Source organism: Lissotriton helveticus, chromosome 6 (assembly GCF_964261635.1).
Source record: "Lissotriton helveticus chromosome 6, aLisHel1.1, whole genome shotgun sequence".
Lineage (NCBI taxonomy): Eukaryota > Metazoa > Chordata > Amphibia > Caudata > Salamandridae > Lissotriton > Lissotriton helveticus.
The window spans coordinates 2,072,470,221-2,072,614,399 of NC_136067.1; the positions used below are offsets into that span (position 1 = coordinate 2,072,470,221).

At 45.1% G+C, this 144,179-nt stretch overlaps 1 protein-coding gene and 2 pseudogenes across 2 annotated transcripts; all 3 read left to right on the forward strand.

The window, feature by feature from the left end:
- Window positions 1–7,231: 7,231 nt before the first annotated feature.
- Window positions 7,232–7,385, forward strand: LOC144764670 (5.8S ribosomal RNA; annotated as a pseudogene).
- A 334-nt stretch (window positions 7,386–7,719) lies between these two features.
- Window positions 7,720–9,729, forward strand: LOC144765629 (28S ribosomal RNA; annotated as a pseudogene).
- Window positions 9,730–27,747: 18,018 nt separating this feature from the next.
- On the forward strand, window positions 27,748–78,370 carry LOC144762034 (stewaprin-a-like). 2 transcript variants are annotated; one of them, XM_078647192.1, is made up of 4 exons: window positions 27,748–27,844; window positions 38,706–38,851; window positions 41,235–41,285; window positions 77,899–78,370. In XM_078647192.1, exons 1-4 carry the CDS (start codon window positions 27,772–27,774, stop codon window positions 77,920–77,922), a joined length of 294 nt encoding a protein of 97 aa, XP_078503318.1. In that variant the 5' UTR covers window positions 27,748–27,771; the 3' UTR covers window positions 77,923–78,370. The 2 variants fall into 2 exon arrangements, with proteins under 2 accessions (XP_078503318.1, XP_078503319.1); XM_078647193.1 differs by having other exon boundaries at window positions 77,902–78,370.
- Window positions 78,371–144,179: the final 65,809 nt, after the last annotated feature.

Below are 144,179 nucleotides of genomic sequence, written 5' to 3' on the forward strand. Positions count from 1 at the left end.
AAATTTAATTTAACCCCCTCAAAGGCTCACTCTGCTCCTACCTTTATCAGCAGCATATACCTCGCCTGGGTGATATGCCGACACTCCAGTCCACCACGGAGTTACCCCGATTGATGTGGAGGGTGCCGGCGTCTTTGACCCTCATTCCTGGCAGCTAGGATGTGCTGGGGGCGGAGCCGCTGGGTAGCGCTCTAGCTCCCTCCAAGCCATAAAGCTGACCTGCCTTTCTCCCCGTGCTGTGAACGAGTGCAGCCGGTGAGAGAACGCTGCTCGGCCCGCCTCGTCTCACCTTTATTGAAAGTGATGTAGGTATATCCTGCTTGACTACTAAGCAGGCAGTTCCATCTTTGCCTTAATGAGCTGTGAGCATATTTTACGCGTTCGCACAATACACTTTGTTGCTAGCTTTTAAAAAAATGTATTTGTACTTTTTACATTTAATTTAACCCCCTCTATTGCTCACTCTGCTCCTACCTTTATCAGCAGCATATACCTCGCCTGGGTCATACGCCGACACCCCGGTCCACCGCAGGGTTTCCCCGATTGATGTGAAGGGTGCTGGTGCCTCTGACCCTCATTCTTCGCAGCTCGGAGGTGCTGCGGGCGGAGCCGCTGGGTAGCACTCTAGCTCTCCCCGTGCCATAATGCTGACATGCCTTTCCTCACGCGCAGCTGACGCGCGCAGCGGACGCGCGCAGCGGACGTGCACCAAAGGCAAGCCCGTCTGCACCTGTCCGCAGCCGACCGGGGCAAGTGGCAAGTAACTATGCCCATTTCATCTCTCATATGGCTACTGAACTGACACATCTCCATGATAATTGGCCTCTTAGCTCCGGCACCCAAGCCCATTTGTATTCGTTAGGAGTCTTTAACCCAAGAACCGCTTTCCCTGAACTTCTTGTCCTTCCCTCTGTAAATAACCTCTCCCCCAACCCTGCCAATCCACCAGGTCCCATACCCCCCAGCCCCTGGGCAAAACTAATAGCGCCCTGGTAGTCAGCTACTTAACCACCCGCTCACTGGTAAAACATCAACTAGAGATATTCCAGCTACTTGACTGAGACAAACCTGACATACTTCTTGTAGCAGAAACTTGGCTTACTACGGAGTCAGTACCAGATATTCACACAGCAGTGCCCTCAGGCTACTACATCCTCCAAGCCAACAGGCCCTCGAGGAAGCCGGGAGGTGGGGTTGCTGCTATAATTCATCATTCACTTAGGTTTACTGCCTTAAATATCACTGGCATACCCTCAGTTCACAGCCTCATTTTAAAATTTGAATCCTCCCAGTCCCCTTTTTTCTGCGCCCTTGTTTACCGCCCCCCTCAATACATTCCCTGTTTTCCCTTACTGTTTGGTGAAATGCTGTCCCAATTGGTCATCAACAACTCCAAAATCCTGATTATTGGTGACTTTAACTATTGGCCCACGGATGCTAAGGAGAGCAACAGCTCTTCAGATTTTACAGACCTCTTATCTGGTATGAACTGCACTCAGCATATACAGTCCACTACACACATTAAGGGACATGTCCTAGACCAAGTTTGGACCTCCAACCTGGAAATCACCCAACCCCTAATCTCTCTGTGCCCTTGGTCAGACCACCACATTATTATATTCTCACTGGGCCGCGTCCCCCACATAAAACAGGCCCTCAAAGGGAACCATATGGCAAAAAACTGGAGCCGGGCCAACCTCATCGAGTTCTGTACCTTACTTAACGCCTCGTCTCCTATCGAACAGCACTCCCTAGATAGTCAGGCTACCAGCATTAAGCATTGGCTTGAATCAGCCAGCAACATCGTCGCACCTTTTAGGAGAACCAAACTTAAGCGTCCCCATGATGGCCAGCGCTGGTTCTCGGACAAACTAAAAAATAAGAAACTGACACTCAGGCAGGCTGAGCGTAGCTGGTGACGCGACTACGCCCAGGGAAAAAAGTTTTGTTTATCACGCTGTTAAAAGACTACAAAAAATCAATTCTCCAGGCCAAAACTACATATTTCTCCCAGAAAAACACCAATTCTGCTACTAAGACTAAAGACATATTCTCCATTGTTGAGGAGCTGTCACACTCGGACTGAGCAACAGTTAAGCCCCTCTCTTCTCAAACACTCTGTGACTCCCTTAACCTATACTTCACGGAGAAGAAGATTGCCACAATCAAAAGCAGCATTCCTTCCCCCACACCCTCTACTACTTCTGTTACCACTTTAAAAAAAACAGGTGGTGGACCAAATACCCCTGATAGCTAGGGATGAGGTTATCGCTCTATTAAAAAAGGTTGGATCAGGCTCCCCCACAGATTGCTGCCCATCCCACATCTTACAAGAAGTCTTTGCCACCTGCCCTAATACCCCACTTGCACTCCTCAACAACTCTCTCAGACTAGGCTCTGTCCCCGACTCCTTTAAGATAGCCGTAGTTGTCCCCGTCCTGAAAAAAACCCTTCTCTGATGAGTCATTTTCGCACCATCTCTCTGCTCCCTTACCTCAGCAAGCTGCTTGAAGCTCATGTCACCAATTTCCTGAGCTCTTTCATTGAACATTCGCAGTTCCTTGACTCCCAACAAGCAGGATTTATTCCACCAGCACACTCTACCGAGCTAGTCATTCTCTCAGTCATGGATGAACTGAGGACGGGGGGCAGACCATAACATCAGTCAGGCCTTGGTGCTCCTGGATTTGTCGGCCGCCTTTGACACGGTCTACCATAACATCTTGATCGGCCGTGTCGGCGACGCTGGCGTCCAGGGGTCAACTCTAAGGTGGAATTCCTCCTTCCTCAGTAACCGACACCAGGCCGTCCGCCTTTCCAACTTCTCTGCTGAGAAAGTTAGGCTGACCTGTGGTGTCCCCCAGGGATCCTCCCTCTCTCCCCTTCTTTTTAACCTGTACCTGACTCCCCTAATCCGGTCCTTGCGCGAAATTAAGGTCGCTGCTTTTAACTACGCAGAAGACATCCAGCTGGAGTTTGACATTGACTCTTCTGACTACTCAGTCAACAACTTCCAGTCCACTATGTGCCTTATTAGCGATTGGATGGTGGCCAATCAATTAAAACTCAATCCCGATAAGACTGAGCTGATCCTGACTGGAGGCCATTCTAACCCATGGAACTCTAACTTCTGGCCCCCCCTCCTAGGCACTCCTCCCTGTCCTGGAGAATCTGCAAAAAGCCTGGGGGTTATAATCTGCAAAGACCTATCCATGAAGCCACAGATTAGCGCAGTGGTGTCATTTTGCTTTTTCCACCTTCGCAGAATTCGAAAGATCTCTAGATTCTTAACCACGGAGGCCCAAACCCTTGCTCTTCTGGGTCTGGTCATCTCCTGCATTGACTATGCCAACTCACTTTACGTTGGCATCCCTGCCTACCAGCTCCGTCATCTGCAACTGGTACAAAACCAGACCGCAAGGCTCATCTTTCACCAACCTAGACACCACTATGTTCGTCCCCTGTTGAAGAGCCGGTCCTGGCTCCCGGTGGCCAAACGCTGCAAATTCAAATTAGGCTGCATCACCTTTAAAGCATTGGCCGGTCTTGGTCCAGCTTTCATTTCCTGTCTGACCCACCGTTTCTCGCGATCTTCGCTCCTCCCATTTGGCCTTGCTTACCATCCCCACTTTCAAACGTAAGAAACACGGTGGTCTTAGATTCTCTTTCCTTGCCCCCCACTTCTGGAACTCACTCCCCCTGGAATTTAGATTAACTACATCTTATACTCACTTCAGATCCCTTCTGAAAACCCTGCTGTTTTGTCAGGCCTACGAGTAACGCAATGCCCATCTTTCACTCTTCTGCTGCCCCCCGTTCACAGTGCCATGAAACCGCCTGGTGAAAGTGCGCTCAATAAATAATTTTAACATAACATAACATAACATAACATGACACAGCAAGGTATATCCCCTGGAGTACCACATTGGGTATATAAACACCATATCTTTGCTGAGGCAAGAGAGGAGAAAACGACTTCCATGCTGACATACTGACTAGAGACGTTGAGGTTCCTGCACGCAGACACTGCAGCTCGTAGTGGTCTGAAATCCCTTGCCGGGCATCAAACTCGAGACCAAGACGTGGTCCCAAATTTCTCTCTCTTCAGGTAATGGGGTTAATTTATCGTAGAGGGATTCTTGACTCTATACCTACACACATGCTAGGTACACTTAGATACATTTAGTTAGGGTCGCATCTTAGGAGTACGCATTATTACTGTCATGTATTTTGATATTTGCCTGTATTCATTGGTCTAACAGTATGGTAGGAATCTACCATCCTTTTACTCTATTGGTGCATAGGATAATTTATATCTGTTTCTGTCTCATGGTTGTTTCAGCACACCTATTTTACATTAGAATGATGCCTGTTGAATAAATGCTTATTGAAAACGTCCCCACTGATTATTCTGTGTATCTCTCAGAGACACCGTGAGCATGAGTGACTGAGCGAAAGTATCCATGATTCCTGATGGGAAAGAGTTGTCATGTTCGATAGTTGCCAAGAACTATTCTCTCCTTAGTATGTAGGGTTTCTAGTGCCACTGTATGCTAGTATACACACAAACATACCTGATGGGGGTGTCTGGAATCAGTCTAGACACCAATCCTACAGTCTATGTTGTCTAAGCGCGCAGTTCCTATATTGGTTTATAGGATTTACACAACACTTTCTGATTGTTTGACTTGTTTGCTACCCACGTATCTCTCAGTTATAGTCTAAATTCCAAACACTGTACATAAAGCAGGATGAGGAAACAATGTGAAAATCACTTCTTGATATGTTTTTTCACATATGATATTGGGCTGGTGTATGTGCATGCACATGAAACTTTAAGCCACGGTCTGATACATCTATACAAGTACAAACAAAGACACCTATGAACACAAGTGCGAATGACATACCCTGTGCACCAACAACTGTGCAAAATCACAGAAAATGGAAGCTGTCCATGAATGGACATTGAACAAACAAACGTTACAATGATTTTGTGAAGTACAGAGAAAGCATAATTTCTCTTTCCATTAAATGAATGTAGAATTTATGGTCCTAAAATATCATACTCTTATTTCACATAAAAGACACATCTGAACCTGTGAATCAGTAAGCATTGCAGTCCAACAGAGTGAATTAGGTATGTGAGGGACTTACCTGCTCGTCTGGGTAGCCACAGATTTGGCCATAATGGGGGAGGACCTCTTTCACAAGGGTTTCCAGCTCCTCTGCATAGAAGGCTGGGGCCCTCATGTCTTTAGAACGAGACATGATGGCTCACAGATATGGCAAACAGCAACTGAAGTAGAAGAGGTGCAGATCGCTGCTGAGTATCTCATAGCAACAGGATATATAATAAGACTAACATTACTCCCACAACAAATGAGGACAACTGATTTTTAGATGCTTCTTAGTAGCCTATGTAAAATAAACACCAACTATGACTTCATTATTTTTCACTTTGAAAGAAGCTTCATTCATCACTTGATGAGACTATGAAAGGACTCAAACGAGTTTCTAATAGCCAATAGGGAGCTGTCTCAGCACCTGCATTTTAGTGCTTGCTGGGCTAAGTACTGGCATGACCCTGCCCAATTAAATACCTGACTACAAGCATGTAACATCATGTCTACATACGGTGCACACCTAGTTCATAGGAAAAGCAGTTCACAAACTGCTATATAAAACCTTCCTTCTGATGACCCCAACAGTTCCGCTGTGGGTAGGACCACAGTGAAGATGGATGTAACTGTGTGAATAGAAATTGACATGGCACCCGACTATCTGCTCGTTAGAATCAGAGTATGTGCCCAAAGATGCCCAATCAAATACACACATGTGGAGCCCAGATAAGTGAGGTCTGGGGAAGCAATGTTGAAAGTATGCGAAAACGTTGAAGGAGTGTAAAACTGAGACTTCTTGTAATGATTCTGTTCATGACGATTGTTGTTGGTGCCATAACTAGTGTCACACCAGACACTGGGATTTAGGTCAAGATATGTGTACGTCACACATATTTTAACATTTGTAGAAGGTAACCTTGAGTGCACCTTCCATTCCCAGTAGTCAAACAATTTGTAAATAGGAACTGTCAATATTATACACAGTACAAAAAACTACTTTTCAAAACATGATGTCACTCACACCACCATTTTGGTTCCTTTTCAGACAGAGGTCTGTGGCCACACCCAAAGTTTCACATGCTGCTACATCCCCATGTGCACAGTAGCTGTGGCTCACTATTCACATGGCAGCATGTCAAGGCTTTACCATCAGATATGCAAGAAATGGAGGGCCAGATGTGCGAACCTTGTAAATTGCTCCTCACAATTTGCGCTCGATTGTGTGTCGCAAAATTGCGAGGCGCCATTTACAATGTACCACAGTGTCAGAGACAAAGATTGTGATTCCCAATGGGGTCGCAAAAAGCGAGGCTCATGAATATTAATGACCCATTTGTAATTTGCGACCCCAATGGGAATGGCTGCCCCTCCCAGGGATGGTGGCCTGCTGGGCTCAGCAGACCACCATGTCTGGGACTGCTTTTCAATAAAGCAGTTATTTTTTTTTAAATGCAGCTTGTTTTCCTTAAAGGAAAATGGGATGCATTTAAAAAATAAAATTAAACATTTTAGTTTCATTTTTTAAGTGCTGGCAGCGGTCCCTTGGACCACTGCCTGCCCTTAAAAAATATTTTCCCCTGCTTTTGCGCCTGCATTACCACCCTCTTGAAGAGGGTGGTAATTTGTGAGTGTTTTGCAACCGCAATTGCGGTTGCAAAACATTCATAAATGGCTTTGGGGTTGCTATTAGGAAGGTAACAACCCTTCCTAATAGTGACACGCAATTCCTAAAATGGAAGTCGCAAATAAATTGTGACTCGCTATTTAGGAATTGTACATGGCCCTGTACATTTTGCATGAGCAAGCAGGCCACAAACCCGTTTGCGCATGCAAAATAGGGTTGTACATCTGGCCCGCAAATGTGTATGTTTAGTTGGGTCCAAATTGTATATTAACACTTGCTGAGTGTCTATTTGACAGTTTATAAAGCACAAACACCACACCATATTAATGGGACCCTGATACTTTAAAGGCTCCTATCCCATTCCCAGTACAGTCTGACTCCCAGAGGGGAAGCCCGGGCCATCTCACCACGTGGGTGGTAGTCGGACAGTGTCGTCTTCCTACCGCCTCTCCTGCACTTGCATGCGGGGGATCGTTTTCAAAAAGTTGCCTGTGAGCGGTGGGTCACTCGGCTCGCGTGACGATAAAGAAGCCAACTAGCTGCGAGAATTATTGTGAATTGCAGGATACATTGATCATCAACACTTCAAACGCACCTTATGGCCCTGGGTTTCTCATGCGGCTACGCCTCTCTGAGGGTCGCTCGATCGTCAACCGCCCCCAGGCTTCCCCAGGACACAGCTGGGGCTCCTGCAGGGTTAGCTCCACTTCCTTTCATTCCCCCACAAGGTCAGACCCCCTGAGCACCCGTGGCAGGGTTCCTTACCGGGTCCTGCTGCGGAGGTACACCGCCTGCGACCTAGTCCTGGGTGCCCACCTCGAGAGGGAGGGGGTTCCGGCGACCGGTCTGGCCCGGGCTAGACCCGGGCCACCTGGCTGCATTCCACGCATGTCTGTCTGTGGTGTCCCACCAGCTGCCCACGTGCACAAGCCTCGGGTGTCCACCTCCATCGCCGGCTTCCTGGGGAGGGCGAAACACCTCCAGACCTGACGCAGCAACCTGCAGAATTTAAGCATATTACTAAACGGATGAAAAGAAACTAACCAGTATTCCCGCAGTCATGGTGAGTGACAAGGGAAGAGCCCAGTGCCGAATCCCCACCCTGTGGCGGGTGCGGGAAATGTGGCATACAGAAAACCGATGCCAAGTCTTCGCTCAAGGGGCCAAAGTCCCTCTGATCGAGGCTCCCCCAGCGGACGGTGATAGGCTGGTAGCGGCCCCCGGAGTGCCACGATCAAGTCTTCTCTGAGTAGGGTTGCTTGGGAATGCAGCCTAAAGCAGTTGGTGAACTTCATCTAAGACTAGATATGGGCCTGAGACCAATAGCCAACAAGTAACATAAGGGAAAGTTTAAAAGAACTTAGAAGAGAGAGTTCAAGAGGGCGTGAAACCACAGAGAGGTAAATGGGTGGGGTCCGTGCAGTCTGCCCGGAGGATTCAACACGGCAGGAAGGTCGGCGGCCTGGGAGTTCCAGATCCCTTTTGCAGGACCGGTGCCTGGACGCAATTCCTCCATGGCGGTGCGCCCAAACTGGCTCCGGGTTGCCGGGTGGCCCTCTGCTCTGGCAGAGGGTGTTACAGTCCCCCTGGCAGTAGCTTTGCCATTTCTGTGGGGCCGAGGGAGATTCTACCAACTCCGTGCCCTCCCCTGGGCACCCGCTCCTGGCTGCCCCTCGGGGGGGCTGGGGCAATAAAGTGGGGATGGGGCCCCCTTCTCCCGGCATGACTGTCAATTGGGGCCGTCTGTACGCAGTACACCCCGACTGCATTGTGCCGACAGGTGGGAAGGCCCCTGCTGGGCGCCAGGGGTCTGACGCCATGTCGGTTACCCACCCAACCGATCTTGAAACTCGGACCAGGAAGTCTAACACATGCGAGAGTAGGAGGTCTAAGGGGAATGGATGAACGAGATTCCTATTGTCCCTTCCTACTATCTAGCAAAACCACAGTCACAGGAATGGGCTTAGCAGAATCAGTGGGGAAAGAAGTGCCTGTTGAGCTTGACTCTAGTCTAGCACTGTGAAGAGACATGAAAGGTGTAGGATAAGTGGGAGACCCTCAGGCTTCTGGTGAAATACTACTACTCTTATACTTTTTTCACTTACCCGGTGAGGTGGGGGCAAGATACCTGTGAGGCTCGCGCTTCTGGCTCCAAGCACCCGGTGCCCACCATGTATGACCCACTTTGGGGATAGTGATAGGTGGGGAGTTTGACTGGGGCGGTACACCTTTCAAATGATGATGCAGGTGTCCTAAGGCGAGCTCAGGGAGGACAGAAACCTCCTGCGGAGCAGAACAGCAAAAGCTCACATGATATTAATTTTCAGTATAGATACAGACCGTGAAAGCGGGGCCTCATGATTCTTCTGACAAGCAGGAGGTGTCAGAAAAGTTACCACGGGAATAATGGGCCAAGCGCTCATAGCGACGTCGCTTTTTGATTCTTCGATGCCGGCTCTTCCTATCATTGTGAAGCAGAATTCACCAAGCATTGGATGGCTCACCCATTAATAGGAGCATGTTAGCTTGGTTTAGATCGTCGTGAAACAGGTTATTTTGACCTTACTGATGATGTGTTGTTGCAATAGTAATCCTGCTCAGTATGAGAGGAACCGCAGGGACATTTGGTGTATGTGGTTGGCTGAGGAGCCAATGGGGTGAAGTTAGCATCTGTGGGATTATGACTGGACGCCTCTAAGTCATAATCCCCCCTAAACCGTAAGAATACTGCAGTGCCTTGAAGCCTTGGTTAGCCTGGGGGAGCTGGCCTCTTTTGGGGGGCCGGTGCGTAGAGCCGCTCACTTGGGGACCAGAGCGCGGATGGAAGGGGGCTGCCTTCATTGCCCTTAGTGCACCGCATGTGCGTGGGGCACCTGATGCTCAATCATTCATAGTCAACCTGTTTCTGGGTCAGGGTTTCGTAAGTAGCAGAGCAGCTACCTCCCTGCGAACTATTGAAAGTCATGCTCTGAACCAATATTTAGTTTTTCCTTGTGTGAGGCGCCCACGGATACCCTCCTCCACCATACCCAGGGGTGGGTCCCTCTGCCACTGGGATCACGGGAGGGATGTGCAGGTGTGACGTGGGCCTGCGGTAGGCTGCCTCAATCACATGCCATCCGGCACAGGGGCCTCCCCCTCCTGTCCCTGCCCCACCAGGGTGCAGGGATGGGGGCCACCATCCCTTGCTTGTCAGCTGGGTTACCAGATCACCTGGGCCAGCTGGGGCCCTCCTTTTCCCACTGCTCCAACGCAAGTCAAGCAGGTAGCTGAGCAGCCCTGGGTAAGAAGCCACCCAAGCAGTAGCCTCGGAGTGCCTGGCCACCCTCGCCATCGTTAGAGTGCAAGGGCGACTGGGTCCATTTGTCCCAGGCCATCTGGGCACTGGGATTTTCTGGGCCATCTGGTCACCTGGCATGGCGACCAGATGGCCCTGCAGGCTGGGTGACCAAATGGCCCTGCGGGCTGAGCAACCAGATGGCCCTGTGGGCCAGGTGACCAGATTGCCCTTTATGGATGGGTGACCACATGGCCAGTCTGCCAGCCGACCGTGATAACTCTAACTTTTGTCCTTTTGGCAGCAGACCAGCCCTGCGTGAAAGGGAGCCAAGCCAGAGATGGGGCCCCAGGAGAGCTTGAAGAAGCCCTGAGCAGGGGATGCCTGGGCCCAGTCTGGGATGGCAGAAATTTGCGGATGCCCCGTGCCACCCAGGGGGGTCCACCGGGCCTTCAGAGGATCTCCCTGGGCCTGGCTAAGGTTTGGAAGCAGGGCCCGGAACTTGAGCTCCATCTGGTTGGCTCCGGATAGCAGGAGCTGCCTGTCCTGCAAGCCAGTCAACGGTCTGTGCGCTGGGCAAGGAGGTCCTCCAGGCCCAGGAAGGATCTTCCCGGCCTGGCTAGTGTTCGGGAGCTGGCACCATGCCCTGGGCTTGAACTCTCTCCAGTGGACCCTGGGTATGAGAGCTTACGTCCTGCAAGCCAGCTGAGGGTCTGATCTCTGGGTATGGAGGTTCTTCCTGGCCTGGCTAGGGTTCGGAAGCAGGGCCCAGGCTCGGGGCTTGAGCTTGTCCGGCATGCCCTGGGTTGTTGAAGCCCCCATCCTGCAAGCCAACTGAGGGTGTGGGCGCTGGGGATGGAGGTCCACCGGGCCCCCGGGAGGCTCTAGCCAGCATGTCTAGGGTTCGGAAGGAGGGACAAGGCCCGGGGCTTGAGCTCCATCCGGCGGGACACGGGGTGCGGAATCCCCCCATCCTGCAAGCCAGCTGAGGGTCCGGTCGTGGAGGATGGGGGTCCACTGGGGTCCGGGAAGGCTCTCCCCGGCCTGGCTAGGGTTCAAAGGTTGAGACCGGTTCTGGGGGCTTAAGCACTGTCCAGCGGGCCCCCTTGTCCTGCAAGGCATCCAAGGGTTCAGGAGCTGGGGACGGGGGTCCATCAGCACCAGGGCAGGGTCACCCGACCTGGCTGGGTTCAAAAGCAGGAACGGGGCCAGGGGTGGCTGGCTTTCTCCCTTCCGCTGGTGGAGAGGAGTTCTCTGCCCAAATCTACTCATGAGTTCATTCCACCTCTTTCTTGTGTCATTCTGGGTGCACAAGGTGTGCCCAACAGCATTCACTCTGTTGACTATACTCTTCCACATTGACACTTTCGTGCTGTGAGGAGTATGCTTGAGCTCCAAAACATTAGGGCTCTACTCAAATGATTTTGTCCACCATGAATCTTAATTTGGATTCAGGGAAGGCAGGTTTCTTAGGTCCCTTGGTGAAGGAAAGAAATGGGAAGCCGGTTTAACTAAAATATACAAACACAGGATGATGAGATAGGTTAAAAAAAATGGTAAATGGGTGGTGAAGAATGATAAGTGAAAATATTGAAAACATGTATATGTGGTAAACAGTGATGTACTCGGTGTATATGTGCCTGTTCTGATTTGAATAGCAGAGTTGGGGTGTGTTTTATATAGTGTAAATTGAAGGTGTGCCCACTTGTCACACAACTTCAGGTGTGTGGTATTTGAATCCATCCAATGGTTTGTGTTGAAAGTAGTAACTTCTTTTGGTTCTCGTACCTCGGCAATTGACCGCCTATGCGTGACCTGCCACTGGCTGTGCACCACTGTGAGACCAGCAGTTACAATTTGCACTCGTAATATGCTCAGCGGTCGGAAAGCTACCCTGGTGGCATCCGCCAACTCACCAGTGACAATTTACACTGCCCGAGTCCGCTGCAGGACCGTTGATAGGATCTTCATGCTGGTGGTGTGTTTCAGACTGCCCAACTTCTAATATGCAGATAGCAGTGATGTGGGATAGGCGGGCACAGTTCCCTGGCAGTCAGACCGTCAGACTTGTAATCTGGTCCAGAATTTGTGAAGTCCAGCTTACTAACATGATGAATCTGAGCTGACTCAGTCCATGTGGTAAGAGGGACATGTCACTCTGTATTATGTAAATTGCACAATTCGTTATGAGGTTTTGGAATTCTTGGATTATGTACTAGAAGTTTCTGCAACTCGGTCTGCCACGATTCGTTACCTTCTCGTTGTCAGTATTCAATCAAATGCTGACAACGAGAAGGTAATGAATGCCAAAACCTCGTAACGAATTGTGCAGAGGGCCTTGATTTGAAGGAACAAATTGACTGACTAGGCTCCTTTACCCTCGAAGTGGGAGATCGAATCTCCATTTGGGCCCAAGCACACTAGCGACAAGAATTCTTAACAAGTCAAGCCTGGGTGTGCCCTCTCTAGGTCCCCAGAGGTGACATCACTCCTTTCCAACCCCCCAGTCCTGATGAAGACCCGCAAACCGGGCATTAATAGGGTCGAAACGTCGATGGCTCAAGCCATTGGACCAACTGAGAGTATTCCATAAAACTAGCCAACAGAAGTGGCACAAAGGAATAACTGTAATTTATTACCGCATTGGCCAACATCCTGTTCTCTCCTCTTCACTTGTACATAAAGTCACTAATTCTATGTCACTGTTGCACAATATGTCATTGCACACCTAGTATCACAATCACCTCAATTTGATGCGCCATTCTGTGAATACACTTGAATTGTTATTTATTGAGACGGGGTATTTATGAATGCAACTAAATTCATAAAATAATTTGTTTATACCCTTATACCCTATTTTGGTTTGGATTTGCATCTCTGTTTTGTTCATAGTGATTGAGACTATAACTCAAGGAATTACTGAAGGAATTGTGGTTTTTCTGAAGCATTCAAGTGTTTACCCGACAGAACCACTGTTTACATAACATAGTACTGCCCAGGTTCTGAGGGATACTGGGTTTACCCATAGTAACTTACTTCTTTGACTGGAGAGGCCGTGTCCTTCAAAAGGGAGTGTGAGGTTGCTCTGCATAGGGATCTAAAGGTGTTCCTGCATAGACTTGTTGGCTGCCTCAAATTTGTCTGAGCAAAGTAATGTTTCCTGCAGAAGAGTCGGTAGAGATTTGGTCATCTGTCTTGATAGTATCAATCTTATATCTTGAATGGCATAAAAGAGGCAATATACGAGGTCGTTAAGACATATCCTGAGGTGACACGCTCAGTAGGGACGCAATTGAAGAAGCCACCAATATATGTAACATTAGCCAAGTTTAATGGGCCCATTCTGACAGAAGGATGTTCCAGGAGGCATGATGTGACCCACTGAAACTAGTCTTAGGAGGTGTTATCTTTGGCATAACCAAATACAATGTCCTTGCCTTGCAGTGAAGTGACGGGTCATTTACAATCAAGCTCTGTCAGGTAGTTTGTCAGGTCAACCCACCATTGCTTGGTACATATTTGTCATATCAAGAGGGAAGTTTTTGGCTGACCGAGCCAAACAGAGGTGATTCTAAGACAGTTCTGTCCTCTCCACAGTTGTGGTTAGTATTCAGGAAGAAATTGCTCAAATGGGTGAGTTAATACAACTGCATTCTAGTTGCTTCTGATGCCTTCTGCTCGTTTTTGTTTAGGTACAACAATGCAATAGTCGATGAACCTGGATTCTTGCTTGCGTCAAGACTGTTATCCTGAAAAATAAGGTAATCACTTGGTGCTGATCTATTGCAGAGGGTGATAAGTAGCTATTTTAAAAGTCTCATCAAAGTCTCCCCCAGAAGCACTCCCTTGGCCTGGTGATATAATGACTGTACTTTAGAAACGTTCAGGCAAGTCATGTGCTATGAAATAAGAAATGAGACTTCCCAATACAACAGACATACTTTTACTATTCAAGGGGCAATATCATCACTTGAGAAATGCAAATCCATCAAGAATTCCTACAAGATTTGCTTTTCTGACCAATATTCTTCTACCCATAGAAAGTTCTTTCACTTTCTACTTTTTTTCATCAATTTTCTAACTACAATTACCCTTCTATTTGGTCCAGTTTTGGAAAGTAACTATTTGAAACCTATGGATTTTGAAGCATACAACACTGGCAGAGTCCAGGTCTCACATACATTTCCATGTTTTGTGTCAGTTTCTCAAAGTGTCTTGCGAGTGCTACTTCAATTTGTTGAACTGTTCTATGGCCAAAATATTCTCCACCAGATTTTCCAATTGGAGTAACACTGCAGCATCTCTCAGTGTTTGCTAGTCAGCTGCCCACACAGCAGAAGGGCTCTCACTCAGAAAAAAGACAATGGATATTAACTCTGGACCACAGCCATGCCCTATTTTCTTGTTAAGGGTCTGTGGGCCGGTGCAAAAAGCGTGAGGTATGCATTTACAAGACTACCATTTACTGAAGCTACTTAAGCACCTGTGCCATCTGGTGCTAGGATACTTTAACGATCAACTTTTGTGCTGCTGTCAGCTCTCACACCAGCTCTAGGTCTTGAATGAACAAGTCCTTCCTTGCTGCAATTATGTAAACATAAGACAAAATTCAGTCCTGACACTGTTCAGCTACCTTTGCAAAAAGTGAAACAAAATAATTTTAAGTCACCTTTAAGTGACAGAATCCCTGGGGAAAACAAAACTTCTAGAGAGAAAACCAAATACAATCTTAGCACAGCCACCTTCATTTCAAGATTATCTTAAAAGCCTATAGTGTCAAACATACTTTACTATATGTGTTATATATGTTTTTCACTTTTTTTAAAAACATGCAGTAGTTGCGGTTACAAACATTATAGCAAATTTCGGTGTCTAGGCAAACAGTGGAAATAAAATTAAAAAAAGAACTAAGTTCAAATACACAAGTTTTATGCTAGAAAAAACCCTTTAGTTTAACATACACTACAATGAACGTGAAACTTACTCCATCGGCGCAGGACGCGGGACGCCTGGAGATTGACGAGGGACTTCTATAGACCGATTTTTACTTGGCGGGTGATGTTTGTTTGGATAAACGATGGGAGACTTACAAATCTCATTCTTGGGTAACGTGATACTAACCTCACTGACGCGGGACACGGGACGCCAGGGGACTGATGTGGTACTCTTGTGGATAAACCTTCATTTGGCAGGTGACCTTTTTTGATACATGACAAAGATTTACTGGGTTACGTCTACCTACGTTCTTGGAATACATTGCTTTGGGGAAGAAACATAACCTAGAAATAGTAAAATTTGAGTCTATTAGCCACAATTGACATAGTGACAGGGATCTGGGCGAATGTTATCCACACAACTTTTGTATTGAAGACAGCCTTGAAAATGTCGCAAATCACAACAAAACACGTGTCGGCTGTACCATTGCTGCAACAACTAGGCAATAGGGGTGAAGATTTACATGCTGAACAAAGTGCTATGTGTTTTCTTATTTTGTATATTAAATAACTTTCTTGACTGTTTATAGTCAAATATATACTTATCCTGGTTGTGCTCTGTCATTGTTTTTGTAATATGGTTTATATATAGAGGATTCTGTATATGATAACTAGCACTGTGGGTGGCACAGAGGTGCTGGCTGTTATTGAGTATCCACTGCCATCATACACTACAATATGTCTAAATATGTGTTTTTCACTTAATAAAAAATATGCTGTTGTCATGAATAGCGAAGTCAACGTGACCTCTGGTGTCGTCACAAAAAAAAAATACCATGCAAAAGTGGCTTTCTTATAAAATAAAATGGAAAAGGGAAGTTTAAACATCACATCAGTAAACTCAGATTGTCAATCATTCTATACAATACATGTATATATGTGTTTTACACTTTTAAAAAAATGCCGGGTCTTCATGATGTATCTGCAGCAACTGAAACGATGTTTCAAAGAATAAAAAACCTTAAAAATATAGTTATTAATACACTAAAACAAATGAGAAGGAGAAGGACGGATAATGTTGTTCCTTATACATCTCTTTTGTATAATATGCAAATATAAAAAACATCTGAATACCCTTACAAATTCACTGATAAAGCAATAGTTACAGGGCTGTTATAGTTATCAAACAGAATTTAAAAAACTTTAGATATTCACTGGAAAAAACAAAGATTACACGGACGTTATAGTTAGGAAGTAGAATAAAAAAACATGGAAATTCACTAAAAGAAGCAAAGGTTACAGGAACGTCATAGTAAAGCTCACAATTCACTCATACAAAACCAGAGAAATTCAGCAGTTATAGTTACCTGAGCTAACTACCTCTTAAACCTCGCAATGCACTGCTTATGACCTCAGACATTTAATATCACTTATGACATGGTCAGTGGCATCACAGATGATATCACTAATGACCTCAAATTACATCTCTCATGACAAAACAGAGGATATCATCAACAGAATAACTCCCACTCACACCTATATAAAACATCTCATATATATATATATATACACAGACCTACACACAACCTCTCAAAACTCATTCAGAAACCCATACAAGTACTCAAACAGCCACTCACTCATCCATAGAACTACTCACCCTCTCACTCACTCATACAGCCACTCACACAACCACACACTTACCCATACATCCTCTTAACCCAGCCCCTTACTCATCTATACATGCATTCACACACTCACTCACACAGCCATAGAACCACTTACATACCCATTCACACATCTATACAAGCATTATCAGATTTGCATACTCACCTATACAGGCATTCACATAGACAGTCACTCTCCAATACAGCCGTTCACACACCACCTTACTCAACCAATCACCAATTCAAACAGCCACCCACTCACTCATAAAGCCACTCACACATGTAGTCACTCACTCACCCATACAGCCACTTACACACAGTCACTCACTCATATTATTAGTCAGGTATCCACTCACTCGACCATACAGTCACTCACTCACACACCGACTCACCCACCCATTCGGTCATTCACCCATACAGCCACTGACACACTAACTCACTCATCAATACAGCCACTTACATAATATATGTTAGCAGTAGTATCACTCATCAGGTAACCATAAGTGGTGAATTTCTCTTATTTTGTATGAGTGACATGCAAGCCTAACTATAATGTACCTTTAACTTTTGTTATTTTATGTGAAACTATATTCATATAAATATTGTTATTAAAAAGCTGATTTTGATTTGCCAATAAGTTTGGTGTAGTTTGACAAATGTTCACGACATTTCCAAAACTAATATGCTACTCACTTCAGCTGCTGTGTTGAAAGTTTTGGGGTGATCCATCAAGCGTGGGCTGAGAAAAAGGGGGGTCCCTTAATGTTTTTTCTCCATGTTAATTTGTATAGCAAACTTCAGACACAGCTACAGCCCGAACTGCTGAATGGAATGACGCCACATTTTGCAAAGAGGTAGCTCTTTGTTCAGAAAGCACTCTTTTTGTTGAATGGTGGAAATCCGTTCAGTAGATCCTGATAAATTGAAAGATTTCTCAGATATTGCGGCCTCTGAGGTTCCGTGAACACTTCCAATCTCGTGCCTGAGATCTGATTGGCTGCCAACACTTCAAACCAAGTGTTGCCAGCCAACTAGTGACTCAGTTCAATTGAGTTACAAGAAAAAGCATTAAAAAAGAAAAGGGGGCATGGTAGTAACCCCCACCCCCTGGTCTTTTTGGGGAATCACACAAGGACCCCTGTAAGGTTCAAAAAGTATTATTAATTAATTATTGGGCAGGATTTGCGGAGGATCCACGAATCCCACTGACAATTTGAAAAAAACAAAGCTCAGAATCCCGTGCTTTGTTTAATTAGGCCCCGGATGGGCAAGGACCCAGTGGCAATTTGATTTGATAATGCAGGGGCTGAAGGGGCCCCATCAGCCCAGGGGACCATCACCTCCCCGTGGCTATATACATATTAAAATGTCTGGGGGATCCAACCCTCCCAGGCAGCTCGGGGAACTGCCACCTCCCCTGGGCTAATGTACTGAAGTACGTGGGTAACACAGCCTACCTGCAGCCCCAGGCCAGCCATCTCCCTGGGGCACAAATGAAGTCCATTGTGGACCACCAGCCCCGGCGACCAACCCCTCTCTGGGGCTGCAGTTTAGATGGGATTAGGGCCCCCCTCCAGGAGCCCTTAATGGCTCCGACCCAGGGTTGGCTCCAGCGATGTCCCAGGGTGCCCAACCTAGGGAAATTGCAGTTTGCTATGGCTTGGGGGAAGCACTTTCAAACTCTGTTCTGCTTCATGGAAGCAAGAGCATGAAAAATGCTCTTGCTTCCTAGAAGCAGAGCAGAATTGCTTTTGGGAAGAGAAATCTGCATGTTAGCAACTCCCTCTGCCCAAAAGCAATGCTGGCTCCTGCAGGGAATGGGGTCCCCGGGGCAACATCAACCTGGGGAGGAGGGACGTATTATTTAAAACAATACTTGAAGGCCTGGTCCCGGGAGATGGGGTCCCCGTGGCAAAAATTAGCCCAGAGAAGAAGGGGGCATTAACCAATATATATATATATTTTCACATGTAGTAGAAGTTGCTACCCAAACATGGCGCTCAGCGCGGCCCCCCCAGTGTAACATCACGGTTGAGCTGCGGATCTACCTTAAATAAATAAATTAATGTTTTATAATTAAAGAGGTACTGTAACAGTCGTGAAGTCATTTATAGAGTTACTGAGAGTGAAGTATATAATCATATTCATATTGTCTGAGTTAGAAAGCATTTTAAAATATATAAATTAAAAAAGAAATTTAAAACATTTAAATGTGTTTCTGTTCATTGAATTCTTGCTTTTGTTTTGTGGATTCATGATGGATTTGTGAATCCAGCAAATGTTTATGAAGAGCATATTTGTTAAAAATATATACTTTTCACTGTTGGGTTATAGGAAGAGTCTACTACGAGTCTTTGTGTTCATTCCACGTTTGTTGCAGCTACATGTAAGTGTGGATGCACAGCTTGAGGTTGTTGAGAAACACCCTGTTCCCTTCATCTGTCAAGTGAAGTACAGAAACAATGTACAAGTCATACATCTCAAAACATAGGTTGTTGTAGATACAGCCCACGCTATGGTTTCTTTTCAGTACTGTACCAGGTGTATAAGCAATATGTTTTTAAAATCTATTTTTGTTAAGTAGTAGACTTTATATAAGTGAAAGAAAATATTACTACTGCACTTTTGTTATCTTTATACAACCCATTTGGTTGTTTTTCTCCCACTGTTCAATGATGATATCATGTTCGAATCACCATGTATGGTGAAGTTATATGAAATCTGAGAACAGTAAAAAAGGGAAAACTATGCTGCTATATAATTATAATACAATTTTTTAAATGTAATACTAATGTTTGTTTTCATAACATGCTCACAATTTCTTTTTCTTTTTCTTCTCAATAGCAGTCCCAGAAATCTTTCTTAGGCAGATGTCGTGGAAGCACTTCAACGCACAGTTCCATTCCTTGCTGCTCTGTATAATAATAAGAAAATAATCCATGCAGCTTCCTCTACATATATTTACTGAGGATACAATGGGAAACAGCCATAGTCTAGCACTTATAGGTTGCTTTAAATGTGTTATTTCATCTCTACAAGACACTAAAACACTCATTGAGGTGTCTAGAAGGATGCTAATACTAATAAGAGTGGCATGCGAGGAGACACTATTTCATTTTAGGTCATGTCTGGCACTGTGAGTTTTATCTCTCTAATGAAACAGGAGAAAAATGGAAAGTTTAAAACATAATATGGACTAGTTTAACCTGTAAACTAGTCCATATATTTCTTATCAAAGATACACTGGAAGTGGCCTGTATATAATGATGTCTTCTTCAAACTGAACAGCAACTGAACAGCAAAACACACAAGATGATGGACGGAATGTTGCACAATGGCAAAACATTCACCCCCAGGCACAGATCTGGATTTAATCCAACGTTATTTTGCTCTCCAAGCCACCCCAGGTCAAACATGGCCATATGCAAATCTTTATTGGCCCTGTGCCTCATGGGATCAGTCCAGCCCGAACTGCCAAGCCATGTCTTCCCTGGACCGGAATCAAGCATCCTAGGACTGGTTTCTGGCTATCAGCCATCTTTAGCCAGGATAGCTTGACTCCAGTGGAGTAGTGAACACGGAACCTTTCCCACTTAGGGTGAACAGCAAAACACACAAGGTGAAGGACGGAATGTTGCACAATGGCAAAACATTCACCCCCAGTAACAGATCTGGGTTTAATCCATCGTTATTTTACTCACCAAGCCACCCCAGTTCAAACTTGGCCATATGCAAATCAGTCTTGACCCTGTGCCTCATGGTCTTCCCTGGACTGGAATCAAGCATCCTAGGACAGGTTTCTGGCTATCAGCCGTCTTCAGCCAGGATAGCTTGACTCCAGTGGCGTAGTGAAAGCATATACTTTAAAGCTTCAAGGTGTGACTGCTACCATTTCTCATGTCTGTTTTTACTCCTACATATACTCTGATGTGTGCCCAGCACCTTATGACCTTACCTTAAAAACTATACAGTTTCTCATTAGCTGTAGACAAATATTGTCCAAATTACTTCAGCATTCCATCCCACAATCACAGATCTCTTAGCTATACAGGCCTTAAAGTAGGACTTGAACACACAGTTTCATATCTGCGGGCTCTCTATAATAAACAGAAAGTGAAACATGCACCTTCTTCTAAACACATTTAGAGAGCCTACTGTTGTATGGCATTTTAGGATCCAAGCAAAAATTCCCGATTCAAGCCCTTATATAGGTACAATTCACATTGCCCTAATATAGGCATAGAAATCATACTCATTTTAGACATAGCCCATGCAGTCCAAATACAGGCATGACTACTTCCACCCGTACCAAAACGTCACAACCATTTCTTGGAAAATCAGCTTAAGCAGTCAGGTACCTCCCCTTGCTTGAATATTCATTTGTCCAAGAACTCATGGACTTTACAAAGAAGTACTATTCCCTTGGCGTTCTTTACTGACGTTATTTTGCCCGACTTTACGTCAAACTAGGCACCTTCAAGGTATAAATATGCCTTCACTTGCTCTAGCAAGACACTGTGGTTCGGAGCAGCTCGACTATCTACTTGCCCGACGCATTTCACTGCATCAAGTGCCGAAGGAAGCCGACCCTCCAGCTGACGCACTGATCGAGAAGCTGTCCTTTCTCTCGCTGAGAATCCAGCTCCAGTATTTCCAAGCTCCACTTTCGGGGTGTTGGGAAATCGGGTCCCAAGACAGTGATACGAGAACTCCTTCATTCTAAACTAAGGTATGGAGCTGATTAGACCCTAAGAGAAATCTTGGATAGATTCTTGGCAAAGAAAACCAAACCTATGCTACACAAATACTTACTCCCTCCTGCGTACTAGACTTAGGTTAGGTACATTGGGGTAGGCGTATTTTAGATAGCACTAGTTGAGTATTTTAGACTGTGTATGTATGTATGTACTTTCATATGGCTTAGAAACCATACAATGCTTTTACAGTATTATTTTATAATTCTATTCTTGCTGTACGCATTATAATTTGCAGCCTGCATTACGATTGTGGCAGTTCACTTTACTTGCATGAGAAAGAAGACTGTTCAATAAATCCTTTTATTGAAAACGCCCATCTCTCTATTTCTCTGCACCTCTGTTGAAACGAAGCATGCACGATTGACTGGGGTAAAATATTTATCTATTGATTCCACGACTCTGAAGATATGTTTATTCTTTGGGAAACAAACTTGTCATGTTCATGCGGTTGTCAGAAACGAATCCCTTCTTGTGTATTCGAGAAAGTTTCTAGTGACCTATGAGCTAACTGGCACTCACTATTAAGTTTAGTTTTTTCTATAGAGACCTAGCCGACATCAGTCCTATGTCTAAACTATAGGATATACTATTCCAATGCGCAGAGCCTATTGGGAATATAGGAACTACACTACAATACGGTCTCAAACAAAGGAATCTAGGGCCAGATGTAGGTAGCCCAATACCGGTCGGTAACGGCCGTAATTCGGTAATTTCGGCCGTTACCGACCGGTATTTAGGGTTTGAGATGTAGGAGGCAGGTTTAAGGATTCGGTAATTTACCGAACGGTAATTTAAATACCGATTCGGTAAATTACCAAATCCTTAATGTAGGGAGTTCTCAAGTGAGTGCATTTTTCATTTAAGGATTTGTTATTTACCACCAACTACAAGTTGGTGGTAAATTCGGAATACCTTTCAAAAAGCAAATATTTGCTTTTTTAAAAGTGCCTTGTGGCAGACATACATGCCCATAGGGCATGTATGTGTGCCACATGTGCACCCATGCACTATTCAGGGGGGCAACAGGGTGTCAATGTGACACCCTGTCACCCTTGAAAATGTTCCCCCTATTACCGATTCGGTATTTACCGAATCGGTAATTGTGAATGGCTTCCCATTCATTCCTATGGGCCTCCAGGCCCATGGGAATGAATGGGAATTACCGAATTGATAAATACCGATTCTTAAATACCGAATATTACCGATTCGGTAATATTTACCGAATTTTTATATACATACCATTTACCGATTCTGAAATACCGAATCGGTAAAATTCGGTATTTTAGAATCGGTAAATTTAGGTTACCTACATATGTCCCTAGTGCCTATAGCCTACTTTATATGTGTCAAGTAACCATTAATACACACTGACACACTTATTGAGAACTCTGGAAGCATGCTGACACTAATAAGAATGACATGGCAGGAGTTGCACTTTCATTTTGGGTTATGTCTGCCACTGGCAGCTCCGACTCACTAATTAAACTTATCGACAAATTGTACATGTGAAAAATGATCTCAAGTCTATTAACCACTATCATAGTCCATTTAACCGTCTGAAAAGTTAGATTGCATGGAGACTGCACATAATGATATGAGTGCTAGAAACTGAAAACATATTCTTTTATATTTGACTGTCTGGTTGCTACCACCTCTCAAATATATTGTACTACTACATGTAGTATCAGACATGTGGTGTTCCTACTGATTGTAGTTGGAAATTCAATGGTTTATGAAACCCCAGAGCAAATATTGGCAGAGCTATTTCATCTTTCAGTCCAAGAATCATACATCTCCTCTCTAAGCAAGCTTGTGAAAGCACTTAGGGCCAGATGTAGGTAGGGTTTTACCGGTCGGTAACGGCCGAATTCGGCCGTTACCAACCGGTATTTGGCATTTGATATGTAGGGGCAGGTAAACAGGGAAAATCGGTAATTTTACCGATTCGGTAAATATACCGGTCGGTAAATTTACCGACCGGTATATTTACAGAATCGGTAAAATTGATATGTAGGTGGGACTCTTCTGAGTCCCACAAGGCCTACAAAATCGGTATTTTACCATCAAATTGTATTTGAAGTTAAAATACCGATTCAGGTGTGCATGCACATGTGTGCATGCACACCTGTGCCATATGACAGGCAGACCTGCCCTTAGGGCAGGTATGCCTGCCATATGGCCCCTGAACCTTTTGTGGGGGTGCTAGAGGGTGTCAAAGTGACACCCCCTGCACCCTTGTCAAAATCGGTATTTACCGAATCGGTAAATACCGACCGGTAATGCCCCATTCATTCCTATGGGCTTCAAAGCCCATAGGAATGAATGGAGCATTACCGGTCGGTATTTACCGAATCGGTAAATACCGATTCTTAACGATTCGGTAAATGGAACATCTGGATGTTCCTACATACCCCCACTTCTTATTTACCGATTCTTAATTACCGAATCGGTAAAATTCGGTAATTAAGAATCGGTAAATAAGTTTTACCTACATCTGGCCCTTAGTCACAAATCTTCATATCCCACTACCTTATATATTAAGCAGAACGTCATACATGTAGCTTTTTCTAAAAACATTTACTGAGTATGCTCTGTGAAAAAGAGTTAGTTTACTGCCTAGAGACTACCTTTCATGTGATACCTCACCCCTAAAACACATTGACACACTCTTTGGGTTCTCAAGAGAGATACTGACAGTAATAGCAGTGTCTAAGATGTCTTATTTTTCATTTTGAGTTAGGCCTGACACTCTCTGCTCTCTGTCACTTATCAGTCGTCGACAAATCTGAGGTTTAAAACATGTTCCCAAGTCTACCAGTAGTTTATATAATTTGAGAAAGGTACAGTGTAAATAGGTTATAATTATATATCGTATAAAGTGGGGATTTAGCACTCTTTGAAAAAGACTACAGCCCTAATTGCTAAACGGAATTGCACCAAATTTGGCAGACAGCTAGATTTGGTTACACAGATCACGCTTTCACTTATTTGATGTATATTCACTAAGTAGCTTTAGAGATACTAAGGATTAAAAACATATATATATATATATATATATATATATATATAGCAACCCCGAAAATTCACGGATCCACCTGCGGAGGATCTGGAGGGGAAAGAAAGGCCTGAATGGCTGGCCACAGCTTCAAAGTAAAGTTGCAGCTATCATTTCTTTTTCCTCGCATCATCCCAGTGTGCGGAAAGAAGACACAAAGAAAGGGTCACAATATAGATATCCTGCTCCCAGAGGTTATTTAGGGGGTCCCTAACAACCCATCATGACTCCAACATTGCTTTTTTTGTTTTTCTGTATTAACCTTTAGATCCTCAGGCCCTTCAACTATTTAGGACCCAATTGGAAAAACATATAGAAATTCACTGAAGAAAGGCAAAGATTCAGCGTCATTATAGTTAAGCTAATATTTTACCCAATCAACCCATAGAAAATCAGCAGTTATACTTATAGTTAAACTTATCTGAAGAAACTATAACTCATGCCATGAAGTGACTTAAAACAATAGAACTTAAGGCATAGTTTTTTAACATACGTCTAACTATAAGTATAGCTATAACTAATGAATTTTAATAGTTTAATGTAAAGGCAAGCATGGTAAAGGCAAATGTATGGTAAAGACTTGCTTGGTAAAGGAAATGTGTGGTAAAGGCATTGCATGGGAAATGACGTGTGGTAAAGGCACGTATGGTAAATGCATGCGTTGCACTGACATACACTCACAGATGTTCAGTCTCTGAAGTTCACTCTGCAGTTATCATTGCCCATTCACTGTCTCATGTGGTGTGGAAGAAAGGTGCTGCAGTGTCCAGCTTTGCTCATATCTGACATTTGATAACTCTGCAGGACACAGCTCTGAAAATAAGGCATGAGCACACTGATGAAGAGGACACTGGCTGCTGCTCTGAGGCAGCACATGTAAATCATAATGCAGGAGTATTTCTCCTTTGCTTGTGCAGGCTGGAATCCTCAGAATTTAAATGAAAGCACCTTTTGAGGTTGCAGAGCTGGAAAGAGGAAAAAGATGGGCTCTGTGAAGGCAAGAGCAAAGGGTGGGGTCTTGAAATAGAAACAGAATTAAATGTAATCCTATGTAGTGTGACAGAAAAATGAAACATCTTTAAACCCTGTGGCCATCAAGAAGCTAGTCCAAGGGTCCTCAAAGTTAAAAAAAATGAACATGTGCAAAATCCCAGCTGAATAAGAAGATCAGATTGTAGTATGAAATTACAGCATTTAAGGTGAAAAGTGAAACAATCTTACTGATGCTGGAATTGAGAATACAGCAGATGCATGGTGAAATTGTTTCAGAATTTAAAGGAAATATATTGTACTTTACATGAAGTACCAAGGTTCTGAAAGGTATTGGTATTTGATATCGTGCAATTTGGGAACTAAGTCTCCACAAACAGACATAAATATACCTGGTATAATCTTGTGCGATTATGTGAAAGAACTAAATGCACCCTATACTGCTGATAGTAGTTCACTCTGAAACTTGAATGTTTCATGATACTGGATTGTAAAAATATGTAAATCGCTCTAGTAAATCAAATGCCCAATGTTGTGATAAGTTTTCCATGATAATTTTAATACATAATATTCAAGAGTAGGTGAAAATTCTTCTTGCCTGGTTCAACTAATGTTTTTAGTTATGTTATGCATGCCTGATGGTTCATTATTTAGTATTGCAAACATATGACACAAAAACAAAAGGAAAAACATTCCACCACTTAGGGGGCGATTCCGATTTCGGTCGGAAGGGCTCTGAACGATGGTCGGAGCCCTTCCGACCGAACCGGAATGTGTGGGCCGGATTCCTTTCCGACCGAGCCATTCTGATGGGCTCGGTCGAAAAGGAATCCGACTTGGATTTCCGGATTGCGGACGACAGAGCCTGTCTGCAGTCGAGAAATCCCTCAGTACTCCCCCGGTCGCCTCTTTATGACCCAGGGAGTACAATGGCAGCTTTTCACTGCCTTTTCGTGCCGGTGTATCCTCCACGAAAAGGCATTTGGAAACCGTCTCTCGGGGCCCCCAGCAGGGCCCCCATGGGTGTGAGGCTGCTGGATGGTGGCTTGGGGGTACCTATGGTGCCCCTCAGTTGATCGCTGCACCCAGTGTCAGGCAGCTTGGTGTGCCGGCCACAGGGTACAGGGATGGACAGCACCCCTGCTTTCAACAATGCAGGCTTGCATTCCACTCGGAATGCATTCCTGTATTGGTAATTATACGAAAGCGAACGAACCCTGTGCTGTAACCGACGACAGCAAGTCGGTCGATTACAGCTCCTGGCCGATGTCGGACGGACTCATGTCCGTCCGACATCAGAACTGACCGCTCAATTGTGATGACCATATTCTTGTAATAAGCAGTCCAGCAAAAAATTAAAAAAAAATACATATTATGGCATATGCCATTATTTTTTAAAATGCTGTACAGTATAAGCATTTTATAAGCCATTGAAATGTTACATGATCATACAGAAAAATAAGATCAAAGGCAGAGTTCTTTAATATGGTGATGGAATTCTGAAGTGAGGTTCTATATACTCATCATGTACAACAGGGGGATACTTTTCTACTGTGCAATACAGGGCCACACAATTACCTTTCCCACAAGCCACATAAATCCTTGGTGTGGACCTGTTTTATATGAAAGTGAATGCATTTTTGAGCATATGAAGAACCTTTCTATGTAAGTACAACAATGAAACATGGCAACGTCTTTAAAAATGTTTTTTATTCCTTTAATTTATTTAATCACAGGAGTGATCATTGCGCTGCTGTATTTATTCATTTTACAGAACATAAAGTTCCAGTGCCATCTCCATTGGAAGCTATAGACAGTAAACAGTTTTTATCTACATACTGTTTAACTTCTTGAACCATTTTGCTAGAGGTTGCAAAAGCAGTTCCAGGGATCGAAAGCAAGTCAGTGCTTTGTGGTTGATGGTCCCTGGTGCAATAGTCCTCTGCTGTTCTGATCATCAATCAACTCAACAGTTCCGACTGCCTCAATATGTTCAATGTGTTCTCTTACAGAGGAGGTCTGGAACTGATGGAGCACTCTGTCCAGCAACAGCACAGAGCACATACATTTGTCAGTATTTCTGTCAAATCCTTTGAGGCAGCTCCAAAGTCACATACTGTAGTCAAACATTTATTTTGTCTCTAACCATGGGGGAAAGAATGAAGGAGCCCTGTTTGGCTGGGAGTGTGTATGACGCTGTAGCATGTGGTAGGTATTGTTCTGAACCGCCCTTGGCTGTTGTCCAGTCTGTCTTTGCTAGCGTCATCCTTCCTTCCTTCTCAACACATGTTATCCTATAAATCCCAGACACTGGTAAGCACAGGATTCAGAAACTGCTACCCAAACCATAATGAAGCCTGCAAGTGTCATCTTGCTCCTTGTCATCCTCCTTGGGCTCCGGGACATGCTTCCAGTGGTTGATGGTGAGTAGTCAGGGATGAGGTTCTCAGGATCAATTCATTTCTGGGGAATACCTGCAGAACAACCTGAATAGTCTTGCATTGTGTGAGAGACACACTACAGTGACAGATAAGTCTGTATGAAATTGATTTAGGCAAAGTGTGTATTTGTTTATTGTTAGGAAGAGTTTGAGTTGAAAGAGTGAGTGTAAGTTGCAAGTGGGTATAAGCTACATTCATTAAATTGTTTTCCCTCAGGGGCTGTAAAATGTCTATGATACTGGAGGAAGACTCTCTCACTCAAAGGTCTTTGTATGTTGATTAGTTGCCAGGTCTCAGGTCTCAGGGGGCCCTCTTCACATGTTGTGGTGGGAAAAGTAGAGACATTGCTTTCCTTTATGCCAACGATATGGCTTTGTCCTACATTTTGACTTTGGAGGCTCTAGACTCTTCCAAATCTAGGGTGTCACATATAGAGGCAGCCCTCAATAAAACTGTAAGTGCCAAAGCTGTAAACCAAATCACCAACACTGCAACAAGCCCTAAACAAGCCCTAAACCCACTCCTGCATCAAAAATAGAAGACCTAAGGGCATTGTTGTGTCACTTTCCCTCCTATGAGCGAAATTCTCACTCAAGAGAAGAAGTGTTCAGCATGAACCAAATGTAATTATTTTGCAAAAGTATGTCACTTGTCCTACTGCACCATAGCTTCTTCAATAAAAGCAGTAAACATTGTTTCATCTGTATCCTTGACCTTAGAAATAAAGACATGAATGACAATCAAGAGAATGATGGAGCAGTAAGTGTTTTCCACACCACGAAATAAGGAAAAAAAACAGTTAACCTTAATCCTGAAGTCATGTACCTATAGTTAAAAAGATAATAATAGCTTTTATTGATACTGTTGCATCAATAAATGTTATAGCAAAGGATTAACGTTAGTTCCCTCAAACCTCTAACCAAACGAAAGCCTACTAAAGTCAAGATGTAGGCTTGCAGCAACATTTTTTTTTATCTATGTGGTATCTTTACAACCAACCTGACTCACAGGTAGTCTGTAGTGACAACAATGTATCACTCAAAAGTATCAGGTACCTTGATAAGCTGGCAAACAGCAGTTTAATAAGAATCACATAGAGCATCCAAGCAAATGATTTAGACAGCCCATTTACAGAAGTCGATAATCTATTCAAAGGCATAGTAAGCATAGAAGACCAAACTGTAGGGTTACCTATTTACCAGCCCATCCAACCAATGACAATGAACCAGTGATGATGACTAGGATTTCACTTAACGTCCAAAGTAGAAACTAAACATATGAAACCTGGAAAACTGATATCATAGAATGTGTTCATTTGCCCACCCTGGGGATTTCACCAATCGCCTTTGCAAAACAAAATGTATACCTCTCCACGCTAGTTTGATGATGTGTGCAAAGGTGTAGATATCTACCTACCGAATGCCTCAATCATTAGGGAATACTGTCTCACTTCAGCTATCTATGACCTGCTATCCATAGTAAATGGTTCTTGTCATACAATTATATAATTGTGAGAACGTAGTGCTGGAAGGCCTTGTTAATAAATCCATAAGGGATACTTTTGAGAAGCCGGTGGCTCTGACTGTTTTTTTTAAAAGAAAGTCTCCTAATTGCAAACATTTGAAAAAAAACAATGCCCCAAACTAAATTTTTCCCAGATCATTTCAAACAATGCTATATAATCCTCTGCCAACATATCCTCTATCCTAAAGAAGTCGGCTTTTCCCTACTTTGCCAGGCAGTTATCCTGCAGAGCATTTGGCAGTTGATCATAATGAACTAGTGGTGTGAATCTGCTAAATCGTATTATTCCTAAATTTTTTCCGGACGCCGGCCCAGTTTCAAAATGCGGTGATCAGGGTCTTGATCCATGTCCTTTTGAAATTACATGGTTCATAGTTCTTTAAGGGGCATCCATTAGCTCGTTGTCCAATCAACATCTCGTAAGTTGATGGGATAAAACTGGAGCCATATTCTTCTCCGGGCCTGGTGCCAAACAGAGGCCAAACTTATTGCAGAGATGAGGATAGGTAATATATTTTATAATTGGGGATCGCGAGCCTGCCTCTGCCCTAGGAAGGGATAAAAATACATTAAATCGTCTAGTTCTGCCATATGACCAGATGAATCGAGCCACCTCTCTCTCAATTAACCTAAACCTTTTCTGTATTGCCAGAGGAATCGTGTGAAAAATAGATAGTAATTTTGGTAACATCATCATTTTGTTCAGATTGCATCTTCCTATGATAGACAACTTTAAATGATCCCATCGTTGTAGATCGTTATTTAAATTTCCTCTTATAGGAGCCAAATTTATGTCAACAATATCATCTATCTTTGTTGTGATGTGTATTCCTAATTAAACTGCAGCCTCAACAATCCTGCTATCAGTGGAAATGATACATTTATTTGTCAACATTTTAGTTTTCATTTTGTTCAGAGCGAATCCTGAGTATATTCCAAAATTTTCGGCAATGGTTTCTACCACCAGCATTGCTCTACCAAGGTTGGCCGTTATTATTGCTACATCGTCGGCATAGGCCAATACTTTCGTATCGTAGCCATGTAGGTTTATTGGTGCTATATCTGGGGATGCCTCCAATTTCCTAAGAAAGGGGTCTATGTATAACCCAAACAACAAAGGAGATAGGGGACACCCTTGTCTGGTTCCCCTACAGATTTAAAAATTCCCAGACTTTCTGCCCATAACCTGCAGTCGCGCTGTAGGATTACAGTACAGAATCTATACTGATCTGATAAAGGAAGTCCCGAGACCATTCATTTCCAAGACCCTCCAAAGATACCCCCATGAAACCATGTCAAAAGCCTTTGCATTGAGAAAGGCCATCCCATAGGTTTCGTGAGAGCCACAGTAGCATCAAAAAGTGAAATGACTCACCTCACATGGTCAGCCATCCCTCTCCCTTGAATGAATCTATGCTGCCATACTGAAACTAAATGATGCATTACCCTTTTCAATCGAGTGGAGAGGCTCTCCGAGTAAAGCTTAGTATCGCTATTTAAGAGTGTTATAGGCCTATAGAACCTAGATTCATGGGATATTTACCTTTCTTTTAAAAAATAACAATATTTTCAGTGCCCCTCGTACCAGGTGGTGCCACCCTCTCCCTTACCTCTTTAAATAATCCAAGTAATTCCTGGGTAACTTCCTTGGCAAAAGTTTTGTAGGATTCTAATGGGACACAGTCAGTCCCTGTAGCCTTTCCCAATGGAAGAGCTTGCAAAGCTACAAGAAGTTCCTCCAGAGAAAATTCTGATCCCAAGAGAAGGCTCTCCTCCTTAGGAATCCTTATCCGAGGAGCAAACTCATCCCAGTTCTCTCGATTATAAGAGTCCCCTCCAGGTAGTACCGTATATAGCCCCCTATAGAACCCCCTAAATGCCTCCCTGATATCTGCGGTATCAGAGACTATATCTCCTTCCTTATTCATAACCTGCTTGAAATGTCCTGCACCAATTTGTTGCCTAGCCCTATCAGCTAGCAGTTGGCCGACATTCTCGATATATTCGTAACACTGTTGTCTTTTTGCAATAAATGTACCTGCTGTCTTCTCAACATTGAAATCATTTAACAAGGCCTTAGTGATAGCTATTAAATTCATAACTAAAGTAATATCGCTTCCGTTATTCACAATATGAATAAATTCTGTTTCAAGAAGGGCAAGTTTTTGATAGAACTCTTTAATCTGAGCTGCTCTTTTTTTCTGTTTAGTCAAACTATATTGAAGCATTTATCCTCTTAATGATGCTTTAAAAGCATCCCAAATCATTCCAGGAGGGGCACTATTTTTATTATCGCAAAAAAAATCTGCTTTCCATCCCTTCATATGCTCGATATACTCTTGATCTGTAAAGAGTGCTCTCTCAAAGGACCACTTCCTATGCTCCTTTCTAAGCCCGACCAGCAAAACTTCCAAAACAAGGGGATTGTGATCTGGCATCACCCTGGGAAAAAGCTCCACCCGAGCCTACTGACGTAGGGATGGTGAAATTAAAAAATGATCAAGTCAAACCGAACATGAGGTGCAGAATAATAAGTATAGCCTGGCACCTGAGCCCTCAAACTAATCCATACATCCATCAGGCTGATATCCTTGGAAAATTTTTCATTGCCTTAGATGACTTAAGTTTCTGACCTTTGCTAAATACCCCATCCCTCTATGTGTCTATCCTAGAACCATTAATATTTAAATCCCCACACACTATATACGGAGAAGGCCGTGATGGTAGCTCAATAGCCAGAAAATTCAATAGCTCAGGATCATCAAGAACTGGAACATATACGGTGCATAACGTGAACTTTCCTGTCCCGCTGCTATAGTTCATAATTATCCATCTACCGTTCATGTCTACAGCCTTTCTCCCAAGCATGAAGGCCCCAACTTAGTCGTAACATCTTGTATTGTATTGGCAAGAACTTTTAAGCCTAAAGTATTAAACAAATTACTATCATTACCAAATATGTTTGTAAAAATTTAAGATCCTCACTAATCCTCCTTCTTTTACCTCTGTCATTTAAACCACAGATATTTTTAGAGGCTATACGAATCTTAGCCATAATGATACTGTGACATCTTGTCCGAGCAAATATCCTTCCTCTTAGAGTTGTCTGTATAACAATGCTTCTGATTGACTATCAATTTTAATAAATCACAAAATTCTAATAAACACAACATTTTATGAGGCTGCATGTTGCATGCTGACTTTCCACCAAGTGACCTTTCTACAACCCCCCCTTTTCCCCTCCCTCTCCCCTTAACCCTCCCCCTATCCTTGAAAGCATCCAGACCACCCAGGTCTGTGTGATGGAGATAGCGAGAGACGACAGAGCACCTCACCTCGCCTCCTCACCTCCCTATGCACAAATCGTAATTATGGAGGTAGACCTCCAGATCCCTCTTTTTATATAGGGCCCCATAACATGACAGACGATGTGTATAGGCATGGGCAGAATTGAAACGACAGGCTTGGGGTCCGGAAATAACATTATATGAAGTCACTGGAGATGGGTAACTCTATAATATGTTCTGCATACTTGCGGACACAACATTTTAAACCCCTATTTGATCCATATATTATTCCTGCAAAAATAGCAAAGTGGGGAAGAGGGTAAGGGAGACAATGCTTCAGGTGTAAAACTTATGGCGTGGACTTGGTTCATATATTGCTACATGCATATTAATAGACCTATTGGGTGATAAATAGCGGGCTTCTTGCAGCATATATTGAAAGAAGATGTTCTGCTCTCACCCCAGCGGATGCTTCTAGGAGTAAATGAACAAATTTGGAAAACTGGAGAGGAGCTTATGAATATAGCAATGGCAGAGTTTAAACTTTGCGTAGCATCAGCCTGGCTAGATCCCTCTCCGCCAACTTTCCATCAGTGGAAAGGTTGCTTCTTACATATATTTAATCTTGAAAAAACGCTATATGATCAGAGAGGCAGGAAAAGTAGGATCAAAGTTAAAATAATCCGGAGGCCACTATCGATATGGATTGGCCAACTTGCTCCGACACAATGAATACCTAGGTTTATGTTTAATTTGGATTCTTTAATACTTTAATAATTCTTTATTATTTAATACTGTCAAACTGTTTGAATTTTGAGTATAAAGCAGTATGCACTATAATCTTTGTATTTTTGAAGATTCCGTGGTTATTCTGATAGTATCCTGCTCCCTTTTTTGTGCTTGAATATAGAGAGAAATTAAGCAAGTGTTTATAGGAAATGTTTGAATCGACAATGATTGATGAAGAAGAAATATGGTATTTCTAAACTGCAATGATTTTTCTGCTATTGTTTTTCTATAATGTTATACTTTAACTGGTGTTTTTCTTGCTGCAGTTGCATCTAATCTATGGTTTGTTAAAATGGAAAAAAAGAATTAAAAAAAAAAGAAAATGGGTCCTTATGGCTTCCTAAAGTCAATTGAAATGCTGGTTGTCACCAGCTCCTTCTGGTTCCATGATCAAGACATCACCATTTCCCCTACCCATTGTGGCCTTTACTTTTTCAAAAGATTCCACTTCAGTCCATCAAGCAAACCCAAAGTATTTAAGAACACAATGAGAGAATTATCGATTGGACTTAACAGGCAACATCAATGTCAGTGATGACATTCTGGTACACTCCAAAACACTGCAAGAAAATTAAACTTGACCTAAGTGTGGTGTTTGAGAGACTGAGGGCAAGATGTACGACCATTGTTTGTGGTCGCAAAGGGGATTTCAGCCCCTTTGCAACCTGAAAATCGGTAAGTCCAATGTACCAACCCTGTTTTACGAATCACTAATCAATTAGCGACTCGCAAGATAGGGTTAGCGACTCGCTATTAGAAAGGGGAATGTCTAGGGAGTACCTTCCTAATAGCGACTCCCAAACCTATATATAAATGTTTTGCAACCACAATTGCGGTCGCAAAACACTCACAGTTTACCACCTTTCTCAGAAGAGTGATAGGGCACTCGTAAACAGGAAGCTTGGCTTCCTAGGTATTTTAGCAGTTTATGGAAGCTTCATCAAGAATTTCTCCTCCCTGATGGGACCTAACAAAGTCAACAGCTTCGGGGCCTGGAGTGAAACTCAGCAAGCAGCATTCTAAACCGCAAAGGATGAGGGTGCTCTGTCAGCTGAGATAACTCTCAAGGGGTTTAACCCATCAAAGGATACAGAGTTATCAGTCAACAGCGGTTCATCAGGTTTGGGAGCAGTACTCTCTCGAGGCAGTTGTATGGAGCATATCCACCAGTAATCTTTGGAGTATGTGTCTTTACTCTAATTAAACACAGTTATTCCCGTTTGAAAAATAGGTGTAATCACTTCCACCTGCATCTTAATGGACATTCTTTTAGTGTCAACATTCACCACAAAAATACTAATTCTCCTGTCCTGTGGGTTATTCTCTAAACCACCACCTCAAAGTTGATTCTTGTGTTACAAGAATATTCTTTTTCTGTAATCAACTAACTAGGACTCAGAACTCCATAGACTACTTGTTGAGATATCCTTGGCCAGTAACATTACATGAGAAGAAAGATGCTGCAGAAATGAAAGAGTATTTCAGATGAGTGTCTTGTAGGCCAATGTCACTTAAAGAATTCCAAGTCAGAAACACAATGATTTTTGGGAATTTGCCATCCATGCAACTGAAAAAGGAACTGGAGACTTGTAGTACCTGACCTATATACCTGAAAGCCAGAAGCACACTGCAAACTCACTAGTTGCTATACAATGTAAGACATAAGCTAGCAGTTTTGTTGGTGGCTGGCATGCACCCACTCATTCCCTGATCCAGTGAGTTGTGAGAAGCAAAAGAAAAGAGGAAAGTCTGGCTTCCCAGCTAAGACTGAATTGTGGCGAACACAGTGGGACGTTTGTCGTCATTGCCAAGTGTCTTGTGTTCCCAATTTGCCATGTCCCATTACTGAATAAATCCCACTGTATCCATGGCGATATCCAATGCAGACTTTAAGACTCTTCAGGATGGTCATCATCGTCTTGTGGTCATTGGCTAAGTATCATGAGGTAGATGTTGTGCAATCCATATTAGCAGAAGAGCTGATTCAAAAGAATGGGAGAATATCAAGCCTAGCCACAAGGGATGAAAAAGCTAAAAACTGAAAAAGGGCTCACATTTGAAAGGCAAGATTTATCAAGGTACCTTGCCTCTTCATAAATCAAGTATTTCATGATAATTGCTTGATGGCCACAGGCAAATGTGGAAGTTAAACACTTCTTTAAGACTCATTGCAAGGCCATATACATTTCTCACATTGTGGAACAGAGCAAACAGTGGGCCCTCTTTGTCTTTGTCTTCCTTAGATGAATAGATTGGTCCCACGTACCACAATCAGGTAACATGTGGGGTCAATGAACACTCTACTTCTAAAAGCACGGCTAAGAATTCTACAATTCGCACAGAAGATCTAGTGTTTGCCTTACTGGTAGCAAGTTTTGAAGTAGGCCAGTACAAAGATATCAAAATAAAATGTATACAAATACAGCTGAGAAAAGTACACAGAAAATAACACATAGTGCATCATATTTCAAGAAGTTCAAGAGTAAGGTGCAAGAGGAAAATAAGTGTTCAAAACATGCTGTGATCTGAATACATTTTGGCTGTCCTCCAGGAGATTATGAAAAACAGATAATCAAACAATAGGATTCTATCAAAGGGTGTCTTAATTTATATTTTATTTTCAATATGCAATGTGGAATAAATTCGGTGTGTGTAGCTGGTCTTTGTGGATGACAGAGACAAGCACTATGTGTTTTTAAAATACCCCTCACACACTATGATTCCCATAGTGTCATGCTTCATCATTGGGGTCTCTCCGTCCCTCTACGGGGCGGGGCGTGCTACGACCCACGAACTACGTGGGAGCACTTTTTATTTTGAAAATAAACTATGTGTGGTGTGACAAATGTGTGAGTGGTAAGGGTTGTAGGGATTTAAGTGCAAGATATGAAAAATTAAAACATTTCCTGGCTAGTAGAAAAATGATTTATTCGCTTCTCTAGCTGGAAATATTAAAAAGGGGTTGTGGTAGGGCTATATAGTGTGCCCTACTTGGTCGACATGTTTCGTAAGCAATCCCCCACTGCTTTACTCATCAGGACCTCTATTAATCCCTACTGTACTCAGGAGCCGTTCATGGTTTGCAGTGTGATGTGCTAGGTTAAAAACTTTTGAAGTTTGCCTGTAACATATCCTAAGACGTGTGCTCGAAGCTCATAGGTTGAGTGGAGTTGAAATCCTCTGAACCTGTATCGCTGGTTTTGTTGCAAACAGCAGTATTTGTTTTGTCACTGAATATTTATATGCTTGATTATCCCTTGGTGCGAGTTAGGAGTTATGTTTGATTTCTGCTGATGGCAATGGCATTCCCTGTATTTTGTCATAAATGCAGCACTGCACTGTTGAGCACTCACTGTTTGTGTGTTTAATCTTCTTCCCTTTGCTTCATTTGTATTTATGGAAGATATCCTAATCCTCCACTTCCGGTACAAATACCAGGAGTTGTCTCAGCATCTGCCCTCTGTTGAAGTTGCTACCAGCCTGCTAAGGTAGTAAGCTTGCCTTCTGCACACAAGCTCTGCTATTGTTGTGGTCAAAGCACAGTCAGCACATGTGCTGAGGTCAGGGGGGCTTAGCATGAAGCTCAGCAGAAGTGCAGAAGTGTTGCACACCTTCAGGGCCTCCTAATTCCAGACCACCCGGAAGACCACCCGGAAGACTCTGACAGACTTGGTATGGTGAGGAAAATTGTACAGTGTCCAGGAAAATTATAACTAATAGAAAGAAGGGAAATCAAGGCGGACCCGGGAATGACCCAGGAATGATGTCTGAAAAGCTCAGATGGCACTTGTCGTACATGGAGATACCCCTAGCAGGAAGGACCATATGGGCAGGGTGCATATACGTATGATAGTCAAATGAACAGCACATTCGGGGAGTAAGTTACATGATAGCGACTAACAGGGGACATGTCTCCCCTGACATCTGTATTTCAGCCTGGCACACAAAGGGGGCAGAGTCAAAGGCTGGAAGCAAGATCATAGGACCATAGCAGACCTATTCAGCAAAGTAACAATCACAGGAATGTAAACAAATGTATGCTATGGAGGAACAAGAGGAAATATTACTACAGGAAACATTGGATACAACACCTCCTGAACAAAGCAGCAGTGACCAACCTGGGTTTCATAAATTCATCACCATCCACTTGGTTAACAAAGGACTGAATTTTGATATTTACCTGTTAGTCAGCAGCACACAAGACCATTACCAAACAGTTAGGCTACCTGGACAAGTGCTAGCAATTCTAGATATGGAAATTTGCTAAGAGACATGGGCACATGAGTGGAGGAGAGTTATAACTCGCAATAAGACAGTGGCTTACAGTATCTTCGAAATAAAATCATGATACGGCAGTACAATACACCAGATAAAATACACAGGGTGTTCCTGGGAAGCCCAAGTCCATGTTGGAGAGGACGAGAACCTACATACACAACTGGTGGAATTGACCATAGGTGTAAATATAGGTGAAATAAGACCTGGCCGCCATAGGATATAAGGGGATTCCTAAATTCAAGAGACGCAACTGCCAGTATTGGGAATTATGCCTAAAACAAGGGAAGCAGTGAATGGAGGAGTTGGAAACTACTAGATACCATGGGGCAAGACTGGGGAGAAGTAACATGCCCACCCAGGCATCAGGCTTTACACCTGTTTGACACCTACGGCACACACAAAGATGAAGGAGAAAGGACTAAGATAAGGGGAGGGGTGGGAAGGATTAGATTAGATGGAAGAACATTAATTTATTTTATATGGAAAATATTTGCACAAGACATTCAATATCACTCGGGATAAAGGAAAAGTGAGGAGTGGTGACTACTCTCATGATTGTAAAGATGAAGTAAGAAATGAAATGTTGATTCCACTGTACTTGTTACATTGGCTACAAAAAGTACAAATAAAAAAGTGTTGAATTATAAGGCATTCCACAAATATAATATTGCATTGCACTCTTTGAACTTGTGACAGGGGTTTTTTCGAGCTGAGACTGAGACACATGTATGTTGTGATATACACATCTCTTCAATTACTACGCTAGTAATTTCAATTAGTGTAGGAAATGAATGTTTCTCTTTTGGAAGGAGGTGTATAGGATGTTTTGCTACTAAAAAGGTATGTGTGAGGACATTGGGCAGTTTTCTAGTGAAGTTCCCATTTGGTGATTTTGTTCTTGGTGGTGATTCTTGATTTGCGTCATCGACTCATCTGATATGTGGTAAATGTTGTTTTACTTACAGCAGCGAAGCCTGGTAAGTGCCCAAAGTCTCCCTGCTCGTTGTCCTCTCCTACTTCCTGGCGCTGCAAATCGGACGAAGCGTGCACTGGATCCCAGAAGTGCTGCTATATCAAATGTGGCTTTAAATGTACTGAAGCTGTGAACAAGGTAGAGTACTAGTAAAGGTTTGTCTATGAACAGAACAAAAATTACAGCTTGTTATAGAATGTGTTGATGTGCACACCCTTGAGACCTGTTTGCAAGATGCAGACCATGCTTGGATTCGGATGGTCCAGTATCCGACCTTTAAACGTTCCAAGTTGTAACAACAATGTATTCGTAATTTTAGCCCTGTCGTAGGTTCTGGGAAAAACATAAACATTGTACATGTATTGCTCAAATGCACACTTTATCATTCCAAACAAGTTGTCCGTGGTTGCCAGGTGTGGGGCTGTTCTTAGAGGGAATCAAAATGCGTATCTTGCTGTACCATGTCCACTGTGACTGGAAGGCTTGCTCCTGGTGTGTGCATCTGCCCAATAGCTGTGAAAGTATCAATACTGCAGCAAAGAGCTGTTCTACACAAGGCAGGTGTGTAGTAAATCTCCCTGAATTTTTCACTTTTGGACTTCCCAGTTTTTGACATTTACTGTGAGTAAGTCTCACAGTGTGGAGCTACCAGACCAGTGTCTGGGTACAGGTAGCCTGATGAATGATTTATTTATTTATTTATTTGTATGTATTTATTTTAACAGTTTTATATAGCGCTGGCAGGACCCAAGGGTATCAGAGCGCTTTACAGAAAAAAGATAACAATGAATATATTAAACAGCTCAAACATAAAGGAAAGGCAGGTGATGAGAACAAAAAGTAAAGAAACAATAGATATAAATCAAAGGTATAGGCAATAACATCAAGAACCAGTCAGGGCATTGGATGAAAGAGTAAGTGAGAGTAAATTGGACCTGAGAGCTACAGTGGAGGAAGGAATGCCCAGCTGAAATAAGGAGCCACCTGATGCCACAGCAAGAATGGGCTGAAGGATTAGGATGGGTCTCTCCATGGTCAGTGGTGCTGACCCCTTTATGAACCCCACAGAGCAGTTGGAGAGCCTGCTGGGGGACCCTGGAAGTTTGTCCTGAGCCTTTTATGGACTAGTCCTGCAGCTGCTTAATCCCTATAAGTACGATTGCCACTGACTCCACTGACACACAGGCATCCTGAGAGACAACTAAAGCCTTGGTGCCTGGGGAGTTCAGCAGAGAGGGTGTTGTGTTTGTTGCTTCTGACCAGGCTGTGTAAGATGCTCCCGCAAGCAGGAGAGAGCACCATGGGTTAGTCAGAGGACTGGTCTTGTGCAAATGGTCTGTAAATCCTTTAGAGGCCATAGGCCCGGAAAAATAACCTGCTGGTGGTTAGAGCTGGCTACCAGGATTGAAAGGACCCATGAAAAGTCAGAATCGACCCTTCGGGGAGAGAAATATCGGCATTTAAAGCTCAGTCTCCCTGGGCGACCAAGCACAAAATGGAGCTTGTAAAACTATACATGAAAACTCAAGGAAGTGACATAAAAAATCAGTCATACTCAGTGGAGATCTGCCAGCAGTGGACTATGTTAAGTCACACGGCTCACACTGATTTTAAGTGCCGGGAGTTCATCCCTTGCTGCAAGCGTGAAAGGCACTCCACTGTATACCACTACTGTAGTAAAGTAGGATCTTCTGTCAAGGTTACCCCCACTTTTGTTGGTGTCATACTGCTTTTTTGACTCATCTGACTGAGTTCCTGCTAACCAGGACCTCAGTTTCTATGCTGCTCCCCATAATTGGCTATGGTAAGTATCTCGGTACATTCCCAATTGGCTACTGACGTACCCTTAGATGATATTGCAATGTGTTAGTGAGTGTGTGTAATAATCAACTGTTTTTATAAGTACACTGTGTGGTTCTTTTTCACTTGACCTACACTATATGATTACGTATTGGTAAAAAAAGCTGCTTTGCACTCCTTCTGATATAAACGTGAAGGCTGCTCTCCACAGCTACCACACAGAGAGCTTTCTATGATTGTCTAAGACCAATAAAATCACCATAAGGGTTGTCTGGATTAGTGTAAGGTGCTACACTTACATAAGTGAGCACCATATATTATAGCGAGGATTCTGTCAATGAGGGTCACATTGAATACGGAGGTGTGAGATTGGTTTTCAGTGTGAGGTAAGCGGGAGCTGAGTTACACAGTCAAACAACAGGGTTTAGTTAATTTCCAGAGTTAATGTGTGTTTTTAATTACAGATTATCACTCCGTTTTCCTGAGTGAGTACCAGCATGATTAGGTATTTTGGTCACACTAGGGTGAGGTGAAGGAAACTTTTTCTTTCTTTTGTTCTAGTAATGTACATTCTTTCTCCTTAGTCACAATACACCATATTTGACATGGGCATGAGACATTAAGGTTAACTAAGGTGACGCTTTGTTTCTTGAGGAAGTTTATTCAATATTGTTTGTTGTAACAATGATGACTAAAATAGATGTATATTGTTTATTTTCAGGCCCCTGAGGAAGAGCCCACTGGGGCTCGAAATGCATCGGGCATCGATTTGGTAATTATTTGTGAATTTATGAAAATGTTTTTCAAAAGATTATATTATTTTGTTAAATATGTTGATTGAATGAATACATTTGTCTAAAAGATTGATGATATCAGAAAACCAATGTGTAGAGGTTCAATTTAATTTTGTATTTACAATTGTTGGTGACAAGAATCAATCAAAAATGTTGACAACATAGAAATATATATAGTTGTGAAAACAGTGTTGTTCTAGTCTAGAACCACACCAGCTACAGTGCACAGAGGTCGAGGGGGACCCCCACTTGTGATAGGTGCTAAACAGTAAGGCACGGTTGAGGACAAACGTGCGACCTCCGTAGCACACTTTGTAAAGTCAAAATTAACGAGTAAAAAAGAGTTAAATTGAGGAGTGCTTCTCCACTCAGAGCAGATTCATGGAGGGAGACAAACCACGAAAAGTGAAAGCACTCTTTTGGGAGCGACTTTCGAGGGGTTATGACATACTTCTAGCTGAAAAAGACTGGACACCACAATTTGTCAGGGAGTGCCCACATGATGAAGACATCATTATGCCAGCCTTCTCTAACCATGTTCCAGTACATTTAAAATATACTTATGCTAGGAAATAGGCAGTTTCCCAAGCTTCTACATTATACACAAATCATGTAGGATGGGATGAGGATTCCCCTCACCATAAGATCCAGTTGAAAAATCAACCAACTGCACAAAGGCAGTATCCAGTTAAGCAAGAAGCTAAAAAACAGGTCAGTGAGATAGTAGATCAACTTGAATACCAAGGGGTGATTGAAACATGCACCTGCTCAATGAACACTCCTTTGTTTCCTGTCTCGAAACCACACAATACGTATCATCTTGTTTTGGATTACAGACATCTAAACTCTTGTTGCAAAACATTTGCAGTGCAAAATGCACACTGTACAGCATTAATGATTAACATTGTGTGTAAAAAATACAAAACCACGGGGCGTGGCCAAGGCGGCGATCATGGCGGTCGCACTCTAAGAGAGCTCCGTCCCGCCGGCGCATTATCCTGTCAACCATCCTGCATTGCCCTGACCCACTACCGCCCTGGTGTGGTACCTGGCCGCCAACGACGCAGAGGAGGCTCCGGCGGTGGTTCGGGGTCCTTAGCGGCGTCTCTGCCGAAGATCCGTGTCTTGGGCCTGGAGGGCCTGTGCCGCTCAGGAAAGCCGGGACCTTGCGCTGGCCTGCGCCTGACCGGAAGTGAGCTGCTGCGGCGTGCAGCGGGACGGAGTTTGCAGGGGCCCTCTCCTGGAAGCGGATGGACCCGGAGCTACGCAGGGACCCGCCAGCGGCCGCTGCGGAGGGGCCCCAGTGATTTCCTGAAGCCGTCCTGCCCTCGGGGGCCGGGTAAGCTGCCGGCTCGGGCGGGAGAAACTGCGGGGGGAGCGGAATCTTCCTCGACTGGGCCTGCTCTCACTCGGCGGCCTAATCGGACCGCGAGAGCCAGGCGATCCGAGTGTGGGAAAGGGCTCGACACGCTTCCACCTTCGGCCCTCATCGACCAGAACCCCCACCACTCTGCCCCCTTCCCCCCCAGTGGGGACCCGGATACCGGAGTGAGACTCTTGGGTCCTACCGGCGAAAATGCCAGACAGAGACCAGACGGACACGGCTGGCCTGGAAGCTAGCGCCTCGGCCCCCTGGCTACGGATCCGTGGCACTGGACACTCTATCCTGCACAAAGGCGCTATTCTTGTGACTGGTGGGCGCTGCTGTGACCATACTCTCCTGCGTGGCCAGTTGGTTCTTCGGTGCATCCTACAAAAGACGTGTGGTTGCGGCTGGGGTCCCGCACCCGGGGTGGGACAGGGGTTCCTCCGACGCCCCACGGCCTGCTTGGACTACGCTCCTGTGCCAGTGGCTCACCATGACGAGGGGGGGCAATAGCGGCACCACTTCAAAACAAGGCACTATAGACAAATTCACGGGGCCGAGTGGCGGAGCCGGGGCCGCAGGAGGCTCTCAGGGACCGGGCCCGGACAACGCGGCCCTCATGGCTGCAATCACGCAGTCCAGGGACATGTTAGACGCAAAAATTGGGGCCGTCGGTGCGGATGTTACCCTGCTTCGGCAAGACCTGCGCAATGCAGTGGCCCGCATCACCAAGACCGAAACCAGGATCACCGAGGTAGAAGATGATGTGGTAATCCTTAAAAAGAAGGTGGCTACCATGGAGGGCATACAGAAGGGCCTCGCACTGAGGGTTGAAGACGCAGAGGGTCGGGCCCGGAGGAACAATCTACGCTTTGTGGGATTTCCGGAGGATTGCGAGAAGGGCGACATGGCGGACTTCCTAACCCGTTGGTTGGAAGGGTGGCTCCCCCCCGGATTCCCTGTCGCGCTGCTTTGTAGTTGAGAGGGCGCACCGCGCGCTGCTTCCGAAGCCACCCGAGAGTGCCCATCCTAGGCCCGTGATCGCCAAACTGCTCAACTATCACGACCGGGATGTTATCTTGCGACAGGCACGGGCGAAGGAGCCCCTGATGTATGACAATCAAAGGATCCTTATCTTTCCTGACTATACTAAGTTGGTGCAGCAACAAAGGCAATCCTTCATTGCGGCAAAGGCGCACCTACGAGAACTGAAGATTCAGTATGCCCTGCTGTACCCAGCACGCCTTCAAGTGGTCTTCCAATCCCGGACACAGTTCTTTAACTCACCTGAGGAGGTCTTTGCTTGTACAGATGAAACAGTTCGCATTAGGGTGAATTCTCCTCCAGGTAGAGACTCGGACTCTTCATCAACAGGCGGACCTTCGAGAACTCCCCGGAGGTCGCGCAGCAGAAGCAACTGGCGTTCGCGCCCCCAGAAGAGTCGACCTTCCAGCACTGGAGAGGCCGGGCGGCAGAGGAGGTGGATAATCCGACATCGGCGTCTTGAGGCCCTGCGCTATGCCGTACATCCTGGCCTTGGGGCTCGGGACACATCCTACTCGACCGTGGCTACACCGGAAGAGAAGTTCTTGCTTGCGACTTTCCATTTCACTGTATGCTCCGTGTAGTATGTATACATGGGGGTTGTGGGTTGGGGCATGCCTGTAGGAGGGCGGACATACCCCCGGGGCTGTTAGGTCAGTTGGGTAAGGGGTAGGTAGAATTTGAGAGGGTAGTTGGTGGGGATCCATTGGGGTAGTAGGTACCTGGCCTCCCGTTGGGGGCTGGGGTTACCCTATTCCGCGACAGGTACTTCCATGTTGGTGAGGTATGGGGTGGGGGGTGGATGGGTAGTTGCGGGTTTCGGTGGGGGTGTTGGAGGGATGGGGGTGCAGTGGGGGGGAGCGGGGGGGTGTAGGGACGGAGGGGGATGGTGGGGAAGTTGGGGTATCTTGTTTTATAACAGTGTCTATTTGTGTCCGCTTAATTTCCTATGTGTGCGTGCAATCACTGACACCCAGGGCCTTGCTGTACTTGCCCCCTGATGGCGGGTGACACTCGTGACACAGTACCCCCGCCGGCTTCCCTGCGAGTCGTGAGCTGGAATGTACGGGGGATGCTAGATAAAATCAAGAGGGGTGCGGTCCTGCGGCTGGGAAAGAGAGAAAAGGCGGATGTATTACTCCTACAGGAGACGCACCTCCTTGGGTCCAAGACTCTTAGCTTACAGCGCTATGAGTATCGGCAGGTGTATCATGCTGGATTTGTGTGGGGGTCTCGGGGGGTTGCGATCCTTGTCCACCATAGGGTGTCCTATTCCCACGAAACACAATGGGCGGACGGCCATGGCAGGTATGTCTTCATCAAGGGGAAGGTGGGGAGTGAATCTGTGGTCTTCGGATGTGTGTATGCCCCACCTCCACTGCAGGCAGCCCTAGTTGAGAAACTGTTTGATGTGTGGGCTGTGATCCCGAATGTGTTGGCAATAGTAGGGGGTGACTGGAATGACGTGATGAATGGGAGCATGGATCGCCACAGACCAGGAGGGGCCCCCTGGCTGATACCTCGACTAGATTGGAAAGCATGGTGCAGGGGATGGGCTGGATTGATGCTTGGAGATATCAACATGTGCATAGCCGTGAATATACTTATGTTTTAGCAGTCCATGGGTCGTTCTCTAGACTCGACTACTTGTTCGTCCCCCAGAATTGGATAGAAAGGGTGGCCTCCACTTCCATTCTCCCACGCGGTCTGTCCGATCACTCTCCGGTCTTGTTGGACCTCCGCCTAGACAGGAGACGGCAGCCTTTTAGATGGCGCCTCTCCACCTGGCACTTGCAGCAAGTAGATTATCAGTCACATATGAGGACCGCCATAGCCCACTACTGGGACGAAAATGACAAGCCGGACACTGACGCAGTGACCCTCTGGGAGGCCTTGAAACCTGTTCTCCGTGGGGTGGATATTGCATGGTGCGCCGCGGCCCGAGTGGCCCGAAGGGAGGCTATCACTGACGCGGCACTTAGGGTCCGAGATCTAGAGGTAAATTGTACGACTGGGGGTGATGCCACTGCCGTTGGGCAACTGCTACTTCAGCAGCAATCATACACCTCCTTGCTGATGGATGAGGCTCGCCAACTCTGGTTGGCTACACAAAGTAGGATCTACCAGTTGGGAGACAAATCCAGCGCCATGCTATATAGGCTATGCCAGTCTACATTCCAGACACACTCATTGCCAGGCCTATGTGATGAGGCGGGTGAAGCGGTGACGGCCCCACCAGCTATCGCGGCCAGCTTCGCACGCTACTACGAGACTCAATATACTCCTCGGGAGTCTATCCGGGCGGAGGACGTGGACAAATTCCTGGCGGATCTCCCGCCAAGGGCGCTGTCGGATACAGGACGTGCCAAGCTTGACCCTCCATTGTCGGCCGAGGAGCTGGGCACAGCGCTGGGAGAGCTGAACACCTACAAGGCCCCGGGGCCCAATGGCTTTCCCTGTGAGTTCCTGAAGATGTTTCACCTCCAGCTGGGAATCTATTATGAATGAGCGTTGGAGGCGGCATGGGACAGTGGGCGCCTTCCGGCAGACTGGCGACATGCCGAAATAGTGGTGTTTCTTTAAACCTGGGAAGTCCCCTAAATACCATGAATCTTACAGGCCGATCTCACTCCTGAATGTAGAGGCGAAGCTGCTGGCAAAGGCCTTGGCTAATCGTCTGCTCCCGTATATAGCGGATCTGGTTCACCCAGACCAGGCCGGTTTCATGCCAGGTAGGGTGACACGCCACAATATCAGGCGTGCTCAGGTGGTAGTGGAGGCGGCTCGAGCAGCCCGGCTCCCGACGGCGCTTCTATTGGCGGACATAGACAGGGCGTTCGACTCCCTGAGTTGGGTTTACCTACGTGCCCTTCTGTCTCGCCTAAACCTGGGGCCCGATTTCTTTTTTACGTACATTTGCTATACACCGACTTTACGGCCTCCGTGAGAGTAGCGGGAGCGGTGTCCAACCCCTTCCCTATAGGCCGGGGCACCCGCCAGCGTTGCCCCCTCTCGCCCTACCTATTCGCCCTGGCGATGGAGCCACTTGCGGCATGGGTGCGAATGGACGCTCAGCTGCGAGGTGTGGAGTGGGTGGCGGGACCCTCTGACAGGATAGCGCTGTATGCCGACGACGTCCTATTCTTTCTTACGGACTTAAATAGGTCGGGCCGAGGGTCCTGAAAATTATGCGTATCTTTGGTGAGGTGTCGGGCCTCTGCCTGAACCTGCGGAAGTCTACGCTATGGACGCTGGGAGATCGCGGGGGTCTGGGGCCCTGGGCGGATGTCTTGCAGGAGGCTACTGGAGGCATTAAATCCTTGGGGATATTCCTGACGGACGTCCCCGGGGTTTCGTCGGCTCGCAATGTGCTGCCTGTGTGGGATTGTGTGCGCTCGGACATGACGACGTGGTCCAGAATGCCCCTGAATGTGTACGGCCGCTCGGACATATTTAAGATGGTGGCTCTCCCGCGCTTACTGTACCAGCTACAGAACCATCCGTACCCCATTCCACTGCAATGGTTTCGTAGAGTGAACTCGGCGCTGAGCCAGTTCCTTTGGGCGGGTGGGGTAGTGAGAGTCGCACTTCGCACATGTTTTCTCTCCACTTACTGCGGGGGGCTGGCCACGTCGGATATCCTGTCCTATTACCAAGCGTCCCACCTGTTGGTGCTGAACGAATGGTGGTATGGGGATCGTAGCGATCCAGCCTATGCCCTTGAGATGTTTCTGATGGACCCGGCAACGCTGCACACCATCTTGTACTCAGCGGCGGCGCGGAAGAGGCTTCCGGAGGTCACTCAGGTGATCTTTCGGGTGTGGCGCGGTGCACTGCATCGCATGGGATGGTGGAACAAATTGACGAGGGAGACTCCCCTCTGGCACAACGGGCGACTGCCGGCGCTGGCATCCTTGAAAGGTTTCAGCGGCTGGGATGCACTAGGTATATCCGCCCTGGGACACGTAATGACAGGCACGGCTTTTAAGACGTTCCAGGCCCTGCGAGAGGAATATGATATGCCCCCAACACAGTTCTTCCGCTATCTACAGCTCCGACACATCCTGTCTCCCTCCCTGGTCGGTCTAGATTCCCTGCCCGAATTCAGCCCGCTGGAGGCTAAGGTCTTCATGGGTGAGCTAAACACGAAGAAAATCTCCAGTATATACCAAACGTTAACCACGCATTGCTCCTCTTCTCTGGATACTCTGAGATCTGCTTGGGAGAGGGACATAGGAGACCTGGAAGAAGAGGACAGGAGGAAAGCCTTGGAGGCCCCGAGGGGGGCGGCAATAGCGGTCCGCCTGCGCTTTATCCAGTTTAAATACTTGCATAGAGCATACTAGACTCGAGACAGGTTGTGGAGGGCGGGCCTGATAGCCTCCCCTGATTGCTTACGGTGGGGCCGTGCGATTGGAACCTTTGTACATACGGTGTGGGCGTGCGATAAGCTGGTGAGATTTTGGACTGGTGTCTGGGACTGCCTGTGTGAAGTGTTGGGATGGGACCTCCCCCGCTCCCCGCAGCTGGGCCTTTTGCACGTTATGGAACAAGTGGGAGGTAACATTTACAAGCGCCATTTGCTGCTATTGGGCCTAACAGTGGCCAAACGTGATATCGCCCGAGCCTGGAAAGACACAAGGGCCCCCTTGCTAGGGGTATGGAAGAGGGGATTAGACTTCTGTATGGGGCTGGAGCGTCCAGTGTTTGCTGCCAGGGGCTGCCCTCAAAAGCACTTCAAAATTTGGAAGAGGTGGGCGGAATATAGAGGGTTGTGGCTGGAACCGCCAGCGGGTCATGATGTTGATGATGGACACTCGCTTATGGACCTGGGGTGAACGGATCCACGCACGGACTTTGCTATTAAACTGTTTTAGCTATTGGACTACACTGACACTGTGAGGGGTTAGTGGTGGGATCCGGGAGGGAGACTACTGGGATGGGGGTTGGAGGGATGGGAGTTCAAGGGTATATGTTACTATTGAAAATTGCTTGTGCTGCCTGTGGATGATGCTTATCTTTTGCACGCTACGTCTCTGGTGTTCAGAGAGTGGCGCCGTTGTTGCAATTCTTCAACACCCCGAAATGAAAATAATAAAAAAAAATTGGAAAAAAAAAAATACAAAACCACATTAGATATTTCTAACGGTTTCTTCTGTCAAAACATTGCACCTGAAAGCAGGTGTTTGACCGCTTTCTCAATAATGGGGACACAGTGTCACTTCTGTCGGATTCAAGAATAGTCAAGGGTTACTCTCAGCAAGAGTAACAGAGTAACTACAAACTTATGATGACAACGCATTGTCATATGTCGATGACATCTATCTGACAGACGATGACTTGGACAGGCACTTGAACAGGGTGAACACCATAATACTGGTCTTCACCTCTGCAGGGTACAAATTCAATTTTAAGAAATCAAGAATTGCCCATCTCAAAGTCCTTTTCCTAGGATATGACTTATCAAGTGAAGGCAAAAGTCTGGCAGCAAACTTTTTAGAAAAGTGTGCGCTGCTCCAACCTCCAAGAATATTGAAAAACTTTAAGTCAATTCTAGGTTTCCTGGATTTCGGAAGAACTTACATTCTAAACTACGCAGAAAGGGTTAAACTTCTCTACGAAATATTCAAACCTGATTTTAAAACAGTAAATTGGACACAAAAACACACAAAAATTTTGTGTTCACTCCAAACAGACATGTTAGCAACAAAACACAACTTAGTGATCTGAATCCTTCCAGGAGAATGCGTATTCAGGTACTTAACTTTTAACGTAGGTGAAAAAGTACCAATAGCTTACAAATCACACTTGTACACACAAGAAGAAATGAAATTGACATCTACAGAAAAAATTCTGACAGCTGTTCAAACCGCTGTAGCAAAAGAGGGAGCCCTTGAACAGGGAAAACGAATAACGGTCGTGACACCAGTACCCACCTTAGAGGCAGTGACAAAAGCGAGCATTCTAAATGCTAAATCTTTACATCCTAGATGATTACAATGGGTTAATTTTCTTGCTGCAACTGATGTTGAATACGTTTTTAATCCTTATTTGAAAACACAAGCATTTCTACAATATGAACAAGAATGTCCTCTGCCTACTGAAATTCTCCCTCTTGACCAGTATGAATGTATAATTTACACTGACGGATCTGCTCAATTCGCTACGGAGGGTAAGCAAGCTTATAGTGCGGCATGGGTGATCGTTAAAGGTCGTAGGCGCGATGGAAAATTCCGACCTATGGTCACAAAAACGCAATCTCTCGGAGTTTGTACAACTCAGCGGGTTGAACTACAAGCATTCAAAATGGCACTTGAAAAACGGATTTCGAATTCCCCACACTCATAGTGTGCGATTCTTTCTATTGTGTTCTATCCTACAATGAATATTTACAGAACTGGATTCAAAATCGTTTCAAAGACGCAAAAGGTGGAACAAGTAGTTCAATTAAGATAAGGACTACAAATCACTCACATGATACACACGCTGAGTCAACAACATGATGGCGTTAACGTGGAAGGGAATTCATTGGCTGATGAAGCCGCAAAGGCAGCTGTGCAAATGGCTTCCGTAGTTGCAATCACTCGTTCAAAAACGAAAATAGACAGTTAAATAATGCTGGCTGACAATGCTACAAGCAAAGGCAGCGGGGCAGCGTTACCTAACAGGTTTTCACTCAAATACTCATATATAATTGATGCGAATGGCGTTACGTTTGCTGAAATCCCTGGAGTGGGGGATAGAGTGATTCCAAACATGGAACGTAGGATGACTTTGATTTACGAAGCACATCTGGGAGAGGGTCTGATATATCAGGGGATCTCAATAATAGAGTTAAAAGAGACGTACTGGTGGGCAGGGATGAATGCTCAAATTCACATCTTCATAAATGACTGTATAGCATGCAATAGAGATTGCAGTACAGAACGCCACCAGACACCTGACTACAAAGTAGCCAGCCCAGTTCAGACACCATTGTTAGACAGCATTAGACTATCTATGTGCAAATGTCCCTGTGGACATATGCACTCCCACAAATACTAGATCAGAGGTTAGATGTGGCCTCAGCGCTCGGCTGACGCTTGAAGTGTTATAAAAGATTTGCAAGTCTTTATCGGCACATACGCAATTGGCACGCTACATTCTGACCAGGGTCCTGCGTTTCGCTCTGGAGCTTACTAAGAAGCCATGGCCAATTTGGGCGTTGCATTGTGGTTATTCGAGTCCATTCCATCCTGAGGGGAATTTGGTTGTGAAGAGAAAAAACTGGGACATAAAGCAATCAATAACAGCTAGGGTATTATGTTCGGGTGACAGGTGGGTCAAACATTAATTAAGTATCCAACATAGTCTTAATAACTTGCCAAGAAGTTCTCTAGGGGGTATCACTTCATATGAGGTCCTTTTTGGGACACGAATGTTTGTCCTGACCTTAATTGTCAGACATCAGTGGTGGAACGAAAGACATTTGATATCAAAGATCGTTTGGCTGTTTTACAGGAAATAAATGAACTAATAACGAAGCAAAGCAACGTGTTCCTGAAGCCAACCACCACTGGGGAAAAATCAACCGTCCCAGCAAAGCCTGTCTGGATCCCAAAGCTTGGTGATCAAGGACAAGAAGGAATTTGGTCATTCTTACAGTCAACCAGTACATGTTTTAGCAATCCACGGATCAAGAACAGTTTTACTGCCGCCCCTTGCTGGTAAAAAGGAGAACAGGTTTGCGTCCATCCACCTGATCAAACCAAATTATGTGGGCGATACTAAGCAGTAGGCCAAGTGGACTCCGCCAATGTAGCAGACGCACACCTCTGGCTACAATCCAAGAGGTTCAAACTGAGAGACTCATCAACTTTGAAGAATCTGCAGTGCGATAAGAAGGACTATGCAACAAAGCTATGGAACGTGTACTGCTTGAGATCAAAATAACAGTTTGTCAAGAAATACCTGTCTACACCGAAGTAACAAGTGATCAAGTGGTTCCAGTGATTTCAACAAATCCTGATGCAATCCCAACAATTGACAGAACTGCCTCTGGCTATTTCATTAAATTTGATACGTTTTCTGAGGATCCCAGCAAACCTGAAATAACACCAGCAAAAATAACTTTCAAAGAACAAGCAACTGACTTTTTTCATCACCTGAAAAAGTCTTATCTTGTTTTACCATGGATTTAACTATGGATTGTGTTGGGTATATTTTTTCTTCTACTTTGGTTGACTCTGGCCATAACTCTGGGTATGCTGATAAATGGAAGATATGTAAAAATGGACACAGCAAGTAAGAGCATCAACTTACTCCTCAAGCCACACAAATCATCCCATTGTGAACAAAGAGACTTGTCATCAGTGAACATCACAGCCGTTCCTATACCTGAAGGTATAGCTTGGGACAAAACAGAATATGAAATTTTTGGCCCTTCGGAGCTGTTGAAGATTCCACACTTATTCAAGATTTTATTAAGTGAGTTTGTTTCATCAAGTACCTTTTCTGATGATTGGGACTTCAAGACTGTTAATAATATGATCTCTGATGTAGAGAGGTCAGCTGTGTTCACAATTCAGGAATATTTAGAAGGTTCATCAGACTATGAACAAATGTATTGCTATAACCATTTTGGTCATCATTTCTTGCACAAATTTGCAAATCCCAGAAATGTATTAATGTATAGCCAATGGGAACATTGTCCTTTGCCACCAAAGGGTAGCTCAACATTTTTTGCTATGAAATTTCCCTACTTTGCTGTGTTCAATGTATCCAATGCGGAATCGGTTTACTTTAAAAATGTAAAGAAAACAGGAATGAAAAGTATGTTGCCTAATACGAAACAGATTTATTCTTCAGCCTTGTATGCCCAGCTGTCTAGACTATGTTTTGACCTTTGGAAAGACAACATTGAGACAAATACTGTCTGGGGTGCAGGGCGTAGAAGCTTTGTCTAGAGTATGCATCATCCCTGAGCAAATTATGTTTTTGAATGACACTGTCCAACAGATGTCTTGCCTTGGGTTAGCCAAAATCAAAGACCTGAACAATCCATCCATACCTACACCCACACCTGATAGTTATAGCACTTCAGATGGGGAAGGTTGTTGTACATACTATTTTGCATCACAACAGAATACATCCAGATTGGAATAAATGGTTGATCTGGCCCACAGACACAAACAACTGTCAAGATAGGTTCCTGAACAAAACACAGGGTTTCACATTCAATAGGCCAGATTCCAGATATGTTCAACAACAGCATCCTGGAATAGTAACAACATACAGTGTAGGGAAACGCTGCCTTTATTGGCAACTGAAATCTACACTTAAGGATGTAAGGCAACACTTATCTTTACTTAAAGATGGCGCAGATCTTAGGGAATTCTTGCTAGGACCAAGAAAACCATGTCAAAAACTTTTTTATATATGCCGGTACATATGCTGCTTATAATGAAAGACTGCAGAAAGAATATGAGAAAATGATCGTGTTAATTTACAGAAATCTCTCTCTGTAGTTAACAATGGGTTAACGACTCTGTCGTCCAGGATATATTCATTGGACAGAAATAGTATCCTCTGCCATAGACATCATGGAACAGGACTTGGCCATGCTGCAACATGGTCAGTCGCAACTACGTTCTATCATGCTATTAGGATGGACGTTACAAAACATTCAGGCTATGTGCCTTGCCGTTTAATCAATACTACGTCACTGTTTTCAGAATTTAATCTCACCCATAAACAGATCAAATTGACACAAAGGGGGGGAGACTATATGGTTCTGAGCATTGAAAAACTAGAAAGATTGCCGTTCACAGTAGCAGAGAAACCAGCTACAATTTTCCATTTTCAGTATTGCCTAAAATACATACAAGCAGGCACATATGAAAGGTTAGGTAGAGAATACATCAAGACATATTGGGAATTACCATACACACACAGATGTTGGAGTGGGGGCGTGAATTGTTTTTAGCGGTTCAAACTGTAAAAACGCACTAAGCTGTTCTCTCCTTTGTCAGGGTATTCATTTACACGGGGCCTGCGATGGTTCCTCTAACAACTTATCCTGTCACCTGCAAGGTTCACCAGCTTCAGTGATTGATCCAATTTTTGGACAGCTTTCAAATGGAAGTTACCTCATGTTCAACGATCACAGCTTCTGTGGCAAGTTGCCAGGCATACCATATCTAGTAACTGTGTCAGCCAGGGTCACTTGCTGTATGCAAGTATTGTTTCCAAAAAACAAGACAACCAAGGAGTTGCCAATTTGGCCTTCACCGAACATCTCTTCTATACAAATTGATACTCTAAGCAGAATGAAATCCATTCTTTTGCAAAAAACTGTGCCACTGACCTCAGCCAAAGAGACCTATGATCTACAAGTCGCAAGGACTTCTGCCAAGATACATGCCCTATTAAATACAAACTGCCCTATACATTTGTCAGAAATGTTAAGTTGTATCTTAAATGTATTCAAGACCGTATTTTCCGGACTGTAAGCACCTTTTTCAGTAGTCCTAGGAATCATTCAAACTTCAGGCACTCTGTGTTTGGCAGACTTCATCTACTTTTGGGACTCGTTGCAGGGATACTGTTTTTGCACCTACTGCTACGATATCGCAAGCCAAATCACCAGCGACACCCAGTTCTCCATGGAGACAACTCTACTGGTGATGAAGTGTCGTGAGCGCATCGTTCAAATTCTGTGGTTACCTCGTCTACGAGAATTAAATACCACATGGTTTTTGTCATTCAGACCAATTTGGCAAGATTGCATCTTACTTGTTCTACTCTGCCTGCTATGTGGAGAAGAATGCTTGTTAGACACATGTCGCTCACTCCTATCAGTCATGCCAATGGATGTTGATACTTTGCTTGAACCGGTAACGGCCCATGCTTTGTGTTGTCCCCAGCGGCTACCAATTCTGAAGACGGCATTCATTGAGATCTCACAGACGCAAAATGCTACTGCTGAGGTACGAGAAACAACAGGTGCACAGGTACCATCTGATTCGATCTGCTAATGCGACAAATGCTGACATCTATGAGCGGTTGATCTTCTAAATGAGGTAATCCTACTTTCTCTTACAATGGTAGATGATTTTTTGTCTACAGAAATAGAAGATATTTTGTTTTCTCCAAGCCCTATCACAGTCTTTTGAATTTGGCACACAGTGTTCTGAGAGACTTTGAATTTGACCTTCATTTTTTCAAAACAATGAACTAACTTTGGAACTCTTTTCCTATGATTAATTTTTTTTCCAAATTTGTATTTTTCATGTTTTGGCACAAGTAATCTGCTTATAGTTGAACTATTCATAAAGAACAGAATTCTTTGAATACTTTCAGAGACAAGATATGACATTTGTCCATAAAACAAACAGTTTTATGTATTCTGACATGAAATGGTTTCAGCCTTTTTTCTTCTGTATTTACGAGCCATTTCATAAATGTATATTTTCATTATTCATTCAGTTGTCATTCAAATGTGAACATATATGCTTCGAATGAAACATCGCTTTAATGTGTACAACACCAATGCTTTAGTTTGGATACATAATTACAATGTATTTTTAACATACTTTTAGCTCTTCTTTTAGTATAGATATGATTTAGATATGTTTAACACGTTTAGAACTTAGTAACGTCGTACATAAGAAAGTGGAGTGGGTGTTGTGTACCGATTTAAATTCCAAAGAAATTTCCCAATTCATTTCCCTTATATAGGTACAATTCACATTGCCCTAATATAGGCATAGAAATACAGTCCTTATTTAGGCATAGCCCATGCTACCCAAATACAGGCATGGGTACTTCCATCCATTTATCTACGTCACAGTGAGTTCTAGGAAAAAAACAGGCTCTTAAGCCGTTAGGGAATTCCCCTTGCTTGGATGTTAATTTCTCCAAGAACTCATTTATTATTCATGAACATCTATTCCTTAGGGGTTCATTCATGACATTCATATGCCCAACTTTTACTTCAATGCTGGCATTCCTAAACACCTTCAAGGTATACATATACCTTCACTTGCTATGGCAAAGCATGGTGTGGTTCGGTACAGTTTGACTACCTACTTGCAGGACGCAGCTCGCCACAGCAAGTCCTGAAGAAATTAAACTCTCTAGCTAACGCACTGACTAGAAGCTGTCATCCTCCTGCCGAGAATCTAGCTCCAGAGTTTCTGACTCCCCTTGTGGGGTGTTGGGAGATCAAGTCCAGGGAAAGAGATACCAACCTCTCTCATTCTAAGATACGGAGCTGATTAGAACCTAGAGAATCCTTTGGCAATTCTTGGCAAAACTAAACTAAAGCTAAACACAGCACCTACTTCTTCCCTCGCACTAGACCTAGGTTAGGTACACTGAGGTAGGCCAATTTTAGAAGCACCAGTTGAGTATTTTAGCCTGTGTTATTTATGTATGTATTTTTATATATGTCATAGCAACAGACAATGCTAATACAGTTTTGCATGAGAAATAAGACTGTTCAATAAACCCTTTCATTGAAAATGCCCGTCCCACTATTTCTCTGCAACTCTGTAGCAATGAAGCATGCACGAATGACTGAGTGAAATAGTTATCTATTGTTTCCACGACTCTAAAGATATCGTTTCAATTCTAGGGGAAACAAAGTTGTCATGTTTATGCAGTTGTCAGAAACGAATCCCTTCTTGTTTATTCGAGAAAGTTTCTAGTGACCTCTGAGTTAGCTGACACGCACACAATTATGTTTAATATACTCGATAGAGACATACTGATCTCAGTCCTGTGTCAAATCTATAGCGTATTTTATTACAATGCGCAGAGCCTATTGGGAATATTAGAACTACACTACATCAGATGAATAAACAACTTTTTGTAAATTAACAACAATCCTTTGAATGTCACATTATGGTTGTATGTTCGAACCAGTACTGATTGGGTCATTTCTGTTTGCACTATAGGAGGGTGGTGGCAATAGTAAGGCGGTATTCCTCCGCAGTATATTGTTTAAAGCCTTTGTATGAGTTGTGGTATATAAATAAATAATACCGGATCTAGGTTTGACTGGACATAGCAATAACAGATAGCTCAATAAATAAGAGTCAAGATTCGAGGTAGTAGGAGTTTGCAGGTTTAATACAGCATAAGGACAGGAACAGGACAACCTGCACGGGAACAGGATGGCAGCGCTGCCTGGGACAGGATCAAGGAAAAGGAAAAGAATAACTTTTAATAACAATGCACAAGCATATATACTAAAACAGTTGCATTACAATACATATGATAGGCGGAGCAGTGGGTGTGGTCAATAGCAGTCACGAAAGATAAGGGTGAAAGTGGGTGTAACAGGAGGCGTATACATGGACATGTAAACGTAACAGAATATGTCATAAATGGGGCGGAAACATGGAGGGGGTTACCTAAGGAGCCGGGACCTCTAACCTAATGGTGCGCGCAAACTGACAATGACGTGTTACTAGGAGAAGCTGGGGGCTATGAACTCTGCGCTAGGAGTAGAGACTGAAGTCTGGAGAGTCAGGGCGACATGTACCTAAACCCTATCTAGTATCTAATGTTTAGAGAACATGTTGATATAAACTAAGAGTCAGGAAGGGAGAGGCTAACAGACTCTAAGACTGGAGCATGCATTATTCTACATGTAGTGCGTGTTGAGGAATATTAAATGACCATTAATACAGTATTTCTCTTACATGGAGACGTAAAGGCTAGACGATGACGGAAACTATTGATGCGATTCAGTAGCTTAGGAATGCAGAGAAGGAGGGCTGGACTGATAACTAGAATCATAACATACTCTTGGCAGACTCGTAGGCAGAGCCAGGCCGAGCCGGGCACTGTGAGGCAGGAAGTAAGTGAAGGGTCGAGGATACAGGTGGGGGCTGTATCGCTCCTCAGCGAGGGTTCAGGAGACAGGAGCTGAATCTGGTGTCCGGGCCCTTTTGAGGCCTAGAAACGGGGACTTTTCAATTAAATAACGTGCACACTGAGAAACGTGGCAACGTAACTTTACATAGGCCTGATATTCGTAGTATTCACGAGAACTGGGAACTGGCATACTAGAGATGGACACAACTGTAATCGCGTCTTTAATCGAACATGGGGGATACATATACATATTAATCATGCACACATAGCATAAGATGGGGGACACGTAGGGACACAGAACATGGCAAAATTTACTTTTCCACATTCCCTCCTTGTCACTACGTTTCCATCAGGAAACATCAATATTCATGATACCATCTATCATTTCATACAGTATCATTTGCTCGTCTCGAATTGTCTTGGAACTGGATTTAGAACGGGACTTGGGGCTAGGAATACAAGAGGTAGCACAAATGCCGCAAATCGCAGGGCCACATTGTAAACAGAGGCAGCAACTGAATATGATCGCTACTGCAATACCTAGAAATGACAATACTTTCCATCCCCAGGCGGAAATTATATTCCAGAACCAACCGGACCATGTCCAGGTGCCTGGATTTTGGTGTAACATATGGGCAATATTATGGAGTCTGGTAATAGCTGAATAAACAGACGGTGCGTTATTAGGAATGAAAATGCAGCAACTAGATCCGATGACTCTACATGCCCCGCCCCTATCGGCCAGTATGACGTCAAGGACGAGACGATTCTGGAGCACGACAATTCTCATAAAGGATTGCTCTTCGGTTAAGTTACCTAGAGCAGAAGTAGTCTCAATCACTACTGCTTCAAGGGTTCTCGTTAATCTACGTATCAGTTTACTATTTACGACAGTACCTAAATAGGGGAAGACACCTTTATTGATATCTATGTATTGTTCTAGAGCAGTTTCAGTATAATCGACAATCGGGAGGTCTCTCTTGTGTCTAGTATGTACTAGGTGGGAATTCCTATGATAGTCAGGTGGGGCTAGAAAAACTGGTGGCAGTAGGAAGGCAATGTAACAGGTTCCCTCCCAATCGAGGGGCAGACGAACATATGCGGTCTGACCACAAACAAAATAAGAATGACGTGAAGCTTTGAAAATAGATTTCCTACTGTCACTATACTTGACAATAGTAGTACAATCACTATGGCCTACATGTACGGAACCAGTATTTCGGACGCATAATTCACCTTTGACTGGTAATACTGACATAGAGGGTAAGTCTGGAGTAGTATCAGACTGAACATTCAGGACCATAAAATTCGAAGAATAATTACCCAAATTGTAAACTTCATTTTCTAGATCTAACCCTGTTCTGTGGGGAAGACCTTGCTTGTCTGGGAAACATGTACTGTTAAGAAAAGACATATTTGTTGGGGATGACGTTAACGTGGACCATGCTCCACATGAACCGTTATGTGAAAATGGATAAGGAAAGAGTGGCAGAACTCCCTTCGGTGTCTGGAAAGGGGGGAGTCGACCACACACCCAACAATTAGTGGCATTGCTGGTCTGGTGTGAATAATGTAACATGCGGATAAAGGAATTATTACGCATAGCAAGACGATATGAGAGTTCATGAGGAGGTAGATCACTAAACGTGTGCTCTACTGTAGCATTAGCAGACTTATTTACATGAGAAACTGGAAAATATAAATAAAATGCATAACTTGTGCAGGTAATCATAAGGCTGAGATATAGCAGAAAACATAAAATAATAGTGCAACTTTTAGAGTTCTCACTAACTCTCTCTCTGTGGGGGTCTATTATATACATGTCAGAAACCGGTCTAACCGTTTCACCTAGGGGAGGACTTAGACAATCAAACTGGCTGACTTATTTTACTTTGTTCTGGTGCTGGATGAGGAACAGTTTTCTTGTAGTCTAGACGTGAATGTCGGTCGGAAAGTCTAGTTCTACCTACATACGCTATTCTGGCGGGATTCTCGTCCTCTACCTCTTCAGTAGAAGAGTCATTTTCTTTCTCGTTTACTTGTGCTGCTTTACGTTTCTCGTGTAACCTTATTATTTCTTTACGAATTTTCTTGTACATACTCTCTATACTACTGATGGTTCTGTGCTTACCCTCGGCTATATTATCACTCCACCTTGTCAGGATTCTCATTTCGGCCGGATCTTTAGTCGGAGAATCTTGTTCTCTTATTAAACAATTAATCAGAAACTTTAATAACATGAGCTGGATCTCAGCTTTCCTTTGAGACATGGCTTCGCCAATACTTTCTGGATCATCCCCTGTACGGATGAAACGATATATTCTGTCTAGATCTTCTTTCATATTCGGTAGGGTATCCAAATACCCGGTCACCCGTCTTACACGGATGGAATATATAACTGTACTATCATCACCTGCAACTGGATCATAGCGGCATTCAGTAAGGGCTCGTCGGATTTCTGCAACGGACTTGTATTTGGGCGTACGCTGTAACGCACATTCATGTAACTCGACCAACGTTACACGTTGGTGTGGCGGCGGGGTACCAGGAGGACCTCCTCCTGCGGCCCCTAAACTAGAATCGTCGACTGATACTCTTCGTACTGGCGCGGCGGGAAATTGTAATGTGGGCTGGACCGGGGGTACCGTAGCAGGTACTCCGGTGACTGGAGGAGCAGGATTTACATTATTTACAGGAGCTGGCGGAACAGGATTTGCATATTCTGGGACTGTGTCGTCCAAATAGGACGAAATAAAAATATCAGCTGCGGTCGGTTTGTGATGTAGCTTGATCGGAACTAAGGGTGGCGGAAAATTACTGGATGCCTCCGGGGTTGCTTTTGCAAGCCCTCGGCAAGAAGAGGGTACATACCCTTAATAAGGGCATTCCTCTGTCTGTCTGACTGTTCGGGTTTAACTCGTTCACCTATCTCGATTAGTTCCCTTTCTTGGGCTCGTTCTAAGGATTCTCTACTTAGTTCTGACTTTCTGATTTTTTTTTCGGTTCTTTTATGAGATTCTTTGCGCCATAACTCGATGGCATCTTTCTGTGACTGTCTGGCTTTCTTTTTCCATAATGCTTCTTCTACTCGCATGATGCACTCGGCATCCCACGTACCTGATGCGGGCCATCTATACTTTTCTTCTAACTCTTTGGTGTACTCCACCCATAAATCTAGATATAATATGGCACTTATGCCATGCTTCTGATACATAAAGTGACCTGGACTGTCCCTAGGCGGGACAGGAACTGCTTCTTCTAACAGACCTTTTCTAGTTTTCAACTGACGTAGTTTGGAAAATAGCGGCATGACTGAACTGTAATCTAGACACAATACAATACACAATGAACACGATAACTACACCACTTTCGTACCACGACATTAAAAATACATGAAGAACATTTAAAATAACAGTTCGAACAGAATACTACCTGGAATACTGAAAACAGAATACATGAATCTTCTCGAGAACAGAACTGACTAGAACAGAAACTAGATGCACTGCTAAAACAGTACGAAACTTACCGGTCTCATAAAGAGACACGTCAGGACCCGCATCCACCGAAGTGGACACTTCGTTTTGGGATCTGTGTACCACCAAACCCCACGGACCAGAGTCAATTAGATTGACCCTGTCTAGATACTACCCCAGCAACGGTACTCACCGGGCAGCAAGAACGGAAGGCCTCGGACTGGACTGAACTGCTTCGACGCCGGACGGACGAACTTCGGACTTCAGTTACGGGTGGGCCTCCGGATACCTCGGACCTTGGACTCTCGGCTTGGGCTCTGGTCGGGACTCGCCGCGTTCCTCCACCGCCTCGTCTGGATGCTGGACCGCCACCTAAGGGATCGATATACTAGTGTAAAACCCAAGAGGTGGTAATAGAGAACTAAAATGAAGACGCATAGAGGCACTGTGGATAATGCGTCTTACATCTGTTGAACGGGGTCTTAATATGGACCCCGAATTACAGTATTTCCTAGGAGACTAGGGGCTAGGCTTTCTTTAGAGACAAGGGGACAGGATTTTGGAAACAGACAGGAGGTGCATGAAATTGTAAATGAATATGATAAGATGGAGCACAAAAGCGCCGGGACACTCCTTTGGAGTAGCCGTTGCGCTATACAAGACCCATATATAACATAACATAACCTCCGTCTCCTCCGTGGGCCTGAGGGATACTTGAAGCAGAAATATCTGCACGTGCACGGTATGGTTCCGTCACGGCTGCAGAGGGTCAGGGGGCCGGCGTGGCTTCACCGGCGCGTGGGGAAAGGGCAAGTCCCTATTCGGGCGCCATTATGTGGTATATAAATAAATAATACCGGATCTAGGTTTGACTGGACATAGCAATAACAGATAGCTCAATAAATAAGAGTCAAGATTCGAGGTAGTAGGAGTTTGCAGGTTTAATACAGCATAAGGACAGGAACAGGACAACCTGCACGGGAACAGGATGGCAGCGCTGCCTGGGACAGGATCAAGGAAAAGGAAAAGGATAACTTTTAATAACAATGCACAAGCATATATACTAAAACAGTTGCATTACAATACATATGATAGGCGGAGCAGTGGGTGTGGTCAATAGCAGTCGCGAAAGATAAGGGTGAAAGTGGGTGTAACAGGAGGCGTATACATGGACATGTAAACGTAACAGAATATGTCATAAATGGGCCGGAAACATGGAGGGGGCTACCTAAGGAGCCGGGACCTCTAACCTAATGGTGCGCGCAAACTGACAATGACGTGTTACTAGGAGAAGCTGGGGGCTATGAACTCTGCGCTAGGAGTAGAGACTGAAGTCTGGAGAGTCAGGGTGACATGTACCTAAACCCTATCTAGTATCTAATGTTTAGAGAACATGTTGATATAAACTAAGAGTCAGGAGGGGAGAGGCTAACAGACTCTAAGACTGGAGCATGCATTATTCTACATGTAGTGCGTGTTGAGGAATATTAAATGACCATTAATACAGTATTTCTCTTACATGGAGACGTAAAGGCTAGACGATGACGGAAACTATTGATGCGATTCAGTAGCTTAGGAATGCAGAGAAGGAGGGCTGGACTGATAACTAGAATCATAACATACTCTTGGCAGACTCGTAGGCAGAGCCAGGCCGAGCCGGGCACTGTGAGGCAGGAAGTAAGTGAAGGGTCGAGGATACAGGTGGGGGCTGTATCGCTCCTCAGCGAGGGTTCAGGAGACAGGAGCTGAATCTGGTGTCCGGGCCCTTTTGAGGCCTAGAAACGGGGACTTTTCAATGAAATAACGTGCACACTGAGAAACGTGGCAACGTAACTTTACATAGGCCTGATATTCGTAGTATTCACGAGAACTGGGAACTGGCATACTAGAGATTGACACAACTGTAATCGCGTCTTTAATCGAACATGGGGGATACATATACATATTAATCATGCACACATAGCATAAGATGGGGGACACGTAGGGACACAGAACATGGCAAAATTTACTTTTCCACAGAGTGCTCAGTAATAATATAAGTTAGTAGTTATATAGGTATTTATATTGCAGAATAATATGTTTTTTGCATCCATAATTTGAACTGCTTAGAAATACCTTGGCCACATCCTACATATTCTTAACTTATTCACTGACCCCTGGACAAGATAAAGCTATTCCTCTCCAGCTCTTCCTGAGAGGTGACCCGCGTGTCCTCTCTTGTCACAACACTTCCCCTCAAACCACTGCGCTCTCTACACTATGATCATCTTCATACCTGGAAGTGGAAAGCAAAGAGCAAGAGAGATATAATCAGGGAGAGGCATAACCAATGCTTACCATCGCTCCTGCATCCTTAAACACACACCTATATTCACTTACAGCTAAGGTTCCCGCAAGCTCGACCCAGCAGAATAAAAAAAAGGACCAAACCTCAGCACAAGCAAGGAAATGAAACTGAGACAAAGCAAGCGTGGAGTGCAATGTATTGCGCACTATTACATGAGATGATTGGTTCCTTGAAAACAATGGTCAACAGCACCTCTTCATTGGCGCAGTTGCCATCATTGTCCTCTTCATGAAAATCAGCGTCCAATAATGCTTAAATGCTGGTTGGTACAGCTGCTCCGGCTGCCTCTTTTGAAAGAGTGTCAACTAACCTACCATTGCCACCCAAAATCATCCTGCATGTGTAACTTCGCCTGGACCTAATGTGAAACCAGCAATAGGTCTTAGTATTTCTGGAGGGCACGTTTGCATTCACTTGAAAAGCTTTAAAGGTCTCCTTTCTGATGTAGTTTCAAGTATCCTGGGCCCTTACTAGAGCATTCATTGGATTCAAAATAAGGTGTGTAGGGCCTGATGCAAAAGAAGGTCTGGACCTCTGAGTTTCCATTTTAAAAGAACACTCATTCCTTCAATAGATATCACTTCCCTCTTAGAAAAAAAGGAAAAGTAAATCCTTTAAAACTACAGCTTTTTATGTCCTTTTTTACTGTGACTAGTGATAGGAAGTAACCTTGTTCTGTTTTGATTTAGATACCCGTACATAGGTTTCCTGAATCATGGCCTTATATAGGCACAACTCTCATTAGCCCTTACTTAGGCATAAAATTCCAGTCCTTATTTAGGCATTGTAGGAGAGTAGGGTCTGCTTCCTATGGTCACCCCCACTGTTTGCTGTGATTCTCTAGTTTTTTCACTTTAGTGTGGCTGTGGGCCTTCCAATCAGACCCACACCCCAGCTGTTCTCTCTCTAAATTGATACCATGTACTTTTAGGTCCATACCAGATTGGTTACTGGGTCACCCTTGTGAGCCCCTGTATAGTGCACCATGGGTACCCAGGGCATAGGTGCATCCTAGGCCTACCAGGGGCTGCAGCATGTATTGTGCCACCCTTGGTTTGCCTTCCAAACTACCACCACAGGTCTGTTCACACAGTCTGGGTAAGGTGGTGTAATCACCCCTTACTTAGATATAGTATACCTATATCTACCTTTACAAATAGACACATATACACCTATAAGCCACTCCTATGGTAGGCCTCGACAATCCTGGAGGCAGAGTGCTTGGTTTTATGTGAGAGGGTGCCCTAGCATGAGCTGAGCTCCTCTGCAGCTTTCGGAACCATCTCCTTATAGCTGCTCTATGATATAGCCATACCATATACTCTTAAGTGCATTATGATCCTCGCGGTTAATGCTAACTTTGGTTTGGCTTTATCAAAACATGTTGTGTAAGGTGTCAAACACTTTGGAATACTACCCCCCACCACCAATTCTGGTGGCAGGGGTAGCATTCCACCCTTCTAGAGGGAAAAGACATGCAGTTACTGGTTTACCCGGTTAAAGTTAAACAGAGCCTCAACATCACAAAATTGATGCTGCTGCCACAGACACGAGTCTGACCTCCTGTTGCTGGATGAAACTCCGGCAGGGGAGGTCCGGACAATAAGTTTCCTGTCCAGGGAGGTGCTGGCACCTCCCCAGACAGGGGTTTTGTGTATTGGGGCAGGGAGGGCTGCATTCAGTGAATGCATCTAAATACTGCCTGGGGCACACAAGGTGCTCCATGCATAGCCCAGTTCCAACCGGTTGCTGGGGCACACAGCCCCAGGTCTGGCATGAAACTGGACAAAGGGAAAGGGGTGTAACCACTCCTTCTCAGGTCCACTCATAGGAGGGACCTAGTCAGGTAATCCAGCCCCCATTCTTAGTATAAGTATAGGAGCTGTGTCCCCAGGACTTTAGATTATCCTGGACGAAACTTTGAAAGACCTATCTTGGACCTTCGACATTCCATTCTGACTGGAAGATGGAACACATCTCCCTTGTGGTCAAGGAGTAACCACCCTGTGCAAACAGGCACCAACAGCAACTTTGCCGGTCTGCAGTTTCAAGGCTCCCATTGGAACTCAAAGACTCTGCAACACAAGAACTGGACTTCCAGACTTCTCTGACCCGACCCACATCCACAGCAAAGCTGAGACACATGGCAGACACGAGAGACATGGGACCGGACATCTTGGACATCCTGCATTTTGCTACCTGCACTCCTTTCCTGAAGCCTCAGTAAGTTGTGCATTGGGGTACGAGAAGCTCCTGCCCCACTGGGTCCCGTGGGCCTCGCTTTTGGTTTTGAGCTGATTGCGTCTTCCCAGTTCCTTGCCCGTTGGCTTGTGAGCCCTCTGAAGCACTTCCTTTGAATTTAACTTGCTTTCCTGGTTGCTCCAGGCTTTCTCCAGCTTTCCTGACCTTGCTGGTCTGCAACAGAGCCAATCACAACATCCTGCATAGGTTGCGGTTGCCAAGGCTTGTTGTATCCAATCTGAATACCGACACTGCAGTCATCTAGATCCATCGTGGGACAGCTTGAATCCAGCGCCTGGTCACCGTCGATGCCTCCTGGACCTCATGGCTGAAGAGACAAACTCATCTTCTGCACCTTCAAGCACCTGACATCGCCTGGTTCCTTCCTGGTACCTTCCTAGTCACTGGCTAGTGACCCAGACTCTGTCCCCTTTGCTTTCAGGTTCTTCACATCTCCGAACCACCCTTGGATCCACCTGGACACTTTTTTTCTGGTCGCCTGCAGCACTTCTTTGCAGCTATCCATTGAAAACGACGACGAAACCCGACGCGAAAAGACACCTGTGACCCGGCTTCCCTGGGTGTGCTAACATGAGTACTCCAGTGCTCCCGTGGGTCTTGACTCTCGAAGTGTCCTAGTTTAAAAGGGTTCCATTCTAGTCCATCCAGAAGTGCCCTTAAATTTTAACTTTTACGATCTCCATAGAAAGTCAATGGTCCCCCGCGCCTGTGTTTAGACACTGCACGCGGATCCGTGGGCCTCCTACTACCTAACCTTTGGTTCATTAGTGTAGCCCCAACGATTCCACAGGCCCCAGGCCTGCTTTTTAACTCTCACATGGTACTTATATCATTTTCTTAGTATATGTTTTGTGAGGCCCCTAGGGCATAACCTATACTGTGCAACTTATCGTATATTAACTGTGTGACTTGTATTGTATTTTTACCTCTGACCTCATAAAGATTGCAGAGGGGTTGTGTTTAGATTAAATACATATATATTTGATATATACCTTGTGTGGTGTCCTTTCATTTGGTACTCAAAGGATTATATATGGTAAAACAACTTGCTTAACTCGCCTACTGAAGTCTTAGCATGAAGACTGCTTGTTCATGCTACCACTAGGATAGCTTTCTATAAGGTTGACTTGATAACCACCATCAATAAGGGTCGATTAGACTGGTGCAAGGTGCCCACTTGAACTAGTGGACCTCATATACCAGGCTAACTTCCCACAGGCATTGCCCAAGCAACCCAAATGCAGGCATGATCCCCTACATCCGTCCATCCCACGTCACAATGAGTTCTTGAAAAACCAGACTCTTGAGCCTTTAGGACTTACCCTGCTTGGATTATTGATTTCTTCAAGAACTCATTTATTATGCATGAAAAAATATTCCTTAGGCGTTCATTCATGACACTCCGCTGCCCGACTTTTACGTCAAAGCTAGCATTCCGAAACACCTTCAAGGTATAAATATGGATGTATGATTTTACCACTCATACTTTTACAACGCATACCTTTACAATGCATTTTTTTAAATGCATACTACCTTTACAACGCATACCATTACAACGCATACCATTACATTGCTTGTATGGTAAGTATTGGATGGTGTAGGGGTAAAAATTACTATTCTAACTCCTGAGGGGTGCAACAGTAGGGTAAGTGTTGGATAGTGTAGGGGTAAACATTACTATTCTAACTCCAAGGGGTGCAACAGTAGGGTAAGTGTTGGATAGTGTAGGGGTAAAAATTACTATTCTAACTCCAGGGGGTGCAACAGTAGGGTAAGAGTTGGATAGTGTAAGGGTACTATGCGCTGTGATGGTATGCTTTGTAATGGTATGCGTTGTAATGACTGCGTTGTAATGATATGCATTGAAGTGTCATGCGTTGTAATGGTTGCGTTGTAATGGCGTGCGATATAATGGATGTTGCGTTGTAAGAGATTTGTTGTAATGGTAGTGCGTTGTAAAAGTTGCGCTGTAAAGGTTGTTTCCCATAAATATACTTGCACTTACCCTGGCAAACCACGGCTCGGCTACGCAGCTCGATATGGCTCACCACGGCAAGTTCTGAAGAAATTTGAGTCCCCGCCTGACGCACTGACGAGACGATGTCATGCTTCTCGCAGAGAATCCAGCTCCAGTGTTTCTGACTCCCTTTGCTGGGTGTTAGAGACCGAGACCCGGAAAGAGATTCCAGCTCTCTCAATCTAAGGTATGGAGCAGACCAGAACCTAGAGGGACTCTTGGCAATACTAACTACAGCTAAACTAGACTATAGAAAACAGCACCTACTTCTTACCTCGTACTACACTTAAGTTAGGCACACTGGGGTAGAACTAGCTAGAAGCAATAGATGAGTATTCACATTTTAGCCTGTGTTATTTATGTATGTATTTTTGAATATATGTCATAGCTACAAACTAAGCTACTGCAGTATTATTTTATCTTACTGATAACGCTGTACATTTTCTATTTCTCATTCTGTCTTACGATTGTAGCAGTTCATATCTCTTGCACGAGAAATAAGACTGTTCATTAAACCCTTTTTATTGAAACGCCCGTCTATCTATTTCTGTGTAACTCTGTAGAAACGAAGCATGCAAGATTGACTAGGTGAATCTTTTGTCTATCTATTGTTTCCACAATTCCGAGAACTGTTCCGATTCTAAGGGAGACAAAGTAGCCATGTTTATGCAGTTGTCAGAAACGTATCCCTTCTTGTTCATTCAATAAGATTCTAGTGACCTCTGATTTAGCTGGCACACACAAGTAATTAAGCTTAATGCACTTGATAGATGCATACTGACCACAGTTCTATGCCACAACTATAGTGTATGTTATTCCAATGCGCAGAGCCTATAAGGGAAATAGGAACTACACTACAACCTCTTGGATGGCAGTGTAGGGTCACGAGGGCTACAATCTTTTGGTGCATCGGGCACTTTCCAGGCCTAATTGTTTTGCGTCAAGGGCCATCCTGCAAATATGTTCCCCATCAGGTGGGCTACAGACCCTAGCAGGTCTCATCGTATTTCACCTTCCACATTCCCACATTCTAAGTGGATTTAAGCTAGCACTGGTCTTTATTGGTGAGAAGCCGCCCTGCCAAGCAATCCCATTACATGTTACAAGATAATATTAGAATTGCTATAAGGACTCTGATGCAAAAACCCAAGTGTCTGTTCTAGCAAATAAGTAAGCTGCTGTGGACTTACCTCTTTTTCGCTGGATCTCCATTTTGTGTTCTGTGCGATGTGTCCTTGCACAGCATGTTATTCATTCCTTTAATTCCACTATTTAAGGAATATTTAAATGACATAACAGAGGTAATAATGAAGTTCCATAAATAGTATACTTTTTATCAATAATATAGCACTGAATATGCTACAATGTTGTAATTACTGTTTTTAGGTTTTACCTGCACAGCGCTTATGCTATGCTTGTGAAATCTATTGTATTTAATATATATCTTAAAAGGGGCTTACATCCTGCCCTTCCTTTTCTTTGGTTGGTGGGCTTGCCACTTACCTTTCTTCCATATCTATTGGCTGTAGACTATTATTTCTTGTTGTTCCTCTCATGTGTTTCTCTTATCATTGTCCCAAGTACTATTTTCACCTGCTTTTGTCAAACTGCTTTGCGTGCTTGAACCCTATTGTAACGCTTGCATACTGATATATTCACAGGGACATAGTGCGTTTTTTGGGCGATTTGCCCTCCTCACATTCCTTCAGCATAATTACTTGCAAAAAGGGCCTCTTCCTCAACATTGCTGCTTTCACCAGCCCCCACACATGCACGTTGTCATACAGTGCATGTTTTAACTTTTATGTCTGTCCAGTGACATAACATGCACATGCAATGCACAAACAGGTCAGGGGCGGCACCTGATAATGGGCAGAGGAGCACCACCCTTAACGGTTTAAAAGCTATTTTGATGGTAATTGAAAAAAGCAATTACAATCCACGTTTCCATTAGATCTAATTTGGCTTCCTGGCTGACCTCACACTGGTTGCTCACGACGTCAGAGAGGCATTTTACTCGAAGCACATGCATTAGAACGCATGTCCCAGCCAAATGGTTTTAGCAATGCTGTAATTTTTTTATATGGAACGAGCAGTTAAGCTCTATAGAGCGCATTAGTCACATGACCCTCACGTTTCACAATACCAGAAGATAGATAAATACGGCGATTGTGAGGCTACAACCTACCAGATCTTACCTCTTGCTGATTATTATGCCTGTGGGTCTATACCCTAAGATCTCCTGCATTCTTTAAAATGTTTCAGCTTAGTTTTCAGATATTCATTTGTTTCTGTTTAACCTTCAGTTACATTACGTTTTGTTTCCAGTTTGTTCCAGATACTAGTGTATCATGCACTTTATGGAGCAGCTAACATGGTGGTCTAGTTTTATTAACAAGCATGCGTTTGCCTCCTATTATGACCCTGTGTTTCAATACCCATTCATAATATTAGCGCATCCGTGTGGTTTTCAATTATGTATGTGTTTCTGTTTAACAGTTAATCGTGTTAATTTTTATTTCCACTTTTTGACAATACCAGCGTATCATGTACTTTAACATACAGATCTGCTTTTATTCAGGGGCATATCTTTGCCTAACATTATGACCCTGCGTTTTAATATCTAATCACTATATTAGCAAATCAGACTTACTACAAATGGCCAGTGTGCCAGCTTCATATTGGAGTCAAGCTATCCTTGGCTGATGATGGCTGATAGCCAGAAACCGGTCCTAGGATGCTTGATTCCAGACCAGGGAAGACATGGCTTGGCAGTTCAGGCTGGACTGTTCCCATGAGGAACAGGGTCAAGACTGATTTGCATATGGTCATGTCTGAACTGGGGTGGCGTGGTGAGCAAAATAACGATGGATTAAACCCATACCTGTGACTGGGGGTGAATGTTTTGCCAATGTGCAACATTTCGTCCATCATCTTGTGTGTTTTGCTGTTCGCCTTATGTGGGAAAGTTATGCACAGACGTGGGTCCCATGCTCACTACGCCATTGGAGTCAAGCTATCCTGGCTGATGACGGCTGATAGCCAGAAACCGGTCCTAGGATGCTTGATTCCAGTCCAGGGAAGACATGGCTTGGCAGTTCGGGCTGGACTGTTCCCATGAGGCACAGGTTCAAGACTGATTTGCATATGGTCATGTCTGAAATGGGGTGGCGTGGTGAGCAAAATAACGATGGTTTATACCCAGATCTGTGACTGGGGGTGAATGTTTTTCCAATGTGCAACATTCCGTCCATCATCTTGTATTTTTTGCTGTTCACCCTATATGGGAATGGTATGCCCAGACGTGGGTCCTGTGCTCACTACGCCACTGGAGTCAAGCTATCCTGGCTGATGACGGCTGATAGCCAGAAACCGGTCCTAGGATGCTTGATTCCAGACCAGGGAAGACATGGCTTGGCAGTTGGGGCTGGACTGTTCCCATGAGGCACAGGGTCAAGACTGATTTGCATATGGTCATGTCTGAACTGGAGTGGTCTGGTGAGCAAAATAACAATGGATTAAACCCAGATCTGTGACTGGGGGTGAATGTTTTGCCATTGTGCAACATTCCGTCCATCATCTTGTGTGTTTTGCTGTTTGCCCTATGTGGGAAGGGTATGCTCAGACGTGTGTCCTGTGCTCACTACGCCACTGGAGTCAAGCTATCCTTGCTGATGATGGCTGATAGGCACTAACCGGTCCTAGGATGCTTGATTCAGGTCCAGGTAAGACATGGCTTGGCAGTTCAGGCTGGACTGTTCCCATGAGGCACAGGGTCAAGACTGATTTGCATATGGTCATGTCTGAACAGTGGTGGCGTGGTGAGCAAAATAATGATGGTTTAAACCCAGATCTGTGACTGGGGGTGAATGCTCAGCCAATGTGCAACATTCCGTCCATCATCTTGTGTGTTTTGCTGTTCGCCCTATGTGGGAAGGGTGTGCCCAGACGTTGGTCCTGCGCTCACTACGCTACTGGAGTCAAGCTATCCTGGCTGATGACGGCTGATAGCCAGAAACCGGTCCCAGGAAGCTTGATTCATGTCCAGGGAAGACATGGCTTGCCAGTTTGGGCTGGACTGTTCCCATGAGGCACAGGGTTAAGACTGATTTGCATATGGTCATGTCTGAACACTGGTGGCGTGGTGAGAAAAATAACGATGGATTAAACCCAGATCTGTGACTGGGGGTGAATGTTTTTCCAATGTGCAACATTCCGTCCATCATGTAAATGTAAATGTAAATGTATACTTGTAAAGTGCACTGTTACTCCATCTCGGAGTAGCCTGGCACTGTATACCGCTGGGGAACCCGTCCTGGCTTTCCCTGTGAGATGAACCCTCCTGGGCACCCCCAAGGTGAAGCCAGGCATCCCCGGCGCTGATGGGGCCATTGTGAAGATTAAGCAAGCTAATGCCCAGAGTTGCAGAATGGGACCCATGGTTAGCTTAGGCACCTAGGTGAGAATTATCGAGTCCGCGGACATTAACCCAAGACCCTGCCGCGACAGGAATTGAGCCCTGGTCCCGGGCCGACCTCTGCTTCAGGGTCTGCTGCTTCTAACCAGTGAGCCACACTTCTCCACTGCATCATCTTGTGTGTTTTTCATATTATGACACAGCAGGGCTTTGACTAATTTTGCACGTTTGCGATTCAGTATTATTTAGTGATTGTCATGTTTTGATTACACATTCATGAGTGCCGCTCACAGTGGTGACAGTCTCTGCCTTGCCTTATCGTGCCTGATTTTGGAGGACGTTGGTGGGACAATCTTTGTAGAGCCGCTCAGGGGTGTCAGCCTTGCTGGTTGTTTGGAGAGCTTCCAGAGGGACTGCGAGGACCAGCAGGCCATACTACCTACAGCTGCAGCCTCTTCCTTCAGTGTCCACGCCCCCTGCCCGGACCCGTTATTAATTTTTCGCGGCCCCCACTCCGCGGGACAATCTTTGTAGAGCCGCTCAGGGGTGTCAGCCTTGCTGGTTGTTTGGAGAGCTTCCAGAGGGACTGCGAGGACCAGCAGGCCATACTACCCACAGCTGCAGCCTCTTCCCTCAGTGTCCACGCCCCCTGCCCGGACCCGTTATTAACTTTTCGCGGCCCCCACTCCGCGGGTGCCGCTCACAGTGGTGAAAGTCTCTGCCTTGCCTTATCGTGCCTGATTTTGGAGGACGTCGGTGGGACAATCTTTGTACTTTTCGCGGCCCCCGCTTCGCGGGAGCCGCTCAGGGGTGTCATCCTTGCCAGTTGTTTGGAGAGCTTCCAGAGGGACTGCGAGGACCAGGAGGCCATACTACCCGCAGCTGCAGCCTCTTCCCTCAGTGTCCGCGCCCCCTGCCTGCCAGGTTATTATTGACCTCATTCGCCTGTGACGCGGGACGTGCCGGGCAAAGCCCAGGCAAAGGGCGGGCCATCTGAGGCCGTCCGAGGACGTTTGAGGCCGGGCTGGGCCGCCCCCCTTAATCCTGGGTTTGCGTTGAGTTTTTATGATCATATTTATGCTATTACTTCTCTTATACTATTGTATTTCTTTTTGTGCCAAAGCTTTTGTTAATCTGTCATTATGGCAGCACAATCTGGGAAGGGTAGAAATGTAACTCTCTCATCTACGGGCCGGAAGGTTACTGGAACCATGCATCAATTTATCAAACGGGCTACAGTAATACTAGAAAAAGAAATAGCCCTTACTGAGAAACTCCTGTCCCTAGATCTTATAACGGGGAAGCGCTTGTCTCTAGGTCCAATCGGGTCAGCAGTTTTCCCCGAACCACCAAGATGATTAGACCCTTCAGCTGTACATGTCTCTAGTTCTAGTTCCATGCTGGTTGTATCTGTTAACGTAGCGGCCTGTTCTATTTTAAACTCATCAACAATCAGTACGGCTTCTAGCGGCTCAATTCATAAAGTCTCCAATTCCCCCTCGCCACTTAGACCCCCCCAAAAAGCTCAAAACCTGGGATCATCAGAAAGCAAAAATCACCCAATTAATACAAAATCCAGCAAAAGAAAAAGAGGGGGTGGTCCCCAGAAGGGTGGCGCAGCCAAAATCCCTAAGAAAATTAATAAAATCCCGGCTTCTTATGCTGTAGTTCAGCCCCCCAGCCCGTCCCCGGCCCCTGCAGACCATATTCAATCATCTCCAAATTGTAGTGTAAATGATGGGTTTTTTGGGCAAAATGGAAATTCAAGTTAAATCCCTGATGTTACCCTTATTGGAGAGAACGAGAATGATTCATTCCTAATTAGATCAGTTGGAGAAGTTATTTATAGCAAATTCCAGTACGCTGGATAAACTAGTAAAAGGTATGGAAAACTCAAAGGGCCTAGACATTGTTCCACAAGTTTTGGGGAATGGTAGTGGTACAAGGGTGGCTCAACCAGTTACTATTGACAAGTACAACATTCAGTCTGGACCAATCTGTGTGGAGAAGCACCCTATAGGCATGCACCCCATAGATATTATCAGGGTTAGGGGCTCGGAGTCAGGCGTGGTGCCCAGAACGCAGCCAGCAACATGTGTTCCAGATACAGGTAGTCAGTTAAACAGGCATTCCTCACTGGGGAAGGAGGTTATTAAACAGCGACTCCCATGTGTAAATCTTCCCCCAGAGTACACACCCTACACGATCATACTGGTTGAAGTTCCAGCAATTGGGGAGGAGAAATCAGAATCACACTGGGAGCTGAAAAATAAAGTCATTCATTGGCTTAACAAGAACTGAACCTTACCCCCCTCTTCCAATACTGAGATTTTAAGTGTCAGAAGGGCGAGCTGGGTGGGACACAGCCCAAAGGACCTAGAAGGTGATTGTGTCATTGTGAATTTTAGGGACCCTGGGTGGTTGATTTTTCTCGTAGAGAACCAAGGTTTGGGAGAGTGGGAGACGTTCAATCATTGGGTCTAAACTATTTTTATCCCCGTATAAATCGTGGTCCACACTATCCCCTACATAATTTCAGTAGGGGTAGACCCTATGGTGATAACCCCTTGGATCGGGTGGTGCAACCCCTCCGTTTGACAAATCGGTTTGAGCCTTTTACAGGTTTAGAGGGGGTGGATTGACCCATGATTTCCTCTGGTGGTAATATTGTGCCCAAGCAATCTGGAAGGGAACCCTTGGGGGTAGGTATATTGGAGGTTGGAGTTGGTGTTGATAGTGATTCAGCGCCTTGTCGATCTATAGGGGTGGACAGGGTGGGCCGGGAGGCCGGCCATGGCGTGAGATGGTCTTCCCCAGGCTCCTCAGTTAGAGAGCCCCCAGTTAGAGAACTTCCGATAGAGGGTGGGTGGTCAACAGGGTCTAACCTGAGGGTGATAGTATAAACACAGTCAACCACCCAGGACACTTCGCTCAAAATATTTTTGTGGAATATTGCAGGGCTGAAAAGCAAACTATTCATAGGAGAGTGGGTCGACTTTGTTGAGGACCAGGACATCCTAATATTCCAAGAAAGTTAGGCCCCTACCATCTGGGGTATCTCAATTTTTATAAACCCGCCACCAGGGGCAAAAAGGGTAGAGCATTAGGTGGTTTAATCATTTGGGTGAGGCAGTCACTTAGTTATAGGCCCACAGAAGTAATGGTGGATAACCCAGATATCCTTGGAATAAAGCTCACCAGGCCTAACTATATGGAGATTTTTATTGTTAATATCTACACCCGAGGCCTCCCTGGAGGGCGGAGTCCTGGGATTATTAATGAGTTAGATCTTTTTCTTAACTTTATTGGGAGGGATACGTTTGTAGTTGTGGCTGGGGACCTCAACTGTACCTTTGAACACCTATAATGAGAGGGAGATGACATCTATGCAGCAGAAGAAGCAGATCTTCTCGGGGTTTCACCGATTCGCCATTCCACCCCTTAAATCACAACAGCACTAAAACATGTTGCTCACATTTTTTGTGGAGAATGTTTTGGGCTGCATTTCATTTTAGTTCAATCCTCCACCCTTCACTATATCTCCTCATGTTGACCTTACTGAATGCATATATTTACTGTATATTGTACATTAAAGTCATAGACTTCGCAAAACTTTATTGATGGCTGTATATGATTCTTCTAATCGCCCTCTGTTTGTAAGCCTTCACTCTATATTACTTAACAACTTCACGGAAGGTGTAGATATTTCATTAAGACTGAATAAAATTTGTGTCATTTCGGCTGCATGTTTTTGATAGTCTGACACTTTTGATTGAATCCCCTCATGTCAGCAAACATTTCAAGCATGCTTGCTGCCTGCATATGTTTTTCTTTGTCCTCTGCACTTTCCAGAATCTCTCCACTTTATATTATACCAGTTACTGTACAATATATTGCCATTCTCAGTAAATAAGTCATGACAATTTTACAGAGTTTCAGTAACTTATATTGCATAACTGCTCACTATGCTAAAACGTACATGAAAAAAAGTATCATTAATCACCTAGGCAAAACCTATTGCATATACCAGTGCTTGTTCTTAGAGAGTTCTTAGAGAGTAGTAGATTCCTTGAGCGAATCCATTAAAGGAATAAAGGGAGCTAATTTGATATCGCCTTTGCCAACATGTATTCATCGTTTAACAATCCTTACGGTTGGCAGCATTATGTAAATGCAACATAAGTGAGTTTTTTTTATTCTTTCCATGCTCTGTATCAGACCTCTTCCTAATATTTTATCAGAAAAAGAGGTGCTGTCATCGACAACTGTGCCACCACGTTTGCCTCATTGTATTTCATTCCTTTGCACACTGCCTTACACAGAATTAATTACTAGATTTGTATTGCTCAAATTTCTCAAATAAAATTCAGCTTTTTGCTGATGATTCACACTTTAAGTGAGTCTCATAAGGCATTTCAATTTTTCTTTCCTAATCTGGCACAATTTGACATTCCTAGACACTCTTCTTCACCACAGCGCTCCATAGGTTTCTTCTCGCCTTGTCTCATTCACTGTCCTTCTGTCCTGTCAATAATCGCAATGTATTGATTACTGTTTCACCTTTCTCCCAAACATCTTCCTCTCTAATGTAAATCTTCCATAAATTCACCCCTTTCTCACTTCCCTTGGAGAGAAGCCCCCAGACCAGACTTTTGTTTTCTCCCATCTTCATTTGCCCTCATGCCTCCCGATAGGTTTGACTCCAAGTGACTCTCAGTGCTGCATCAGTGTTTCCAGTGGAGTCTTCTCTGATCACCTCCTCTCTCTATACAAGCGGTCTTTATTTTTGTGATTGAATTCAGAGACATCCATGGTCAGGCCCTGCTACGGCACCTGTCATTAGGCAACCTCTTGCATGATCCCCTGTATAGCAACTATCTTTAGAGTCCCTTGTGTTCCCTATACTGTCCTTCAATTCCCCCTTCCAAATGCAATGTATAACCCCATGCTAAGTGCTGCTTTCACTACTTTGTCCCTCAATGTTCATATGCCACAACAGACTCTTACTTCTTTTCATTTTGCACCATTTGTAAACTTTCATGTAAGTCTTACACCTAATGTGATATTCCCAAACACTCTTCATGGAATCACTGGTCTGTAAATAATGGACCCTATTCAGAAAAAAGACGTAAAAGAATGGGTAGAGATTGATCTTTCTGCTTGAATATATTAGACTTGTTGTTCAATTCACAAACATTACATGCACCACACTAGGAAAGCTGTGCCCAGAATGTCAGGCAACATCACTTATAGGCTTCTATGTCCTCAGAAAGGAATTCTCCATTTTATAACATTCTGCATACAGGGTAAGTGTCCGCTGTTCCATCACACACTTTTGCCTGTGAAGAAATCCCATCCCCTTCACCTGCACCAAGTTTGAGGATGATCCATCCCCCTTCCCATCACAGATTGGGACTTAAATTAGACTTTACTGGAATACATTTCTGACCACTTCCAAGGTGGGAATAGGTCAGATGATAGTCAGAATGATCACAAATGTACCTGTTTGTGGATGTTTCTAAACTTGTAACGAGGACTTGAGTTGCCCTCTTTCACCTCTAAGTTTAATTAGGCAAATTACTTAATACAGCCCTAAATAATCTTTCACCAATAACAAACTGTTGCATGCTGTTCTTATTATACAAAGATTGAGTCTCTTTTCATGAAGCCTGCCTCCAGTGTTTTGTTCATCCCAACACGTGTCTGTGTATGAAGAGCTTTACACTGGGACCCTACTGAGATTTGTATTGTCAGTGCACATATAGTGTCTAACTCACTGTGTTCTTCAATATTTCCTCATAGCAGCCTGAATCCAGTGTCCCATGAAGCTCCTGCTTTTCTCTTGGCATCAGAAGGATTGTGGACCCTCCCTCCTGCTCCACCACTGCAACAAGAGTCTCCTTCCTTAGTTTGTAGCAATGGCTCTCTTGGGATATTGAGGCTGGCTCTGTTTTACTCTCCGCTTGCACTGCTGCATACATTGACATTCTGTAGGGATAATGATTAATTTAATATCAAATATTAATCATTGGTTCACTGTATCAAACATATAGCAAACCATCAGTGACAATTATTGTCTTATGCAAACATTCACTTGTGTTGAAATGTCATAAAATATTATACATTGTTATTCTTTAACATCAGGAACGTTTTTCTTTCTAGTGACTCCTCCATCTACTACAGTGTCTTTTTTCTCTCTAAATGTATTACTTAGTGTCGAAGCCATGCCTTCGTGGTGGTTTTCACAATGTGATATAAAAGGATGAATATTGTAATGCATCATAAATAAAGTTCTTAAAAGATTACAACTCGTTTGGATTTATTTCATGAAATCCATTGCACTTTGAATCACAGTCAATTTCATCATCCTTTGATTAAGTAAAATACTATGTTTACATGTACTGTATGCACTGTAATGTATAATAACCTTGGGCCATTTGTTGTTAAGATTTTTCACTTCCCAAAGCCTGCGCTGTGTTAACTAGCAGGCTCTATGAATAGAAAGCCCAGATTGTAATGTACTAAAGGTTTTGGCACTAGGCAGCACAGCAAGTATCTTTGCTGTGCTTCCCTGTGTCAAAATGAAAGAGCAGAAATGCACTGTTTCTATGATATATGGCCATTCCTGTGCCTTTAAGCCATAACTGGTGCATAATTTGGTGCCAGCGCCAATGCAGGCATCCTTGCACCATAGTGGAAACGTATCTGTGTTGTTGTCAGGATTGCTTTTGTGTAGGAAAGGACACCTTCCTGCGCAAAAACAATCCATGGAGGTGTTTTCCTCATTCTATTTGTGCTGCAGAATGCTGTTGCCTGGAGAGGCCCACCAGACTGATCTAACTGGGGGCCTGCATCACCAGCCTTGGTCGTTGTGCTGTGATCCATGGGCAAGATTGCTGCTTGCGGCAGGATCAATTGGGGCTTCAATAGAAATAAATATAACTTCCCTATTTAAGAAATGCCCACAGGAGTGGATGGACCCTGGGAAGATTGTTGTTATTGACCCAGGGCATTGATGGGTGGATGCCGCACACAATTACGTAGGGGCTGCTGTGGTGCCTCTACCCCCTTGGACAATGAGGCAGTGATGCGGTCGCGGAGTGAAATCTGAGGGGCGCAACGGAGGAGCTTGGGGAGTAACTTCCCCGTGTTTTGCGCAGTGAGGGCCCTCCCTCTTGAGGAATGCGTGACAAATGCGGATGTGGTCTGCACCTGTTTGGACTACTAAAAGCCACTGTGTTGACTCTGAAAGCCTACACACGGAGATTGGAACTGCATGCCGAAGATGCAGAAGGTAGATCCCAGAAATGCAATCTGCACTTCATGGGGTTTCCTGAGGAGGTGGAGGGATCCAGTCCTGAGTTGTTCCTAGAAAAGTGGATCCATGAACAGCTTCCATACATTGGCTTGTCCTCCATTGTTCTTGCTGGTGCACTCCCCTCGCACTGTGGCCACCCCTTAAGCCATCATAGCCAAGATACTGAATTACAGACATCAGGACGCTATATTGCGGGGTGATCCCACCTTCAAAAATCACATAATACATGAAATGAAATGAAATACCAGCATTTGTAAAGCGCACAGCTACCTCCGAAGTGGTGTCCCAGAGCTGGGGTCCGCCGGGGAGATTAAGCGAGCTATTGCCCAGAGTCACATGGTGCCTGGCTAACCTGCCGCCGGCACCAGGGGATCGAAAAGTAAACCCCGTGGTCCGAAGTCAGGCACCATGGCCGCTGCGCCACACCTCTTCCATATATATTTTCTGACTACACCAGGTCTGTGCAACATTCACTGGGGTCAAGCAGAAGCTACGGGCCATGGGACTGCAGTATTTGCTTTTATATATGGTCTTGTTCCCAGCTAAATTGAGAGTTGTCCATGGAGGTCGCACACATATTTTTACATCCCTGGTGCTGTGTGGGACTGGTTGGATGTACGTGGAGATGAGTGGATTGCGTGGGATGATGGCACGAAACAGTGGGAGGAACGGGGAACACCCGAAGAACCCTGGCAAAAATCAGGAGGCACAGAGGATGGAGGAGACACCTGAGTCTGGGTCATGTGTGGTGGTCTGTAGGGATGGAAATTTGAACATTAAATAGCAAAGACAAGAGCACTAACAGGCCAGCGCCCTGATGATTTCAGTGCACACAAACAAAAACGTCTCCAAAAAACTTGTTATATAACAAAGACAATATGTTCTAATATGCCATGAATCAGACCAGTAATTTATATAGTTTATTCATCTTAGATACAAAAATATGTTTATATGAGCCCTTTTAAAAAAAAAAACAAGTGTCATAGCACATATGGTTATATAGTAAAATATACATGATTCGTGAGCACCCACATCAAGGAGCAAACAGTGCATATATTAAACTTAATACAGTACAGAGACACTTAACATATAACCAATAACAATACAGTGATAATAAAAACAACATACACCAAGAAACTATATATCACAAAAAGTCACATACAAACATCAGAGAACAAGGCAAATCAAAAAAGATAAACACTGTTGCTCATTATGCTAATTATTCTAGTGTAATTATTGTCAGAAATGCGCTGACGGGTGTTTCGGAAGTTAACAATAGATGTGATCAACCTTCATCAGGACGCTGACTGTGCAGATTGATTCTGTGGCAGAACGCCATCCAATGCAAGTTAAGATCAATAGAACTGTGCACCAGGCAGGGGGCTCACAATCTTCACCACTACCGCACAAAACCAATAGACCTGGATTTCAGAGATTTCTAACTACCTGTTTTATGTCATGTTCATTACTATATTGGCCACTCCTGACGGGAAATGACCTTTACAATGCAGTCGTTAAGCCGGGAGTCATTTACATCGCGGTCAATACAATGCAAGTCGTTGCAACGACTTGTGCTGGATGGCGCTCCACACAAAGGAATAGTATAATTTACTATTCCAACACCTTCCCTACTGCTACACACACTGGAGTTGAAATAGTAAATCATAGAATTCCTAGAGCCCAGCGCCTCTATCGCAAGTCGATTTAATGACTTGCGTTGTAATAACCGCAATGTAATGTACCAAGTTCTAAAAGATTGCGTAGTAGTGTCACTTATCCCTCCTGACTGTGACTCTCTGTGATTCTTGTTTTGGGGAACTAAGGATGTGTTTTGCAATTACATTTCTATGAAAAATAAATACATAAATATGTTTCATGAAAGGAAAAAGAAAAGGAAGGCAGCACTCGCCCATCTAGAATCAAACTGATGACAATAGCAATATTTTGTGAAATTGCATGTCTGGTTTCCGAGCAAATCTGAACAACCGTAGGAAAATGAAATGTGCGTAAAACTTTTCACACATCAGGTGTGACCGACAAACTGCTTCATCTACTCTGCTTATTGACTATATGATGTTTCAGCTGCTCTGCCTGGCATTTATATTCACCTATATCAGTAATTGTCTAAGCAATATGTTCTGGGGCAATGGAAAAATCAAAGCAAAAGTTCATTAATGTCACCTATTTTCAAGACTCCTCCCTACATCGTGAACAATTATGAAACAGTGTCTTTCGGTCTGCATTTTGGCTCATACTGGGCAGTATCAGAGTCTGTCTTGTATTACAGGCTGCAGGTCTTAACCTCTCTGAGTCATGGACGCCGAGAGTTGTGCTTGCTTGAAGTCAAAGGGCGTACGCAGGAGGTTATGGGTCACATGATGTTTTCGTCCTGCAGCAGCTGTAGATAAGTCCACTGTGTTCCAGCTTCAACAAATACAAGAAAAAGCTCACTGATTATCAGGAGCACCCATGAATGCGTAGTGATGGCCAAACTAGGTAAACAATGAGTGAAGCCACTTGGGAGGGAACCAAGCACATAAAGGCAGGATTATTACAATGAATGCACCAATAACAAGCAAATATTTTGGACTGCCACAGGAAGTAGCCAATGGCAATCGGTGGGTTTGCCCAGAGCCCGGAGAAGAGGATACAACAGATTGATTGAGGCTTGACCAAAAAAAGGAGGGGCTGATGATATTCCTTAATGCATTCTTCAACGCTAGGGGATCTCCATTTGGCTGGCATCCGGTTGCCTGTTACTACAACTGGGTCATTTGGCTTATGTCGAGGGGAGATATGTACTGGTATAAGCTCCCTGTCCAAGCTTGCTTTTACCTGCCGTGTCAGACTTCTGAGGATACCAGAGGGATTCTGCTGCCGTGTTTGACTTTGTGGAAACCAGAGGGTTTTGCTGGAACTGCTGTATCTGTTCACGGCTCCAGGTCCGCGGGTGCCGTTCACGGGGCTTGGTTTTGGAATCTACATACACCGAGGGACTGCGAGGACCAGCAGGCTATTTCAGCCTCACCTGCAGCCTCTTCCCTCAGTGGTCACTCCCCTGCCTGCCTCCTTATTACTTTTCACGGCCCCCGCTCCGCGGGAGCCGCTCACTGTCCAAGCTTGCTTTTACCTGCCGTGTCGGACTTCTGAGGATACCAGAGGGATTCTGCTGCCGTGTTTGACTTTGTGGAAACCAGAGGGTTTTGATGGAACTGCTGAATCTGTTCACGGCTCCCGCTCCGCAGGTGCCGTTCACGGGGCTTGGTTTTGGATTCTACATACACCGAGAGACTGCGAGGACCAGCAGGCTATTCCAGCCACACCTGCAGCCTCTTCCCTCGGTGGTCACGCCCCTGCCTGCCTCCTTATTAGTTTTCGCGGCCCCCGCTCCGCGGGAACCGCTCACTGTCCAAGCTTGCTTTTACCTGCCATGTCGGACTTCTGAGGATACCAGAGGGATTCTGCTGCCGTGTTTGACTTTGTGGAAACCAGAGGGTTTTGCTGGAACTGCTGAATCTGTTCACGGCTCCCGCTCCGCGGGTGCCGTTCACGGGGCTTGGTTTTGGAATCTACATACCCCGAGGGACTGCGAGGACCAGCAGGCTATTCCAGCCACACCTGCAGCCTCTTCCCTCGGTGGTCACGCCCCCCGGTTGGAACACTAAAAATCGCCTCAATTTTCCCGCGACGCTGGACGCGCACGGGACCTGCCGGGCTAAGCCCGGGCAAAGGGCGGGCCATCTGTGGCCATCCCGGGCCAGAGGAGGCCAGGCCGGGCTATCCCCCTAAAATTTTGCTACCAAGGGTTGTGGCCTAGCTTATTTGTGCTACCATTAATTTGTATTCCTCATGTGACGTTTGTGTGTGGAGAGCAACGGTTTATTGTCTCCTTTACGCAACTACTTGGTGAGCGTGTACTTTTCTCTTGCATATATTCCCTGTTATTCCAGTTAGTCTATTTGTGCCTTGAGACAGAATCCTTACAATGTCTAATATTGGGAAGGGGAAAAAAGTGCTATTACAAACACTGGTGGGTCCATTACTAGAACCATGGATGAGTTTATTACTAGGGCTGCTGTTGCGTTGGATCGAGAGATAGCCCTCACTGAGAAACGGTTGTCTACCGATCCCTTCCATCTTAAACGCTCCTCGCTAGGCACCATTAGGGATACAGCCAGCCCTGTGCAGAATCTTGTCTCTCTAACCTCGCCAGGTAATCCGGGGGTAACTGGTCGGGGTGAGGGGGACTCTAATTGATCAGGTGCTTGCACCTCGGTGGCACTTTCTATCATGAGTTCCCTATCGGAGGTTAGCCCCCCAAAAAAATTAATTAATACACAAATTCCACTTACTAAACGGGGGAAAAGGAAGCGTGGGGGGGTCCACAAAAGGGCAGATGTCCTAAAGTTACAAAAACATCAAATAGTAAAGGGCCTTTCGCCCCTCTCCTCAAGCCTAGTTCAGATAAAACGACAACCATTCACGACGGCCTTGGGGAGCATCCCCCTGACTTGTCTTCACGTCTGTCCTTCCTTGCACAGCTTCCTGACAATATTTTTGATATAGATAGAGCACTTGATGAAATCGCTGAAGCTCCCCTTGTTTGAAAGAATCAAGTTAGTACTTGAAAAACTGGGGGAACTGGAAAATACTGTTTTCGGTGTTTTCCAAGGCTCCTCAAAGTTGTTTATTGGTTCCTAACTGCTTGGATAAGGGAGGATCTGAGTTAGTTTCGGGAGGTACTATCACACCATGCCCTATCACCATTCCTCACATTGCCCCCCCCCATCCAAAATGAAGAGGTTGGAAGATGTAAGGAGAGGCCAATTATGATAAGCCCCCCATCTGTACAGGTGTGTTTGGGCGGGAAGGGGTTGGAAAAAACTATAGTGGAGGGCAAGGTTCCCTCTCCAGATAAGACGGACCTGGGGTCCAAAGGAAGAATGAAAAAGCATCCTTGTATTGACCTTCCACCTGATTCAGCGCTTTACACTGTAATCTTGTCAGGGGTACCTGAGATCTCACAGGACAAAATGGAGAGTCATAGGGAGCTGAAAAATAAAGTTATTTTTTGGCTTAGTAACTTCAGACCCCTCCCCGCCCATATTAATGGTGAAATTTTGTTTGTTAGGAGGGTAAGCTGGTTGGGTGGCAGACTAAAGGATCGGGAAGGGGATTGCATAATTGTAAACTTTAGGGACCCTAGGGCAGTAAAGTTTGTTTGCAATGAGGGGGATTTCAGTAGGGAGGGTATGATTAATACGCACCATCTAAGTTATTTCTGTCCTCGTTCAAGCTCTGGAATCCCCTGATTTCATGTAACTGGTCCGATATGCTCCCAAGACATCCTAGGTCTGCATGTAGGGAACATTGTCACCTTCCACGGGCCCACTATCCTGATCCCCACTTTAAGTATCCAACTGCTACCTTTAATCATTTCGCTCCCCTGTCTACTCTGGAGGAAAATGACTGACTTAAGGATGGTAAAGCTGTGACTATGTACGCCTCTACGGGGAGTCCGTCGCAAACCATAGGGGACGTAGGATGTAGCTTAAGATCAACGTCTAATGAGGTTTTCCTTTCCCCATCTACTCACCCTAATAATAATAATACTGTTATGGCGAGTGTAGTTTTAAACTCTAGTGGAAGTTGTTTGGGGGGGTTAGTTAGCCCCGTCCTCCCCCCGATAAATGCTAAATTCACAACAAAGTTTTCTTCTTGGAACATAGCAGGCCTGGAAGCTAAATTGGGCCTACCCGATTGGTCCAATTTTATTGAAGAATCTGATATATGGTCCTTCCAGGAAACATGGGCTCTGGCCCCCTTATACCGCCTAGGCTATTTAAATTACTCTCAACCAGCAACTAAGGGTACTAGGGGTAGACCGGTGGGTACGCCAATGTGAGGGTATCACCGTAGGGGAGATTCCGATTAATTGTATGGATATCTTGGCAATTAAGATTAGTTCCACAAAGTGCCTTAATATAATTATCATCAATGTATATTCAAGGGGGATTGCAGGGGGGAGATGTCCGCATACCATTTACCTATTAGAGGAATTTCTCAGCTCCTTATCAAATACTGATAACAGGATCATGATGGGGGACTTTAATACCTGTTTTGAGCCCCTTGGTAGGGATGATGGGAAGCTCTCTGAGGTTGAAGATTCTACGTGGGGGATCCCACAGTTGGAGCTTCCTCCAGTTAAAAAATGGACGCAAGCGGCCAGGTACATGAAGGGGTTGTGCTTAGACAAGGGTTTGCGGGCGGCCAATGGTAGAACCAAGTCTGACAGGCTAGGGGCAATGACCTTTGATAATGGCAGATCGAAGTCACGTATAGACTATATTTTGGTTAACTTGGGGTTGTGGTCAACTATAGAGGATAAGATGGTAACATTTAGATTAGAGAGCGATTATAACCCTCTAGTTTTGTCCTTGACTGACTCCAGTTTTATTGACTCTCCCATGGCTGAAGTTCCTGTAGTTCAGGGCAAAATCTTATTAGCCAATGATGAACGCAGAGTGTGATGGCCAAAAACCCGTCTGAATGAGGACTTATTGTTTTCTATTATGCACTTGCTAATTTGTACTGTGGATAATCTTAAAAACTTTAAGTCCAGGAGGAGCTAAATGATAACATCACCGGTATACATAATGTCTTATTTTCTGAGCTCAAAACCTTCTTTGTCAAAAGTATTCCACACAACTCCAAAAGTAAAGAACTGAGATCTAGTACATGGTATGACAAAGGCTGTAGGCAAGCACAACGAGCTTTGCTCATAGCTATTAAATTCAGAATACCAGCTGCCATCCGCAACTGTTGGGCTTTACACAAAACTGCCCAGCTGTATGCTAAGAGACGCTGGGATGAGGACCGTTGGAGAGGGCTTCTCCTGGCTTGCAACGGGCACAATATGACAGAGTTCTGGCATCTTCTGAAATGGGGTAACCATTCCACGGATAATGTTCCTTCATCCTTCGTGGAACCGCAGCAGTGGGTTTCTTATTACGAAAATCAATTTAAACTTAGGTTTAGGCCAATTGTTGCAATTCCGCTGTCTTTGCAGGACGATCCACTGATTTTTACTTCTAGTGAAGTGAAAGCTGTTTTAATTAACATCCCAAATAGCAAAGCTCCAGGGCCCGACTGTATACCAGCAGACCTTATTAAACATGAACAAGATGTCTGGGATCCCTATTTGACCATGCTGGCAAATGCCCTTGCAAGTGGAGCAACGGTTCCTGATTCTTAGCTAGGGGCTGAGTTTTTGCCTATATATAAGAAGGGCGATCGCTCTGCCCCGGCCTATAATCGCCCAATCAGCCTTATCAATGCGATACAAAAGATTGTGGCCCGTTTACTTCTGGGACGTATCCAGGGCTGGATGGCTGACTCTGAGATATTAACTCCACTACAGGCAGGCTTTCGTCCCTATATCAGCACACTAGACCAAGCATTCAGGGTTATGCTCCTGTATTGGAAAGAGGTCTTGCTTGGGGGAGGCAAGCTTTATGCGGCCTTTGTAGACCTGCGGTCCACATTCGACTTAGTCACAAGAACTAAGTAGTGGGAAGTTCTATTGGGGTTAGGTATGCTGAAAGCAATGGTGGCACTTCTTATCAGTTTACACAAGTGTGCATATGCCAAAGTCCGGTGGGGGAAACCTGGGGAGGATACTGATAGGTTTGAGGTCTCTAAAAGAGTAAGGCAGGGGTGTGTGTTGGCCCCTACCTTGTTCTCTTTATTTATCAATGGGGTTACCTATTACTTTTCCAATTGCCCGACCGATGCACCCACTCTTGCGGGCCAGAAAGTCCCTCTTCTCATGTTCGCGGACGATACGCTCTTAATATCAAAGACGCGACAAGGGCTTCAGTTTGCATTGTCTCGCTTTGAGCTATTCTGCCGTGATCATGAGTTGGAAGTCAACGTAGGGAAAATGAAGTTTCTGGTCCTACGTTCTACTAAACCTGTCAAAGCTAAGGTTACTATGGGTGGGGTTACTCTTGATCAGACTGCTGTGTTCACATACTTAGGGGTTACCTTCTGTGAAAACATGAGTTGGAAACCACAGAGAGATCTTTTATCCCTCAAGCATGCCCAACTAGGCGGCGCCTTGTTGAGGGAACACAGAAATTCCCTAACTAAACCTCTGGCACCATTGATGAAAATGTATGGTTCCAAGATTTTACCGGCCATTATGTATGGAGCCCAATTATGGGTTTCAGTGATATAATTCAACTTAGAGTAGCACAGAATAAATTCCTACGGTCTGCAATTGGGCTACCGCAATCCTCACCTCGTATCCCCTTCTTATATGATCTAGGCTGCAACCCTGTTGAGGATATGGTACGGTTTAGACCACTGGCGTTTTGGCAACGTATGTGGTCGACACCGGAACTGTCCATGTATGCTAGGGCTCTTGCAGAAGTAAAAAATCTAACCGGTTCATCTAGGATATCTTGGCTGAGTGAAATTAAGGTTTCCTTGTTTGATATGGGGTTAGGGTCCCTCTGGGATGACCCGCCTCCGCTGTTTTCCCGTCCAAGAAACTTTTCAAGGAACTGTATTGGAGCAGGTTCCAAGAAAAGAGATATTTATCAGCTCTGGGTAGGACTAAGACAGCATTGTTTCTGGATATTAAGGACGTTCCGGTCTATGAGGTTTATTGGGACATCATCACAAAGCCATTAGATCGCAAATTATACCATCAGTTAAGGGTGGGCCCGCTCCCGCTCCGAGGGCTAACGAGCTCTTGGATCCCACCTACTACTGACAAATGTCCGGTTTGTACAGATATGGTGGAAACTGTAGTTCACGTCCTCTTCTGCTGTCCCTTGTATTCATTGCCTAGAAGAGTTTGGTTGGCACCGGTGTGCCGTTCTATGGGGACCAGATCAGCCCAAACTGCTTGTAGAATCTTGAGATCTGATACCACGGGGAGTATTGCTATAGGGGTATCTAAATTTATTAGGTGGGCTTGGTCTCTTCGGCTTCGGTATCTGAGGTCGTAACTCATTGTGTCTACACTGTGTCACTATGTTAGTCTGAAGGTTGTGTATCTTTACTACTCCCAAAGTATTCTTCTTTTTAGTGTATATATGAATTGTAACAGTCGAGTGTCTTTGTACTTATATTTAATACTTTTTTAACAGGTTCTTAGAATGCATTGGATTTATGTATTTTATGGTGATATTTTAACGATGATATGTTTTATATGCTGTCTTTTATGATGCAAATTGAAATAAAGACTTTTTGACTGACTGGTATATGGTAAGCTAGACGGGGTAGAATTGGGCCACCTAAATGTCTATGCCTCAAACGTGGATAACAGAGTTTTTTACGTCTGCGGAGACTGAACTCCTTCCTTATGTGTATATGCCGATAATTTGTATGAGTGATTTTAAATGTGTTCTTGAAAGTGTCTTGGATCACCATTCTCAATGTGAGGGCATGAAGCCTGCTATGTTGACTGGCCTTGCGGAGACTATGCACAGCTTACAATAGAGGGCTATTTTCAGAGACCTACTTCCAGCGGGGATTGAATACTCCCCCAACTACCATGTCCATTTTATACTAGATTGGTTTCTTATCACCATGGGGAGGTGCTGAAATTCAGGTTTGGTTTCATCCTGATCATACCCCCAACTACTTGAATGTGATATGAGTAGGGACCGCATGCTGATTCCGCTGTGGCGACTCTGTCCGGAGTCGTTGGGAAACCCTGAGTTTCAAGTTGGCATACAACAGGTCTTTCAGGGCTTTTTGAATTCTTCGGAGGGCTGGGGTACTAAATTGCATGCCGGTAAAGTGGTGATCAATGGGGAAAGCCTGGGTAAACTTTACACGACAAAGAGGAAGCTCGAGAAGGAGTTGTGTGAGGGGGAGGCCTGACTTCCTCCTCTACTGTGAGGATTGAGGGGAGAAGAGGAAGATTTGGGGTACACGTGAAAGAAATATGGGATAGACAGTTCGGACAAGTGCAGCGTAACTATCAACAGCGACTCCACAGGGAGTAAGACCGTTCCTGTTGCATGTTGGACTGGTTGTTGTGCAAGAGAATCCCCTCTGTGATACTCTTCTTGACAATGATAGATGGACGGTTTGTGGTTGGCCAATTCACTTTTAACTGGGTTCTTAGAGATTATTTGGCTGAGTTTTACAGAGCCAAATCTAAAAAGGTAACCCCCTAGTGAAGTACTTAGAGATCAAGGTGCAGGGGGGAAGAAACACTAATAGGGAAGAAAGAATCACCTACTTGATCTGTATTTTTTCAACTAAGCTAATTTATGCTGTTAGTTCTGTTTCATATATAATAAAATATTTACATATATACAGTTTTTCATAAGATCACGTTTATTTTGTTCAAACTGTCTCTTAATCCATATAAGTTAATTGGAAAACAGCACACTTATTTATACAGTCTACAAATACATTTCAACAATTCTTCCAATGTATTGTGACATACCTGTTGTATCAGGAATAATAATACACGATTACAAAAATGAACCACCTCTCTTCATAACCAAACCTCTCACTCAAACAAACATTCAGACTGTAACACTAACATACTAAGCATTAATACTAACGTCCCATCATACTACACATACATGAAAACACACCTCAGCAGAAGTACAGAATACATTGTTATCCACTGTGGTGTTGTGCACTGAGATCTACTTTCTAACAATAGGTCAACGCACGTTTCGATGTGGACATATGATACTACCTATCACCTTCTTCAGGACAACACCACATTTTTATGGTAGCATCCAGAGGGTGTATATCTACTCTACATACCCTTTATAAGGTACAAACTGAGTAGGAATCATATGTGTGATAGTGTCATTATCCTTGAGGTTCAGATCAACTTGTCAGGCTCCTAATTTGGATAAGGGATGCCCTATTAGTATATACATTTTAGTTCCTCTTTCACCTGCATAGAGGTCTGCACAGGTGTTGGCATTTGGGGTACATTGCCGCTGCACGTAGAAAAGTGGAAGAAATAGACCGGGCTTTCATGTGTTGCAGAACTATTGACAGTGACTCAACAATGAGGGAAACCATTCCGGTCGCATGTTGGCTTGGTGATTGTGCGAGAGAGCCCCCTGTAATACTCAATAATAGTTGGATGGGTTGTGGTAGGCCAATTCGCTATTACCTGAGTACTGAGAGATTTTTTGACTGAGGTTTACAGAGCACCCGCATGGGATGAGACATTGGACATAGCTTAGTTCTTAAGAGGGATTTCTATCCCATATTTATTGGCATCTGATAGAGAGGACTTGGAGGAGGATATTCAGCTTGAGGAGTTGAAGGTTGATCTCCAGTATATATCAATAAGAAGGTCTCCTGGCCTGAATCACCTTCCAGTAGAGTTCTATCAGATGTACTCAACTGAACTCTTGCCCAAACATTTGGGAACAGTCCAGGAGGCGGTGTATGTGAGAATCCTACCTGAACATATGAGGGAAGCCCTTATAATCATGCTGTTGAAACCATGTAAGGACTCTAGCAACCCAAGTTCTCATAGACCACTTTCTACATAAATGTGGATATTAAGTTATTAGCGAAGATTCTGTCTATGCTACTAAGGCAGGTGGTCCCACGATTGGTGCACACTGATCAGTGTGGTTTCATGCCGGGTAGGGGAGCACACATGAACCTTGGAAGGCTTTCATAGGCCATCAGAGGCATGGTGGTGATTTAGAAAAGGCCTTTGGCACCTTATCCTGGACTTACCTCTGGGAGGTGTTTAGGCGCATGGGGTTTGATCCGCGTATATGGCATGGATGCGCTTGTTATACTAGGCGTCAATGGAACGAATGAGGACAGGGCAAATGGTCTCAGAGGTTTCTGATATTGAGCGTGGCACCCATCAGAGCTGCCCGTGGAGACCTCGGTGAGTCACCTGCAGTATAACATCAGTGATAAGGGGATGCGGGTGGGCTACACAATGCATATAGTGTCGACGTACGCCAACAACATGTTACTTTATGTGACAGAGCCGACTTGCTCAGTCCTGATATTTTTTCAATTTTTGGCCAATTTTGGAGGTGTGTCAAAAAACAGTGCTGTGTTCCTTGGCTGCATTGGCCTTGTGCCCAAGACATGTCCTTCCGGTGCTGGATTTTCTCTGGGAGTCTAGAAATGTTAAATATTTAGGAATCCAGGCGACTCATGATAATACTCATTATGACCTGATATTGGGCCATGTCCTGGTGGACCTTACACGATCCATAGAATTTTGGAAGACTCTACCGCTGTCAGTTATGGGAACTGAGCAAAATGTTTTTTCACCACAATGCTTATATGTGATGCAAAACTCTTTTTGCATGTACTCTTCTATGCTATTTAGGAAATTGGATGGCCTCCTACTGTCATTGGTCTGAGCAGGAACATGCAGATCAACTGGAGACCCTGGCGCAAGATCAGGGTAAGTTGGTACTCCCTCACCTCCAGGTGTACTACTTTGCGGGACTGATTCAATATGTCGCTTTGTGGTGTGAGGAGGAATCCAACTCAAAGAAACAGCTTCTGGAGAGATTGGTGCTGATGGGGAGATAGCAGACCCCAAATGGCACAACATTTATAGTCATACATGTGGCATTTATTTGGGAGAGGACGGTGACATATGTGCTGAAGTGTGCACCGTACGCTACTATGCTTCCACTTTGGTGGCTTAGGCCCTTTTTATGCCTAAAAGTCACTATGAATGTACAGCCCTGGATTGAAGGGAACTGCTGAACCGTGGGTTATTTATATCTTATTGGTACCTTCATCACATTTTTGGAGGTGGGTGAACTGTTCGGATAGGCCCGGAACACTTCTTACAATATGCTGCCCAGTCGCATATGGCCTGGGTGGTGTATACCGGATATCCAGATGAGCCAATGGAATCCCAGACACTAGGGTCCGGATTACGACTTTTTTGCAGTGCAAGGGCAGGCGGATGACCACTGATGTGCCTCCAAACCATCAAGCCTCGCCACTGCCCGCCTACATGTTTTTTGTAGTCTGGCAGGCAGACGACATGGCGATTCCAAGACAATGCCTCTTTCAAAGGCGGCAGTGCCTTTGAATAAGGAACCATAATGGGACGCCTCAGAAAGTTCCTGCATAGCATGGACTTTAAAGTCCATGCCATGAAAAAAATTTTGTGCATGAACTAAGGAGGGGGTACATGTTATGCCCCCCAGTGTGCCTCCATAAACTTAAGAGGCACGTGGGGCTTCTAGGGCCCCCTTTGTTTACTCTCTGAAAGTGTTGACATGGAGGAACAACCACCATGTCACTGTCGGCGAAGATAAAACTTGCAATATACTTGGCTAGACTGCAAAAGTCCCACCAAGCATATTGCAAACTCCGACCGCATCGCCACCTCCGGGGAACGGCAGCTCTCTGGCGGAGTCAGCAGACCCAGGGAGGCATAACTGCCCAACTCGTAATAGGGGCCTAGGTGTCCTGTTGGAGCCAGGTTCACAGAAGGGGCTGGGTTCCATTCTGTATGCGGCCAAGAAAGTACATAGGTTAAATGATATAGTAAAGTTGCATCATAACTGGGATGTGGATCTGGAGGCCCCTATTGCTGATGCAGAATGGTGTAGAGCAAGGACATTGGTGCATGAGACTGTAAGTAATGCAAGATTCAAACGTACACAATGTTATTATGTCCTTACAGCTTACTTAACACCTCAGCGCCTCAGTCGCATTTACCCTACTAGAGTGGTAGATTGTGTGAGACGTGGATTTTCCTGAGCTGAATTTACCCATGTTACATGGAACTGTAGACTGTTGAGGTTTATTGGCGGGAGGCTAGTTCCAAGGTAAACAGGATAACAGGGGTCTGATTGGCTCTCACCATTAAACACTGCCTATTGGGTCTCCTACCTCTCCCTAGAGAGGGACACAAGATGGGTTATAAATTTGCACACTTAGCCCTAGTACTTGCCATGCACTGGATAGCTAATCATTGGGCTTGGTGGCAGCCAAAAAACACGAAAAATGGAGATCTCACCAATTGGAATGGGCCAATGCAGAGGCCGTTCGTCTCTACAGTTTCCATACAGATATTGATCTGATGATTAATCGCATGAGGGGATAACAGTGAGGAGTCAATGTACTCTAACTCAAGCTATGCCTTCTCTTTCATGGGATCTCAGCACTCCACTGCTTCCTCCAGATTGTGATTTGAGATGTGGGGGGCATGTGGATAATTTATGCCTTGCGGTGGCAAATATATACCTTGCTCAGACTGCAGGATTTGATCGAGGGTCCCGGGTTGGTGTGGGTTGCATTGGACCCTTTTTACTCTCCTCTGTGGGCCTTTTATCTGGACCACAAACTGCATCCTCTCTCTCCTCCCGTGGTTGATGAATATCATGTGACTGTTTTTACTGATTCGGTGCCCCTTTTACCATTTCTTGTCCCTCTCCTATGCTGATTTGATTCCTTTTCTTGAAAACTGAAGATATTGCAACGCATACTTACATAAGATTATTGGAGAAATCTGGAATCACCAGCCGATGTCTTTGTGCTGTTGTGTATTGTCTAAATATTTTAAGAAAGACATACCAAAAACAACCAATTTTGGATAAAAAAGCGAGTACAGTATTTTCTGACATTTAAGCATTCGTGCAGATGATGTGACTGCAGTTTTAGATTACCTTATCAAGCGGTTTCTTTCACACACTGCTTTCATCAGCAACATGGTTGTAGTTCATTCTTAGATCGCAGCAAAATTGAGACTGAACGTGATGGACAAGGATGACAATGGTCTGGCACAGTTAGCATGGCTCCCAGTATTGCTCTTTTAATACTACTAGCTGAAAGCATTGTTTGCTCTGTGTAGCACCAATCCTTTACAAATCTATCTTCTACATGGTGTAGCAGCAGTCTCCTGACCACAAGGGAAAAGTCAGAAATATAAACCATGACACTTAGCGAATGACTGAGGCAAACTCACCTGGTTTCAAGGGAAAAAGGGGAAAAAATAGAAAAAATAAGATAAGGGGATTAAAAACCAGGAATTGCAAGTTAAAATCAAGAGCTGTGGATGGAGACGAAGGACAGTCATCCACTTACGAAGTGGTTTGATAAGACAAGTGACGAGCAATTGTATATACATGGTGAGAGCCAATGACGGTCATACATATTCAAATTGTTAAGGTAAGATAACTGACGACTAATCGCATTGCCACATGGTGATTTCTCTTTCCCCTTCTTCCCTTAGATCAACAGGCATTAGTCTCAGGTATACATGTCTATGTCCTGATGATGATCCTGGCTTGAAAGGGATCGAAACTTTGTCGACTTTTTGACATCTTGACACTGTCATATGAATTATCTAATTTATTGTGCTACGGTGTTTGACTTCATATTTGCTTGACAATTGTTTACTGCTTTTCAAACATTTAGAAATGCCTGATCCCCCCTTTTTTGTTTCCTTTTAAATATCACAGTGTTTACGTTCCACTTGATGGTCTTTTTGCAAGAATAATATAATAAAGAAGTCTGGTCTGGCCGGACAACTTAATATAGATCTCATTATATTGCTATACTGAGCCTTTTTCCTAATCCTTTCTGTAAGGGACCACTGTTTGTATAAAATACACATACCCAAGGTCCCTGACCTATCAAATTGGGTTCCCTTGTTTACATATAACACAACTTTTTAAAAGTGGCAATACTAAAGCAGTATGTTACATCAAACTTCACCAGTAAGGAGGGTTATCAGTACCATTCCACAGATATAAAACATGGAACTACTAAACCTTTCTAATGAGGAATTACAACTTAAAGGCATATTAAGGAATACCCAATGTTAACCAATAAGCAGCAGACCTCACCGTAGTGAAATACAAATTTAGCTGTTTGTCACTACCAGGACATTGCAAAACATAAAAGTACATGCCCTACCTTTTACTTACATAGCACCCTACCTTTAGGGCTACTGAGGGCCTATTTTATGAGTGACATTTGTGTAATAAAGGGGGAGTCCAAGGCTTGGCAAGATGTTTTAAATGCCAAGTCAAAGTGGCAGTAAACTGCTCAAACAGACACTGCAATAGCAGGCCTAAGACAGGTTTGAAACGCTACTTATGTGGGTGGCACACTCAGTGCTGGGGGCCCACTAGTAGCATTTAGATTGCAGGCCCTGGATATATGGTAGGCCACATTACAAGGGATTTACAAGTAAACTAAATATGCCAATCATTTATACACCAATAGGGCCATGTTTAGGGTAGAATCACATGCACTTTTGCAATAGTTGAAATTGGTAAAGTGCACAGAGTCCTAGGGTCAACAAAAGGAATCATCAAAAAGAGGAGGCGAAAGGTTAAACATTTGGGGGAAGACCACCCTAATGATGTCAAGTATAAAAATGTCACTATATGTGCCAATAGGCGGGGAGACAATGTCCCTTAGAATCCCCCTTTTGCAAATATGCCACAGACCATCTATTACCACAAAAGCCTGTGTAAGCATATATCAGCAAATATCTCCACCAGAAGATGCAGTGTACATTACTGAAGATCAAGTGATGGAAATAATGCCCCTGCTCCAATGTCCATCACTTATCCAGTTCTCTGTAACCCTCATTTATCCAATCTGCATTGCCACTAGTACGATCAGCTGAGCCCAGTTCACAAAATAGCAATTGGCATCCATACAATCCTTCAAACCCGGATCCTTTCCCTAATGTACCATCACTCCCTTTAAAAGGGTGTTACCATACACTGCTACCAAACATGCAAGAAGGAACTATATACAAGAAAAGATGCCCTAGACTAGCACCTTTTCAGAGGGAGACAACACACTCCCTAATGAATAGGATCCCCCACTAAATCTGACACAAACATAAGTGCCTCTCACTTGTGCAATCAGATGTGATTTTTGCCCAGCTCATATCTATTAATAACTTGTGTTGCCATGACAACAATAAACTGATCATAAAAAGTCAGGCCTTTGTGGGTGGACTCTTAGCAATGGAAGCCTACTCCATTCCTCCCCATGGCTCCTCAGTCCAGTTTAAAACTGCCAAAGATTTGCAAACTTTACCATAGATTATTCCAAAAACCAAAATAGGCAAAATTGTGTGCGCATTGATAGGGCTTGCTGAGCACATGGATTCTAGTGCGAGATTCTCCAGGAACAATTAAAAATCACCTCCACAGGGCCAGGAAGCAGGGTTTTATGTTTAGTAGATGGTATCCATGGACCTGTAAAACTTACTTCGGTGGACCATCACAAAAGCATTGGCAACAAAGGTCAACAGGGGAACAGGAACGAGGGTAGGCTCACAGCAAGTTGCCGCCACCCAGCCGAGTGGAGCAACACCGTGCTCCATCGCACCCCCGTCAGGCTGTAGTCTCTGTCTCTCAGGTCACCAAAGTGCCCAGTACAGGACTACTAGTGCTCCAAGGCAGGCTACCTTCCCCTAATTCGGAACCTGCCTTTATTAGTGCACCACACTTAGAATAGGTCCTGAAGAAGTGCCACCTGATTCCTTTAGGAACACCTCGGCACGAAACATGACGCCCTCTCATTAGCGATTGTCCATCGAGAACATTATATCCCAATAGGACATCCACCTCTTTTTTATCTAGGCAAGCACTACCATGAACATTAAAGTTTTATACAGGACTGTGCCTTACCTATTTTAAAACCACCACCTCAGTGCACACAGAATTTCCTTGCCCCCACACCCCCCCGCACGCACCCTACAGCTTCCTTAAAAAGATCTCCGATAAAGAGCCCTGGAAACGGTGAGCCAGTCGAGCATTGCAGCGCCGGCCAGAGGAGGAGCAAGGCCCAATGATGAAGCATGACACCTCTCGGGGTGTGTGAGGGCAACATAACAAAAGACTTGTCTTTCCCATCCCCTTCCCTGCCTTAGGAACTGCACTCTCCTTGCTCTTCATGCTCTAATGGGGCCACATGTGCAGGACCTGCTTAAAGAATTAGCTCCCAGTCCCCAAATCTCTCTTTTCTACCAAAGGTCATATACCTTCTCTGATGAAAGAAAAGTATTGATTGTGTATTGACCGTAACAGCATCTGAAATCTTGCTAACTCAAGTATTCCAGCAACGGGCAGTTAATTTGTAGGACCAGCGTCCAACCGTCCCAAAGCTAATCAGGAGGCCCCTCTGAGCGTCCCCCCGAAAGCTGCTAAAGCTCCGTGGAATATTCTTTCATGGAATCTAGCTGGGTTAAAGACAAAACATATGGATCCAGATTGGGGACTTTATATTGATGAGTACAACATATGTGTTTTTCAGAAAACATGGCGTCGAGAACCTTTTTTAATATGTGGCTATTCAAGTTCTTTCTGCCCTGCTTTAGCTCAAGATAGAGGATTTCCTACAGGGGGCTTACTAATTTGGTTGAGAAACTCGTTGAACTGAAAACTTACTTTACTACATAGGTCCACACCTGATCTCTTTGGACTCCAGCTGTGCAAAGATAATACTTTTTTTTACTTTGTTAACGTGTATAATAGGCCCTTGGGAGCAAATGAGGAATCCCCTACTCCTACCCTTCTGAATGACCAGCTCAGTTCTCTGCCCCATGAAGCTTTTACAATAGTGGCCGGAAATTTTAATGTGACAATGGAACCAGTGCATAATTGTGTTTCGTCCATATCTGATCAGGAGGACACCTTTTGGCATATCCCAGGAGTAGGCATCTCCCAAGCAAAGAAATTCTCACAGTTGTCCCTACAGTTGTTGAGCATCCCATTGAGATCTGGGTTAAGGGCTTGCAATAGGAGGTCTCTATCAGGAAGGATCTACGACTTTCACACTCTCAAACAGTACAAGTGGGATTGGCTATATATTTTGATTCTTGCATCTCTGGACTCACATGGGTTCTATGACTGTAATAACAAGAGGGAACAGTGACCAAAATGCTTTGAAACTGGAACTTATTGTGCTTTTTGAATTCTATTCAGAAGCAATAAAACCTAGTCTTCTGGGGAATGTAGTCCTCTCTAGTAACAAAAATGCCCTAAAATGGGGGCATGTGCAGGCACACACTGAAATCTTCAAACATGTGTATGCAAATAGGATACATTTTTGAGATATGAGCTTTCAAGTAAAGGAAAAAGCCTGGCAGCTAACTTTTTAAAGAAGTGTGGGCTGCTCTAGCCTCCTAAATTGCTGAAAAATTTACAATCCATATTAGGATTCTTACATGTTGGCATAACATACGTTTTGGATTGCGCAGAAAAATGTAACCCTTTCTACGACTTAATAAGACCTGATTTTTCAGTTAGGCATTGGACACAGGAACACTGAGATATTCTGTGTTCCCTCCAAGCTGACATAATAGCATCAAAACAGTTGCAGACTCGAGTAAATGACCGCAACCTGGTGAAACGGGTCATCCCAGGTTACAGGATATACCTATATCACTTTCAATAAAGGTGAGACAGTCCAATTTGCATACAAATCATACCTGCCCACAAACTCAGAAATGTGTTTTGCTTCAACAGAAAAAGTTTTTACAGCAGTACAGACCGCTGTGGGAAGAGAACGAGCACTGGCTCAGGGGAAACAAATAATTGTCATAACTCCAGTACCAGCTTTAGAAGCTGTTACAAAGGCTAGCATTCCTAAAGCTAAAGCCTTACAACTAAGGTGGATACAATGGGCTAATTCTCTCACTACCACAGAGGTAGAATACAGATATGACTCTGCAATTAAAACACAAGAATTTCTGCAATACAAGCAAGAATAACTTCTCCCAAATGAAATAATCCCTCTAGATCTGCATGAATACATGTATATACACTAAAGGATATGCTCCGCTGGCCATAGGGCGTAAATAGCAATAGAGCACCACATGTGCAATTGTGATGGGTCGTATGCAGGAAGGCAAGTTACATCCTAGCAGTATGAAGACACAGTGTCTAAGATACTGCAGGGCACAGCTAGCAGAACTAAAATCACTGTTACTGACACTAATAAATACTGATCGAGAATTCCTCACACTGATCGTGTGCAATTCTTTTTATTTTGTCCAGTCATTCAATGAGTATCGTCACTACTGGGGTCAGAATTTGTCTAAAGACTCAAAAGGTTGCACAATCAAGCATAACATGCTATGGGAACAGGTAGCTGAGTTTGAAAAACAAACTACCAAAAGCTCACATGATAAACATGCTGAGTCATCAACGTGATGGCTTTCACGTTGAAGGGAATTCATTGGCTGATGAAGCTGCAAAGGGGGCAGTACAAACTGCTGCAGTAGATGAAAACCGAAATGAGAATAGACAGATAACGGCAGCTGTCATTGCTTCACCCAAAAACAGCACAGCCTTACTGAAAGATTTTCCACTCAATTACTCATACAAGTTAGATGCAAATAACATTCTGTATACTCAAGAGTGGGGGATAGAGTAATACCAAACTTGGATCGCAGATTAGGTTTAATTCTAGCTCACACATGGGTCTAGGTTCTGCACATGCAGAGATTACTGCAATGTTTCTTTATTGAAACAGCGCTATTGGTGGCCAGAGTTAATTTAACAGAAAAAATATTTTGTCCTAAATTGCGACATTTGTCAGCAGATGAAGGGTTCCACCATAACACGGGCCCCGAGCCTCAGTCCTCTAGACGGGCCTCGGTAGGAGAGGCTCTGAGTAAATTACATTGGCTCCCTATATAGGCCAGAGTCACCTTTAAGGCCTTGTGTTTCGCTCACAGGATCTTCAATGTTATGGTATGTTTATATAGCGCATGGCTACCCCAGCAACGAGGCGTCCCAGCGCTTGCAGACATGCCCAATTACAAAACGACTGGAGTGGGGCGGCAGAGTATCAACTCACAGAAGAAACCCTAAATAGAGGAAAACAACCAGGTTTTAATGAGTTTTCGAAAGTGTAGATGGTTGGTAGTAGAACGCACACTTAAAGGGATAGAGTTCCAGAGTTTTGGGTCCAGGTACCTAAATGATCGGCCTCCGGCTCTGCACCTCCGGATCTTGTTGGTACAGGCGAGAGAAAGGTCCGCAGAGCGGAGAGCACGCGACGGAACATAGATGGAACAAATTCCATGCAAGATTTGGGGGCCTAGACAATGCAGCATTCTATGAATAACACACAGGGTTTTAAATTGAATGCGTTGTTTAACGGGCAGCCAGTGTAGCCCACGCAGAACCTGGGAGGTGTTGTGGAAAAGTAAATTTTGTCATGTTCTGTGTCCCTACGTGTCATCCATCATATGTTATGTGTGCATGATTAAATATGCATATGTACTCCCCATGTCTGATTAATGACGCAATTACAGTTGTGTCCACCTCTAGTATGCCAGTTTCCAGTCCTCGTGAATAATACGAATATCAGGCCTATGTAAAGCTACGTTGCCACGTTTCTCAGTGTGCACGTTATTCTATTATAAAGTCCCCGTTTCTAGGCCTCAAAAGGGCCTGGACACTAGATTCAGCTCCTGTCTCCTGAAGCCTCGCTGAGGAGGGATACAGCCCCCACCTGTATCCTCGACCCTTCACTTACTTCCTGCCTCGCAGTGCCCGGCCCAGCCTGGCTCAGTCTCTGAGTCTGCCAAGAATATGTTATGATTCCAGTTATCAGTTCAGTCCTCCTTCCCTGCATTCCTAAAACTACTGAATCGCATCAATAGTTTCCGTCATTGTCTAGCCTTCACGTCTCCACGTTAGAGAAATACTGCATTTAATGGTCATTTAATATTCTTCAACACGCACTACATGTAGAATAATGCATGCTCCAGTCTTAGAGTCTGTTAGCCTTTCCCCTCCTGACTTCTAGTTTATATCAACATGTTCTCTAAACATCAGATACTAGATACTGTTTAGGTACATGTCGCCCTGACTCTCCAGACTTCAGTCTCTGCTCCTAGCACAGAGTTCATAGCCCCCAGCTTCTCCTAGTGATACGTCATTGCTAGTTTGCGCGCACCATTAGGTTAGAGGTCCCGGCTCCTCAGGTAGCCCCCTCCATGGTTTCCGCCCCATTCATGACATATTCTGTTACGTTTGCATCACATGTCTATGTATACGCCCAGTTACACCTACTTTCGCCCTTATCTTTCGCGACTGCTACGCGTCACACCTTCTGCTCCACCCACTGCTACGCCTACTGCAATGTAATGCTATGTGTTTGCGTTATGTATATATGCTCATGTATTGTTATTAAAAGTCAGCGCGCTCATCCCAGACCGAGCCCCAGCAGCTGCTGGACCCTGCCATTCTATTCCTATGCAGGTTGTCCTGTTCCTGTCCTTATGCTGTATTAAACCTGCAAAACTCCTACTACCTCGAATCTTGACTCTTATTTATTGAGCTATCTGTTATGATATATGTCTAGTCAAAAAGAGAGGTATTATTTATTTATTTACCACATAATGGCGCCCGAATAGGGACTTGCCCTTTCCCCATGCGTCGGTGAAGCCACGCCGACCCCCTGACCCTCTGCAGTCGTGACGGAACTCTTCTGCGCAGTGGCAGATATTTCTGCTCAAGTATCCCTCAGGCCCACGGAGGAGACGGAGGAGGCGGTCCAGCATCCAGACGAGACGGTGGAGGAACGCGGCGAGTCCCGACCAGAGCCCAAGCCAAGAGTCCAAGGTCCGAGGTATCCGGAGGTCCACCCGTAACTGAAGTCCGAAGTCCGAAGTTCGTCGTCCGTCGTCGTAGCAGTCCAGTCCAGTCTGAGGCCTTCCGTTCTTGCTGCCCGGTGAGTACCGTTACTGGGGTAGTATCTAGACAGGGTCAATTTAAGTGACTCTGGTCTGTGGGTTGGTGGTACACAAGTCCCACAAACGAAGTGTCCATTTCGGTGGATGCGGGTCCTGACGTGTCTCTTTATGAGACCGGTAAGTTTCGTACTGTTTCAGCAGTGCATCTAGTTTCTGTTCTAGTCAGTTTCTGTTCTCGAGAAAATTTATGTGTTCTGTTCTCAATATTTCCAGGTAGTATTCTGTTCGAACTGTTATTTTAAATGTTTTTCATGTATTTTAATGTCGTGGTATGAATGGGGAATAAGTATCGTGTTCATTGTGTATTGTATTGTGTCTAGATTACAGTTCAGTCATGCCCATATTTTCCAAGTTACGTCAGTTAAAAACTAGAAAGGGTCTGCTGGAAGCAGCAGTTCCCGTCCCGCTCAGGGACAGTCCAGGTCACTTTATGTATCAGAAACATGGCATAAGTGCCATATTGTATCTAGACTTATGGGTGGAGTATACCAAACAGTTAGAAGAAAAGTATAGATGGCCCGTATCGGGTACATGGGATGCCGAATGCATCATGCGAGTAGAAGAAGCATTATGGAAAAAGAAAGCCAGACAGTCACAGAAAGATGCCATCGAGTTATGGCGTAAAGAAGCTCATAAAAGAACTGAAAAAGAAATCAGAAAGTCAGAATTAAGTAGAGAATCCTTAGAGCGAGCCCAAGAAAAAGAATTAATCGAGATAGGTGAACAAGTCAAAGCCGAACAGTCAGACAGACAGAGGCATGCCCTTATTAAGGGTATGTATCCTCTTCTTGCCGAGGGCTTGCCAAAAGCGACCCCGGAGGCATCCAGTAATTTCCCGCCACCACTAGTTCCGACCAAGCTACGTCACAAACCGACCGCAGCTGATATTTTTATTTCGTCCTATCTGGACGACACAGTCCCTGAATATGCAGATCCTGTTCGCGCTCCGCCAGTCCCTGTAAATCAGGCACATCCTGCTCCTCCAGACACCGGGGCACCCCATGCAGTACCTGCTACGGTACCCCCGGTCCAGCCAGCATTTCAATTTCCCGCTCCACCACGAAGAATATCAGTCGACGATTCTAGTCTAGGGGCCGCAGGAGGAGGTCCTCCTCAAACCCCGCCGCCACGCAAGCGTTTATCAGCACTCGAATTACATGCTCAAGCATCACAGCGTACTCCCAAGAGTAATAAGTCTGTTGCAGAAATCAGGCAAGCCCTTGGCGAATGTGCCTATGACCCAGTCCCAGGCGAGAATAATATGGTTTTATATTCAGTACGCGTAAGGAGGGTGACCGAGTATCTAGTCACCCTACCTAATATGAAAGAAGATCTAGACAGAATATATCGTTTCATCCGTACAGGGGATGATCCAGAAGGTATTAGTGATGCCATGTCTCAAAGGAAAGCTGAGATCCAGCGTATGATATTAAAGTTTTTAATTAACTGTCTAATAAGAGAACAAGATTACCCGTCTAAAGATCAGGCCGAAATGAAAACCCTGACAAAGTGGAGTGATAATATAGCCGAGGGTAAGCACAATACCATTAGTGCCATGGAGAGTATGTACAAGAAAATCCGTAGAGAAATAATAAAGATACACGAACAACGTAAAGCAGCACAAGTAAGCGAGAAAGAAAGTAACTCTGATACTGAAGAGGTAGAGGACGAGAATCCCGCCAGAATAGCGTATGTAGGAAAATCTAGATTTCCAGATCGCCATTTACGCCTAGAACACAAGTCAATTTTCCATCATTCAGCACCAGAACAAGGTTCCCTAGAACAAGTATTCCAAGCTACCGATCACATTCTGAAATCACGAATCGGTTACAGTGAGTTAAGTACCATGCATGAACAAGAACTAGCCCGATCAGCAGTCCGATGGATTACTGATTCTACCACTTTTCCAGACGAAATAGTGGCACAAATGTTTCTGAAATTGCCCCCAGCCGAGCAGCGACTGGTGGGTATGTATATGATCCAGCACCTCATTACATTGTATGAGGGTCAACATTGTGATCCAGGTCCGTTACACGATATCCTGAACGAGTTACTCCAGTATAGATGGAGAGGTCTAGGTACCGATTTAATTAGTGTCATTCTAGAACAGCGCCACAAATATAGAACGTTTCTGAACCCGCATTTTGTTCATGTCTCACCCCCAGAAAGTAAACCATTTTACATGGAAAGACAGAACCCGTTACGAGAAGTGCATCCAGTTAAGACAGAGGACGGTGAAATGCAACGAGTGTTTGTTTACACCCCGATTACAAAGATGGAACTCCTCGAGATGAAGAAATTAATTCCCTGTCATGACAAAGATCCGGCAGGGTTCCATAGAGAATTAAAAGACATGCTCCGTATGGGAGAATACACTTACCCAGATATCATTAAAATGTTAAAGGTCCTGTTGCCCGCAGGGGTGTATGAAAAGCTAAAGGAAAAAGAATGGGAGGTGGGAGAGAAAAAGATAGATTGGGCAGTTCTAGAAGCTGAAGATAAGTCACGTGTACCAGGTACCGGTCTAGGAGAGAAATGTAAAGAATTACCAGAATTATTGATTCAAGTTTTACCCAGATTATTAACAACGAAAAAGGAAGACTGGGATGCAATCTCAGCCTGTAAACAGAAACAAGAAGAAGACATTAGTGATTTTTATTCTAGGTTTGAAAAATGCTTTAGCATCAATAGTGGCCTCAAGACAAGTAGCGAGTCATACCCTCACCTTTTTGTTACTAAATTAGTCGAGAATTCAAGCCCACAAGTTAAAAATCGAGTTCTGAAAGTCGAGAGTACCTGGCAAGCTAATACCCCGTCCCAGATGTTGCAAATGCTTCAATACCACCAGAACAGAATCAGAGAAGAACAAGAACACGAGAGAAAACGTATGAAAGACACGAAAATGAAAGTACTAGTTGCACAATCTGTTCCTCAAGACAGTCAGAAGAGGGGTCCGAATCAAGCCAGTCATCCTGCAGCTCCCGTTAAAGGGAATTGCAATTATTGTAAACAGCCAGGTCATTTTATAAATGAGTGTGCAGTTCTGAAACACAACATAGCTACTGGTAAGACTAAAGAAAGACCACGTCCGCCTAGACAAGAACAAGTTTCACAGACTCCTCAGCCACAGAATGCACAACAGACAGTTACAGCACCGCAGCCTATTGCTGCAACACAGCATGTTACATCGCAGATGTACCAGTATGCACAGTCTGAGTATCCAGAGTACCAGCAGTATTCATGAAACAGCCTAGAGAGGGAGGTAGGCTTGCCTCTCATCGAGATACCTGTAGATCAAGAAGGTCCCTATGTTCACAGTCAAGTATTAGGGAAAGACAGAAAGTTTTTGATTGATACAGGGGCAAGTAGGACCACAATTAGTCACGCCGAAGTTCCAGGGGCTCCGCTCTCAGGCTCAAGAAATGTTTCCCTTGGATTTTCAGGAAAACCTATCGTAAATGAGATTTCAAAGCCAGTTACTCTAGAAGTAGGTCCATTGTCCCGCACTACTGATCTGTTACTTACTAAGTCATGTCCAGAAAATCTATTAGGCATTAAAACACTGAAAGAGTTAGGTGCAGTCATATGCTGTTCCCCAGAGGGAATACGATTGTTCCTACGTGACTTTAAGGGTCACTATGTATTACGAGATTTTGATTCAAGACTGTCTAATGTTCCACAGCATTTATGGGCGCAAGGTCCAACTGATGTAGGTTATATGCAAATCACACCCTATCGTGTGACTCTCAAGCCAGGTGTAGTGTTACCACGAATCAGACAGTACAGATTGCCACCCGAGGCTGTAGCAGCCTTATCCAAAATTATTGACGAGCTCATCGCTCAAGGAGTGGTTGTAGAAACTGACTCCAATGTATGTAATTCTCCGATCATTCCAGTCATGAAACGTACTGATCCAAATGCACCCCCAGTATATCGATTAGTGATTGACCTACGAGAACTTAATAAATGTATTGTTCCTCAGTACCCAGTTGTCCCAGATATTTCTTCCCTGTTAACAGCCATTGATTCCGAAGCCACGTTCTTTACTGTAATCGACCTCAAGAACGCGTTTTTCAGTGTCCCTATTCATCCAGACAGCCAGTTCCTTTTCGGATTCTGTTTAAATGGAAGGAGCTATATGTTTACACGCGCTCCTCAAGGTTTCACAGAAAGTCCTAGTATTTACAGTCAAGCACTTAAGAGACAACTTGATAATGTTCACATGCCAACTGACACTGCCCTGCTCCAGTATGTCGATGATCTACTGATCACAGCCCGTTCTGAACGTGATTTCGAGCGAGCGTCACTAACGGTTTTGTATTTCCTAGCCGAGATGGGGCACAAGGTATCCCCTTCTAAGCTTCAATTCTGTGTCCAGCAAGTGGTCTACTTAGGACACTTACTGTCCAAGAGGGGTAGGCAGTTGACATCAGACCGTATCCAGTTAATAGCGAATCTTCCTCAGCCCAAGACCCAGAAGGAGGTACGTGCTTTTATCGGCCTTACTTCTTATTGCAGACAATGGATTCCCCAGTATGCATTTCTAGCCAAGCCACTGATACAGTTAACGACACAGGAGGCAGCCGTATCGACTGTCCTCCCTTGGACATCTGAACATACACTTAGTTTCAATGAGTTAAAGAAAGCCCTATGCCAAGCTCCAGTTCTAGCTACACCGAACTACAGTAAGCCTTTTACACTTTTCGTTACTGAACGCGAAGGTACAGCATTATCTGTTCTCACACAAGATCAAGCAGGACAATACAAGCCCTGTGCTTATTTTTCGAGCACATTAGATCCTGTAGCCCAGGCTCTGCCTGCGTGCCTCAAGTCAGTTGCAGCCACAGCCCTAGCTATCAGACAAAGTGATTCCATAGTCTTAGGACATACCTTGACAGTACAAGTCCCACACTCCGTGGAAGTTCTTCTGAACCGAACACAGACTCAGCACTTGACAATTGCACGTTTAACAGGTTATGAATTGACACTGTTCCAGCCACACATAGAAATCAGACGCTGCAACATTTTAAATCCTGCTACATTGTTACCATCAGTTAATTCAAATCCAGCCACACATGATTGCGTGGAAGTAGTTAACATTACGACAAAGCCAAGACAAGATCTGACAGATATTCCGTTATCAGATCCCGACCTGACACTTTATGTGGATGGTTCATGTATGAGAACAAGTACAGGAGAACTAGTCGCCGCGTATGCAGTGACTACTGACACTGAAGTTATTGAGACACACCGTATTGACACTCTGTCCGCTCAAGCAGCAGAGCTAGTTGCTCTGACACAAGCCTGCATACACGCCAAGAACCTGAAAGTTAATGTTTACACAGATTCACGCTACGCATTTGGAGTTGTACACGACTTCGGAGTGCTCTGGCAGGAGAGAGGTTTCATGACTTCTCATGGAACCAAGATTCAGCATGGTCTCCTTATTCAAGCTCTGTTAGATGCCATACACTTACCGACATCTATCGCTATCATGAAGTACAAAGCACATACGAAGGTCACTGACATTATTTCTCAAGGTAACGATCTAGCAGATCGCACAGCCAAGCTTACAGCACAGACTCCAGACATTCCAGTTAACATGACACATACTCCAGATCCGACTACATGCATGACAGTTAAGGACCCTACTCAAGATGTCATAGATATCCAGTTACATGCTACTCCCGATGAAATCAAGAAATGGTCCGAACAAGGAGGGGTCCAGACAGATCAAGGATGGTTAACGAAGGGTAGAGCCACATGGTTTCTCCCCGACTCTATGGTTCAAGTCATTATTAATACCGCACATAGTCCAGCACATTTAGGAGAAAAAGCTATGTTAGATAGTATCCAGAACATTTGGTTTAACAAGCATTTACGAGCTGCAGCTAAGCAGAAAGTCCGTACCTGTATGATATGTTGTCAGTTCAATCCAGGTAAAAGTGTCCCGGTGGAACAAGGTGGTTTCCAGCCCCCTGACCACCCTTTTGAAGTCCTCCAGATGGATTATATTCAGATGGAGCGATGTCGAGGTTTCAAGTATGTCCTTGTAGTTGTATGCGCTTTGTCCAGGTGGACAGAAGCATATCCAGTCCCAGATTACACAGCCGCGACCACTGCCAAGCAGTTGGTTCGTGAGTTCTTCCCCCGTTATGGACTCCCTAGAGTCATATATTCTGACAACGGCCAGCCATTCTCATCCGAACTCATGAAGCATGTTTCCCTTTTGCTAGGGTACCAGTGGAAGTTCCATTGTGTACGCCATCCTGAAGCAGCCGGTCTCGTTGAGAGACATAACCAGACTCTGAAAATCCGTATTGCAAAAGTGTGTAAAGAGAAGGGTGTGGACTGGCTAGTAGCTCTACCAGTCGCTTTATTTTATATGCGCATGGTCGCACATTCCAGATCAGGTCTGTCCCCGTACGAGGTCGTATTCGGCCGCCCCCCTAACATGTGGGGTACTCCTAGACCCCGAAGTATTACCGATGTTTCAAGTAATATGCTGACAGATTACCTAGCTTCCTTGATGTCTGCCCTCAACTCATGTCGTTCACAGGTTGCCGCCGCATTTCCAGACAATACCGAGGTGGCACCGCATGAAATCGTCCCAGGATCCATGGTGATGGTCCGCAACTTTGACAGATCAAGTCCGCTGGAGCCTCGTTGGAAAGAGCCCCGACAGGTCCTCCTCACCACCCGTACAGCCGTGAAGTTGGAAGGACGCAAGGGCTGGGTGCACCTTTCTCATGTTAAACTTTTTAATGGACTGAAACCCGTCTTAAAGAACATTTCCCAGGATTTGAAGGATTGCCAAGGCATTGTTCTCAAGGACTGTCCCGCAAAAGACATTGCTACAACCCCTCCCCTGTTAGAGAAAACTCCGCAGCAGGAGTATAAACAGAAATTAAGGTCTAGTAAAATGAGTCAGTCAGTTTGATTGTCTAAGTCCTCCCCTAGGTGAAACGGTTAGACTGTTTCTGACATGTATAGAATAGACCCCCATAGTGAGAGAGTTAGTCAAAACTCAATCCGATGTATCGTTTTTCTATGTTTCATATTGTTTTCCAGCCTTATGATTTCCTGCACCAGTTATGCATTTTACCTATGTTTCCCAGTTTCACATGTAAATAAGTCTGCTAATGCTACAGTAGAGCACACGTTTAGTGATCTGCCCCCTCATGAACTGTCCTACCGCCTCGCTATGCGTAATAACTCATTTATCCATATGTTACATTACTCACACCAGTCCAGCAATGCCACTAATTGTTGGGTGTGTGGTCGACTCCCCCCTTTCCAGACACCGAAGGGAGTTCTGCCACTTTTTCCTTATCCATTTTCACATAATGGTTCGTGTGGAGCATGGTCCACGTTAACGTCATCCTCAACAGATATGTCTTTTCTTAACAGTACATGTTTCCCAGACAAGCAAGGTCTCCCTCACCGAACAGGTTTAGATCTAGAAAATGAAGTGTATAATTTAGGTAATTATTCGTCGAATTTCATGGTCCTGAATGTTCAGTCTGATACTACTCCAGACTTACCTGCTATTTCAGTACTACCAGTCAAAGGCGAATTATGTGTCCGAAATAATGGTTCCGTACATGTAGGACATAGTGAATGTACTACTATTGTCAAGTATAGTGACAGTGGGAAATCTATCTTTAAAGCTTCACGTCATTCCTATTTTATTTGTGGTCAAACTGCATATGTTCGTCTGCCCCTCGATTGGGAGGGAACCTGTTACATTGCCTTCCTACTGCCACCTGTTTTCCTAGCCCCACCTGATTATCATAGAAACACACATCTAGTACACATTAGACATAGAAGGGAGTCCCCAATTGTCGATTATACTGAAACTGCTCTAGAACAGTATACAGATTTCAATAAAGGTTTCTTCTTCTTTATAGGCCCTGTCCAGAATAGTAAGTTAATCCGTAGATTAACAAGAACCCTTGAAGCTGTAGTAAATGAGACTGCCTCTGCTCTAGGTAACTTAACCGAAGAGCAATCTGCTATGAGATTTGTCGTTTTGCAAAATCGTCTCGTCCTTGACGTCATACTGGCCGATAGGGGCGGGGCCTGTAGAGTCATCGGATCTAGTTGCTGCATTTTCATTCCAAATAACGCGCCGTCTGTTTATTCAGCTATAACCAGACTCCATAAAATTGCCCATCTGTTACACCAAGATCCAGGCACCTGGACATGGTCCGGTTGGTTCTGGAATATAATTTCCGCCTGGGGATGGAAAATATTGTCCTTTCTAGGTATTGCAGTAGCGATTATATTCAGCTGCTGCCTCTGTATACAATGTGGCCCTGCGATTTGCGGCATTTGTGCTACCTCTTGTATTCCTAGTCCCAAGCCCCGTTCTAAATCCCGTTCCAAGAGGATTCGAGATGAGCAAATGATACTGTATGAAATGATAGATGGTATCATGAATATTGATGTTTCCTGATGGAAACGTAGTGACAAGGAGGGAATGTGGAAAAGTAAATTTTGTCATGTTCTGTGTCCCTACGTGTCATCCATCATATGTTATGTGTGCATGATTAAATATGCATATGTACTCCCCATGTCTGATTAATGACGCAATTACAGTTGTGTCCACCTCTAGTATGCCAGTTTCCAGTCCTCGTGAATAATACGAATATCAGGCCTATGTAAAGCTACGTTGCCACGTTTCTCAGTGTGCACGTTATTCTATTATAAAGTCCCCGTTTCTAGGCCTCAAAAGGGCCTGGACACTAGATTCAGCTCCTGTCTCCTGAAGCCTCGCTGAGGAGGGATACAGCCCCCACCTGTATCCTCGACCCTTCACTTACTTCCTGCCTCGCAGTGCCCGGCCCAGCCTGGCTCAGTCTCTGAGTCTGCCAAGAATATGTTATGATTCCAGTTATCAGTTCAGTCCTCCTTCCCTGCATTCCTAAAACTACTGAATCGCATCAATAGTTTCCGTCATTGTCTAGCCTTCACGTCTCCACGTTAGAGAAATACTGCATTTAATGGTCATTTAATATTCTTCAACACGCACTACATGTAGAATAATGCATGCTCCAGTCTTAGAGTCTGTTAGCCTTTCCCCTCCTGACTTCTAGTTTATATCAACATGTTCTCTAAACATCAGATACTAGATACTGTTTAGGTACATGTCGCCCTGACTCTCCAGACTTCAGTCTCTGCTCCTAGCACAGAGTTCATAGCCCCCAGCTTCTCCTAGTGATACGTCATTGCTAGTTTGCGCGCACCATTAGGTTAGAGGTCCCGGCTCCTCAGGTAGCCCCCTCCATGGTTTCCGCCCCATTCATGACATAATCTGTTACGTTTGCATCACATGTCTATGTATACGCCCAGTTACACCTACTTTCGCCCTTATCTTTCGCGACTGCTACGCGTCACACCTTCTGCTCCACCCACTGCTACGCCTACTGCAATGTAATGCTATGTGTTTGCGTTATGTATATATGCTCATGTATTGTTATTAAAAGTCAGCGCGCTCATCCCAGACCAAGCCCCAGCAGCTGCTGGGCCCTGCCATTCTATTCCTATGCAGGTTGTCCTGTTCCTGTCCTTATGCTGTATTAAACCTGCAAAACTCCTACTACCTCGAATCTTGACTCTTATTTATTGACCTATCTGTTATGATATATGTCTAGTCAAAAAGAGAGGTATTATTTATTTATTTACCACAGTGTGACAGCGTTTCGGCAAACCGAACAGAATACGGGCTGCAGCGTTCTGAGCCCTTTGCAGTCTATTAACGACTGTCAAGTTGCATCCAAGCATAAGAACATTGCAATAGTCTAGATGGGATAAGACCATAGCTTGGACAATTGTCTGTCGGATGGAGGGTTCGAAAAAACCGAGAATGGGTTTTAGAGAGCGTAGGCGTCCATATCAGGTACCAGCTACTCTTTTCGCATGAGACTCAAGGCTAAGTGAGTTGTCTAAAATCACGCCCAGATTTTTAACTTCCCTCTTGGGCGTGGGAGGTGGGCCCAATGTACGGGGCCACCACCGCTCATCCCACTTCTGGGTGTCAGGGCCAATAAGGAGGACTTCAGTTTTTGATGAATTCAACTGAAGGCAGTTCTCTGTTAGCCAGCTGGAAATGGCCAGGATGTCTTCTTGAAATTTGGCTTGATCCCCCACGGTGTCGTTGGAAAAGGTGAAAATTAGTTGCGTATCGTCCGCATAGGAAATTAGTTTGTTGTTACGTTCCCTGGCCTACATGGCCAAGGGGCGGACATACACATTAAACAACGTGGGGCTGAGGGCAGAGCCCTGTGGGACACCGCAGCCTAATGGAAAACTGATGGATGAGTACGGGGGAGCATGAACCTGGAAGGAACGGTCAGATAGAAATGACACAAACCAATCCAGAGCTCCATCTCTGACACCTATCTCCCACAGTCTCCTAAGCAGGATCCCATGGGAGACCGTGTCGAACGCCGCACTCAAGTCCAGCAGCACCACAGCTGATTTGCTGCCCATGTCCTGTGCCACCCTTAGATGTTCCGTAACGGCCAATAAGGCCGACTCCGTGCTATGTTTGGCACGGAATCCATTCTGAGAGTCTTCCAAGATCCCATTAGTCTCTAAAAAACCAGTCAAGATGGAATTTACATGTGCCTCCGCCACTTTAGCCAAGTACGGAGGCAGGGAGATAGGTCGGAAACTTTCTGGCTTGGAAGGGTCCAGGGTGGGTTTTTTTTAACAAGGGGACCACCTTGGCATGTTTCCAATATTTGGGGATAGTAGCTGACTGCAGAGACTTATTAATCAACTCCCGCCCTTCCATCATGATGGAATCCTGAAACAATCTAAACATCTCTGGTTTGACAGGATCTTCCGGGGACCCAGACTTGATTTTTAAGGCCAGGAGTTCCATATCTGTCTGGGAGATGAGTGGAAAAGTTAGGAGGGAGTATGGAAGGTCTGGTGTGTCTGTGATAGATCTATAAGTCATAGAAGAGCCACCAGAGTTGAATGTAATTTAGATCCCTTGGACTTTGTTGATAAAAAAGCGAGCAAGCTCTTCGCATTGCAAGTCAGATACTATGATGTTATTACTCCCCTCAGGTGTCTTAGTCATCTCCTTCACTAGTGCGAAGATAGTTTTAGCGCGATTAGTGCTGGCATTGATCAAATCAGTGTAGTAACTAGCCTTGGTCTTTTTTATAAACCTATGATAGCCTTTGGTGGCGATTCTAAAGTTGGTTTTGGCTACAGGGTCGTAGGATCGCCTCCAGGTGCGCTCAAGTACCTTACACTGCTTTTTTTTAATTGTGAGCGCCTCACAGTACCATGGGTGGGACTGTTCACGTTTGGGTCTTGACATTTTCTTAGGTATATAATGATCCAGGGACTCATTAATCCACTCTCTATAGGCTAAATCAGCCTCCTCCAAGTTGCCAGACCAGTCTGGACGGGAGTTTATTAGTCAAGCCTCAAACAAAGCACCATCAAGTTTGTGCCATGGGCGTCTCCAGAGAGAAGGAGGAAGCTTTTCCCTAAAGCTAGCTGGGATCTTAATGGAGATCTGCACCAGGAAATGATCCGTCCAGATGTCGTAATTTAGCAGCGATTAGATTAAGCATTAGCAGAAGACATCCTGTATTTAGAGACTATCTTGTCTTTTTATGGAATCCATTTTGTATTTGGCAGCCATTTTAGATGGCCATGTGCTCACCATGTACTCAGTCCTATCTTGCTGTTCTCTGCTCGGTATATTTAGCCTCTTCCTTCTACTTTGCACATGCTCAGTTGTGCTTGCAGCTGCTAATATTCTGTAACTGTCAGGATGTGCTTGCTAGCATTGGCAAAACTGTTAGCTCCTCCTACTTGTCGACTGTGCATTTTCTGTATGACCATCTATGTGTGTAACTCTTCTTATGTGCACTTGTACCGCCCTTTTTTAGCCCCTGTGAGGGTATATAAGAGATACTGTGGCCTTCAGTCCTCAGACCATCTCATACAGAGTGCTGCGGCTTCTGTGTGACATGGCCTCACTTGTTGTAATTTAATAAATATGTTTCTCTTGATTACAGATTCTGTGCCAATTTTTTCATGCTGCTTTAAAGGATCAGGTGTTAGTGCAAACCCCTGAGATGGGATTTTTGATTTCCCTCATTTGGCGCGCCAACTTGGGGCTCATCAGAGCGGTGACTATCTGAAGGAGCGGTCAGGAGACAGAAGTTTACTGAGGAAGACAAGGCAGGATTCTACTAAAGGAGGTACCACTTCTGGGGGTTCTTAGTCTCTGTAGCCCAGTCTACTTCTGATCTTACTGATTTTTGATCCTCCACATGATGGCACCCCTGACTGAGAACATTTCTGGCGTGAATATTTTAAAAGAAAAGACTGTTAGGTCATTCAAAACTTGGCAGATAGAACCTGGACGCTCGTGCTTGGTAAGAACCATTGTATGGTAATTACTGTGAGCTTATGGTAGCCAGTGACTCGCAAGGCAGTTTTAGGATACGCTTGCTGTGGCTTATGGATATGGATATGGATATGTATGGATGATCGATCATATTTATGATATGGATTATGTGATATATGCGTTGCAACACATGTAGGCAGGTAATGTGGAGATGTTTCTCCATTTATGGTTATGAGCGGCGCAATGATTAAGTGCCATTTTAGATTATGATAATGCATATTTTGCATTATGTTTGTTTGCATGCCTGTTCCAAACTCACATGTAAAATGTGTAGTTTTATGAGAGGTACCATAGTGAGATATGAATTGAATTAGCCGGCTTCCCCTAGAGGGAAAACTTAAAATAGGTTTTAGGTATGAAAACATATTTCTTCCTTGGTGAAATTTTTCCCCAGAGAATTTAAATATGCCCATAATACACATGAGGATCCTTTGTTCTGTGCAATTTTATGTATGAAGATATGCAGAGCGGTTTTTGGTGTTCTGCCAGCCTGAATTAGTGAATTGAAAGTATTTCTACTTCAGTTTTTAGAATACTGTTGAGAATAGGGTTTCTCCTTGTAAATATGACTTACAACTGGTATTTACATAGGTGGTTTGGATGCAGTCTGCGGCCTGTGTTTTGTTTCTGGCTTTAGTGTTGACCCATGGTTTAAAAGGTGTGTTTAAATGTCTAGCTGGTTTGTGGGTTTTTTCCATTCATGTAACTTTTGCTTGTACATTGCGTCGTCGCTATTTACGAAACATGGCTAAAGCGCGCTGTATTGTGTGTCTTTTCTGTTTTACCCCTTTCTGTTTATGTATGAACTGAGCTCATATGTATTTTTGTGGTTATTTTTGATGTTTTCAGTCTGTTAAACATAATGTTAGATTAATTAATATTAGGGTAAAAATTCGATAGAAATTCAGGAATGACCTATGTGATGTGCTAAACATAACTATATGTTTCTCCTTAAAGTTATAGGGTGAGGAATAGCGCACATGTACAATTGTTAAATGTTTAAGGGATAAACTTAAAATTCTTATTCACTAGGAATATTAAAGGCCTACAGCAGAAAAATGAAATTGTGTGTTTTTGTAGACAACACACTCATAGCGTGTTTACTTAATATACATTGCATTAAGATGCTTCCAGGCACAACAGTTTAGCTGGAGTGAGTTTTTCTGAACTTAAAATGTGTATTCTTAAACACGCATTTCAAAGCTGGGAATGTCTGTTTTTAGTAAGGCTGCCTCCAGGAAATTTAACACTGGGTAGGGCTGCCGTCAAGGGCACAGCTGTTATTTTCGCAGGCCATGTTTATTTAGCCAGGATTTCTTCCTTAGTTAAACGTGCAACTTTGCATTTCAGAGTGTTATTTTGGAAGCAAGGTTTACAAAAATAAGGTTAATTATTTGTGTCACAGACAGACATTTAAATTGCGGTTTCCTTCTCTTTTAGCATTTTTTTGGTCAGTACATGTCTGGCTCTGTTGCTAAAATCATTGTCCTTTTCAAACAAAAGTGGCGCGAAGTTGTCGTATATTTAAAATTGAGCTTATATACTTAGGCTTGTGAATAGTTGCTCTAAAAACATAAGCAAGGGGCAGATTTAGAATAGGGATGCAGCTTGGTTTTAAATATAGGATTATTACAAAAACGAAATATGGAGAGTAATTTTTTTAATTATGACATAAAAAAAAATTATTTTTGAAAAAAATAAGGGCTTTTTAAAATCGTTTTTTGATATTCATAAAGCTTAATACTCATACGGTGACCTCCTAGCATTATAATTTAATTTAAGTTGTGCAGTACTGCATAATGAGGACATTTATGTATGGGACCTTCACTTGGCGCAGGCGTAAGAAGTCATTTTTTTTTCTACAGATTTACATGAGATATGTCTAAGTCCGATTTCTGCAATCTCTAAAGAACATTTTGAGGATGATTAATATGTAATACAAGTATAGGTTATTTATTTTTAAGTACCTCAAATTGCAAAGTCGATATTGGGTTAAATAGACCATTTTAAAAGGCTTTCTTGCCATTTAAACTAGTTTTATAATGCCTTAGGCTTCAGTGAATGCATACATTCAAGTATAATACAAATGTGCACGTTTGCTTTTTCATAGCTTAGTGAGTTAATGTGCCCAGCGCAGAGGCTTATGTTTAATATCAGGGTTGAAAGTTTTGATTTCAGCGGGGCCTACTGAGCCATTTATTTATTTAAGGTTGATACAATATTGCATGGGATAGTGACACACATTTATTATGAAGCTGGTATGGTGTGTTATGTTCCATGAATTATTCACAGTAAATGTGTTAATGCTCTGAGAATAAATAAATTGTAGTTCTCTAAAAGAAGTAATATATTTAAAATGTCTTTTTTAAATAGGGTTGATTATTGCACAGACTTGCAGAGACTTATTGTCTTTGTCAGTTTCACAGGGGGGTTACAAGAAAGCTTGGTGCTCCAGCCAGATTTTGACCTTTAAGTCAGTGTGGTGGGGGCTTAGGAGTATGTGACAACAAATGGTGAAATGATTGCTTGGAAAAGCGTCACGCAAAGGAGCCATTCACGTCGACATTTGAAGAGTGCATTCCTGACACGGCTTTTTATAAACAGCAGGGCCTAAACTGGGGGGTTGGTGTAAGGGACACGCAGAGGCTGTGAAAGAGTTTTTGCTTAAGATATTTTGTACAGTTACAAAAACTGGGTGGTTCTACTTGAGATTTTGCGTGATATGTGAAGTATTGGCTGTATGATGAAACAAAGATGTGTTTTTATGACTTCTTTGAAATGAATTATTTGTGCATTTTCATGTTTTTTTGCATTTCTTCCATGAATTTTCCCTGCTTTTCCTGTGTGTCTGACGCGACACAGTAAGTTATATTTGACAAGCTGATCTTCACTGACTGCTTGATCTGCTGTCAAAAGGGTGAGGATGGATTAAAAGAAGGTGTTATTTAGGTGTAAGTCTGACAAAATTAAAATGGGCCCGAATGTTTTTTTTTTTAATGTTATCGGAATGTTTATTGTGCAGAAAGTGCATGAAATGGTGTTGCATGCTATTGTGTTTTTTCTGTGCTTAGGTATACAGCAAAGTATATCTGATGGCTTGGCATGAAATGTCCTATATTATGTATGTTTGTGATCCATGTTGGTGCTTTTGTAAGTTTTGCTGTGTTGTGAAGGGATGACATGACTATGTATATCCTTTGAGCAACAGTGGTTAAAACTTGTTAAGTGGTAAAACTTGCTGATACTAAATTATGATATATGATATTGTTATATTGTGAGCAAGAACAGACAGCACTTCACCAAGTGCATGCCTATGTGGTTATAATATATACAGCAAAGTGTGTCACCTTTACTCACGTTACTGCTCTTTTCCCTTAAGGAAAAGGCAGCCTCACATTTATATTTCCTTGATTGGACCTAAGGAAGCAATTATAGATCTGTGACTCTTATGCAAGGTGACCTAATTTCTATATAGTATTAGTTAAATGATGTTCTGTCTTAAAAGGAAACCAGGTTTCATTTTCCCCGAGAAAGGAAGGAATGGGATCACTAGCTGAGATTACCGTAGATGGTGTAGTGGCCAGCGGTAGAGTTATAATATGTGTACTATTTTTGACTTTTTTGTATCACCCATGCTCTTGGCATTATGTCACAAACTTGATTGTCACCCAAGTCATTTTTTGTCCTTCCTATAGATTTTTCTTTTGCTGCTTCTCCCCTGATTGATGTCACATTGTGCCTAGTTTTTGGGGATTTTAGCTGTGTTCTAGTCCTATTTTCTTTTTCGTTTTTCTTTCACCATTTAGAGGTTTACATTTCCAGACTACAGTGATGTATCAGGTTCCTCTATAATATGTGTAATTCCCTTTTGTATGACCAAACTGGTTTTCAAAATTTCTTTAGGCCTACTCTGATGTTTTCTAGTCTGACTGTTAGGGTAGTGATAGATTATAGTAAGATCAGTTGTCCACCTCAATAGGAGATACTTTCACGAGTATTTAGTATGACAAATTCAAATGCCTATTCTAATTTGGTTTTCAGTTCTTTTTTCCTGCTGCCTTAATTTTTGGTGGGATCAGATGTGTCCTAATCATGGAAATACCAGGACTCTAGTTCTTGTCTGTTGTTTCTACATTGCTATTAGCTTTTGTATTGTATAGTCCACCTGACGCACAATTAGTCTACATGTCCCTGATAATCTGTATTATGTGATTTCTCTTTTTGAGGTGTTCTAGATAAGGAATTTAGGAACACCTAGACTTAATCATTGAGGAAAGTGTGTTTACCCCCTTAGACAATGTCACTATGTGTAAAAACATCCACTCAAACAGAATTTGTATGTAGCTGTTTTCCTTTAGATGGTAGAGGGTATGCTCTCACATGGAACCCCAATTGAAGAGGCTAGAGGTGCTGTTTTACCTACTACCTTTTGTCTTTGTACTCTATGACAATGACAGTATTTTGTTTTAGATCACTATAGTCCCATGGTGTATGGCCACTCCTTTGAAGATTGCAGGCCACCTGCTTGCAAATCCCCTGCAATGAATTGTTTTTTGTATACTTGCCAATAGGTCCAGCCTGTGTTTTTCTTTACTCTCACATAGATAGATGGAAGTGGTTCTTGGGTGCCTTGCTAATATATGGGGCATCCCAAGACTAGGAAGTATTTTCTAACACTCTGTTGATAGACTGTTTCTGTGCCTTGTCTAAAGACAATTTGTTCTGTCCACCAATAGATATTTGCTGCTGTACAAACCACTACCAGAGGGGCCCGGACATCAGATTCAGCCTGGGGAGTCAGCGTCAGCACCAGTGCAGCTTGAAACCAAAGTGAAGGTAACCAGCACAGGCATTGCTGGCAACTAGGACCTCAGTGAAGGCGGAAGCCCTGTGATTAAGTGTGTACCCCTGCCACTGTTTTGAGCGAAAGACGGGGTCACAAATCAGAAAGGAGAAATCGTGGATCATGCCCAGCTGAGAGTCACAGACCGACCAGAATGGCAAGGAGGTTTTGCTTGAGGTGACCCCTTCTGAAACAAGGGTTGCTTCAGAGATCCTAGAATGAGGCCTCTGATTTCTGGTCCTAAAGTGAATACAAGTTTGCACCTTTGTTTGTTGGTCAAGTGATACCTGGGTACACTGGATGCAAATGTGTAGCCCCAACGAATGAGCAGTGCGCCAGCAGAGCAATATAGGAGATAGGGAAGGACTTGAGATTAGGGTTCAAGTGCTGTGTCTCTGGTGCCTGTTAGATTGAAGTGAAGAAAAGTGGTGCACTGTTTGAGACACTGGACAGGATCGCAAAGAGCATTTGCCTGTTGGGTGACTGCCCTATCCTGAAAGAAGAGACTTTTTTTCCTTGAAACTGGACTGTGATTCTTGAGTTGCGAGTTGTGCAGCTCCACCGTGGAAACAACAAAGAGCCTGCCTGTGAGGCTCAAACGGACACAGGGAGAAGACTCCCCCTCTGGTTGGTTGTACAACGGCTTCAATTTCCCCAAGGACTTCCTCTTTTTGTTAATAATGTATCCCTTTTAGTTGTCCCATTTTTGAAGAGCAGTCCTTTGCAGCTCTTGGTCCTAATTCCTATGGCCCTGTGTGGTCCTCCTGGTCCCAGATATGCTTGATGTTCTAGCCCTCATAAAAGGAAAATGTAACAGTCAATTGGAAAATGTTTTTATTAGATATGAGCTGTTAGCTATTCTGAAATTTAAAATGAATAGTCACTGAAATGCATAGGAGCCCTGAAAATGTCTACTAGATGATTTTAGGATTTGCTTTAGCTTAGGCCAAGAAAAATGATAATTCTGTAGTGGCCATTGCTTTCTCCTACTGTCTGTATGTTTATTATGATCCAATGCCCGTTTTTCTTGGATTCCTGCTGATACCCTTAGTGAAATGTTTAGACTGGAAAATGCTCCCCTAGCAATGAATTAGGATATTGATAAATTGTGAAATTGAATGTACAAATATTTTCTATGTTCTTACTGGATCATGGGAATGTCTTCAGCTAATGCTGAAAGGGTCGTCTGTCGTAATTTAGCAGCGATTAGATTAAGCATTAGCAGAAGACATCCTGTATTTAGAGACTATCTTGTCTTTTTATGGAATCCATTTTGTATTTGGCAGCCATTTTAGATGGCCATGTGCTCACCATGTACTCAGTCCTATCTTGCTGTTCTCTGCTCGGTATATTTAGCCTCTTCCTTCTACTTTGCACATGCTCAGTTGTGCTTGCAGCTGCTAATATTCTGTAACTGTCAGGATGTGCTTGCTAGCATTGGCAAAACTGTTAGCTCCTCCTACTTGTCGACTGTGCATTTTCTGTATGACCATCTATGTGTGTAACTCTTCTTATGTGCACTTGTACCGCCCTTTTTTAGCCCCTGTGAGGGTATATAAGAGATACTGTGGCCTTCAGTCCTCAGACCATCTCATACAGAGTGCTGCGGCTTCTGTGTGACATGACCTCACTTGTTGTAATTTAATAAATATGTTTCTCTTGATTACAGATTCTGTGCCAATTTTTTCATGCTGCTTTAAAGGATCAGGTGTTAGTGCAAACCCCTGAGATGGGATTTTTGATTTCCCTCACAGATAAGAGGAATGGGAGTAGAGACTAAAGTTCCCTGGATGTTTGAGAAAACCGGGTCCAGTAGGTGGCCTGCCAAATGGGAAGGCCCTTCAACCAGCTGACATAGTTGGCAGGCTTCCAGGAAGTTGAGATCCCCCAGTATGCTGAAGTTAGCTGACTGCAAAATAAGTGCGGAGACATTTAACACCAATGACTCCTGGAAAGCACTCGCTGGCCCAGGGGGGCGATAAATCAGAAGCCCAGTGAGAGTGAAAATATCTGAGACCCTTAACTTAAAAAGAGCGCTTTCACAGTTGGCTATATTTGCGGGGGAAAGAGTGCAGGAATAGATGGTTTTAAAAATCACCGCCAATCCCCCTCCCCTTCCTTTAGATCTATTCTGAGTATGAATGAGATAGTCTGGGGGAAGGGCTAAAGCCGCGATAGCCAGTGAGTCATTAGTTAGCTACGTTTCCGTTAAAACTAACAGATCAGGAGAACAGTCCATAAGAAGCTCAAGAATGTCCTCGTGGTGTTTAACAAGGGACCTACAATTAAGGCTTAGTATCTGTAGGCTCGCGGTAGTTTTTCCCTGGAGTAGAGACAACCTCCGTGGCCTTGAAGCCGCAATAGTCACACCGCAGATAGTATGAGCCTGGGTGCCAAGAATGGGCCACACAGGACGATTGACATTGGAGAGCAAGTAGCTCCTCACGGGAGAACTGGGCCATGCCGGCAGACTGACCGACCAGGGGTCCTGGCCACTGGCGACGGACCAGCGCGGACGGGCGCAGACGGTCTCGCCTTTGGCGACCCGCCGCGCGGGAAAATGCCAAGGTCCCTAAGTAGGCACCAGCCCCGCCTCTGGCGATGGAAACACCCTCAGGGGGCGGGCCCAGGTCGTGAACGCCCTCCACTACAAACGGCACTTGCCGCGGTGGAACGAGGCGCCAACCGAAATGTCAACAGGTAGGGAACAGAAGTTTAAATGCTGGATGTTACATTTGTTTTAAAAGCACAAGTTTAAAACTGGATTTGACAGGCAACACACAGCACACTTCACCGGCAGCACCTCAGCGCCTAGCAATCAAGCGCGTCCGCTGCGCGGGAAAATGCTGAGGTCCCTAAGTAGGCACCAGCCCCGCCTCTGGCGATGGAAACACCCTAAGGGCTTCTGGCTCTGGCTTTTTGCACCCCCTTCTAACCGCCTATAGACCTGCACGTTGCGGAAGGTCCTTGGGTACAGCAAAGTTGAGTGTGTCTAAAGTTCGGAAGGTACGGGCGGGGGGAAGTTCCTTCGGCTTCCATGCAGCAAAAGCCTGGAATTACCTCCCTGTTGACCTAAGGATGTGCCCGTCGGAGACTGTTTTTCAGAAAAAACTAAAGACGTGGCTATTCTGATCTCCCCATGTTGGCCGGAAACAGGGCCTATGTAGCTGTTCCAAAGGGGGCTCTGGCTGCAGGGTGGGTGGGTGGGTTCTGGACCTGCTGCTGGGTACTAATCTGGTGTGCTAGCACAGGGACACTCCGTTGGAGTAACCAGGCGCTCTATAAGCTGTATAATAATAATAATAATAATAACACGTCCAGCACAGACACCATTACTGATATCAGACAGACCATTTGCTTGTGTTTATTTGGACCACTGCAGCCCCCAACAATTGGATGGGGCTTACAAGTACATCTTGGTGGCAGTGGATTCACTCTCTAGAATTCTTTGGGTTTGGCCTCAGCACTCAGCTGACACTCAAACTGTTGTAAAAGATTTGCAAATCTTCATAGGGACATATGCAGTTGCCACATTACATTCTGACTGTGGGCCCACATTAAGCTCTAGGGCTTACAAGGAAGCCATGAGAGGTTTGGGTGGTTTGGGTGTAGCATTCCGGTACTCCTCTCCATACTATCCCAAGGGAAATTTGGTCTTGGAGAGGAAAAACCAAGACTTAAATCAATCTTTAACAGCAAGAGTGTTTGGTTCGGGTATCAGTTGGGCCAATCACTTATATGGGTCCAAAGAGCCCTTAACAATATGCCAAGAAGTTCCCTAGGAGGTGTCACTCTTACGAAGTCCTATTTGGGATGAGAATGTGGGTTCCTGATCTTGATTGTGGCGGATGAGAAACCATTTGACATCAATAAACATTTGGTTGTTTTACAGGATCTCAATGAATTCTGGGCACTACAAAGTAATGTGCAAGTAAAAACAACACCACGGGGGAACTCAAATCAGTCATGGCAAGACTTGCCTAGGTCCCAAAAGTCCAGAATTTGGTCAGAGAAATGATTGTGGACAAAAAAGAATATGGGCTTTCAAAAAACAGTACTTCTTTCACCTCTTGCCTGCCAAAAAGAAACAACATTCATCTCCATTGATCTGATCAAACCACACTATTTGGAGGATACTGAATAGTAGGCCTTGTAGGCTTCTGGTTAGCCGGCACTCTCTTCTCGCTACCATACAGGAAGTTCAGACAGAAAGACTCATAACATTTAAAGAATCACCAATACCACATAATGGAATTTCAAACAATGAAATGGAACTTGTTCCTCTGGAAAGAGAACATCAAGACACAAATTAAAGACAAACATCAATTTGGCCTACGGCCGATGTCCATATAAATATTCCTCTACAAGAGACGTCTGCCAGTTCAACAAAACCTGCTGAGCTACCAAAGATAGATCGAACTGCTTCTGACTACTTCATCAATTTTGATACTTTCTTTCTTGATTCCAGTGAACCTGAGACAATACCAGCTTCAGTTTCCCATAAGCAATAAATGTGTTATTTCTACACTTTTCTGAAAAATACCCACCTAGTATCAAATTGGCTACAACTCTGGATAATAACAGGAATATTGTTTATTCTATTCTGAATTGGCCTAGTAACTTTTATGCTTACTCATGAATGGAAACTATCTCCCAGAATGCTCCGCAGTTTCCCAAGTGAACTTGGTCCTGAAACATCATATTTATTTATTTTATTTATTATGCAATTTGTATCGCGCAAACTAAACCCGAAGGTGTCAAGGCGCCTATCAAAAAGGATCAGAATTACGAAGCACCATTACAGGTATGCACGTACAAAGAGATGTGTCTTTAAGGCAGATCTAAAAGCTTGAAGAGTGGGAAGAGACCTTACTTCAAGAGGGAGCGCATTCCACCATTTGGGAGCCAGATTGGAGAAGGCTTTCCCCCCCCCATCTGGCCTTCCGAATACGAGGAACAGAAAGAAGAAATCTGCTGGAGGAACGGAGATTCCTGCCAGGATTATAGAGTGACAGAATAGATCTAATACCCGTGAGGCTTGTTTTAGCTAAAGCCTTGTAGACCATACACAAGATCTTAAACAAGATACGGTCCACAACGGGAAGCCAGTGAAGCTGCTTCCGGGCAGAAGTGGCAGAGGCATGTCGGGGTAGATCGAGAACAAACCTAGCTGCTGCATTCTGGACCACCTGCAAGCGCTGCAGCTGACTTTTATTCAGTCCTGCATACAGCGCATTGCAGTAGTCCAGACGAGAGCCCAGTAATGCCACGGCAAGTTGCTTTCTTGCCTGCAAAGAGAGGTAGTGCCTGATTTTCCTAAGTATATGGATAATACCCCAGCAGGTCGATACAGTCCTGTTGACCTGTTGGCACATACTAAGGGTAGGATCAATCATGACCCCTAGATTTTTAGCCGAAGATCTAAAATTGGCGGCAGTCGACGAAACTGACTGGGAGAGAGAGACGAGGATCTGGGTGTCATCCGCATAAGAGACTACCTCCATCCCAAAAGATCTAATAAGTCTGGCAAGGGGGGTCACATAGATGTTAAAAAGGGTAGGACTAAGCGCTGACCCTTGGGGGACCCGGCATTGCACAGACAGGGATAGAAACTGACCCAGCATCACTCTTTGCTCTCTATGATCAAGAAAAGAGGAGAGGAGCCCCAGGGCTGCCCCCCGAACCGGGATCTCCCTCAGTCGAGATGTTAATACCGAGGGAGAAAGGGTATCGAAGGCAGCCGTAAGGTCCAAAAGGATCAGGAGGGAGGTCTGACCCTCATCAACCCGCGTGCGGATATTATCAAGCACTGTGGTGAGGGCAGACTCGGTGCTATGACCCCTCCTGAATCCATGCTGGGATAGATCCAGACAGCCCGAGCTCTCCACGAAGGCAGCCAGAAGTTGATTTAAATGGGCTTCTAACATCTTCGCGGGAGCCGGTAGCAGTGAGATGGGGCGAAAATGTTTTAATACCCCAGGGTCAAGAGAAGGCTTCTTGAGCAGTGGTTTAACCACAGCCTTTTTCCACTGCTGAGGAAAAATGCCCTCCTTCATCGCCCTATTCATGATGTCAACCAGAGGGGGAAGGATTCTCTACACTGCTTGAGGATCTTTAGTGGGCAGATGTCCAGCGGAGAGCCAGATTTGGTTTTGTTAAGAAGGATCTCAAGATCCTGGCAAGAGAGAGGAGGAAAGGATTCCAGACCCATGAGCTGAGGTAATTCAACAGAATCAGAGCCCAGGACAGTGGGCACCGGAGGCTCAGCAGTAGAGGATCTTTGTGACTCCAAAGCAAGATAAATGTCCGTTATTTTGGACTGAAAGAAGGCGGCTATCTTGTTGCAAAGCTCCTGAGATGCAACAACAGGATCTGGGATCTGGAGAGAAGTAAGATATTCGACAATCCTGAATAGCTCTCTAGGAGATGGGAGTGAGGATGTGAGGACCGTAAAGTATTCTTGCTTGGTCTTAATCACTTCCAACTTGTATCTTTTTAACAGGATCTTGTGGGCTTCTCTATCCTTTAGGTCCCAGCTAGTATGCCATAGGCGCTCCTGTCTCCTTACCTCTTGTCTAAGGAGTCTGAGTTGTTCTGAGAACCAGGGAGCTGAAGGTCTTTACCTGGCTGAATAGTAGGACCTAGCCGGAGCCAGTTCATCTAAAGCCTCCAAGATGGTTTTTGTATAATGCGAGACCGCTAAGGGAACGTCCGACCCCTGAGTAGTGGACAGACTAGACGTCCACGAATAGAAGGAGTTTTCCCTGATATTTTTATAGTTCCTTCGTACTTCCGTTGTACTCGGGACCTTTCTAATAATGTCCTGGGCCGGATAGGTCAGATTAAAAGGAACGGCCAAGTGGTCCGACCATGATAAATGGAAAGGGCCGGTTACAGTCAACCTCTGGTCGTTAGAAAAAATCATACACTCAATCAATCAATCATAGCATTTGTATAGCGCGCTACTCACCCGGAGGGGTCTCAAGGCACTGGGGGGGGGGGGGTCTGCTACTGCTCGAAGAGCCAGGTCTTGAGTTGCTTCCTGAAGGATAGATGGTCCTGGGTCAGCCGGAGGTGGATGGGGAGGGAGTTCCATGTCTTGGCTGCCAGGTAGGAGAAGGACCTTCCTCCGGTGGTGGCTCTGCGGATGCGTGGAACGGCGGCGAGGGCAAGGCTGGTGGATCGAAGCTGGCGGGTGGGAGTGTAGAAGGTCAGGCGGTTGTTGAGGTACCTGGGGCCCAGGTCGTGGAGAGCCTTGTGTGCGTGGGTGAGGAGTCTGAACGTAATCCTCTTGCTGACGGGGAGCCAGTGCAGGTCTCTCAAGTGTCCGGAGATGTGGCTGTGACGGGGGATGTCCAGGATGAGTCGTACGGAGGCGTTCTCGATGCGTTGGAGTCTTTTCTGAAGTTTGGCTGTGGTTCCGGCATAGAGGGTGTTTCCGTAGTCCAGTCGGCTGGTGACCGTCTTCCTCGTTTCCACTGGAAGAACTTTCGGAGCATACGCAGGGTGTTGAAGCAAGACGACGAGACGATGTTGACTTGTCTGGTCATCGAGAGGGAGGAGTCCAGGATGAAGTCCAGGTTGCGTGCGTGGTCCGTTGGCTTGGAAGCGGTGCCCAGGGCAGGGGGCCACCAGGAGTCGTCCCAGGCGGAGGGCGATGATCCCAGGATGAGGACTTCCTTCTTGTCTGAGTTCAGTTTCAGGCGGCTGTTCTTCATCCACTCGGCGACGTCTTTCATCCCTTCGGGTAGGCTGGTTCTGGCGGTGGCGGGGTCATTGGTGAGGGAGAGGATCAGCTGGGTGTCGTCGGCGTAGGAGATGATGTTGAGGTTGTGTTGGCGTGCGATGGCTGCGAGGGGGCTCATGTAGACATTGAAGAGGGTGGGGCTGAGTGATGATCCTTGTGGTACGCCGCAGATGACTTCGGTGGCCTCGGATCTGAACGGGGGGAGGCGGACCGTCTGGTTTCTTCCAGTGAGGAACGAGATGATCCACTCCAGTGCCTTCTCTTGGATTCCGATGTTGTTGAGGCGCTGCACTAGGGTGCGGTGGCAGACCGTGTCGAACGTTGCGGAGAGGTCCAGGAGGATGAGGGCCGCTGTTTCCCCGTTGTTGAGCAGGGATCTGATGTCGTCTGTGGCTGCGATGAGGGCGGTCTCGGTGCTCTGAATGGCTCGGAAGCCGGACTGTGAGTGGTCAAGGGATCCGTTCGTCTCGAGGAAGGCGGCAAGCTGTCTGTTGACGGTCTTCTCGATGACCTTGGCAGGAAAAGGGAGGAGCGAGATGGGACGGTAGTTCTTGAGGTCGGTGGGGTCCGCTGTAGGTTTCTTCAGGAGGGCGCTGAGCTCGGCGTGCTTCCAGCTCTCCGGGAAGGTGGTGGTGTTGAAGGAGGAGTTGATGATGTCCCGGAGTTGGGGTGCGTTGATAGAGTCGGCTTTGTTGAAGATGTGGTGTGGGCAGGGGTCGGGTGGTGATCCGGAGTGGATGGTGTTCATCATGCGGGTGGTGTCTTCGGTGCTGACCGGGGTCCAGGCGCGGAGGGTGGTGGTGGGGGGCGTTGGCTCGGTGGTTGGGTGAGTGGTCTGTGCGCCGAAGCTGTTGTGTATTTCGGAGTTCTTGCTGTGAAAGAATGAGGCAAGTGAGTCGCAGAGGTCTTGCGAGGGAGTGATATTGTTGTTTCCAGCGCTGGGGTTGGAGAGCTCTTTGACGATGCTGAAGAGTTCCTTGCTGTTTTGGGTGTTGTTGTCCAGTCGATCCTTGAATGCTGTCTTCTTGGTGATGCGGATCAGCTGGTGGTGTTTGCGGGTGGCGTGCTTGAGGGCAGTCATGTTGTCTGTGGTCTGGTTGTTGCTCCAGGCTTTCTTGAGGGTACGGCAGTTCTTCTTGGAGTTCTTGAGTTCGTCGGTGAACCAGGAGGCTTTCTTGCTGCCGGGTCTGCTGGGAGGGGTCTTCAGTGGTGCGAGGTTGTCAGCGCAGCTGGTGATCCACTATGTGAGGTTGCTGGCTGCTTCGTTTGGGTCCGTTGTGCTGGCGGGAGGGTTCTGGCTGAGGGAGGTGGTGAGCTGGTCGGCGGTGATCTTGTTCCAGCTCCTGCGAGGAACCTGTTGCGGGTGGTGGTGGGTCATAGTTCTTCTGAAGCTGAAGTGGACGCAGCTGTGGTCCGTCCAATGAAGTCCGGTGGAGTGGCTGAAGGAGATGTGCTTGCTGGAGGAGAAGACGGGGTCAAGCGTGTGGCCAGCATAGTGGATGGGGGTGTTCACCCTTTGCTTTAGTCCGAGGTTGGCGAGGTTGTCCAGCAGGGTGGTGGTGTTGGTATCGTTGTTGTTCTCCAGGTAGAATTTGAAGTCCCCTAGGAGGATGTAGTCAGCGGAGGGGAGGGTTTGCGGGCTGATGCAGTCTGCGATGTCTTCGCTGAATTGTGTGCGTGGTCTCGGGGGTCTGTAGATGAGGGTGCCTCTGAGGGACGTTTTGGGGTCAGTGAGTATCTGGAAGTGGAGGTGTTTGGCGGCGGTGAGGGTGTCGTCAGAGTTGGTCGTGATGTGGATGGTGTTCTTGTGTATGATGGTGATGCCTCCTCCAGTCTGGTTGATGCGGTCCTTCCGGGTGATCTTGTATCCGTCCGGGATGGCGATATCGGTGGCTGAGGAGGCGTTCATCCAGGTTTCCGTGAGGAAGGCGACGTCTGGTGAAGTTGTGTCGAGGAGGTTCCAGAGTTCCACGGCGTGTCTGTGGATGGAGCGGATGTTGAGCAGGATGCACTTGAGGTGGTTGTTGCTGGTTCTCGGCTTGGCAGGTGTGGTGCATGTTCGGAGGCAGGTGAATTGGCAGGCTTTGCAGGTGAAGGGTCCGTGGGTGGGTTTCGGGGTGGCTCGGTAGCAGGCGGGGTTCCGGCCCGCGTTGAGTGCGTTGAGGGCTGCGGCGTCGTAGGTCCGTCGGGTGGTCTTGCATCGGCAGGGACCAGGGGTCCTGGCGCTGGGCGCGGTCCAGGCGCGAACGGGCTTGCCTTTGGCACGCCTTCGGCGCACAATCGGCGCGCCCACTGCGCGTGCCCGCTGCACGTGGCCGCTGCGCGTATGCGTGGGCGTTATAAGTAAGGAGCCAGGAGGGAGGAGCAGCTAGGTGGCGGGAGCGGGGCGGCGAATGGGCTGGAGGGGGGTGGGGCCGCAGGGAGGCAGCAGCGGGAAAGTAGGTGGCGGGAAAGTAGGCGGTGGGAAAGTAGGCGGCTCAGCGGCTGCCGGGGCGTCCGGCAGCTGGAGAGGCAGAAGCGAGGCAGGAGCGGCAAAGATCCAGGCAGGTAGCAGCGGTGTGAGGGGGCGACCTCGCCTGGTTACAGGCTCAGCGGTCGCTGCCTGCACCTCTACGCGGTCCCCTTAAGTAAGGAGCCGAGAGGGAGGAGCAGCTGGGTGGCTGGAGCGGTGCGGCGAATGGGCTGGAGGGTGGCGGGGCCGCAGGGAGGCAGCGGCGGGAAAGTAGGCGGCGGGAAAGTAGGCGGCGGGAAAGTAGGCGGCGGGAAAGTAGGCGGTTCAGCGGCGGCTGGGGCGTCCGGCGGCTGGAGCGGCAGAAGCGAGGCAGGAGCGGCAAAAATCCAGGCAGGTAGCAGCGGTGTGTGGGGGCGACCTCGCCTGGTTACAGGCTCAGCAGTCGCTCCCTGCACCTCTACGCGGTCCCCTTCAGTAAGGAGCCGGGAGGAAGGAGCAGCTGGGTGGCGGGACCAGGGTGGCGAATGGGCTGGAGGGGGCCGGGCCGCAGGGAGGCAGCGGCGGGAAAGTAGGCGGCGGGAAAGTAGGCGGCTCAGCGGCAGCTGGGGCATCCGGCGGCTGGAGCGGCAGAAGCGAGGCAGGAGCAGCAAAGATCCAGGCAGGTAGCAGCGGTGTGTGGGGGCGACCTTGCCTGGTTACAGGCTCAGCGGTCGCTCCCTGCACTTCTACGCGGTCCCCTTAAGTAAGGAGCCGGGAGGGAGGAGCAGCTGGGTGGCGGGAGCGGGGCGGCGAATAGGCTGGAGTGGGGCGGGCCGCAGGGAGGCAGCTGGGGCATCCGGCGGCTGGAGCGGCAGAAGCGAGGCAGGAGCGGCAAAGATCCAGGCAGGTAGCAGCGGTGTGTGGGGGTGACCTCGCCTGGGTACAGGCTCAGCGGTCGCTCCCTGCACCTCTACGCGGTCCCCTTAAGTAAGGAGCCGGGAGGGAGGAGCAGCTGGGTGGCGGGAGTGGGGCGGCGAATGGGCTGGAGGGGGGCGGGGCCGCAAGGAGGCATCGGCGGCTAAGTAGGCGGCGGGAAAGTAGGCGGCTCAGCGGCAGCTAGGGCGTCCGGCGGCTGGAGCGGCAGAAGATCCAGTCATGTAGCAGCGGTGTGTGGGGGCTACCTCACCTGGTTACATACGTCATCACATCGTGAACAGGGCGACCTGTACTTTATGATCATTACAGCTGCTCCAATTCCTGATGGTATAGTTTGGGACAAGGTTGATTATGATGTATTTGGTCCCACTGAACTTTTGAAAATACCACCTATATTTAAAATTTCTCTAAACTATATCATTACCTCCAGTTCATTTCCAAACATTGAAATATTGCAAGATACATCAGTCTATGACACTATCTACTTTTACAATCATTATGGTCATCACTTTTTACACAAATCCAGTATCCCATGCAATGTTTTTTCATACCACCTATGGGAACATTGCCCAATACCGCCAAAACGTAGTTCAAAAACGTTTGCACAGGAAATTTGTTGATGATGGCACGAAATGTACACACACAACTTGGACAGTTGGCACTAACGACACAGTATATTTGCGCACCTGGCATACACCTCAGGAAAAACTATGCAGGACGTACAACGGATTTAAGGGTTTTAAACTACACACGCTGTCTCGAAATAGGACTCAAAACACAGACTCACGGTCGACACGCTTGCCAGGACCCCCCTGTCCATAATATCGTGGAACGTAAATGGGTTGTGACATAAGATCAAGAGGGGACTGGTATTCCAATATTTAAAACGGAAAGGCCCTATTGTGGCTTTACTCCAAGAGACACATTTAATGGGAACGGCCTGCAAAGCACTTGACCGCTGGGGATTCAAAATGATTGCTCATGCGGAGTTCACATCGAGGTCCCGAGGGGTCGGTATACTGATACATAAGAACTCCCAGTTGGTAGTTAAAAAGACTTGGACTGATGACCAGGGATGCTTCGCTGCAATGTCCTGCCAATGACAACATGGTCTCAGTATACATCCCCCCGACGCTTCACAGGGCAGCCTTTCAGGACCTAGGGAAACTCCTACTTGACCTTCCTGAGGGGGAACTGATCATAGGCAGGGATCTTAATATAGTAGCAGATGCTACCATAGACCGCACACCACCTAGGGAGGCAAACAGCTCTAGTCAGGCCCTGAGGGAATTTATAGACGCAATGGGACTAGTTGAAATTTGGCGACTGAAACACCCCACAGAACACCAGTACACCTTTCACTCAGCGGCTCATAACAGTCTCTCCCGCATAGATAATATCCTGACTCTAGCGATAACCCCGGAACGGGTGAGTGAGATTGTACACTTACCAAGAGGCATTTCTGATCACTCACCTGTGCAACTCATATACACTAATCAGCTCCCCGGAAGGCAGATACTTTACCCGCTTTATCCGGGATACCTAAAGAACCATAAGATCGCTAAGGCCCTTGTCAGATCTACTACACAATACTTCACGGAAAACACACAATCCGTAGATTCGCCGTGCATTTTATGGGAAGCGTACAAATCAGTAATTAGGGGACCATTACCAGCCACAGACGAGAAAATAGGGAACATCTCGATACCCTAGAAGAAGCAACACAGAGGGCGGAGATGGCGCATGCCGCAAACCCCACTGATATCACAGTACAAGACCTGACGTTAGTGTCCCAAGAATTTAGAACTTATGCGTGGGAAATGGCCAAAACGCGACACGCTGATGCCCTGCATAGAATATATGAACTGGGGGATAAGACGGGGAAAATGCTAGCATGGTTGGAGAAGAGGGAGAAGGCGATTAGCTGGATCGCACAGTTGACTTTAGAGGATGACACAGTAACGACTGAGCCCCAACATATAGTAGAGGAGCTTGCAACATATTACGAAAAGGTATATACACCGCACGCCACAGCCACAGTTGAGGAAAATATGCAATTCGACACACGCTATAGTAATGCCAACACTGCCAATTGACGACATGCACGAATTGGAAGCAGATTTCACGGCCGAGGAACTGCGAACAGCGCAGAATGCACTTCACACGGGGAAGGCAATGAGACCTAATGGTCTGCCAGTAGAACTGTACAAAAAGGTGGCAGACACTATCACGCCACATTTACTTAATATGTACAATGAATCTCTAGAGCAGGGCATGCTACCCAGAGACCAGAGGCTGGCTACGATATTGGCGATTCACAAACCCGGTAAACCTGTGACGGCAACTTCCTCCTACCGTCCGATATCCCTAATAAACGCAGAGGCCAAATTGTTAGCTAAAGCACTGGCACTCCGACTGCAGCCCCATCTTCAGTTGCTGGTTCATCCAGACCAATCGGGCTTCATGCCTGGTCGCAACACCTCCCTTAACCTACACCCCTGCATGGCGTACTGGCCCGGACGCCTATGGTCCGGGAAGATGTGGCCATCCTCTCATTAGATGCCACGATGGCGCTTGACCATGTGGAATGGCCGTTCCTATTCGCAATGCTCCGCAAGATGGGATTCGGCCCAAAATTCTGTGCTTGGATTAAATTACTATATACGGCACCACAAGCACACGTGGTCGCGAATGGCCGCATATCCAGAGAATTCACACTGGGGAGGAGGACGAAGCAAGGCTGCCCCCTGTCTCCACTCCTCTTTGCCTTAGTACTAGAACCACTTGCGGCATGGATACGGCAGGCTCCTACCGTCCGCTGGATAAAATGGGAGGCAAATTGGGAGGACGGATATCGCTCTACGCGAATGACGTATTAATATATGTAACGTCCCCGACAGAGTCACTGAACGCCCTACTTAGCATCCTCACAGAGTGCGAAACAATGTTAGGATACACTATTGGACAAAATCCCTCCTCTATGTCTTACATGGCCCTATACCCAGACTTCCTCACGGCTGCGAACTTCAAATCGCGACCAGAGGATTTAAATACCTCGGATTATATGTCAGCCCTCAAGACCCTATATTTATGGAGGAAAATCTGATGAGATCCCTGACGAGACTCAAAGCAGATGTTGAACACTGGAGATCCCTCCCGTTGACGATGCTGGGAAGAACGGCACTATTTAAAATGTTGGCACTCCCTAGATTCCTCTATGCGCTAAACAATACCCCATTTCAGGTTCCTCCCTCCTACTTTAAAGCAATTGAAGCGGAAGTCTCCTCACTGCTCTGGGACGGTACGCCAGCCCGCATAGCGCAACACAAACTAACATGTAGCTGGTATGACGGGGGAATTGCCCTCCCAAACGTTAAATTTTATTATTGGGCCTCCTAACTAATGGTAATAAATCAATGGATTCATGTCCCGCAAGATGTACCAGCATTTAGACTTGACAGAAATCTGCTACCCGCAGACCGTCTAATGAGGGCCCTCTACAACAAGAGGCGACACAAGCTCACAGGTCAAAATGTGGCACACTGCACAGAGGGCGCAGGGTTGGGAAGGAGTACTGACACTAGCCACCCCCATATGGGAGACGCGTCACCTGGGAACCCTGGCGAACTCAAAAGGATTTAGGCAGTGGGACCTCATAGGTATCTCCAAAATCGGTGATCTTTGGGTGAGGGGAGAGATCCTTACCTTTGCAAACCTAAAAGAAAAATACGGGATGGCAGACACTGAATTCTATCGTTATGGTCAAATTAAACATGCACTTCAGAGTGCGATCCCTCTAGGCAGTGTAGTAGCAGAATCTTCCCCCTTAGAAGACTGACTGCTCACGGACTACATGGACAAAAAAGCCACGTCACAGACCTACCGTAAACTGATTAATAATCAACCTGACCTCATGGTAGCACTGCGGGGGAAATGGCAAACAGACCTAGGAGACTTAGAGGACTCAGATTGGATGGATGCACTGGCTTCGGCCCGTGAGGCCGCAATTCCATCTAGATTAAAACTCGTACAACTCAAAGTAATACATCGCATCTATTACCCCCGCACCACCTTGCATAAACTCGGACACACACCCGATTTGCTCTGCCTCAGAGGCTGCGGACAAGTTGGACATTTTATCATATACTATGGGACTGCCCAAACATTCAGGCCTACTGGGAAAGGGTAATACATGATAACTCGGAGGGGGGAGAGGTAGAGGTCCAGCAAGACCCCAGATGCCGTCTATTAAATATTTGGCAACCTACTAACTTAAACCGGGCACTGCAGAACTGGGCTATACTTGGACTAATGATTGCTAAGTGCAACATTTCAAGGAACTGGGGCTCCGGGGTGCTACCCACAAGGCAGCAATGGGAAAATTACATGGACATCGCCAGGGTGGCAGAAAGAGCAGTGTACACACACCGAGGATGTCCCAAAAAATGGTCTAGAGTATGGGGAAAGTGGAATTAATTCCGAGGAAATATTTGTGAACCTCCGCAAACGACATCTACCCTGGAAGATAGTCCATAACTATAAAGCGTGATAGGCGGACTGGGTGATGGATGGGGCTGGGTGGTGTGGACACAGGGGGACACTGGGAGAATACGTGTCATCTGTTGTAATGTAATGTGTTACCTAAAGGACGAGACGAAACTGTTGTGTATGCAATACACTGTAAGGTGTACCAATTACTTACAGATGGAGAGGATTATTGTTTAGTGAAGAGCAAACGTGTATGACAATGGAATAACATGCATTACTTGGAGGTCAAGAAAAAACTGTCATGTATGCAATGCACTGTAAGATGTACCAATTACTTGTAGGTGGAGATGATTATTGTTTATTGCTGTTCAAACTTACATGACGATGAAATAACAATCAAAAGTAAAAAAAAAAAACGTTTGCACAGAAATGTTCATATTGTTGAGGGTTTAACACTTGTGACCCAACCTTATATTACTATAAAGTTGAAACTACAACTGCACCGAAAAATATGCTAACTAACACCAAACAGATGTATTCTGCATCCTTTATCACTCAAGTGTCTGAAGAGGGTTTTGACTTATAGAAGGACACTATAGGCATAAAAACGGTCTTGGTTCAAAGGAATGGCAGGTTCAGGGAACAGAGGCTCTATTTTGAGCTTGCCTTATCCCACAGCAAATCATCTTTTTGAATGACACAGTGCAACAGAGTTCCTGTCTTGGACTAGCCAAGAACAAGGATTGGAAAACGCCTCTGGTTCCAACACCTTCACACACCAATTTTACATCACGTAGAAGGGATACAATAGATGACACCATAAAGCCCAATACTTCGGACCCCAATTGGAAGGGATGGTTAATTTGGCCCACAGACACAAACAGGTGTCAATCAAAATTCAACTTGAACCGAAGGGTTTAATATCCATAGGCCACACCATCGCTATGTACAAAGAAACCATCCGGGGGGTGGTGATAACATACAGTGCTGGGAAGTTATGCATTGATTGGCTAGTAACCTCAACACTGTCCCAGGAAAAACAACACTTTTCCTTACTCACAGATGAGGTGGATTTAAGGGATTTTTTATTAGGTCCCTGAAAGCCACGTCAGATATGTTTCTTATCTGCTGTCTATCATGAAATATGGAAAATCTCTCAACAAGAAGCTGCAGAGAGACTCCATGAGTTATATAGGATTAACCTAGAGAAAACATTAGCTGTAGTCGACAATAGTATGACTACATTCACATCCAGGATTTATTCACTGGACAACATTGTATCTTCTGCTATAGATATACTATAACAGGACTAGTCCATACTCTAACACAGACAATCTCAAATATGTTCTATTATTTTATTAAGCTGGATACTACAATGATTGCGAGCTGGTTATGTGCCTTAGTGATTTATCAACAGTACGTCTTTGTTCTCTGCATAGAATCTAACTACAAAACAGATAACAAAGGCACAAAGGGGAGCTAAATATACAATGCTGCATATTGAAAAACGTGACCAATTACCTTTTGCTGTAGTTGAATCGCCATCCACAGACTAGTTAATCCATGGCATTATAACATTACCGGTCACAACTTTCCAGTTTCAGTATTGCCTAGAACAACAACAGGCAAGGTATCTTGGGTATTGCCATACTGGCACGCTTTTCCTGGTCTCCTCTATCACGGGTAAGAACTACCATCGCCTCCGTCTCATTGCCGTAGTTATGAGACCCATGTCTGCATGTCCGTAACACTAAGCAGACTCTCTTGTTTCCTTACCCTAGGATGACGATTCCCCCTAAATAATTTATGTACACCGAGTCTCTACCGGTCGGTGTCAGCGACATACCGTCGCTTCTGGTAAGGATTACTCCTGTTCTTCCCTTTCTCAACCAACGTGATTATTACCCATTAGTTTACACTGCCTTCTTTACTGTAGGTACCCTGTCTACCTACCCTCCGCCTGGCAATTACCCTTTGCGAAGGCTAAGGGGTAAGCGTTCATGTCTCTCACCAGCATGTTTGCGCATGATACGATTGTTTCACCCTTCTTGATAAACGGTGACCCTTGATAGGCACGCCACTAATCGCTCCGTTTCACTAAATTCCTCACTAAAACTCTTCACAACGCTTTACAATCCATGGCAATTCGTATGCGGTTGAGGTTATGGTTATGTCCAGCGAGCGTCTCACTATTGTTTTTTAACGAATTTGCGGTTCTGCACAATGCCTCACTATTGGTTTTTTAACAAATTCGCGGTTCTGCACTATGTCAACGGCGAGCTACCAACACTTTTCGTGTACCTCACTCTCACCAGTTAACCTTTCTCCCGTTCATCTGATTGTCACTTTCACAGTTCCTATATGGTTTCACTATTATTGTCAGACCTTCTGATACAACTCCTGTATTTTTCCACTTTTCTCCCTTTAGGCTATTGTGGCTCTTACTAGTTAGGCGTGAACAATAAAGAATTTGCTAGCCCCCACGAAAATAGTTAGATAAGGAATTTTTAAGAAAAGCACAAACAAAGTAATTCTTCTGCTCGTGCAGGTATTTTATTTAAACCTGTTTCAATTTTTTATCAAATTTGTTTTTTCATGGAAGAGAAAGGTACTTATGAACCACATTTATACATATTTACAACAATTAACCGACAAACATATATACAAATATAAACAATTATTGCACAATCTTCTTTTACAAAAGCTACGTATTCACAAATATTAATTCTTTGTGAAGTATTTCTCACTTGTGATTACCAGAAAATGAAAACAAGAAAAAGCAACCCGATTATTGCAAGGGGAAGATCAAAAACAATTAGTAATGTGATCAGAAATGAATTCCTGTTCCCTTTCTTTAAGTGCCGACACGTTTCGAATCTGAAGATGAATAACAGATTCTCTTCAGGGCGCTTTCATTGGGGGTAATCTTAATCTATGGGCAACGCGGTCCCGCGGGTCCAATGTATGTAACGAAGCTTATGACTCCTTGGGTCCTTTTGCTGTAACTGTGGACCTCTATTGGTGTCGGAAACGTGGAGGTTTATTTTTTTCGAATTTCTGAGTTTTGTTGGAGATGTCCTCCGTACTCGCACTGGGATTTCACACTCCTGCGCTGTTTTCTTTTGCTGCACAGAGAGTTATTATTCTTCGCGGGCCTCGTGTATTTATGCTGTGTTGATATCACCGGTTAGGACCGTGATCCAGCATACTTCGCGGTACAGTCAGCAGCGTTTTAATTCGCTCTGTACATCTTCCACTCAGTATGGATTCCTATCGTTGTAAACCATCAACACTATTATTGTCAGACCTTCTGATACAACTCCTGTATTTTTCCCCTTTTCTCCCTTTAGGCTATTGTGGCTCTTAGTAGTTAGGCAACACTTTGTCCTGATGATGATCCCTTTGATTTTCACTTTAAGTAAAATGCTCGTAATGGTGTGAACTGAATTTCTGTTATTGTTCTACTTACAGAAATCCGTAGCTTCTGCCTAATAACCTTGTTTTGTTTCTTGACTTATTCCTCCCTATGCCAAATTGTAAGCAGTTGGGTGCAGGCTTGTGCCTCGCTTCAATGAATTGTTGAAGGTATTCTGTGTGCTTTTATTTGTGATAATTAAATATTCTTGGACCTCTGTCCGGCTGGACAAGTCAGAATTTAATATAGTTTCCATTGGGTCTATATTTATTTTTGTCCGTATATTATCTACGCATGGGACCACTGTTGTTAAAAAATATATGTTCCCCGAGGTCCTGTGCTGACTCGTATGGGTGCCCTTGTTGTTTTTTATACGTGAGATGCTCCCAGGCATCGCATATCTTGTCACTGCAAGCTTCAGGGTTACTTGTGGTAGGCAATTATTGTTTCCAACGACCCACACAGTCAAGGAGGTTTCATTATGGCCTTATTTGAATGTTTCCTTTATACAGTTTGATACTCTGAGCAGAATGCAAGCCATGCTTTTACAGAAAACCATGCCCTTAACCTCAACCCAAGAGACCTTTGATCTTCAGGTAGCAAGGTCCTCAGCTGAGATACAGGTACTTGTACGAACAAACTGCCGAAGGAGGCCGGGCTGGGCCACCCCATTAACATCTCCTGCTGATAATGGGTAAGCGCAAGAAAGCCACAAATATGGAGGAGGGTGGGAAGAACGCTAAGGTCCCAAGACACTCTAACTCAATCCTGACTTACCTAACAACAGTGGTTGGAGAATTGACAAAGGAAATTGCCAATGCTGATCTAGAATTGGGTTTATCAGCCACTCCCTCACCAAACACCATTCCATCCACCCCCCAGGACCTGGGTGATATTACACCTAATGGCAACCCCCCGGTACCATTAGACCCCGTTGTGTCAATCGTCAATCCTTCTTCCATATGCCCAACAGCCAAGGAACCTACCCCCACCTCGCCAGTCAGACAGCCTGTATTAAGGCAGCAGACAATTACCCAACCAACTAGGAGACTGTTGGATAACAACGCTGTTAGTGCAAGTCCATCAAATTTGCTAAATGACTTTTTGGGGGACAAATTAGAGGACCTTTTTGTTGCCAGGATTGAACCACTTCTTGTCCGGATCGCGAAAGACATTGTGGACACATTAAACACTTGCCTAGAAGGATTACTTAGGAAATGTGCAATGATTGATAGACTTGTTAATAACCCCCCACCTCATATGGTTCCACATGACAGTGCGATGTGTCCTGAGGGCGAGGGTCAGAGGAAGGTGACTGAGAGGGGGGACTTGGTACAGGCACCATGTGCGGCATCGCCACTTGAGAGCAGCGTAGGGGTTACCAATACAATACTCCCAGCCAAGGGCGCACCGCCTCTAACCCTGGAGGGGCAGTCATGCCCGCAGCACCAGTCTTGCACTCCTGATCTTGTGAGAGCATCCTATAGTAAATACAAACTTAATTTGCCACCCGAAGCGTCCCCCTTAGTAGCTGTCTTTATCGGGGTTCCCCATTAAGGGAGGGGGAGGTTGAATCTTCCATGGATCTTATGGCTAAAACTAATAAGTGGTGTTCGCACAAATGTTGTTGCGAAAACATTGCAGATGAGATTATTTTTGCAAGAAGGGTGGGTTGGATCGGTAAACAACAGAAATCAACCCAAGGAGATTGTGTGGTTATTAATTTTAGCAGGGCTAACCTAGCTGATAGACTTTTCTGGGATGGCTCTGATATATCCTTAATGGACCAAATAAGACCTGTCCTGCTGGGTTTTTTCTACCCTCCACCTGTGCGCACCTCGCAACTCAGATGCTCTGGGAACAGCAGGTTGGGAGGGCGCCCACCTCTAGGAGAACGATTCAAAAAGGGGGTGGTGATGGACAGAGTATCTGAGTTAATCAGAACACTCCTACCCAGTCAACAGATCAGGGCTTGATCCATCACCGTTTTTTAGCTCACTGCACCATCCCAGTTCAGAACCTGGCTATATGCAAATTAGTCTGTCCCTGGCCCAGTGCATCATGGGAACAGGGCAGACCAAACTACCAAGCCAATTCTTTACTGGAAAGGAAACAAGCTTCCGGGGAACGGTTTCTGGCATTACAGCCGTCTTCGGCCCGGCTTGCTTGAATCCTGATGGTGCAGTGAGCAAGGGACTCACATCTGAGCATACCCTTCCACGCTTGTGGTGGCCAAAACGATTCAAAAAGGGGGTGGTGATGGACAGAGTATCTGAGTTAATCAGAACACTCCTACCCAGTCAACAGATCAGGGCTTGATCCATCACCGTTTTTTAGCTCACTGCACCATCCCAGTTCAGAACCTGGCTATATGCAAATTAGTCTGTCCCTGGCCCAGTGCATCATGGGAACAGGGCAGACCAAACTACCAAGCCAACTCTTTACTGGAAAGGAAACAAGCTTCCGGGGACCGGTTTCTGGCATAGGAGAAGGCGGGATTAATACTCACACATTTCCACAACCCCCAAGGTGCCCAACTACCCCATCAACCTGCCAACCCCGTGACCACCAGAACGCCCGGGAGGGTCCGGTGCTGGTCACCATAAACCGTTTTGCCCCCTGTCAGGTCTGGAGGACATAGACAGACTAGCAGCCAACTCCACCGGCGCGACAGGGGAGGTAGGGAATCCAATGAATGGTGAAGCTGGGGCATGCAAGCTACTAAGCTGGAACGTGGCAGGAATTAACTCCAAACGCGACGACAAGGAGTGGATTAGTTTTGTCTCTGGGCACAAGGTTATTGCCTTACAGGAAACATGGGACACTTCTGTTAATTTCTGGCTGGATGGGTTTACCAGCTTTGCCAAAGCGGCTACCCCTAGATGTGCTGGTAGAGCTAAGGGAGGTCTTCTTATTTTATTTTCCCTAGAACTTAAGGGATATTTAAGACAGATTAACACTGTCTCTCCCAACATCCTTATTGTTGAAAGGGAAATCTGCCCCACCAGGAGGACTTTATATATTAATTTTTATAATTACTGGAACAGGGACAATAGCGACAAGAACATTGCCAGATTAGATGCTGTTTTAATGTCAGTCAGTCAGAATACTCACTTCGACTCAGAGTACATACTACTGGGAGATTTTAATATCCATCCTTGTAAGCTAGTGTGTGGTTCAAATAACAAAAAAGGGGGAGAATGTCCCGAGGGACCCCACTTCGAGCATACTACCCCAGGTGAGGAGCTAGAAGACTTTCCGGCTAATTTCAACCTTTATGAACCGGAGGGGGGTCCAAGAATAGCCACCATTACGGGTACCGACCCCGGATCAGTAATTGATTATATTTTTGTAACACCAGGCATCCTAAACAGGGTCATTACCTATCGTACAGTGCCCTCCCATTACAGTGACCACAATCCTGTTTGACTCGAGGTAGCTTGGGGAGATTACATGGGGCCAATCCCGGGGCCAGCTAGATTAGAGCATACCTTGCGCACATCCGACCAGGGTAGAAGACTTAAATGGGCCAAGGTGGTTCCAGAGAACTTTTATGCTGAAGTTTTCCCGAAAATTGAGGCCCAGGTGGCGGTGTGCCAAAATCCAAATGCTCAGGACTGCGAAATTATAGGGGCCTTTGAGACCATATGTGGGCAGGTCTCACAGGATCTTTTGGCAAAACCCAGGAAGGGAGTGTCTAATAAGCAGCGCTGGTTTGACGCTTCCTGCTCGAAAGCACATAAGTCCCTAATGACAGCCTTGAAGAAAACACCAAGGATAAGGGATGATATTGTAACGTTGAGGAAGAACTACAAGCTAGCCATCAAGACCAGACAAGATAATATCAAATGTGAAGCCTGGGAGAGTCTCCTTTCCGTGGCCGTCCTGAAGGATAGCAGGCAATTTTGGGAAGTAATCAAACAGCCATTCTTCCCTGATCAAACTAACGAGGTCATGGACTGTGTCATCCCGGATGACAAATGGCTAGATAACTTTAAAAAGGTGTATGGGGACATTGAAACGGCTGGTCAAGTATGCCCCCTGGTGGCCCAGGACGCCGCTCCCATCTATTTTTTCAGATCAGAAGTGGAGAAAGCTATCTTGGCCACTACTAAGCACAAGGCTCCGGGACCTGACGGGGTGCCGGCTAACTTTTTCATACATTCTCCCAAGTTATGGGCGGGGGTCTTGGCCAATGTCTTTACCACCTGGTCTATTTCCACCATCGCCCCTATTTTCAAGAAGGGCCAGCGGGGCAATCCCGGGTGCTATAGGCCCATATCCCTCTTGGACTCTGCAGTAAAGATCTTGGGCAGAGTCCTTCTGACCAAACTGAGGGATAACGTAGAGTGTTGTGGAGGGCTGGCCGACATTCAGTACGGGTTTAGAGAGAAGAAAGGAACGGTTGATCAATGCTCTAACTTACACCTGTTGATCTCAAAATATACGTTGGCCAAGGAGGGGTCCCTGTTTTTAGCATTCATGGACCTCTCCTCGGCCTTCGATTTGGTGAACAGGTCTAAGTTATGGACGACCCTCCTGAAGATGGGGATAGATGAGGCACTGGTCAAGTTCATGGCGTCTCTTCACCAAGAGCTTTTTGCTGCTGTGCGGGTCACCAATGAGGGAAGGTGTACGTCCCGTTTTAAGTTCATGCGGGGGGGTCAGACAGGGCTGCATACTGTCCCCGTTGCTTTTTACCATCTACATTAATGGATTGGGCGCCTACCTGGAGGAGGTCGAGGGTGATGTTCCGCGTGCAGGAGCAGTTAAGATCCCCGCGCTGCTGTACGCGGACGACGCGGTGCTGATAGCCCGCACTGGCGTCTGCCTGCAACGTCTCCTGGATGCTTTTGGCACATTCATGGACCAGCTGGACTTAAAAATAAATACAAACAAGTCCCATACTATGGTCGTGGGGCACCAAAGTAGCAAGAGGAAAACTAAAATCTTTGAATTTAGGGGGCGAGGTTGTCTCCAGAGTCTCCACGTTCCCATATCTGGGGGTTCTTTTTGACCAGAGAGGATCTTGGGGACCTCAGGTTAGGACAAAGAGGTTGGCGGTGATTAGATCATCAGCAGCCCTCATGGGTTTTGTGGGCAGGTTGGGCGCTAGGCCTATGGAAGCCCTTCTGAAGATTTATAAAAGTAAATCGGTTGCTTTGGCTTCATATGGTTCACCCCTTTGGGGTTATGTAAACTTGGAACCAATTCAGAAGGCGGAAAATAGATTTATACAGACGTTTTCCATACACATGGAGGTGGGCTTAGATTTCCTCACTGACGGGCTGAACATGGCACCCCTGATAATATAATAATAATAATAATGTGATTTATAGAGCGCGAACAGCTACCTCACAAGGAGGTGTCCCGGCGCTGTAGGAATGTAGCACAGAGGTCCAGGGGCAGGAGGGGGAGACCTATCGAGGCTGGGAAAAGAGCCACGTTTTTAGCAGCTTCTTAAAGCAGGATTCAGCAGGGGCCTGCTGGATTGCTTGCGGTAGGGAGTTCCATAGCGCAGAAACATTTGCTGAAAAGGTGCGACCACCAAGGCGTGCCTTTTTTGCTCGTGGTACAGCCAGCAGGATACGGTCATTCGACCGTAGTGCACGATGTTGTGTATACCTAGGGAGGCGTTTTCTTAGGTAAGGAGGGCAGGAACCATGCAAAGATCTGAACGCGAGTGTCAGGGCTTTGAATTTTATCCGGTTGGCGACAG

Excerpts from the sequence above, each read along its gene's own strand:
- LOC144762034 (XM_078647192.1), top strand. The coding sequence starts at position 27,772 with ATGAAGCCTGCAAGTGTCATCTTGCTCCTTGTCATCCTCCTTGGGCTC. Across the intron at positions 27,845-38,705 it reads CATGCTTCCAGTGGTTGATG|CAGCGAAGCCTGGTAAGTGC; the intron begins GTGAGTAGTCAG and ends TTTTACTTACAG. Across the intron at positions 41,286-77,898 it reads ATGCATCGGGCATCGATTTG|CAGCCTGAATCCAGTGTCCC; the intron begins GTAATTATTTGT and ends ATTTCCTCATAG.